At 48.4% G+C, this 111,796-nt stretch overlaps 3 protein-coding genes, 1 long non-coding RNA gene and 2 pseudogenes across 18 annotated transcripts; 1 reads left to right on the plus strand and 5 right to left on the minus strand.

Annotated features, from left to right (window-relative positions):
* Positions 1–978: 978 nt before the first annotated feature.
* On the minus strand, positions 979–12,310 carry LOC102391662. Of its 2 annotated transcripts, none has more exons than XR_006640930.1 (6): positions 12,058–12,310; positions 11,675–11,793; positions 4,656–4,696; positions 4,353–4,461; positions 3,024–3,135; positions 979–1,591 (listed from the first exon to the last, which is right to left on the minus strand). It is a non-coding gene; the product is annotated as an uncharacterized LOC102391662 (long non-coding RNA). The 2 variants fall into 2 exon arrangements; XR_006640931.1 differs by having other exon boundaries at positions 12,079–12,097.
* An 18,791-nt stretch (positions 12,311–31,101) lies between these two features.
* Positions 31,102–91,059, minus strand: LOC123333224 (apolipoprotein L2-like). Of its 14 annotated transcripts, XM_045165367.1 has the most exons (6): positions 42,327–42,512; positions 40,629–40,726; positions 39,380–39,443; positions 37,236–37,565; positions 35,303–35,423; positions 31,102–32,625 (listed from the first exon to the last, which is right to left on the minus strand). In XM_045165367.1, the coding sequence occupies exons 4-6, from the start codon at positions 37,264–37,266 to the stop codon at positions 31,761–31,763; spliced, it is 1,017 nt and encodes a 338-aa protein (XP_045021302.1). In that variant the 5' UTR covers positions 37,267–37,565; positions 39,380–39,443; positions 40,629–40,726; positions 42,327–42,512; the 3' UTR covers positions 31,102–31,760. The 14 variants fall into 14 exon arrangements, with proteins under 14 accessions (XP_045021302.1, XP_045021303.1, XP_045021305.1 ...); XM_045165368.1 differs by lacking the exons at positions 39,380–39,443; positions 42,327–42,512 and adding an exon at positions 67,125–67,253 and having other exon boundaries at positions 37,236–37,342; XM_045165370.1 differs by lacking the exons at positions 39,380–39,443; positions 42,327–42,512 and adding an exon at positions 67,125–67,253.
* On the minus strand, positions 53,890–55,438 carry LOC123465674 (apolipoprotein L3-like). Its single transcript, XM_045165373.1, has one exon. It carries the CDS (start codon positions 55,224–55,226, stop codon positions 54,585–54,587), a length of 642 nt encoding a protein of 213 aa, XP_045021308.1. The 5' UTR covers positions 55,227–55,438; the 3' UTR covers positions 53,890–54,584.
* Positions 76,487–78,033, minus strand: LOC123465675 (apolipoprotein L3-like). The gene has a single exon (XM_045165374.1). The coding sequence runs from the start codon at positions 77,821–77,823 to the stop codon at positions 77,182–77,184; it is 642 nt and encodes a 213-aa protein (XP_045021309.1). The 5' UTR covers positions 77,824–78,033; the 3' UTR covers positions 76,487–77,181.
* An 8,348-nt stretch (positions 91,060–99,407) lies between the features above and the next one.
* Positions 99,408–111,796, minus strand: part of LOC123333371 — an 18,290-nt pseudogene continuing 5,901 nt past the window's right edge.
* LOC123333118 lies at positions 103,828–104,976 on the plus strand (annotated as a pseudogene).

Genomic DNA, 111,796 nt, shown 5'->3' on the forward strand with positions numbered 1-111,796 from the left:
TCAGCTTTTCAGCTGACTCTGCCTTTGCTCCATCATGTAAATGTATTGACTCTTTGACCAGGAAGCCCATCTATCACAAGGCCATACTTGACATGACTATCCAGCGATACGGGCTCCTTTGGCCATTGTAAAAGCCATGCCGCCAAAAGTTTTTGGCACCTGAAAGCTGCCACGAATGAAGGTTTTCCCATTGGTTATGAGACTTGACTTGGGCTGTTAAGGCAGGGCTGCCTTTGATCACCTTGATGAATTGGCCGTATTCCCAATGATTTTAGGAAATAGATGAATATTTTTTGCAAGATTAATATGAACTTTCCTTTCATTGATATCCTCGATTACCTTCCATCTCTCCCTGTGACGAAGCAGTTGAATGGTTTCGGTTTCTGCTGACGACGTGTTTACTTTTTCCACGATAATGGTGGACACATTGGTCACAGTAGCCGCTATGCCCAGCCCTAACCCAGTGGCGAAGAGACAGAGTGCCCCCATTGTCAGAGGTGCCAGAGCCAGGCCAACGATGCTCAGGATGCCAGACACAGCGCCAGTGGAGTGGGCCACCACATTGGAAATCGTGCAGTCCTTGTGTACCTTGTCAACGTTGTCTGCAAAAGCATGGATCTTTTCTGTGTCTTTCTTCATGTCCTGTTCATCACAGCAATCTCCTCCAAAATCTTTCCGTCCCTGGTCTTGTTGGAGTGTGTCTGGGTCATTTACACTCAGTTTGTTTTCAGCCTGTTCAGATACTCATATACTGCATTTGCCTCCTCCCAGTAATAATGAAGGTCAGGAATTAAGACAGTTTGTTTGCTGTAAAACAGGCTGGGAAGGTTGTATTCTGTTTTATGGAGCAGAAAACCCTTCACTCGTGAACCTTAGTGTAGTGAGGAGGCCAATCTGCTCCTAGCCCTAGATTCTGGGAAGTCGTCTCTAAGCCCCTAGAATATTCTGGCTGATAGGAGTGTCCTCATCTCCTGGGCCTTTGGCCACTGGACAAACAGAAAAGGTGACTTTCGTGATGGGGCCTCTGGGTCACGTGGTATCAGTTCTGACCTCTGGAGGAGCTGGACTCCAGGGCATTAGTCTGACTGCCGGGAAGAGCTGGAGACCACAAGTTAGGATAGTTTGTTTTTAAGTGGGTGAGATTCCCTGGCAGACAGAGCCCTGTGTGTCCTGCCACACACTGAATCCAAGGCTGGAAAGCATCCTGAGGACACGGAAGCTTTGTGTGTGGAACCCGCCTAGACTTGCCCCGTGGCTGAAACTGCATCCTTTCCCGTAATAAACCATAACCGGGATGACGACATCTTCAGTGAGCTCGGAGAATCCTTCTAGGGAATTCTCAAACCCGATGGTGATTATGGGAACCCCCTAACGTGCTACTGGTGTTAAATGTAAGGACAGTCCTGGGGACTGTGTGCTCAGATTTTGCAGGTTGGCTAACTCTGCATACTTAAAAAAAAAAAAACAAACCCACCAAAAGTCAGAGCTAGAAGGCACCTTAAAGATCATTTTGCCTGGCATCTGCTCTCTTCCAAGGCTTGTGCCCTTGATCTTTCCATTGAATAGTCACTGGGTCCATCCACTTCCCCACCTGACAGGGAAGCAGGAGATGTGCTGTGAGCCCTGGTTCCTGGGACTCTCCAGCTCACCTCACTGACTCTGACCCATCACCCAGCATCCTTGGCCTCTCGGATGTTGCATGTCAGCTGGTAAGCGTGCCTGCACCCCAAGGCCATGTGCACCTTTATAGACCCTCTCCAAGACTCGAGAGACTCGAGGAATCACGCATCTGAATTGTTAGTCCTGAAGAGACCGACACTTGCACAGCTGGTGGTGGAACTGTTCTCCTCCTCAGTGGGGATGCATGAGGCTCCTCAGAATCCCTCAAATGACACGCAATCGCAGCCACTCACTGTGACCCTGGAGGGCTCACTGAGCCACACTGCTTTCCCACTGTCAGGGCCGCTCCACGTGGACTAGAAGAGGGTCCCAGATGGAGAGAGAACCCAGGTCCCAGGCAGGGTGTGGAGGACATGACCACCCAGGGCCCTCTAGCCCACATGAGGGGATCCCATCAGGGAAGAAAGAAATGTCCCCCCTCCCACTCCCGGAACCTCTGCTAGGGTCACAGACCCTTCACTTCTGTGTCCTCGGGGCCCACTCTCCTCACTCTAGTTCTGGTCCTGTTGCCCAACCCTGTCTACTCGTCCTCCAATCTGGACCCTCTGCTCTACCCTGACCCTGGGTCTCACCCTGGTCTAGGCCTCCCTGGGCCTTTGGACGAGAGTGATTGCATTTGCTTCCCCACCTCTGACCTGCAGTTCATCTGAGGCCATCACCATAGTCTATCAGATAGAATTGCTATTCCCACTGGACACACAGATCTGGGGCTCCAAGACATAAGCCCAGAGCCCCACAGCTGGGCAGGACTAGAGCCAGGACCCCACCAGCTCCACCCAGTTCCTGTCTCGCCTCTCTGTCATATGGACCAGCTGGATCTTGCAGGGTTGGTACAGTTCCTAAGTCAGGGAAGACTCTAGTCAGAATCCCCGGCAACACAAAAGGATGTTGGAAGGATTTACTGACTTGATCAAAAGTGAGCCCTGCTTTGTCCTCCTCTCTAGGAAAAAGATCTTTGGCCCCTATCTCTTCCCAAGAAGTTTTTTTAAAGTAATATTAATTGAGCACCTACTCTGTGTCAGCCATCATGCAAAGCACCTTGCATGCATGATCTCAGTGTCTGCACAATAAAACTGAACAGATGAAGAAACTAAGGCAGAGAGTAGTTCAGTCACACGTCCAAGGTCACATAACCTGCCCCTGTAGCAGGTTTCATCTCTTCACCACACGAGGCCATTCACTGCCACCAAATGCCATAAAGGAAACACTGCTATTGGGATCTTGAGAAGGAACATCCTTGACTCCAACTACAGGATGCTGCCTGGAGGAGGTGTCCCTGCCAGGAGGAACCTAGCCTGGGGCGAGGGATCGAGTCACATTCTTGGTAAACCCATGCATGTTACCTGGGTATATTGGCCTTAACCACAAATATCTTCCAGTTTCGGAGTAAGACAGTCAGTTTCTTTTCTGTGACCTGGGAATGTTCAACAACAACTTGAAAAACAGTTTCACTCTCTAGATGGAAAAAAAAAGAATAAAATTAGAAGAATTTGTGGTGGAATATAAATGGCATTCAGTAGCTTGCTCCTTGGAAGAAAAAGTTATGACCAACCTAGATAGCATATTCAAAAGCTGAGATATTACTTTGCCAACAAAGGTCTGTCTAGTCAAAGCCATGGTTTTCCAGTAGTCATATATGGACGTGAGAGTTGGACTATAAAGAAAGCTGAGCACCAAAGAATTGATGCTTTTGAACTATAGTATTGGAGAAGACTCTTGAGAGTCCCTTGGACAGCAAGGAGATCCAACCAGTCCATCCTAAAGGAAATCAGTCCTGATTATTCACTGGAAGTGTTGATGCTGAGGCTGAAACTCCAATGCTTTGGCTACCTGATGTGAAGTACTGACTCATTTGAAAAGACCCTAACGGTGGGAAAGATTGAAGGCGGGAGGAGAAGGGGAAAACAGAGGATGAGATGGACATGAGTTTGAGTAAACTCTGTGAGTTGGTGATGGACAGTGAGGCCTGACATGCTACAGTCCATGGGTTGCAAAGATTGGACACGACTGAGCGCCTGAACTGAACTGAACTGAAAGGGTTTAAGGTCCATCTTCCTGACCAAAGGTCCCTGGTATTATGGGTGGAACATATGTGTCCCCTCTGCCCCAGTTCATATGTTAAAGCTCTGACCACCCCTCCCTGAGGACTGAGGTGGCACAGTCCTGACCTGAGTTCAATTCAGGGTCCCCTAACCCTTGTGGAGTGGCTGAGGTGGAGGGGGGTGGCAGGGTAAGAACTGAAGGAAACAGCCTCTGTGGTGACACCCCAGGGTCTGGGAGCACAAGGAGGCTTGGAGCAAGGGAGAGGGCAGGAGAAGCTCCAGGGATGTTGTGGGGCCTCCCCTCCTTCTCCCGCCTGACCTTGGGGATCCCTATCAGCTGTCCCCCTCACCATGGGCTGTCTTGGCCTCACTTCTGAGTCCCTTGCTGGATGGCAGTGGAGGAGGAAGTAGACACCGTGCTCTGGTGCCCTGAGGAGAGGGCTGGGATTGAGGCTGTACGGATAGAACCTCGAACACAGGGGGCTCCCCTGGCCTCTCTGGAGGACTCCGGAATGCTTAGCCACCCCCTTCTTGGTTTTTGATTCCTTTGTGGGTTGTCTCAGCCTGGAGGCACCACCCTCAATTCTGGATCACAAGTGGAAACCAGCCAGACAAGAGACAGCTGACTACCTGAGCAGTAAAAGAGGTCTATCGAGACCATGATGGCAGCAGCAGGGTCTCGGGGATGTCCCTTCGGCTCACCGGTCCAAGTCAGGCTGGAAGGAGGTGTGGCTTCACCCTTGGGGAAGAGAAAACAGACTGCGGGCTAGATCACGGGCTAGATCACGAGTGGCCAGCGGCTGCAGGGAACAGCGAGGGGGAGGCCTCTGGTGGGTTCCCCTGGGACGGCCACCAATGCCATCAGGGACTTGACCCTCTGCGTTTCCCTGTCCCCTGGACTCTGCTGGCTGTTAGTAAAGAAAAGTCACTCACCTCCTACAGCTCCTTCCAAGCTGAGTCAGAGTCCTGCTCTCCTGTTGGGGCACAGGGAGAAGGTAATCAGACAGGAGACAGCCATCTGTGAGGTTATAGGAGCAGTAAAACCAGAGACAGAACACATAGAAAGGAGCATAGAAAGGAATACTCTGGGAACTATGTGAGGTCGGGACACCTGTGCCACTAATTGGTAGTAACTACTATTGATTCAGTGTCTGTGATGTGCAGGCTCCTGAAACTCACCGAAACATGGGTCAGCCCAAGACTCCATGCTGGTGCAGAGTCTGGACTTGAACCCAAGTCTTTCTGATTCAAATAGCAGGTTAATGATAACTATGCTGTACTCTCAACAATATACAAACATACTTACCTGGGGATATATGTTAATTGGTAAATGACTCTTTTTATTCCAAAATGATGTCTTGCTCCCTGTGCCTGAATCTCTGCCTTGATAAAGTTTCTGGTGCTGCAGCTCCCACAGCCCACATCCTCCTTCCTTCTGCAGGAGCCTTTCTCCCACAAGCCCCTCCCTGCAGCCCTGCCCTGGGCAGCTGAGGACCTGGATGGTGCCCAGTCCTCTCTGCGGTCCTCCCCTGACTGTGGCACTTTGGGGTGTTTCTAATTGTCTGTGTAAATAATAGTGTAAAGAACACTCTTCTTGTATGAAACTTTGCCTGTACTTGAGACTGTGTCCTTAAGCTGTTTCTGGAAGTAGAATGATTTGGTCAGGGCTCTAAACATTTTAAATATTTTCATACCTAGAGTCACTCTGTTGTGCCAAAAAATTGCACCAATTGATTACAGTTATATTCATATATGACAGTGTCAATTCTTTTAATCTTGCCAATTCTCAGAAGTCTCTACTTCAAAACAGATCTTTATTGAGAGACAATTTTTTAATTCTGTTTGGGATTACATTGTCTTGGTAGATGATGGAAGAAAGCAAATGTTGATTACATTCAGCAGTATTGTAAGAAGACAAAGTGCATTTATCAGCTCCTCCTCTGAGACCTGACCGAAATGATAGGAAACGTGCTTACAGTTGTAATAATGGCTACTGATAGGAGGCGTCTCTGTGCTTGTGGTCTTCGTTCTGTACGGATAGTTGATCTAAGACTTCACTGAATATAATTTGGATCATTCCAGTAACCCTTGAGATATGTACACCAACTCCCCTCCTTTTTTCATAGATGTTATGTGACTTGCCCAAGGTCAGAAATCTTGTCCATGACAGACTAGGTTTCAACCCACTTACTGGGCTCAAGAGCCCATACCTCGCCTCTCGGTGCTCTGCTGCTAATATAAAGCCAGGACTGTGGGCAACAGGAGCCCAGAGTCTTCAGCAATAGTTTGAAGACTGAGTGGATGAAGAAGTGACTGCTGAATAAAGAGGAGTGGAGGAAAGAAATGGAGAGAAGGTGTACAGGCGAGAGGAATGCTTGCTTAGAGCAAAATGAGAGTGACACAGAGGAGAAAGCAGGGGATAGTCCCAGCAACCCACATCCCATCACATATTCACCCAACTCCACACCAGACGGAGGAATATCTTAATTCAGAGACTCCAGAAAAAATATTTCTGTATTCTGGAATTTAGGGGTCCTCAGGCAAGCACTCTACAGGGCAGCTTACCAGTCAACTCTACTCCCTCTTAAATATGAATGGGTCATCCAGGATTAGATACATGGAAACGATGACAATGTGGAAAAGATGACTTAGACTAACAGATGAGAAATGACACCAGAAGAGATGGTTGGACAATTCTGAAGGAAGAAAATAATTTTTAAAACTTGAACCCAGGTCGTTAAGTCAATTAGAAAGGATTTTTATTCATAAAATGAGATGCACTGAGAAGTGGGAAAAATTGAAACAGACAAAAAAAAATCTTGGAAATTAATAAGTGTTTACCAAATAAGTCTAAAGAAAGATTGGAAAAGAAGGTCAAAAAAAGCTTCTAGAAATTCTTTTAAAATGACAGAAGAAATGGAGCTAAATGGAGAATAGAAACGCTGCTATTCACAATCGTTCCTTAGCAAGTTACATGAGAGTGAGATGCAAAGGGAAAGAAATGTGTGTGTGTGTGTGTGTGTGTGTGAGATGATGCAAAGGATAACCAAGAGAAAGAAAGATTCCTGAATGTGATCCAGGAATCAGGAACATCAACCCAGAGAGAAGGGAATCCAAGGATCACAGCTGGGCACACGGCAGATCTAGAGAGAAACCAGTTCAGAATGGGGTAAAAAGTCCAGAGTCTGTGGGGACAGGGGACTCGGTATCATATGAGGCACTTGTGCAAAGAAATGGAGGAAATTTGAAGATAGACAGTGCAAGGGGTGAAAACAAAGGCAATTCCAAACATCAGAAAAAACTGAAGCTATGCCAAAATGTATGTGCAAATACATAGTATTAATACAAGTTACTCAAGAGAAAATATTTAAAACATCACAAAAATGTAAATTCTCTTCTTTGACTTTTAACTTTTAGAGCAAAGCATTTAAATATGAGAACTTAATTTATTTGCTGTCAATCAATATAAACATTAAATCACACTTCTAGAAGTTGGGAGCTGAAGCACTGAAGGGAGAAAGAGAAGGTCTCATTTTACACAGTGGGGAATCAAGAAACACCAGTTGAACCTGAGGGCCTAAGAAACAATGGCACAAATAAAGTGCATATAACCACAAAGTTTTCTAAGAGAAGATGTAAGATTAGTGATATAATGATATTAGGAGAAAATAGGGACGGATATAAGAAAAAGTATAAGAATAACTGAAAACATTATCTTCCCTGGTAAGAAGTAAGTAAAGAGTATCAGACTTTTTAAATTAGGAAAAGAAAAATATGATACTTAATGTTTATTAGCTATTGTGGTTGACGACTTCCCACTTTGCACCAGGCAGCATTCTAAGTGCTTCTCAAGCATTCACTTATTTTTACTTCTCTCAATGACCCTGTAAGTAAGGATGTTATCTAAGGATATTGCTTAATTAACTAAAGAAAAAGCAAACAACTGAAAGTGATTTTTACTACGAACGGTGTGCAGAACCCTCTGTATAAACGGATTTGTTTTAAACATATGCATTTAGCATTTTGGATGTTTTTAATTTTATAAAAGCAGAAGTCACTTCATAGTAGTTAGTAACCCATGAGAATGGGTTGATTTCTGGCGCCACCACATAAACTGGTGGAAGCAATTGGATTGAGAGACAATAAGAAGTAAGCCGACACCCGATGTGACAACTGTCAGTTTGGCAGACATGTGTGTGATGATGAAGCCAAGCTCTCAGGAAAAGGAGGGATGACCATACACGTGAACCGGGACAATCACAGTTCCCTGTGGCCTTAAACAGATCCATCATCTAGCAGCACCTTGCCCACAAACACGTGCACCCATGGGCTTCTGCCCACTCAAAGGAAGCGAGACTCCTTGAAGGGGAGGTCCGTTCCACAGGTCGGCATCTATATCCACAGGTTGGCAACTATACACCCCCAAAGGCAAAGATTCTCTCGGAAATGTTCAGAGCAGCATTTAGAAGGGGCACCCACATAAAATGAGCTTCCCTGGTGGCTCAGATGGTAAAGAATCTGCTTGCAGTGTGAGAGACCTGGGTTCGAGCCCTGGGAAGATCCCCTGGAGAAGGAATGGCTACCCACTCCAGTATTCCGGTCTAGAGAATTCCATGGACAGAGGAGTCAGGCTCCTCTGACAGGCCATGGGATCACAAAGAGTCAGACCCGACTGAGCAACTTTAATGTAACTCACATATAATAATGCTGCTGATGATGGAAAGTGAATACTATGATCATGTTTCATTGGGCCAAGTTGAGTCTGAGAAAGGCCATGAGTTCATAACAATTCAATGAGAAGAGTTTATATCAAGTGTGGCTAAGAAGGGAGACATAAAGCTTACAAAAGGTAGCTATGCTGCAAAGAGGAGTAAGTGCAGTGGGAAATATTTCACTGTTTATTGAATTTAATAATAAGAGGAGTCTTAAAATCAATGGATATATTCCCTTTTGTCTATTTACGTGACCATTATAAAGGACTGAGAAGGAAAGAATACCCCTGACATCCCAAGGCTGGCCTGGTATCACAATAGGGTGATGCTCTTCTCCCATTGAATGTAAAGGCTCTCACAGAACTCCAGCCTCACACAGGGTCACTCTGAGAGCAGGCGCGAAGGAGACAGCAAACACCCATCACTTCGTCCCATCAACACCACACCCCCTCCCTTGGATGAAAAGTATGACTGCTCCTTCTTTACCAGTCACACCTTTATGCTCACTCTGGTCTCCCCTCTCCATAGATGAGTTACCAAGACTCCCACTGATAGAAGTGCCCCTCATTTTCTGTGTCACCTAAGCTAGAGTGGACCCATTTCCTTAGTGAGTGAGAGAAAGTCTCTCAGTCATGTTCAACTCTTTGCAACCCCACGGACTATAGAGTCCATGGCATTCTCTAGGCCAGAGTACTGCAGTGGGTAGCCTTTCCCTTCTCCAGGGAATCTTTCCAACCCAGGAATCAAACTGGGGTCTCCTGCATTGCAGGCAGATTCTTTACCAACTGATTTATCAGGGAAGCCCCCATTTCCTTACAGCCTCCCCCAAATCCCCTCACCTGAGCTCCCATCCTAGAATCTTTCTATCACCTTCTCTCTGTGATGCCTGGGGTTGTCCTTCAGGAAGAGTAACTTGTTTACTATGGAGTGTGCCTGATGGTGGAGGCTGGAGGCACTGTTTATGTGCATGGGAGAGAATTCACACAGGCAGGTCTACCTTGAAGCAGGTGGGAGAAGAGAGCTGGCTGGTCCTGCGCCACCCTCTCTGCCTGGAAGCTGCATGACCCAGGAGCCAGGGCAGCCAAATGACATCATGAAACACGAGGACCAAGAGCCAAGGCAGAGAGAAGAGGAGGGCTTCGGCAGAAAGGGCTGGATCCTGGGTGATGCCAAAACTTTGTAAATGCATCTGAATCCTCGACCTCATCCTTCCATCCTTCCCTCCCATTCTTGGCCTGGTCCTGACCCTTGTCTGGGGCCTCAGATGGGTGTGGATGCTGATAGTGCTTCCTCTGCCGGATTCCTATCCAGGGCTTCCTCCTCTGTGAGCCTCTGATTGGTCCCTTTCTGGAAAGGCTGTTGGTGGAGAGGGGAGGACCCTGGAGAAGCCTGTCCCTGCCCAGCTGCATGGCCAGTCATGCATCCCTTCCCTCCTTGTGGGCAGACAGATTCTCCCCAACCATCTCCCTCCTGTGCCTGCAGTCACCCTCCCTGGAAAAGGAAAGGGGCGTTAAGAAAGTCCCTGGCTGAGCACCTGGACCCTCCCGACTGCCCCAGCTCCTGTCTTCCTCATATTCTCTGTATCCACAGGGCCTGCTGCTCGAGACTGACACCTCACTTGGCACAGGCTGCCCCTCCCCACGACATGTGCTTCCCCACTGGCCTCACCGCCTGATGGGGTACTTGTCCATGGCGGCCCAGCTCCAAGCCTCCCTCTGCCACCTTCCCCCAGTTGCTCTCCAGCTCCTCTTGAAGGCCGCACTTTCCTGGTCATGGTCCCTTTTTGCTCAGTTTCTCCAGGTCTGAGAACCCTCCCGCATCATCAGGGGCCCTGTCTCTTCTCTGCTGCTCCTCCTGTCCAGGGCCTCTGGACACCCTCCTCCCTCCTGGGCGCAGCCTGGCCAAAATATGAGGGGTGGGACCCCTTATGGGGACATGAAACAAGCAGCCTCTCGGTGACACAGCACAACCCCAGTTCCCCCTGTTAAAATTAGAAAGGGAGGGAGGGGAGAAGGGGAGAAAGAGGAAGAGAATGGAGAAGAAACTAAAGATCCTAATCAATCAATCTTTCAAATGGATCCAACGTGCACCAGAGAGAAGAAACTGAAGGGACTGAAGGAAGCATTAAAAATAACATTGATTTGAGAAAACCTTTCTAAATACACACATTCCACAAGATATAATGGAAATTCTGACCTACTGAACTCTTGGAAATTAAAATTGCCAAGGATCCCATAAACCAGGTCAGAAAAAACATCTGCACCCACAGAGAAAATGGAAATCAGCTTTAAAAAACTTAGTAAGAGAATAGAACAAACAATTCCCCAGAAGATAGCTTGCCCAGAGTCACACAGCTCGCTGTGGGCAGAGAGGAGGCCAAGTCCAGGCCTTTGGACATGGGTGCAAGGGCAGGGTGGGAATGTGGTTTTAATTCCCCAACGTTTCTAGGGTTGTCTCTGCCGGTAAAAAACATAGATCTAAGCTCATGCCCCTCCTGTTATACTGATGTGTGTAGAGTTCGGCTTTTTATCTTAACATTGCAACAGCGGGATGTATGTGGACCTTGTGCAGTGAGCCCTTCTCACATCTTCCAGCAGCGCCACCTTCCCCACACAGGACCTCCCATCACCCACATCCTGAGCAGAGGGCCTGGCAAACACAGGAAGCCAACGCCCTTTGACTCCCCACTTGGTTTCCTGTCTATTTCCAGGCCGCAATGTCCCCCAGGGCCTGGCACTGAGCCTGGCTCTCAGAGGCAAGGTTTTTCAACAAACCTTGATTCCTTGTAACTGAAAAAAATCCCCTTTCCCCCATCAGCCCCAGCCTAGCACCCTGGGGACAGCTTTAAGGTGGCCAGGCCATAGGAGGGGAGGCGCTGACTCCCCTGTCCTCCTCTACCCTCTCTGCTTCCTCCAATTTCCCAAAGTACTAAGCACACCCAACACCCACCTTCCTTCTGGGGTCGCCGCTCATGTCTCAGGAGTCCACACCCTGAGCTGAGCCCACCTGAGCAGCTGTGGCCCTCCCTCTGCTCTGTTTAGGGGCCCTCGGCTGGGAGGAAGTCCTCAGACACACCTGCCTCCACATCCAGGCTCTGCCCCTGCTTAACCTGCTGCCTCGGCCATGACCTCACCTCTCTGCGCTTCCAGTTTCCATCTTCTGTCAACTAGTGACATCATCCTTTCTCAGACATTCATCCTGAGGATGGGGAGATGGGCAGGGTCCCTCCCCTCTGCTTACCCATGGGCTTTCCTCTGGCTGAGTGTGAACAAGATCCAGACGTTCTCAGCTGTGCAGATGCAGCCGCCAGCTGTGCATCTCTGCAATGACCACACACACCCTCTGTGCCTAGATATACTCTGGGAAGCAAAAGTGAAAGCAAAACCCTCACTTGTTAGTGGTTCAAGTCAAACAAACACTCTGCCCACCAGGCCCCGCCCTGGGACTATTTCTACCTCCTTATAGAAAGAAGCCCAGTCCTGACATTCCACATCCTTCTTGACACAGTCCACTCGGTCTCAGGTCCATGAACAAAGACCTGCCACCAACACACCGTGAGTCCCTTGGCAAATCACTCCCCACCCTCTGATTCCATCTTCTCACCCCTCCAACCCCACACTCACCAGCCTGCCTGCCTCGTTCACCTTCGTGCCACCAGCATGAGGTACAGTCCTGGAACAGCCCAGCTGCTCAGTGCATACTGCTCACACTCTGCTGCTGAGGGCCAGGTCCAGGTGGCTTCTAGGATTCACTCACACTTCTAGGTTCTTCTGCCAGGGAAACCTGCTGCATCCAACTGGGAGAAATGCTTTCTGCAAAGCCCAAATCTGGCACCACCTCCTCTGAGAAGCCCTCCGTGACCTCGCCTTAGAGTCCACTGTTTCCTGTTTTCCTCCCATGGTACCTAGAAGAGGGGCCTAAGGCCACCCCTCAGACACTCTGTCCATGCGCTTCCCCCCATCCCTTTTGATCAGATCCCTCTAGACTTAGCCCTGCTGGCAGAGACGGAACTAGTGCATTTAGTCCACATGAGGAGGCCCAGCCTTGGTGGTCACTGCCATAAGGTGGATGCAGAAGTTCGTGGGAAGGGCTGAGAGCACGCTGCCTTTTTCTATCTCGGCTTATCTCCACCTGACAACAGATTTTTTTCTCTCCAAATGGAAGACTTTTATCAGAAAACCAGTGTCCTGGCGACTCAGAGAGGTCTGCAATGGAGAGCTGGCCCTGTCTCCCTTTGGTTTCTGAGCAAAGATCCTCTGTGGACGGGGGCTGAACGTGTGGCAGGCGCTGTGATCGCACCGTCCACGCCTTTCCTGTTGAATCTCACTCAGGTCTTGGAGTGCAGGCTCCGTTTCACAGATGAAGAAATGCAGGTCAAGTTCCCATAGTCTGAGAGTCCTGCAGCTGGACTGCTGGTGAACTTCTCGGTTTGCTTCAAGCAGAAGTGACTGCAATGGACCTGGATGCCCCATGGAGGCCCGCCTGCCCTTCCCTCAGGGCTGCTTCACCCCTGGAAATGTCCCTGGGCCATTATGGTCCCCACCCCTCGGGTTTTGAGGGAGGGACAGGAGATTATTCCATGAGGATAGCCAACCATAGTTTGTTCTTAAAGCCAACTGTTATGTATCTGATGTGTTTTGCAGATAAGGGAGCTGAGAGGAGGGGAGACGTGGGCACTTTGTTCCAGCAACTCAGGTATTTGTGTTTGGTGGGAGAATGTCAGCAGCCCACATCCTGCAAACGTTCATTTGATACCCTTTTCCCAGAGCTCAGGGCTCAGGCCAGGACACAAGCCCCAGAGCCCAGACACAGAGGAGTCAAGGGGCAAACGGGCAGCTGCCCTGCCCACTGACCTGCACAAGTCTGCCTCTGACCCCACAGGAACTGCTGGAACTCAAAGATGCCTCTTTCCCAGAGCTCGGGGTCCTCTGGGGACAGCCAGATCTGGGTGTCTCATCTACAGAAGGGACACAGGGAGGAAGAGTGGGAGGCAGGGGTTTTTCTGTAGGGAAAATCGGAGCACAGTCACCCCTCCCACCTGCTCACTTTAAACCTCAGGCAGAAATCCAGGAAGCAGGGGCACGGGAAAGCCATGTGGGCCTCCCTGGGGAACACCTGCCTGGGTGAGGGCGGCCAGGCCCTGCTTCCTCAGTGCCTCCACACAGGACAGCTGGGGGCCCTGAGCTGGTGGTGGGCGTCCCGGGACTCACTTCCTGGCCAGGTAGCCCCTGCATCAGGCCTGGAAGCCGATGATGACGTCAGTGATCTTCAGGTCCCGCTCCTCCTCCAGGTGGGCTAGCACAGTATCCCAAAGAAAACCTTGCTCTGGCCATGTGCTACACATTGCTCTCGATCTCCAGGACCTTGATGTAGAAGAGGAGAGCTGGCCGCTGACCACATGCCGCCCCATCCACCACGGAGTCCTAGAGAAAGACCAAGGCCCTGGATCGGTCTTAACTCTCTGCGCACAGACTTCTCCTGCTTCTCCTGGTGCAGGGAAAGCGGGGTGGAGGGATGCCAGGAAGGGGGCACGTGGGGGCCAGCATGGGACAGGTAAGGAGTCAGACTTGCAGAGAAACACAGAACCTGGGCCCTGAAGGGATTTTACCTGCTGGCATCTCTGTCCCCGTGCATTTCTAACAAAGGTGGCAGTGGATATCGGGGCTCTGGTACATTACCCTAGGTAATTAGAGAAAGAGTGTTTCTTTAAACAGGTAAAGTCTAGAGGGGCTTCGACATACTTAGGAAGCTAAGGAACGAAGCAGGGAAAGCCAAGAAATTGGGGCCAGGTGCAGGATGGGCACAAGGGCCACAAGTGACTTGGTAGCAGCTCTGTGACAGGGCAAGACTCTCATCAACAACTGTCATTGACGAGGAGGCTGGGCCCAGACTGGGTGTAACCCAGCATCTGAGTGTAACCAATTGTTAGATACTCTGTGCAAGCAACACAATTTGCTGAGAAGAACCAGCTTTCGTCTAAGCCAGGACCTCCACAGACTGAGGACACCCCCGTTCAATTAGGTCCATGCCCTGGGATCCAGCCACTGGAGACTGTGCGCCAGGTGGTGTGAACATGCGCTCATAGGTGGCCTTGGCCACACCTCAATGGCGAAGTCAGCCTGCAGGGACACCTGGGGCCGGGGGCGGTGGTGGGGGATGGGTCAGACACAGGGAGCCTTTAAGCGCTCATTCCCTTTACCCCAACAATGTCACCTGCAGGGCCTACCCCCAGAAAAACAGCCTCAAAGATGAGGGGGAAACTTCATACACAAATATGTTCACTGCAGTGTTATTTAAAGGAAGGAAGTTGCAAGAGCCTAAATTCCAACAATATGGGCAGAGCGAACTTAGGCATTTGCGATGTGTTAGTCATTCAGTTGTGTTCAAGTCTTTGTGAAGCCATGGACTGTAGCTCGCCAGACTCTTCTGTCCATGAAATTTCCAGGCAAGAATCCTGGAGTGGGTTGCCATTCGCTTCTCCAGGAAGTCTTCCTGACCCAGGGATATGAACTCGGGTCTCCCACATTGCGGGCAGATTCTTTGGGGTCTGGCCACCAGGCAAGTCAAGTGAAGTCGCTCAGTCGTGTCCGACTCTTTGCGACCCCATGGACTGTAGCCTACCAGGCTCCTCCGTCCATGAGATTCTCCAGGCAAGAATACTAGAGTGGGTTGCCATCTCCTTCTCCAGGGGATCTTCCCAACCCAGGGACCGAACCCGGGTCTCCCGCATTGGAGGCAGATGCTTTAACCTCTGAGCCACCAGGAAAGTTACCAGGCAGAGACCTTTTTAAAATACAGGGATGAACAGAAGTATGTACATTAGAAATGACAAGATTTTTGAGGTTTGCTTCTAAAAACATAGCTGCACTGTAGGGAGATGCCCAATAATCTTACTGGGGGAATTATTTTACCTCTCTAGGTTTTACCCCAGAGAAGGCAATGGCACCCCATTCCAGTACTCTTGCCTGGAAAATTCCATGGACAGAGGAGCCTGGTGGGCTGCAGTCCATGGGGTCGCTAAGAGTCGGACACGACTGAGTGACTTCACTTTCACTTTTCACTTTCCTGCATTGGAGAAGGAAATGGCAACCCACTTCATTATTCTTGCCTGGAGAATCCCAGGATTGGCGGAGCCTGGTGGGCTGCTGTCTATGGGGTCGCACAGAGTCAGACACGACTGAAGTGGCTTAGCAGGTTTTACCCCATTTTCTGAATCTGAACCGTTAGTTGTAGTGTTTTCATAAGGAAATATACAGCTTCTTTAATTATCAGGTTAAAGAATGGTTGGGCATAACACGTCTGCTGTCTTTCAAAAACAATGTCCCTATCTTTGGAGGGAGGGCTCTGCCCAGACTCAGCGGTCATCACCGGTATGAGGTCCAGGACAGCACCCTTTGAAAAAGAACAACTTAATGTGACCTTCCAGGCATTTTTGAGAGATGGGAGCAGGATCTTAAAGATGCCCAGCACCAAGGCATGAGAGAAACATGAAATTGTCCACAGAGGATCTGCCCGGAGGCACTCAGGTCCTGGGTAGCGGACACATACGTGCCACACACATCCCTGCCCACCTCTCCCCACAGGGGACAGGACAGCAGGTGGGGACAGACAGCTGCATGGTCTGGGCTCCCAGTGGGGTGGGTACTCGGCACTGGACCCAGGATAAGCTGTGTTACAGAAACACCACATGCTTGCTTCACTTCTTCCTGGAACAGAACACCCTGCGTTCTCCCGACCAATCAGCTCAACATGGATCAGGGAGGAGGATCAAGGCACCCAGTAGGCCCACCCAGGATGGCCCTTCCCAGGCAGGGGCCTCAGCCACTCTCCTGGTCCCTGGGCCCTGCTTCCTCCTGCTCTCCATTGGGGTGACAAGCACCTGCTCTCAGAGGTGCAGTGAGGTCCTGATTAGGACCCAGGTGACAGCGCTGACACAGCGATGGCCCAGCCCAGGCTGCACAGGGGAGAATTTCCCGCAGGAGAGAGGAACAGGGAGTGGGATCCCAGTGAAGACTGGTATCAGGAGAGCAATGTTCCTGGGGCCGGGGTCTCACTGCACCTCCCTGTTGCCTGCACATATATGATATACATGCAGAAGACTGAGAAAGGAGCCCGAAGGACCAGGAGATGCTCTGGCATCGCGCTGGGGCCCTTCACGCATGACATCACTGCAAGATGCAGCAGGTGGAGAGGATTCGTATTAGTCTGCAGCTGGGGAAGTGGGCGGTGCACTTACTGTCATGTGTGGGGTGCTTGGACCCAGAAGAGTGAGGAGAGTCATGTCTGTTGGTCTGGGAAGAGGGCACGTGTGCATCCAGGAAGCACTCAATCTGGAGCCTCTCTACCTGAGACTTTCCCCCAGGGTTCGGGTCCCTGTTACTTATTCATCCTCCTCATCCTTCAGCCTGAACTATTAGTCCAAGGATACTGTCCCCAGGCCCAAGTTATTCTGTCTCTTGGGAACTTGACATTGACATTCCAGGTGTTTGAACCTAAGCCCCCTGCTGACGGGACCTCCGGGGACAGACTGTGGGATTCTGGAGCAGGACATGTCCTGCTTCCTGTCCTCCCTGAGCTGTGCACTTTTGGGACTTCTTTCTATGCTCTGACCTGGACTTCTTCCCTCTCAGTGTACGCTCTTCTGTGCTCACTTAGCCAGATGCAGTTTCTGTTGCTCAGAACTACAAGGATCTCACCTGACACGGGTCACCATGGAATTGCCTCAGCTGCACGTTGAGCTCAATGAAGTCCAGCTCTAAGGGTTCGGGGGGACATGGGGTGGACACAGGATGGTTCTGTACCCAGTGCCTGAAACCCTGCCCAGAGAAGTCTGTGCAGGATGGGAATTCTCCAGGAACTGAAGAAGAACCGATGAAGGAATGAACTCACATTTCTGAAGGTCAGGCAGGCGATGGCCATGACTGCTGACATCTTCAAGAAGGAATGAGAGGACCGGTTGAAGCCTCAGGATAACATGGGCTGAGAGGGAGTCCGAGGCTGTGAGGACATTCTTCCGAGGGAGGTTTGGACAAAAGTGTGGAGAAAGCTCTGCAGCACGTGGGGAGGGACTTAGGAGATGTCCTGGGATCATTTCCAGGTCCCAGGTCTCTGGCTTCCTGCCCTGGGCTCCAGGCGTGGGAAACTGTTAGGTGCTCACATGCTCCACACGTGGAAACTCAGAGAGTCGGTGCCCATGTGGAGCAGGCCCATGGGGGTGACAGCCACACCCAGATGCTCCCCTCTCCTCCCTGGAGAGGAGGAGCCTGAGGCATCCCATGAAGACTCCTCAGAAGGTCCAGGCAGGTGCAATCCCAGATGGGTGGCCAGGTCAGAACATGGCCTTGGATGGACTTTCCCTCCTCCCTGCCCACTTCCCCAAGCCACTCAGTCCAGCTCCTGGGTATGGAGTGAGCCTGGCATCCAGCTCTGCCCTAGGAAGGTCCACAGGCTCCAGCAGGCTAGGCTGCAGCGAGGCTTTGAGCGTCTGTGCTCAGAGTCATAGGCAGCTGTGGAGGAGAGGAAGCAGGTAGAGCTAAGATCAATATTCTTAAGAGTCATTCTAGCCCCATGTGGCGAATAGACAGGTGAGGCAGAGCAGTGCCCCAAGGTAAACACAGGAAGACCATTCTGGAGGTTCCTACAGAAGTCCTGGTGAAACGTGAAGGCAGCCTGGGTGAGGCGTGTGCTCTCTCTCTGCCCCTCTGTTTACGGCTGACCACCCTCCTCACACCTGCACACAAGCCCTCTGCTCTCAATCACCCTCGGGTGCCCCATGTCCATCCTTGTCCCTGGGGCTGGAGTAGGAATATCCCCGTGCTCAGCCCAAGTCAGACGACATGGGCTCCCTCTGGTGTCCCATGGGGTCTGCGGGGCTCCAGGGTCTGAGGGAAGCAACTTTATGGGAGCCCAGCGGGCAGGCAGGAGGAGCCATGGAGGACATGCTTCCTGAGACCCTGGGAGATGGGCTCATGGGGAAGGAGGTCAGGTACCCGGAGCCCAGCTGAGCTCATCAATCAATGCAAGGAAGCCTCAGTCAATCAGTTCATATTTATTGAACTAAAGTCTGTAGAACACAATGTGGACAGAAGCAGATGGTCCTAGAATATCTTGTTCTGCTTCATCCCCAACTGAGGAGGAAACTGAGGGTCAGAGAGGCCTTGTCTGTTGACCCCAGGCTGGTTGATCTCCTTGACACACCGCATAGTTCCTTGACCTGTTGATGCCTTCTGCTTCATCTTTCTTTCTCTTTTTCCCAAATCAATCTCTGTTCCTACACAACACTGGGAATTTCACGGGAACGTCGCTGGTCTCGGTGCAGCCTGAACTCAAAGGGCGCCTGGATGCGTGTCAGATGCTCCGTCCCCTGAGTCGTCGTCACCGCTGCCGCCACCACCACCACCACTGTCGTCAAGAAGCCGCTGCCTGAAGTTCCACACAGACCATCCTTCAGGGAAGATACACAGCTGGCTAGCCAGCACATGCAAAGAGGCTGAACACTGCTAATTATTCATTCAGTTCAGTTCAGGCACTCAGTCGTGTCCGACTCTTCACGACCCCATGGACCACAGCACGCCAGGCCTCCCTGTCCATCACCAACTCCCGAGTCCACTCAAACTCATCTCCATTGAGTCAGTGATGCCATCCAGCCATCTCATCCTCTGTGTATGCTAATCAAAACTACAATAAGAGATCACCCCCTACCAATCACAAGGGCCATCAAGTAAAAGTCTACAGACAGTCAATATTGGAGACGAAGTGGAGAAAAGGCAAGCCTTCTACGCTGTTGCCTGGAATGTAAATTGGTGTGGCTGTTATGGAAAACAGTAAAGAAGTTCCTTAAAAACTAAAAACCAAGCTATCAGGTGATCCAGCGATCCCACTTCAGGGCATATATTTGGGGAAAAAAAAGTTCCAATACGAAAAGATACATGCGCCCCATGTTCATAGCAGCACTATTTACAATAGGCAAGACATGCAAGCAACCTAAATGTCCATCAACAGATGAAGGGATAAAGACAATGTGGTACATACAAACTGGAATATGACTCAGCCATAAAAAGAATGAAACAATGCCTTTTGTAGTAACATGTATGGATCTAGAGGTGAACATGCTAAGTGAAGTCTGGCAGAAAAGACAGATACATAATATCACTTATACAGAGAATCTAAGAAACAGTCTAGGTGGTTGCCTGGTGCTCTGGTGGTTCGCATTTAGTGGTTTTGCTGCTATGGCCACGTTTATCCACATCGGCGATCTGAGATCCCACAAACTGCTTGGCATGGCCAAAAGAAAAGAGTCCAAATGAACTTATGAACAAACCAAAACAGACTCATAGTCATAGGAAACATAACTTGTTGTTACTAAAGAGAGACAGGGGTAAACTAGGAGTGTGGGATTAACAGATGCACACTACCATACATAAAATAGATTTAAAAAACAAGGACTTTATGTATAACACAGGGAATAATAGTCAGTATCTTATCATAATCTGTAATGAAAAAAATTTAAAAGAATATAGATATATACATAGTTTATGTAGAATTGAATCACTTCGATGTTCACCTGAACTAACAGAATATTGTGATCAACTATACTTCAATTAAAGAAACAAGCAGACAAAAGAAGTCACAGCCTAATTAAGATAAAATGCTGGGATCAAAGGCGAGTTGTTGGAGAAGTCGGGCTAGAGGCCACCACCAGGGGGAGACTCTTCTTGCTGGGGCAACAGACCCCGGGAAGGGCGATAGAGCAGCCCCTGCTACTTCTCCTGGATCCCAACGATCCTGCCTCTCTGACTATCCCCCATGTTCAGCCCTTTTGTCTTTCTGTGTCTCATTGCTAGTTCCCCTGCCTCTCCCTGTATTCTGTACCCAGTGTCATCTTTAGTTCAAAGTAAGTGGTTTCTGAGCAAGGCGTTCTTATCTCTCCTTGCTATTCTTTGGAACTCTGCATTCAGATGCTTATATCTTTCCTTTTCTTCTTTGCTTTTTGCTTCTCTTCTTTTCACAGCTATTTGTAAGGCCTCCCCAGACAGCCAAGGATTGATAAGAAAGCCTTCCTCAGCAATCAATGCAAAGAAATAAAGGAGAACAACAGAATGGGAAAGACTAGAGATCTCGTCAAGAAAATTAGAGATACCAAGGAAACATTTCAGGCAAAGATGGGCTCGATAAAGGACTGAAATGCATACACAAAAATAAACTCAAAATGGATTAAAGATCTAAACGTAAGACCAGAAACTATAAAACTCCTAGAGGAGAACATAGGCAAAACACTCTCTGACATACATCACAGCAGGATCCTCTATGACCCACCTCCCAGAATATTGGAAATAAAAGCAAAAATAAACAAATGGGACCTAATTAACCTTAAAAGCTTCTGCACATCAAAGGAAACTATTAGCAAGGTGAAAAGACAGCCTTCAGAATGGGAGAAGATAATAGCAAATGAAGCAACTGACAAACAACTAATCTCCAGAATATACAAGCAACTCCTACAGCTCAACTCCAGAAAAATAAATGACCCAATCAAAAAATGGGCCAAAGAACTAAATAGACATTTCTCCAAAGAAGACATACAGATGGCTAACAAACACATGAAAAGATGCTCAGCATCACTCATTATCAGAGAAATGCAAATCAAAACCACTATGAGGTACCATTTCACGCCAGTCAGAATGGCTGCGATCCAAAAGTCTACAAGTAATAAATGCTGGAGAGGGTGTGGAGAAAAGGGAACCCTCTTACACTGTGGGAATGCAAACTAGTACAGCCACTATGGAGAACAGTGTGGAGATTCCTTAAAAAACTGGAAATAGACATGCCTTATGATCCAGCAATCCCACTGCTGGGCATACACACTGAGAAAACCAGAAGGGAAAGAGACACGAGTACCCCAATGTTCATCGCAGCACTGTTTATAATAGCCAGGACATGGAAGCAACCTAGATGTCCATCAGCAGACGAATGGATAAGAAAGCTGTGGTACATATACACAATGGAGTATTACTCAGCCATTAAAAAGAATACATTTGAATCAGTTCTAATGAGGTGGATGAAACTGGAGCCTATTATACAGAGTGAAGTAAGCCAGAAAGAAAAACACCAATACAGTATACTAACGCATATATATGGAATTTAGAAAGATGGTAACAATAACCCTGTGTACGAGACAGCAAAAGAGACACTGATGTATAGAACAGTCTTATGGACTCTGTGGGAGAGAGAGAGGGTGGGAAGATTTGGGAGAATGGCATTGAAACATGTAAAATATCATGTATGAAATGACTTGCCAGTCCAGGTTCGATGCACGATACTGGATGCTTGGGGCTGGTGCACTGGACGACCCAGAGGGATGGAATGGGGAGGGAGGAGGGAGGAGGGTTCAGGATGGGGAACATATGTAAACCTGTGGCGGATTCATTTTGATATTTGGCAAATCTAATACAGTTATGTAAAGTTTAAAAATAAAATAAAATTAAAAAAAAAAAAAAGACTATATTTACAAAAAAAAAAAAAAAAAAAAGGACTGAAATGGTATGGACCTAACAGAAGCAGTAGGTATTAAGAAGAGGAGGCAGGAATACACAGAAAATCTATACAAAAAAGATCTTCACGACCAAGATAATCATGATGGTGTGATCACTCACCTAGAGCCAGACATCCTGGAATGTGAAGTCAAGTGGGCCTTAGAAAGCATCACTATGAATAAAGCTAGTGGAGGTGATGGAACTCCAGTTGAGCTATTCCAAATCCTGAAAGATGATGCTGTGAAAGTGCTGCACTCAATATGCCAGCACATTTGGAAAACTCAGCAGTGGCCACAGGACTGGAAAAGGTTGATTTTCATTCCAATCCCAAAGAAAGGCAATGCCAAAGAATGCCCAAACTACCCTCACAATTGTACTCATTTCATATGCTAGTAAAGTAATGCTCAAAATTCTCCAAGCCAGGCTTCAGCAATACGTGAACTGTGAACTTCCAGATGTTCAAGCTGGTTTTAGAAAAGGCAGAGGAACCAGAGGTCAAATTGCCAATATCTGCTGGATCATCAAAAAAGGAAGAGAGTTCCAGAAAAACATCTATTTCTGCTTTATTGACTATGCCAAAGCCTTTGACTGTGTGGATCACAATAAACTGTGGAAAATTCTGAAAGAGATGGGAATACCAGACCACCTGACCTGACTCTTGAGAAACCTATATGCAGGTCAGGAAGCAACAGTTAGAACTGGACGTGGAACAACAAACTGGTTCCAAATAGGAAAAGGAGTGTGTCAAGGCTGTATATTGTCACCTTGCTTATTTAACTATATGCAGAGTACATCATGAGAAATGCTGGGCTGGAAGAAGCAGAAGCTGGAATCAAGACTGCCGGGAGAAATATCAATAACCTCAGATATGCAGATGACACCACCCTTATGGCAGAAAGTGAAGAGGAACTAAAAAGCCTCTTGATGAAAGTGAAGGAGGAGAGTGAAAAATTTGGCTTAAAGCTCAACATTCAGAAAACGAAGATCATGGCATCTGGTCCCATCACTTTTGGGAAGTAGATGGGGAAACAGTGGAAACAGTGTCAGACTTTGTTTCTGAGGGCTCCAAAACCACTGCAGATGGTGATTGCAGCCACGAAATTAAAGACACTTACTCCTTGGAAGGAAAGTTATGACCAACCTAGATAGCATATTCAAAAGCAGAGACATTGCTTTGCCAACAAAGGTCCATCTAGTCAAGGCTATGGTTTTTCCAGTAGTCATGTATGGATGTGAGAGTTGGACTGTGAAGAAAGCTGAGTGCCGAAGAATTGATGCTTTTGAAGTGTGGTGTTGGAGAAGACTCTTGAGAGTCCCTTGGACTGCAAGGAGATCCAACCAGTCCATTCTAAAGGAGATCAGCCCTGGGTGTTCTTTGGAAGGACTGATGCCAAAGCTGAAACTCCAGTACTTTGGCCACCTCATGTGAAGAGTTGACTCACTGGAAAAGACTGATGCTGGGAGGGATTGGGGGCAGGAGGAGAAGGGGACGACAGAGGATGAGATTGCTGAATGGCATCACCGACTTGATGGACATGGGTTTGGGTGAACTCCGGGAGTTGGTGATAGACAGGGAGGCCTGGCCTGCTGCAATGGGGTTACAAAGAGTCAGATACGACTGAGCGACTGAACTGAACTGACTGAAGTGGTTTCTGTTGGGAAGGGAGTTAGGGGGAAAATGGATACATGTATGTGTATGGCTGAGTCCCTTCACTGTTCACCTGAAACTCTCACAGCACTGTTAATCAACTAATCCTCAATACAAATAGAAAGTTCATAGTGTGAAAAAAGTGCCCTCCACTACAGGATAGCTAGGGACCCTGAGTGAGGATTAGGCTGGGTGAGGTAGGTGTCCCGGGACTCACCTCCTGTCCAGGTAGCCCCTGAAGCAGGCCTGGGAGCCGATGATGACGTCCGTGATCTTCAGGTCCTGCTCCTCCTCCAGGTGCGCCAGCACGCCAGCCTCGAAGAAGACCTTGCTCTGGCCCATGCAGTACAGGTTGCTCTCGAGCTCCAGGGCTTTGATCCAGAGGAGGAGAGCCTACTGCTGACCACGGGGCACCCCATCCACCACAGAGCCGTGGAGCAAGGCCAAGGCCAGGGAAGGGGCCTGGAGCCTGGGTTGGCCCTGCTGCTCTGTGGGCAGCCTCCTCCTGGTGCAGGGAGAGTGGGGCTGCGGGGACGCAGGAGAGGGCAGGTGGGGGTTAGCACGGGACAGGTAATGAGTGAAAGCTGCAGAGAAATACAGAACCTCGGCCCTGTAGGGACCTTACCTGCTGGAGTCTGTGCCCACGTGCATTTCTAACAAAGGTTGCAGTAGATAGTGGGACTTAGGAGGCATTACCTTAGGTAACTAGGGAAACAGCATCCTTGTTTGTTTATTAGTCGTCCCTGGGTCTTCACTGCTGTGGGGACAGGGGCTGCTTTCTCTAGTTGCAGCGAGTGCGCTACTCTTCGTCGAGTATCGGGCTTCTCATTGCAGTGGCTTCTCTTTTTGCAGAGCACGGGCTCTAGAGAGCGGGCTCAGTGGTTGTGGTGCACGGGCTTAGTTGCTCCCAGCATGTCGGATCTTCCCGGACCAGGGATCAAACCCGTGTCCCCTGCATTGGCACGCAGCTTCTTTACCACTGGACCACCAGAGAAGTCCCAAAAGTTTCTTTCGAAAAACGTACTGTAAAGTCAAGACTGGCTTCAACGTCCTTCAGAAGCACAAGAGCTAAGCAGGGGTGGCTGAGCAGCGTGGGGCCTGTGCAGGGTGACGGGCAACACCACAGGTGGCTTGAGAGCCTCACTGGGACAGTGCAAGGTGCTCCTCACCAATTGTCCTTGTCACAGAGGCTGGGTCCAGACCAGCTCCACAGGCATCTGAGTGTAACCAGTTGTTAGATATTCTGTGTCAGCAGCACAACTTCCTGAGGATAACCGGTGGATTCTAAGTATGGACCTCTGCAGACTCAAAACACCCCTGTTCTCTTCTGTCTAAGCCCTGGGAACAAGGCTGCTGGAGGCTGTGTGCCGCTTGGTATGAGGGCAGCTCTGTGAACTTCAAGGCATTTGTGAGAACTAGGAGCAGCAGCTTAAAACAAGCAAACTCAGGGCCAAGCAAGGAACTAGAAGCCTCCAAAACAGGCCCTGCCAGAAGGGACTCAGGTCCTGGGTGGCGGGACAGACCTGTGCCCATCTCTCCACAAATGGGGAAGCACAGCAAGTGGCGACAGATAGCCCCGTGGCCTGGGCTCCAAGGAGGTGGGTCCACTACCCGGGGCCCAGGATGAGCTGTGTTACAGAAACACCACATGCTTGCTTCACTTCCTCCTGAAACAGGACACCCTGCATCCTCCTGACCAATCAGCTCAACATGGATCCAGGGAAGAGGCTCCAGGCACCCGGAGGCCCCACCCAGGGTGGCCCTTCCGGGGTGGGGGCTGTGGCCACATTCTTGGACCTTGGGCCCAGCTTCCTCCTGTTCTCCTTTGGGGTGACAAACACGTGGTCTCTGAGGGTTTGGGGGCTTCTTTCCATTCTCTGACCTGGTCTGCATCCCTCCAGTGCATGGTCTTCTGTGCTCACTTAGCCAAACTCAGTTTCTGTTGCTCAGAACCACAGGGATCTCACCTGACACAGGGGTCACTATGGAATTGTATCATCTGCACATTGAGCTGAATGGGGTCCAGTACTAAGGGTTCAGGGGGACGTGGGGATGGACACTGAATGGTTCTGTATCCAGTGCCTGGAACCCTGCCCAGGAGAAGTCTGTGCAGGATTTGGATTTCCGAGGAACTTACAAAGAATTAAAGAAGGAATGAAACTCATGATTGGGGATCAGACAGATGCTGGCAATGACTGCTGACATCTTCAGGAAGGAATGGAAGAGCTGATTGAAGCCTCAGGGAAACACTGGCTAAGAGGGAGCCTGAGGCACTGAGGAAAGTCTTCTGAGGGAGGTTTGGACAAAAGTGTGCAGAGGGCCTTACAGCACGTGGGAGGGACTTAGGAGACGTCCTGGGATCATTTCCAGGTCCAGGGTCTCTGGCCCCTGCCTTGGGCTCCAGGTGTGGGAGCCAGTTAGGTGCTCACATGCTCCACACATGGAAACACAGAGAGTAGGTGCCCTGTGGAGCAGGTCCATGGGGGCAAGAGCCACACCACGATGCTCCCCTCTCCTTCCGGGACAGGAGGAGCCTGAGGCACCCCATGAAGGCTCCTCAGAAGGTCCAGGCAGGTGCAATCCTAGATGGGTGACCAAGTCAGAACATGGCTTTGGATGGACTTTCCCTCCATGCCTGCTCCCATCCCCCAGCCCCTCAGTCCTGCTCCTGGAGATCGAGTGAGCCTGGCCTCCAGCTCTGCCCTCAGAGGACCCCGCTACTGCACACTGCTTTGGTCTGCAATTAGGCTTCAGCATCTGTGCTCAGAGTTACGGGTAGCCGTGGAGGACGTGAAAGCAGTTGCGTTAAGGTTGATTTTCTTATGGGTCATTCTAGCCTGTGCGGGGAATAGATGAGTGAGGCAGGGCAGTCCCCGAAGGTAAACACAGTAGGAAGGAAGTTCTGGAAGCTCCTGCAGGAGTCCTGGTGAAACGTGAAGGCAGCCTGGGCAAGTGTGTTGCTGTCTCTCTCTCCCCTCTGTTTACGGCTGACCCTCTCTCACACCTGCACACAACCCCTCTGCTCTCAATCACATTTGGGTGTCCATTCTGGTCCCCGGTGCTGGAGGAGGAGCATTCCAGTGCTCAGCCCATGTCCCCCAGACAACCCACGAAGCCTGCAGGGCTCTAGGATATTAGGGAAATGATTGGATGGGAGCCCAGCGGGCAGGCAGGAGGAGCCATGGAGGACGTGCTCCCTGAGACCCTGGGAGACAGGCTCACGGGGAAGGAGGTCAGCCATCTGGAGCCCAGCTGAGCCCCTCAGTCAATGCAAGGAAGCCTCAGTGAATCAGCTCGTATTTATTGAACCAGAGTCTAGAGAACACAAGGTGGAGAGAACCAGAACCACCTGAAATATCGTATCCAGCCTCACCCCCAGCTGAAGAAGAAACTGAGGGTCAGAGAGTCATGTCTGTTGGCCCCAGGCTGTTTCATCTCCTGACACACCGAAAGTTCCTTGACCTGTTTCTGCCTCCTTGTTTCATCCTTCTTTCTCTCTTTTTTAATCAACCTCTGTTCCTCCTCCGCATTTGGATTTTCATGGAAACGTCACTGGTGTCTCGGTGCACTCTGGCCCCAAAGAGCTCCTGGCAGCGTGTCAGGTGTTGCATCCACTGTGCTGTCACACCGCTGCTGCCACAGCCTCACCACCACTGTCGTCAAGAGCCACTGCCTGAAGGTCTACACAGACCATTCTCCATGCAGACGTCCAGACGGCCAGCGGGTACGTGAAAACACACTCAACGTCACTAGTTATTAGAGAAATGCAATCAAACTACAATAAGTTGTCTCCCCTACAGCGATCACAGGGCCATCCCCTACATCACAATGCTCTGAGGCTGTGGAGAAAAGGGAACCCTCCTACACTGTTGGTGGGAATGTAAATTGGTGCAGCCACTATGGAAGGCCTTGTGGAGTTTTCTTAAACAACTAACAATAGAGCTACCTTATGATTTAGCAATCCCACTTCTGGTCATATTTCTACAAAAAAATTAAAGCTCTAATTTGAAAAGATACACATACCCTGATGTTCATAGCAGAACTATTCATAACGGCCAAGACACGATATTAACCTAAAGGTCTGTTGACAGATTAATGAGTAAAGCAAATGTGGTACATGTATACACTCCATAGAATCCTACTCAGCCATAAAGAAGAATGAAGTAATAGTATCTTTAGCGATATGTATGGATCTAGAGATTATCATACTGAGTGAAGTAAGTCAGACAAAGACAAATATGTGTTATTAATATATGTAGAATGCAGAACATAATAGAAATGAACTTGCTTACAGAATAGAAACAGACTCATAGACATAGATAATGAACTTTTAAAACAAGTTTTGTGGCAATAGGTAAATTAGGAGATGGGATTAACAGATACACACCAGATAAACAAGGGCCTGCCTACTGTACTAGCATAGGAACAGTATTCAATACTTTGTAATAAACTGTAATGGAAACGAACAAAAAACAATATAGACATATACATACTCAGATGCTCTGTCATGTCTGACTCTGCAACACCATGGACTGTAACACGCCAGGCTCCACTGTCTATGGGATTTCCCAGACAAGAATATTGGAGTGCAGTATCATTTCCTCCTCCAGGAAATCTTCCCTACCCAGGAATCAAACCTGTGTCTCATGCTTAGCAGACACCTTCTTTACAACCTGGGAAGCCCAGATAAATAAATCGATACCTGTATAAGTGAATCACTTTGCTGCATACCTGAAATTAACAGAATATTGTAAATCAATTATCCTTCAATAAAACAAATAAACAAAAGAAGTCACTGCCCTAGTAAGACACAGATGACCATTATATCTACAGCTGCAGGCAGCAGTCCCTTAGAAGAAATGGAGTAGCCATCATGGTCAACAAAAGAGTCCAAAATGCAGTACTTCGATGCAATCTAAAAAACGACAGAATAATCTCTGTTCGTTTCCAAGGTAAACCATTCAATATTACAGTAATCCTAGTCTATGCCCCAACCAGTAACACTGAAGAAGCTGAAGTTGAATGGTTCTATGAAGACCTACAAGACCTTTTAGAACTAACACCCAAAAAAGATGTCCTTTTCATCATAGGGGACTGGAATGCAAAAGTAGGAAGTCAAGAAACACCTGGAGTAACAGGCAAATCTGGCCTTGGAATATGGAATGAAGCAGGACAAAGGCTAATAGAGTTCTGCCAAGAAAATGCACTGGTCATAGCAAACATCCTCTTCCAACAACACAAGAGAAGACTCTACACATGGACATCACCAGATGGTCAACACCGAAATCAGATTGATTATATTCTTTGCAGCCAAACATGGAGAAGCTCTATACAGTCAACAAAAACAAGACCAGGGCCTGACTGTGGCTCAGATCATGAAGTCCTTATTGCCAAATTCAGACTGAAATTGAAGAAAGTAGGGAAAACCACCAAACCATTCAAATATGACCTAAGTCAAATCCCTTATGATTATACAGTGGAAGTGAGAAATAGATTCAAGGGACTAGATCTGATAGAGTGCCTGATGAATGATGGTCCGAGGTTCATGACATTGTACAGGAGACAGGGATCAAGACCATCCCCATGGAAAAGAAAGGCAAAAAATCAAAATGGCTGTCTGAGGAGGCCTTACAAAGAGCTGTGAAAAGAAGAGAAGTGAAAAGCAAAGGAGAAAAGGAAAGATATAAGCATCTGAATGCAGAGTTCCAAAGAATAGCAAGAAGAGATAAGAAAACCTTCCTCAGCGATCAATGCAAAGAAATAGAGGAAAACAACAGAATGGGAAAGATGAAAGATCTCTTCAAGAGAATTAGAGAATACCAAGGGAACATTTCATGTGAAGATGGGCTCAATAAAGGACAGAAATGGTATGGACCTAGCAGAAGCAGTAGGTATTAAGAAGAGGAGTCAGGAATACACAGAAAATCTATACAAAAAAGATCTTCATGACCAAGATAATCATGATGGTGTGATCACTCACCTAGAGCCAGACATCCTGGAATGTGAAGTCAAGTGGGCCTTAGAAAGCATCACTACGAACAAAGCTAGTGGAGGTGGTGGAATTCCAGTTGAGCTCTTTGAAATCCTGAAAGATGATGCAGTGAAAGTGCTGCACTCAATATGCCAGCACATTTGGAAAACTCAGCAGTGGCCACAGGACTGGAAAAGATCAGTTTTCATTCCAATCTCAAAGAAAGGCAATGCCAAAGAATGCTCAAACTACTGCACAATTGCACTCATCTCACATGCTAGTCAAGTAATGCTCAAAATTCTCCAAGCCAGGCTACGTGAACCGTGAACTTCCAGAGTTCAAGCTGGTTTTAGAAAAGGCAGAGGAACCACAGATCAAATTGCCAACATCCACTGGATCATGGAAAAAGCAAGAGAGTTCCAGAAAAACATCTATTTCTGCTTTATTGACTATGCCAAAGCCTTTAAGTATGTGGATCACAAAAAACTGTGGAAAATTCTGAAAGAGATGGGAATACCAGACCACCTGACCTGCCTCTTGAGAAACCTATACGCAGGTCAGGAAGCAAAGTTAGAACTGGACATGGAAAAACAGACTGGTTCCAAAAAGGAAAAGGAGTACATCAAGGCTGTATATTGTCACCCTGCTTGTTTAACTTCTATGCAGAGTACATAACAAGAAACGCTGGGCTGGAAGAGGCACAAGCTGGAATCAAGATTGCCGGGAGAAATATCAATAACCTCAGATATGCAGATGACATCACCCTTATGGCAGAAAGTGAAGAAGAACGGAAAAGCCTCTTGATGAAAATGAAAGTGGAGAGTGAAAAAGTTGGCTTAAAGCTCACCATTCAGAAAACAAAGATCATGGCATCTGGTCCCATTACTTCATGGGAAATAGATTGGGAAACAGTGGAAACGGTGTCAGACTTTATATTTTTGGGCTCCAAAATCTCTGCAGATGGTGATTGCAGCCATGAAATTAAAAGACGCTTAGTCCTTGGAAGAAAAGTTATGACCAAGCTAGATAGCATATTGAAAAGCAGAGCCATTACTTTGCCAACAAAGGTCCATATAGTCAAGGCTATGGTTTTTCCAGTGGTCATATATGGTTGTGAGAGTTGGACTGTGAATAAAGCTGAGTGCCGAAGAATTGATGCTTTTGAACTGTAGTGTTGGAGAAGACTCTTGAGAGTCCCTTGGACTGCAAGGAGATCCAACCACTCCATTCTGAAGGAGATCAGCCCTAGGATTTCTTGGAAGGAATGATGCTAAAGCTGAAACTCAAGTACTTTGGCCACCTCATGCGGAGAGTTGACTCATGGGAAAAGACTCTGATGCTGGGAGGGATTGGGGGAGGAGGAGAAGGGGATGACAGAGGATGAGATGGCTGGATGGCCTCAATGACTCGACAGACATGAGTCTGAGTGAACTCCGGGAGTTGGTGCTGGACCGGGAGGCCTGGCGTGCTGCAATCCATGGGGTCGCAGAGACGGACACCACTGAGCAACCTAACTGAATGAACTGAAGTAAGACATATCAGCTAGGGCCAAAGGTGAGTTGATGTTGCAGGAGAGGTCTAGAGACCACCAACAGGGGAAGACTCTTCTTGCTGGGACATCACAGCCTGTGGAGGGTGATAGAGGAGCCCTTGCTACTTCTGGATCCCAACAATCCTAACTGATGTTCTCTCATTTTCAACCCATTGGTATACTTGGCCTCTCATTGCTAGTTCGCCTGCCTCTCCCTTTTATCTGCCTCCAGTGTCACCTTTAGTCCAAAGTAAGTGGTTTCTGATGGGAGGGGAGTTTGGGGGAGAATGGGTATGTGTATATGAATGGCTGAGTCCCTTTCCTGTTCACCTGAAACTATCTCAACATTGTTAATCGGCTATACTCCAATACAAAATAAAAAGTTCTCAGTATGAAAAAAAGTGGTTTCTCCCCGCCTCTCATTCTCTGGTCCCCCCTCCTCCCTTAATCCAGGCTCCAGGCCATTTCCTTCTCTCTCCTCATCTATCACCTACATCCATCCCTTCCCTGATGTGCTCAACCACAGAAATGCCAAATTCCTAACACCAAGCTTCATTAATGTGCTCTCCCTCTCTTTCCCTCAAACAAGGTACCTCTGCACTTTAGACCCTCACATGTCCCTGGACCCCGCACTGCTCTGGGGGTGGCTAACTTAGGTCCTCCTGCAGACTTTCATAGATCTGGGTGAGCTCCTCCAACTTCCTCTCCAACTCCCATGCCCGTCGCCTCAGGCTTTCAGCTGCTTCTGTCTTTGCACCATCGTGCAGGTGCATTGACTCCTTCACCAGGAAGCCCACATCCACCAGAAGGAACAGCCCTGCAGCAGCCAAACCCGCAATCCGGGCTCCTTTGGTAATTGTTAAAGCTGTGGCTTTGAAACCTGTCTCTATATGCTGGATGGCTGGGACTGAGATTCTCCCAGGGCTCATGTAGATGCTTGCATTGGCTGCAGAGCCAGAGTTGGCATTGCCTGTCTCCATGGCATGGATGTGCATTTCAATGCATTGTACAGCTTCTTTCTTTTTTGTGTCAACAATGTGGGGGTTGCTCTTGAGTACCTCTAGGAGAACCTCCCATTTCTTGACAACAGTAGACATCATGCGACTGGCTTCGGTTTCTGTTGATGACCTCTTCACACGTTCAATGATACTGGTGGACACACTGGTCACACCAGCTGCTGCTCCCAGCCCTATCCCAGTGGCCAAGAGCACCACACTGGCCCCCATTGTCACGGGTGTCAGAGCCAGGCCAACGATGGTCAGAATACTGGACACAGCACCGGTGCTGTGGGCCATCACGTTGGAGATGGTGCATCCCTTATGGACCTTCTCAACCTTGTCTGCAAGCTCATGGAACTTGCCTATGAACTCCTCCAGCTGCCGTTTCACCCGAGGAAACTTATTCAGAAACCTCCTCCTGTCCAGCTGCTCTTTCGGGAGTCTTTCTTGGTCCTCCTCAACTAAGGCTCTTTTCAATTCGTTCAGATAATTGTGTAGTTCATCCGCATCTTCCCTGTAACGATGAAGGTAAGGAATTAGAAAGGCAGTTTGCTTGTCTGTAAAATTGGCTCCATAATATCTATTCTGCATAAATATAGATATGTTACTATAAATCATTAGAAAAGAATTTCCTAAATATAAAATTTTCTCTTTCAACCTTAAACACGTTTCATGCTTATAGATGCTCCATCTTGAAATAGCTAAACTTGGAATAGGTAGACGAAAGTCAGCTTAGGATACTGGCAACTTAAGAGAGGTATTTGAGAGAATTCCCAGGTGATCCAGAGGTTTCAACTCTGCACTCCCACTGCTGGCCTTGACTCAATCCCTGGTTGGGGAATGAGGATCCCATAGGCCATATGGCTCAGCCAAAGAAAAGGTATGTGGTAAAGACATCTCACAGGTGGGTCAACACCACCACTTTGAAAGAGTTTTTGGAGTGGGAACTCCACAGATAAACAAAGACATGTAGGACTGGAGGAGAAAACCTGCATTCAAAGGCCTCAGTGTGTAGTGAGAAGTCTCCCTGCTCTTTGCCCTTGGCTACTGGGAAGTGGTCCCTAAGCCTGTAGACTTCTGGCTGATAGGAGTGTCCTTGCCTGCCTGGGCCTTTGATCACTGGTCAGTGAGAAGGGGACAAGTGACCCAAGGTCTCTGGGTCTCATGGTATCAGTTCTGCCATCTGGTAGAGCTGGACACTAGGGCATGAGTCTGACTTCCAGGAGGGGCTGGAGATGACAGGTCAGGGTAATTTGAATTTTAAGCAAGGGGAGTGTCCCTGTTTGGCAGTACTGGGTGCATCTTATCACACGCCGAATCCAGATCAGTATCATGTCCTGAGGACAATGGAAGCTTCGTATGTGCAACCTACCCAGTCTCTGCCCTGTGGCTGGTGGGAACTTTTATCCTTCCCTGTAGTAAACTGTAGCTGGGATCATGAAGCTTTCAGTGAGTCCTATCCATTCTATAGGGAATTCTTGAACCTGAGAGTTGTTTTGGGGATCCCCTAAATTTGCCATTGAAGTCAAAGTAAGGGCAGTCCTGGGCACTATGCCCTTGCACTTTGCAGATTGGCTGTCTCTATGATCTAGAATTTTTTAAAACCCAAAAGTCAGAGCTTGAAGTCACCTTATAATCATTTGGTCTGCCATCTGCTGTCTTCTAAGCATTGAGCTGTTGACCTTCTCAGCAGAAGGTCACTGGGTCCACCCACTGCCCCAGTTGACAGGGAAGAGGGAGATGTGCTATGAGCCCTGGTTTCCCTTGGACTCTCCAGCTCACCTCACTGACTCCTGACCCGTCACCCAGCACTCTCAGCTGCTCAGGGGTCACCAACCTAACTCACAATTTACCTGGCGACAGCTTCATTGCCAGCACCCAAGTCCGTGTGCAACTTTGTGGAACCTCTAAAGATTCAAGGGATTTGAGGAAACAGTCATCTGAACAGCTGAGCCTGAGGAGACCAGCACTTACACAGCTGGTGGAGGAAGCGTTTTCCTCTTGGGTGGGGATGCGTGAGGCTCCTCAGAATCCCTCAAATGTCACACAATCACAGCCACTCACTGTGACCCTGGAGGGCCACCTGAAGCACACAGCTATCCCATTGTCAGGGGTACTCCACGTAGCTTAGAAGAGGGTCCCCAATGGAGTGAGAAGCCAGGTCCCAGGCAGGGTGTGCAGACACAGTCACCCAGGGCCCCATAGTCCAGCGTGAGGGGATCCCACCAGGGAGGGAAGAAATGTCCCCTTCTCCCACTCAGGGGACCTCTGCTGGGGTCACAGTCCCTTCAGTTCTGTGTCCTAGGGCCCACTCTCTTCGCTCTAGTCCTGGTCCTGCTACCCAAGCCTGCCTACTAGTCCTCCAACCTGGACCTGCTGCTCCACCCTGAGCCCTGGGTCTGACCCTGGTGCAGGCCTCTCTGGTCCTTTAGACGAGATGAGTATACTTGGTTCCCCACCTCTGACCCTGCAGTTCACTCTGAGGCCATCACCATAATCCATCAGACCGAATTGCTATTCCCATTGGACACAGGACAGATCTGAGATTCAAAGTCTTAAGCCCACAGGCCCAGGAGTTGGGCACAACTAGATCCAGGATCCCACCAGCTCCTCCAGTTCCTCTCTAGCCTCTCTCCCTTATGGGCCAGCAGGAGCCTGCAGGGCTGGTACAGCTCCTAACATGGGGAATAGAAAGACTGTAGGCAGAAGCCCAGGACACAAATGGTGGTGTCAGGGTTTCCCCACTTGTCCCAAAGGAAATTCTGCTTGGTTCTCCTCACCAGAAAGAAGACCCTTGACCCTGTCTCTTCCCAACAAGTTTTTAAAATGTTACTAATGATTGAGTATGCACTCTGTGTCAGTCATTATGGGAAGCACTTTACATGCAAGATCTCAGTGTCCTCACAGTAAAAATGAAAAGATGGAGAAACTAAAGCAGAGAGTAGTTCAGTAACTTGTCCAGGGTCACATAACCTGCCCCTTCCTTGCAGGTTTCGTCTCTTCTCAACCCACGATCATTCAGTGCAGGGTCAGCAAATGACATGGAGGAAACATTCCTGATGGGATCTTGAGAAGGAACATCCCTGACTCCAACAATAGGGTGCTGCCTGGAGGAGGCGTTCCTGCCAGGAGGAAGCTAGCCTGGTGCTGGGGGACGTGGGTGACCTTCTTGGTGCACCTGTGCAGGTTACCTGGACAAACTGGCCTCAGCCTTAATTCTCTCCAGGAATTCATTCAGCAGGAGTAGCAGCTTCTCTCTGCTTAGTGTGTCCCAGAGACATTCAACAACATCCTCAAAAAAGATCTCAATATCTGGATGAAAGAAAAGGGAATAAGATAAGAAAAATTAGTGGTGGGACATAAATGTTATTGAGTATAAAATAGTTAAAATTCATCTTGCTGAGTAGCAGTCACCTGGGGTGCTCTTGGTGAGGTCACCTAGGGTTATGGATGGACTGTCTCCCCTCCCCCCTCCCCCAATTTGTGTTGAAGAGTTAACCCCTGGTGACCTTTCTGAAGATAGGGCTTGTAAGTAGGTTAGGTGAAATGAGGTCCTATGGGGGATTCCCAGGTAAATTGAGGCCATAGGTGGGATTGCCAGGGAGTTCTAGTGGTAAAGAATTGCCCGCCAATGCGGGAGATGTAAGAGAGGCGGGTTTGATCCCTGAGTCAGGAAGATCCCTTGAAGGAGGGCATGGCAAGCCACTCCAATATTCTTGTTTGGAGAATCCCATGGATAGAGGATGCTGGCAGGCTGCAGTCCATGCGGTTGCAAAGAGTTTAACGACTGAGCAACTGAACACACACACACAAGAAGAAACACCAAGTGTGATTTGTTAGTTACCCCTTCCAGAATAGATGGGCAGCGCCCTATAAATGAATGCTTTGATGTTTGGGCAGTGAGACAATTGAATACTCACGTTAAATGGGATAAAGAATGTAATGACTACAAAGAGCCTCAGATCACTACAGGGTAAGACTACTCCTCAATGAGTTATCAAAATCCCTGAGTGATTTCAGAGATCTGGAGATTATGGAATTGTAGGTACGATATTGGTGGCCAGGCTATATATGTGTGTGTGTGCTGGGACTTGATATCAAGTGTACTTCTTGGTAAATCCACACAAAGAGGCATTATCCTTATCTCACAGAAGAGGCAAGTGAAACTCAGACAGGACAATGGACAGCCCAAGGCCACAGAGGTGAAAGCTCTGAGGTTGAATCCAAAGTCAAGTGTCAGACACTTTTGGACATGACTTTGAATCCTCCTTATATTTAAAACTCCTGTGTTTTGTTCATTCTACTCTGTAGCACACAATGGGGATTCTTTGCAACTCATTATTGGTGGTGAGCATGCAGTAGCATATATAGAAGTAGAAATATAATATTGTACACATGAAACTTAGAAAACATTAGAAACTCATGTTACCTAATTTTTAAAAAGACTTTAGGACCACATGCCATTGAGTAAAACTACCATGTGAGAGGACTCCTGCTTCTGACCACAGACTCTAGGATGGGCAGGGGAGGGGATCCACCAGGTGGAGGAGGGGTGGAGCCAGATGTGATCCTCATCACTCCTCCCCTCCAGGTGGGAGGTGGCAAAGGCCAGACTGGGGTTCAGAGCAGGGTCCACTGACCCTCGCAGAGATGCTGGGCTGTTGGCTGGGAAGAGCTGGAGGAAACAGCTTCTGTAGTGATGCCCAAGTGTCTGGGAGCAGGAGGAGGCTTGGGCCAAGGGAGAGAGCAGGAGAAGTCCAGTGATGCTGGAGGACCTCCTCTCCTAGGCCTGCCTGGCCTTGGGGACTGCCATCTGTGGTCCAAGCTCCGCATGTGCTCTGCCGGCCTCTGTCCTGAGTCACTTGCTTGGTGGGGGGAGAGGCAGGAAGTCAGCACCTTGGTCATGGCTCCCTGAGAAGAGGGCTGGGAAGGAGGTTGTGGGCAGACCCCAAGGTGAGGGGAATCTCCTGGTCTCTCTCGGAAGCTCAAGGATGCCTATCCATCCTCTTCATGGTTCTTGATTCCTTTGTAGTTTAACTCAGCCTTCAATAACCATTGAAGGAAATACCACCTTCAATTCTGGGTCACAAGTAGGAACCTTCCAGAGAAGAGAGAGCTGACTACCTGAGCAGTGTCCGAAGTTTCCTGAGCTCATGGTGGCAGCAGGGGCTCTCAGAGATCTCCCTTCAGCTCCTTGTCAGCATCAGGCTGGAAGGAGGTGTAACCTCACCCTTGGGAAGAGAAAACACACTGTGAGCTCCACTGTAAGGGAGCAGAGGCTACAGGGAGCAGAGAGGGACAAGTTCTCTAGTGGGTTCCCCCGGGACGGCCACCAGTGCCTCCAGGAACTTAGCCCACTGCGGTTCTCTGTCTCCTGGGCTCTGCTGGTTGTTAGTTAAGAAAAGTCATTCACCTCCTACAGCTCCTTCCAAGCCAAGTCAGAGTCCTGCTCTCCTGTTGGGGCACAAGGAGAAGGTAATGAGACAGGAGACAGCCATCTGTGAAGTTATAGGAACAGTAAAGCCAGAGACTAGAAGAACAGATAGGAGGTGATACTCTGGAAATGAGGTGAGGTGGCGACACCTGTGTTTTTGAATTGATAATAACTAATATTAATGACAACATTGATCTAGTGTCCTTGACCTGCAGGCTCCTGAAACTCACTCAGACTTAGCTGAGTCCAAATTGTCACGCTGGTACCAGAGTCTGGACTAGACCCTGAGTCTTCTGATGCAAATCACATGTGTGTGATGACTATGCTCTACTCCCTATATATACAAAAAGATTTATTTGTGGATATATGTTCATTGGTAAATGACTCTTCCTTCCAAAATGATGTCCTGCTCCCTATCAAGTCTCTCCTTGATAAAGTTCCTGGTGATACGGCTCCCATAGCCCAGGTCTTCCTTGCTTCTGCAAGAGCCCTTTTCCCCACAAGGGCCTGGAGTCCCACCAGCCCTGCCCCAATTCCTGTATCCCTGCTCTGAGTGACTGAGACCCCTGCAGCTGTTCTGTCCTCCTTGCTTTCCCCTCCTGAATATTGGACTTGATGGAGTTTCTAATCCTTTATGTAAATAATAGTGCAAAGAATATTCTCCTTGTGTAAAACTTCACCTACATCTGAGACTGTATCCTTAAGCTATATCTAGAAGTAGAATTAAGATCAGATGGCATCAACACCTAAAAAATTTCCATACCTGGAGCCACCATGCCATGCAAAGAAACTGTAGCAATTTATGTTCGCACTTATAATATATGAGGGTGTCCATCCTTTCAGATATACCCATTCTCAGTGGTCTTTATTTTAAAAAATTCAGATCTTTATAATTAAATCATTTATTTTGGTTCTGCATGTGATTACCTTGCCATGGGAGATGAGGAAGGAAAGCAAGTGTTGATGATATTTAGCTACTCTTTTTAAGAAAGCAAAAGAGCTTCTATCAACTACTCCTCCTGAGACTTGACTGAAATGATGGTAAAGGTATATATAGGTATAATACCATCTACTGATAAGAGTGCCTGGTTTCTGTGGTGTAGTGGTTATCACGTTCACCTAACACGCAAAAGGTCCCCGGTTCAGAATCGAGTGGAAACAGCTTCACTTGGGCTTCCCTTGTGGCTCAGTTGGTAAAGAATCCACCTGCCATTCAGGAGACGTGGGTTCTATCCCTGGGTTGGGAAGATCCCCTGGAGAAGGGAACGGCTACCCACTCCAGTATTCTGGCCTGGAGAATTCCATGGACTGTGTAATCCAAGGGATCACCAAGAGTCGGACATGACTGAGCAACTTTCACTTTCACTGATAAGAGCAACTGGTGTTTGTGATCGTTGCTCTGCATTGGTATCGGCTCTGAAACTTTACCAATGGCACCTCGTATGTCCTTCCATTAGCTTTTGATATGTGTACCACTGTATCCTCATTTACAAATAAGGAAGCTGACATATAGATGTTAGCTGACTTACCTAAGGTCAGAAGGCTTGCCCTTGGTACACTGGTTCCACCCCACTCATGAGCTCAAGAACCCATAGCCTGCTTCTCCTCCCTCTGCTGCTAATAAAAACAAGCATGGGAGCAACAGGAGACCAGAGTCTTCAACAAATGTCTGAAGACTCACTGGATGGAGAAGTGATAGCTGAGTAAAGAGGAGTGCAGTAGAGGGAGAGAAGCAGGGAGCGTGTTGACAGGAGAGAAGAATGGTCTGCTGGGCAGAGCCCCAGAGGGAGCAAGATGAGAGGGAGGCCGAGGGGAGAGCAGGGAACAAGCCCACCTCCTCCACGTCCCATCCATATTCACAGCAGCCTTCACCCTTCACCAGACTTTTAGAAAGTTACCTGAAAATGAGATGCAGGAAAAAAAAAATAGATGACATGTTTGTTTAATTATGGAGGAAGGTAAAGGATACCCACAAGAGAGATAGACGTGGGATCCAGGAGTCAGGAACATCAACCCCGTGGGAAGGGAATCCAAGGATCCCAGCTGGGTGCGAAGCAGACCTAGAGAGAAACCAGTCCAGAATGGGATAAGAAGTCCAGAGTCTCTGGGGACAGGAACTTGGTATCACATGAGGCACAGTTGGAAAGAAATGGAGGAAATGCTGAAGATAAACAGTGAAAGTGGTGAAAATGAAGCCAGTTAGAAACATCGGGAAAAACTAAAGCTCAGGAGGAGAAGGGGACAACAGAGGATGAGATGGTTGGATGGCATCACCGACTCAAAGGACATGAGTTTGGGTAGGCTCTGGGAGTTGGTGATGGACAGGGAGTCGTGTCGTGCTGCAATTCATGGGGTCGGAAAGAGTCAGACATGACTGAGTGACTGAACTGAAGTGAAGTGCTGAGAAGCATGTACAGCTATATGGTACAAGTTAGCTCTTAAGAAGTGTATTAAAATATCACCAAAAATTGTAAACTCTTTTGTTTGATTTAAAAAAAATCTTAAGTAAATATATCTATATCCAAGTCCTTTGGAGACAGTTTTAAAACTGAAGTAATATTAATATATATAATATGATATAACTCACAGGTGTATTATAACTCACAGGTGTATTAACTCACAGGTTTATTAGTGATTCAAAAATCTTAGTTTTATTTCATTTATAGTCATTATAAAATAACCTTTATCTGACTAAAATAACCTTTATCTTTTAAAATGAAACAGAGTATTTAAATATGTGAAGTAAATGTACTTGTTAATATAAAAATCAAAATACACTTCTAGAACTTGGGAGCCAAAGTACTGAAGGGAGGAGGAGGATTAATATCTCAGTTTACAAAGCTGGGAATCAAGAAATAGTAGGTCCAGTCGAGAGCATAAGAAACAAAGATGTAAATAAAGTGCTTACAAGTACAAAGCTTTGTAACAGAGGATATACAATTAGTGGAATAATGATAAAAGGCGAAGAAGGGGAAAGCTATAATAGAAAGTATAAAAATAAATGAAACCCTTATTTTTCCTAATAAGAAGTAAATAAATACTATCAAACTTAAGTCAAGAAAAACCAAAATGCAATACTTAACACTTATTAGCTATTGTGGTTGATGACTTCTCACTTTGCACCAGGAACCTTCCCAACTGCTTGGTATGAATTCACTTCCTTTTAGTCCTCACAATGATCCTATAAGAAAGGAAACTGAAGCTCAGAGAGGTGAAGCAATGTACTCAAAGCACACAGCTAGTGCTAGAGCCAGACTCCAAGTCCAGGTTCCTGTCTCCTGGGCACACATTCTCACACTATTGCAGCTCCCAATGTAGTAATATCATTGAAAGACACTGATTAACTATCTCAAGAAGCTTTTCCTTGGGAAGGAATGAGCAGAACCCTCTGTACAAATTGATCGGTTCTATCCATATGCACTTTTAGGACTGGATTGTTTTACTCTAAGACAGCAGCAGTCACTTTATAGCTGTCAGTAACCAAAGAATGGGGTGGTTTCTAGTGCCACCACCTTAAAGATGATGGAAGAAGCTGAATTAAATGCCAACAAGAAATGTGTGCCTCCTGCTGTGACAACTGTCAGTTAGGAGACATGTCATGTTGATGAAACGTAGTTCTCTAGAAAAGTAGGCATGAAAACAGGGTTAAACCAGAATAATGAGAGTGAACTGTGACCTTAAAGGCATGAAACCAGGGTTAAACCAGAATAATGAGAGTGAACTGTGACCTTAAAGAAATATTGTCTGGCAGCATCTTGCCCACCCACATGTACACCCATGGACTTCCATCCACTCAAAGGAAGGAAGACCCCTTGCAGGGGAGGTGAATTCCAGAGACTGGCATCTGGGCTCCTGCAAAGACAAGGATGCTCTTGAAGATGATCAGAGAAGTGGTCATTAGGGGGCACCCACATATACTAATAACAATAAAAGATGATTGCTATGAATGTTTCAATGAGACAGGCTGAGTTTGTGAAAGGCCATGAGTTCATAATAATATTCAAAAGAGAGGACTTTAGAAAAATGTGGCCAAAAAGAGAGAGATAAAGGTTAAAAAGAATGCTAGTGGTTATGCAGAGACGCAAGACCAAAGAGAAATGGGATCGATGCCTGGGCAGGGAGGATCCCCTGGAGAAAGAAATGCTTGCCCACTCCAGTATTCTTGCCTGGGAAATCCCATGGACAGAGGAGCTGGGAGGGCTACAGTCCATGAGGCTGCAAAGAGTTGGACACAACTGAGCTGGTATCTTTCTTTTGTTTCTATGGTGCAAAGAAGAGCAAATGTAATGGGAAGTATTTTGTTGTAATTGAATTTAATAATAAGAGGAGTCTTGAAGTCTATAGGTATTTTCCTTTGTTTGTTTACACGAATGTTTATAAAGGATTGAGAAAGAAAGAACCCCTGACATCCAGAGGCTGGCCTGGTGTCACAACAGGGTGCTGCTCTTCTCCCGTTGGATGTAAAGGCTCTCACAGAACTCCAGCCTCACACAGGGTCACCCTGAGAGCAGGAGCAAAGGAGATAGCAAACACCCGTCACTGCGCCCCGCCCCCCAACACTACGCCCCCTCCCCTGGCTGAAAAGCAGGACTGCTCCTTCTTACCAATCACACCTTCAGCCTCGCTCTACTCTCCCCTCTCCATAGATGAGGTACTGAGAGCCCGTTGGTAGTGCTGCCTCCCATTCTCTGCAGCTCCCAATCTAGAGCAGCTCCATTTCCTTAGAGCTTCCCCTAAATACCCTCACCTAAGCTCCAAGCCTAGAATCTTTCTTTCTGTACCTTCCTCTGCGATGTTCACAGCTCTCCCTCAGGAAGAGTAACCATCAGCTTGTTTTTAGGGAGTGTGCCTTGTGTCAAAGGCTGGAGGCACCGTCATGTGGATGGAAGAGAATTCACAAAGGCAGTCTCTCCTTCAAGTAGATGGAAGAGGAGAGCTGACTGGTCCCCTGCCTCCTCCTCTGCCCAAAAGCAGCAGGGCCTCAGAAGCCAGGTCAGCCTATTGAAATCATGAAACATGAGAACAGAGTCAAGTAGAAAGAAGAGGAGGGCTCAGGCAGAAAGGCTGACTCCTGGATGATGACTAACAATTGTAAATGCGTTGAACACTGGACTCATCCTTCCGTCTTGCCTCCCATTTTTGGCCTCTTCCTGACCCTTGTCTGGGGCCTCAGATGCATGTGGATGCTGATAATGCTTCCACTGCTGGATTCCTATCCAGGGCTTCCTCCTCTGTTAGCCTCTGATTGGCCCCTTTCTGGAAAGGCTGTTGGTGGGAGAGGGGAGGACCCTGGAGAAGCCTGTCCCTGCCCAGCTGCATGGCCAGTCATGCATCCCTTCCCTCCTCGTGGGCAGACAGATTCTCCCCAACCATCTCCCTCCTGTGCTGGCAGTCACCCTCCCTGGGAAGGGAAAGGGGCCCTAAGAAAGTCCCTGGCTGAGCACCCGGACCCTCCCGACTGCCCCAGCTCCTGTCTTCCTCACGCTCTCTGTCTCCACAGGGCCTGCTGCTCGAGACTGACACCTCACTTGGCACAGGCTGCCCCTCCCCACGACATGTGCTTCCCCACTGGCCTCACCGCGTGACGGGTTACTTGTCCCTGGAGGCCCAGCTCCAAGCCTCCCTCTGCCACCTTCCCCCAGTTGCTCTCCAGCTCCTCTTGAAGGCCGCACTTTCCTGGTCATGGTCCCTTTTTGCTCAGTTTCTCCAGGTCTGAGAATCCTTCCCGCATCATCAGGGGCCCTGTCTCTTCTCTGCTGCTCCTCCTGTCCAGGGCCTCTGGGCACGCTCCGCCCTCCTGGGCACAGCCTGGCCAAAATATGAGGGGTGGGACCCCTTATGGGGACATGAAACAAGCAGCTTCTCGATGACACAGCACAACCCCAGTTTCCCTGTTAAAATTAGAAAGGGAGGGAGGGGAGAAGGGGGAAAGAGGAAGAGAACGAGGTGGAGAGGAAACTAAAGATCCTAATCAATCAATCTTTCAAAAGGATCCAACGTACACCAGAGAGAAAAAACTGAAGGGACTGAAAGAAACTGAGCAGTGGCCACAGGCCTGGAAAAGGTCAGTTTTCATTCCAGTCAGAAAGAATGGCAATGCCAAAGAATGCTCAAAGTACCGCACAATTGCACTCATCTCACATGCTAGCAAAACGATGTTCAAAATTCTCCAAGCCAGGCTTCAACAGTATGTGAACCATGAACTCTCAGATGTTCAAGTTGGATTTAGAAAAGGCTATTATACTGATGTCTGTAGAGTTCGGCTTTTTATCTTAATATTGCAACACCGGGATGTATGTGAACCTAGTGCAGTGAGCCCTTCTTACTTCTTCTAGCAGGGCCACCTTCCCCACACAGGACCACCCATCACCCACAGAGCAGAGGGCCTGGCAAACACTGGAAGCTAATGCTCTTCGACTCTCAGCTTGGCGTCTGGTCTGTCTCCAGGCCAAGTGTCCCTAAGGGCCCGGCATTGAGCCTGGCACTCTGAGGCAGGGTTTTTCAACAAACCTTGATACCTTGTATCTGAAAAAAATCCCCTTTCCTCCATCAGCCCTAGGCCTAGCACCCTTGGGACAGCCTCAAGGTGGCCAGGTCATAGGAGGAGAGGCTCTGACTCCTTGTCCTCCTCCACCCCATCTGCTTCCTTTAATTTCCTAAATGGCTGAGTACCCGGAACATACTCCTTCCTTCTGGGGTCGCTGCTCATGTGTCAGGAGTCCACATCCTGAGCTGAGCCCACCTGAGCAGGTGTGGCCCTCCCTCTGCTCTGTTTAGGGTCCCTCAGCTGGGAGGAAGCCCTCAGACACACCAGCCTCCACATCCAGGCTCTGCCCCTGCTTAACCTGCTGACCTCACCCTCTGAGCTTCCATTCCTTCTTCTGTCAGTTAGTGACAGTCATCCTTATCTCAGACAGTCATCCTGAGGGTGGGAAGATGGGATGGGTGGGGTCTTACTCACCTGCTTACTCAGGAACCTTCCTCTATCCAAGTGTGAACAGATCCAGTTGTTCACATCTGTGCAGATGCAGCCACTAGCTGTGCGTCTCTGCAATGACCACATACACCCTCTGGGCCTAGATATACTCTGGGAAGCAAAAGTGAAAGGCAAAACCCTTATTTCTGAGTGACTCAAGTCAAGCAAACATCCCTCCCACCAACCCCACCCTGGGCTATTCCCACCCTCCTGCTGACACCCTAGTCAAATAAGTCCAGTCCTGACATTCCATGCCCTTCTTGACACAGTCCACCCTGCCTCGGGCTCCTTGAAGGAAGACCTGCCACAGACACAGTGTGAGTCCCTTGGCAAATCACTTGTCCATATTTCCATCTTCTCACCCGCCAACCCCACACTCACCAGCCGGCCTGCCTCGTTCACCTTTGTGCCACCAGCACGTGGTACTGTCCAGAACACACCAGTTGCTCAGCGCGTACTGGTCACACTCTGCTGTGGAGGGCCACGCTCATGTGGCTCCCAGGATTTGCTCACACAGGTTCTTCTGCCAGGGACACCTGCTGCACCCAACTGGGAGAAATCTTTCTGCAAAGCCCGAATCTGGCATCACCTCCTCTGAGAAGCTCTCCATGACCTCGCCTGCAGAGCCCACTGTTTCCTGCTCTGCACCCATCGTACCTTGAAGAGGGGCCACAGGTCATGCCTCAGCCACTCTAAACCCTGCCTCCACCCATTATGATCAGATCCCTCTGGACATAGCCCTGCTGGCAGGGACGAAACTCGCGCCTTTAGTCCCGGGGGCCCACAGGAGGAGGCCCAGCCTTGGTGGTCACTGCCATAAGGTGGATGCAGAAGTTCGTGGGAAGGGCTGAGAGCACGCTGCCCTTTGCTACCTCGGCTTATCTCCACCTGACCACAGATTTTTTTCTCTCCAAATGGAAGACTTTTATCAGAAAACCAGTGTCCTGGCAACTCAGAGAAGTCTGCAACGGAGAGCTGGCCCTCTCTCCTGCTTGGTTCCTGAACAAAGAGCCTCTGTGGATGGGGGCTGAGCATGTGGCAGGCGCTGTGCTCGCACCATCCATGCCTTTCCTGTTGAATCTCACATCAGCTCTAGGAGTGCTGTCTCCGTTTCACAGATGAAGAAATGGAGGTCAAGTTCCCACAGTCTGCGAGTCCTGAAGCTGGACTGCTGGTGAACTTCTCGGTTTGCCTCAAGTAGAAGTGACTGCAGTGCACCTGGACGCCCCATGAAGGCCCGCCTGCCCTTCCCTCAGGGCTGCTTCACCCCAGGAAATGTCCCTGGGCCATTATGGTCACCTCCCTCCAGGTTTGAGGGAGGGACAGGAGATTATTCCACAAGGATAGCCAACCATAGTTTGTTCTTAAAGCCAACTTTTATGTATCTGTTGCATTTTGCAGGTAAGGGAGCTAAGAGGAGGGGAGAGGTGGGGGTGCTCTTCCAGGAACTCAGGGACTTGTGTTTGGTGGGAGAGTGTCAGTAGCTCACATCCTGCAAACATCCATTTGACATTCTGTCCCAGTGCTCAGAGCTCAGGCCAGAACAGACGCCACAGACCCCAGACATAGAGGAGTCAAGTGGAAAACGGGCCGCGGCCTTGCCCACTGACCTACACAATTCCACTCCTGAGCTTACTGGAGCTGCCGGGACTCAAGGATGCCTCCTTTCCAGAGCTTTGGGTCCTCTGAGGACAGCCGGCTCTGGGCGTCACCACTACAGAAGGGACACAGGGAGGAACAGTGGGAGGCAGGAGCTTTCCTGGAGGGAAAATCCAGCACAGTCATCCCTCCCGCCTGCTTACTTTAAACCTCAGGCAGAAAATCAGGGGCAGGGAAAGCCTTGGGGACCTCCCCGGGGGAAAACTGCCAGCATGAGGGTGCCCAGGCCCCACTTCCTAAGTGCCCTCCACCACAGGATAGCTAGGGACCCCAAGTCAGGATCAGGCTGGGTGGGTTGGGTGTCCCGGAACTCACCTCCTGGCCAGGTAGCCCCAGCTGCAGGCCTGGAAGCCGATGATGACATCCGTGATCTTCAGGTCCCACTCCTTCTCCAAGTGGGCCAGCACGCCAGCCCGGAAGAAGACTTTGCTCTGGCCCATGCGGTATAGGTTGCTCTCGAGCTCCAGGGCTTCGATCCAGAGTAGGAGAGCCTGCTGCTAACCATGGGGCACCCCATCCACCATAGAGCCCTGGAGCAAGGTCAAGGCCAAGGCCAGGGAAGGGGCCTGGAGCCTGGGTTGGCCCTGCTGCTCTGTGGGCAGTCTCCTCCTGGTTCAGGGAGAGTGGGGCTGAGAGGATGCAGGAGGGGGCAGGTGGGGGATAGCACGGGACAGGTAGAAATACAGAACCTCAGCCCTGTAGGGACCTACCCCTGGAGTCTGTGCCCACATGCATTTCTAACAAAGGTGGCAGTAGATAGTGGGGCTCAGGAGGCATTACCTTAGGTAACTAGGGAAACAATGTCCTTGTTTGTTTATTTGACTGCCCTGGGTCTTCACTGCTGTGGGGACAGGGGCTGCTTTCTCTAGTTGCAGCGAGTGCGCTACTCTTCGTCGAATATCGGGCTTCTCATTGCAGTGGCTTCTCTTTTTGCAGAGCACGGACTCTAGGGAGTGGGCTCAGTGGTTGCGGTGCACAGGTTTAGTTGCTCCCAGCATGTCGGATCTTCGCGGACCAGGGATCAAACCCGTGTCCCCTGCATTGGCACGCAGCTTCTTTACCACTGGACCACCAGGGAAGTCCCAAAAGTTTCTTTCGAAAAACGTACTGTAAAGTCAAGACTGGCTTCAACGTCCTTCAGAAGCACAAGAGCTAAGCAGGGGTGGCTGAGCAGTGTGGGGCCTGTGCAGGGTGACGGGCAACATCACAGGTGGCTTGAGAGCCTCACTGGGACAGTGCAAGGTGCTCCTCACCAACTGTCCTTGTGGCAGAGGCTGGGTCCAGGCCAGCTCCACAGGCATCTGAGCGTAACCAGTTGTTAGATATTCTCTGTCAGCAGCACAACTTCCTGAGGATAACCGGTGGATTCTAAGTATGGACCTCTGCAGATTCAAGACACCCCTGTTCTCTTCAGTCTAAGCCCCGGGAACAAGGCAGCTGGAGGCTGTGTGCCGCTTGGTATGAGGGCAGCTCTGTGAACTTCAAGGCATTTGTGAGAACTAGGAGCAGCAGCTTAAAACCAGCAAACTCAGGGCCAAGTGAGGAGCTAGAAGCCTCCAAAACAGGCCCTGCCAGAAGGGACTCAGGTCCTGGGTGGCAGGACAGACCTGTGCCCATCTCTCCCGACATTGGGAAGCACAGCAAGTGGCAACAGACAGCTCTGTGGCTTGGGCTCCAAGGAGGTGGGTCCACCATCCTGGGCCCAGGATGAGCTGTGTTACAGAAACACCACATGCTTGCTTCACTTCCTCCTGAAACAGGACACCCTGCATCCTCCTGACCAATCAGCTCAACATGGATCCAGGGAAGAGGCTCCAGGCACCCGGAGGCCCCACCCAGGATGGCCCTTCCCAGGTGGGGGCTGTGGCCACACTCCTGGACCCTGGGCCCAGCTCCCTCCTGTTCTCCGTTGGGGTGACAATCACGTGCTCTCAGAGGGACAGTGAGGTCTTGATAGGGACCCAGGTGACAGTGCTGACACAGCGGTGGCCCAGCCCAGGCTCCACAGGGGAGAATTTCCCCGCAGGAAAGAGGGACTGGAAGTGGGATCCCAGTGAAGATTGGTTTCAGGGAGCAGTGCTCCTGGAGGTCCTGGGGTCTACTGCACGTCCCTGTTGCTGCACATGTATAACATACATGCGGAGTACTGGGAAAGGAGCCCACAGAGCAGGACAAGCACTGGCATCATGCTGGGGCCCTTCACCCCTGACATCCCTGCAACACGCAGCAGGGGGAGGTGATTCGTGTTTGTCTCCAGCTGGGGAAGTGGCCGGTGCACTTACTGTTGTGTGTGGGATGTTGGACCCAGAACAGGGTGAGGAGAGTCATATCCATTGGTCTGAGAAGAGGGCACGTGTGCATCCAGGGAGCACTCAATCTGGAGTCTCTCTTCCTGAGACTCTCCCCCCAGGGTTCAGGTCCCTGTTAACCATTCATCTTCATTATTCTTCAGCCTGACCTATTGGTCCAAGAATATAGTCCTCAGACCCAAGCTCCTCTGTCTCCTGGGAACCTGACACTGAGATTCCAGGGCCTTGGACCTAAGCTCCCTGCTGGAAGGGGCCTCTGGGGACAGACTGTGAGCTCCTGCAGGGGGACCTGCCCTACTTTCTGTCCTTCCTGAACTGTGCAGGTTTGGGGGCTTCTTTCCATTCTCTGACCTGGCCTGCATCTGTCCACCGCATGCTCTTCTGGGCTCACTTAGCCAACTCAGTTTCTGTATTCAGAACCACAGGGATCTCAGCTGACACTGGGGTAACTGTGGAATTGCATCATCTGCACATGGAGCTGAATGGGGTCCAGCTCTAAGGGTTCAGAGGGACGGGGGATGGAAACTGAATGGTTCTGTATCCAGTGCCTAGAACCCTGCCCAAGAGAAGTCTGGGCAGGATTTGAATTCCCCAGGAACTTACAAAGAATTAAAGAGGAATAAAACTCATGATTGGGGATCAGAAAGATGCTGGCCGTGACTGCTGACATCTTCAGGAAGGAATGGAAGGGCTGATTGAAGCCTCAGGGAAACACGGGCTGAGAGGGAGTCAGAGGCACTGAGGAAAGTCTTCGGAGGGAGGTTTGGACAAAAGTGGGGAGAGGGCCCTGCAGCATGTTGGGAGGGACTTAGGAGACGTCCTGGGATCATTTCCAGGTCCCGTGTCTCTGGCCCCTGCCTTGGGCTCCAGGTGTGGGAGCCAGTTAGGTGCTCACATGCTCCGACAAGGAAACTCAGAGAGTCAGTGCCCTGTGGAGCAGGCCCATGGGGGCAAGAGCCACACCAGGATGCTCCCCTCTACTTCTGGGAGAGGAGGAGCCTGAGGCACCCCATGAAGGCTCCTCAGAAGGTCCAGGCAGGTGCAATCCCAGATGGGTGACCAAGTCAGAACATGGCCTTGGATGGACTTTCCCTCCATGCCTGCTCCATCCCCCAGCCCCTCAGTCCTGCTCCTGGAGATCGAGTGAGCCTGGCCTCCAGCTCTGCCCTCAGGGGACCCCAGCTCCAGCACACTGCTTTGGTCTGCAATTAGGCTTCAGCATCTGTGCTCAGAGTCACAGGTAGCCGTGGAGGAGGTGAAAGCAGTTGTGTTAAGGTCGATATTCTTATGGGTCATTCTAGCCTGTGCGGGGAATAGATGAGTGGGGCAGGGCAGTGCCCTAAGGTAAACACAGGAAGGCAGTTCTGGAAGCTCCTGCAGGAGTCCTGGTGAAACGTGAAGGCAGCCTGGGTGAGGTGTGTGCTGTCTCTCTCTCCCCTCTGTTTACGGCTGACCCTCTCTCACACCTGCACACAAGCCCTCCGCTCTCAATCACCCTTGGGTGTCCATTCTGGTCCCTGGGGCTGGACGAGGAGCATCCCAGTGCTCAGCCCAAGTCAGATGATATGGGCTCCCCCGGGCATCCCACGAAGCCTGCAGGACTCCAGGATCTTAGGGAAATGATTGGATGGGAGCCCAGCAGGCAGACAGGAGGAGCCATGGAGCACATGCTCCCTGAGACCCTGGAGAGAGGCTCCCGGGGAAGGAGGTCAGGCATCTGGAGCCCAGCTGAGCCCCTCAGTCAATGCAAGGAAGCCTCAGTGAATCAGCTCGTATTTATTGAACCAGAGTCTAAGGAACACAAGGTGGAGAGAACCAGAACCACCTGAAATATCGTATCCAGCCTCACCCCCAGCTGAAGAAGAAACTGAGGGTCAGAGAGTCATGTCTGTTGGCCCCAGGCTGTTTCATCTCCTGACACACCGAAAGTTCCTTGACCTGTTTCTACCTCCTTGTTTCATCCTTCTTTCTTTCTTTCTTTTAATCAACCTCTGTTCCTCCTCCGCATTTGGATTTTCATGAAACGTCACTGGTGTCTCGGTGCACTCTGGCCCCAAAGAGCTCCTGGCAGCGTGTCAGGTGTTCCATCCACTGTGCTGTCACACCGCTGCTGCCACAGCCTCACCACCACTGTCGTCAAGAAGCCACTGCCTGAAGGTCTACACAGACCATTCTTCATGCAGACGTCCAGATGGCCAGCGGGTACGTGAAAACACACTCAACGTCACTAGTTATTAGAGAAATGCAATCAAACTACAATAAGTTATCTCCCCTACAGCGATCACAGGGCCATCACCTACATCTACAATGCTCGGAGGCTGTGGAGAAAAGGGAACCCTCCTACACTGTTGGTGGGAATGTAAATTGGCCTGCCTACTGTACTAGCATAGGAACAGTATTCAATACTTTGTAATAAACTGTAATGGAAATGAACAAAAAGAATATAGACATATACATACTCAGATGCTCTGTCATGTCTGACTCTGCAACACCGTGGACTGTAACACGCCAGGCTCCACTGTCTATGGGATTTCCCAGACAAGAATATTGGAGTGGGGTATCATTTCCTCCTCCAGGAAATCTTCTATACCCAGGAATCAAACCTGTGTCTCTTGCTTAGCAGACATATTCTTTACCACCTGGGAAACCCAGATAAATAAATCGATATCTGTATAACTGAATCACTTTGCTGTATATCTGAAATTAACAGAATGTTGTGAATCAATTATCCTTCAATAAAACAAACAAACAAAAGAAGTCACTGCCCTAGTAAGACACAGATGACCAGTATATATACAGCTGCAAGCAGTAATCCCTTAGAAGAAATGGAGTAGCCATCATGGTCAACAAAAGAGTCCAAAATGCAGTACTTGGATGCAATCTCAAGAACGACAGAATGATCTCTGTTCATTTCCAAGGTAAACCATTCAATATCAGGGTAATCCTAGTCTATGCTCCAACCAGTAATGCTGAAGAAGGTGAAGTGGAACAGTTTTATGAAGACCTACAAGACCTTTTAGAACTAACACCCAAAAAAGATGTCCTTTTCATCATAGGGGACTGGAATGCAAAAGTAGGAAGTCAAGAAACACCTGAAGTAACAGTCAAATCTGGCCTTGGAATATGGAATGAAGCAGGACAAAGACTAATAGAGTTCTGCCAAGAAAATGCACTGGTCATAGCAAACACCCTCTTCCAACAACACAAGAGAAGACTCTACACATGGACATCACCAGATGGTCAACACCGAAATCAGATTGATTATATTCTTTGCAGCCAAACATGGAGAAGCTCTATACAGTCAACAAAAACAAGACCAGGGGCTGACTGTGGCTCAGATCATGAACTCCTTATTGCCAAATTCAGACTGAAATTGAAGAAAGTAGGGAAAACCACCAAACCATTCAAATATGACCTAAGTCAAATCCCTTATGATTATACAGTGGAAGTGAAAAATAGATTTAAGGGACAAGATCTGATAGAGTGCCTGATGAACTATGGTCGGAGGTTCATGAAAAGACCATCCCATGGAAAAGAAATGCAAAAAACCAAAATGTCTGTCTGAGGAGGCCTTACAAAGAGCTGTGAAAAGAAGAGAAGTGAAAAGCAAAGGAGAAAAGGAAAGATATAAGCATCTGAATGCAGAGTTCCAAAGAATAGCAAGAAGAGATAAGAAAGCCTTCCTCAGCGATCAATGCAAAGAAATACAGGAAAACAACAGAATGGGAAAGACTAGAGATCTCTTCAAGAAAATTAGAGATACCAAGGGAACATTTCATGCGAAGATGGGCTGATAAAGGACAGATGGTATGAAACTAACAGAAGAAGAAGATATTAAGAAGAGGAGGCAGGAATGCACAGAAGAACTATACAAAAAAGATCTTCATGACGAAGATAATCACAATGGTGTGATCACTCACCTAGAGCCAGACATCCTGGAATGTGAAGTCAAGTGGGCCTTAAAAATCATCTCTACGAACAAAGCAAGTGGAGGTGATGGAATTCCAGTTGAGCTATTTCAAATCCTGAAAGATGATGCTGTGAAAGTGCTGCACTCAATGTGCCAGCACATTTGGAAAACTCAGCAGTGGTCACAGGACTGGAAAAGGTCAGTTTTCATTCCAATCCCAAAGAAAGGCAATGCCAAAGAATGCTCAAACCACCCGCACAATTGCACTCATCTCACATGCTGGTAAACTAATGCTCAAAATTCTCCAAGCTAGGCTTCAGCAATATGTGAACCGTGAACTTCCACATGATCAAGCTGGTTTTAGAAAAGGCAGAGGAACCAGAGATCAAATTGCCAACATCCACTGCATCATGGAAAAAGCAAGAGAGTTCCAGAAAAACATCTATTTCTGCTTTATTGACTATGCCAAAGCCTTTGACTGTGTGGATCACAAGAAACTGTGGAGAATTCTGAAAGAGATGGGAATACCAGACCACCTGATCTGCCTCTTGAGAAACCTATATGCAGGTCAGGAAGCAACAGTTAGAACTGGACATGGAACAACAGACTGGTTCGAAATAGGAAAAGGAGTACGTCAAGGCTGTATATTGTCACCCTGCTTATTTAACTTATATGCAGAGTACATCATGAGAAACGCTGGACTGGAAGAGGCACTAGCCGGAGTCAAGATGGCTGCGAGAAATATCAAAAACCTCAGATATGCAGATGACACCACCCTTATGGCAGAAAGTGAAGAGGAACTAAAAAGCCTATTGATGAAAGTGAAAGAGTAGAGTGAAAAAGTTGGCTTAAAGCTCAACATTCAGAAAATGAAGATCATGACATCTGGTCCCATCATTTCATGGGAAATAAATGGGCAAACAGTGTCAGACTTTATATTTTGGGGCTCCAAAATCACTGCAGATGATGACTGCAGCCATGAAATTAAAAGACACTTACTCCTTGGAAGGAAAGTTATGACCAACCTAGATAGCATATTGAAAAGCAGAGACATTACTTTGCCAGCAAAGGTCCATCCAGTCAAAGCTATGGTTTTTCCAGTGGTCATATATGGATGTGAGACTTGGACTGTGAAGAAAGCTGAGCACTGAAGATTTGATGTTTTTGAAGTGTGGTGTTGGAGAAGACTCTTGAGAGTCCCTTGGACTGCAAGGAGATCCAACCAGTCCTTTCTGAAGGAGATCAGCCCTGGGATTTCTTTGGAAGGAATGATGCTAAAGCTGAAACTCCAGTACTTTGGACAACTCATGCAAAGAGTTGACTCATTGGAAAAGACTCTGATGCTGGGAGGGATTGGGGGCAGGAAAAGAAGGGGGTGACAGAGGATGAGATAGCTGGATGGCATTACTGACTCAATGGACATGAGTCTGAGTGAACTCCAGGAGTTGGTGCTGGACAAGGAGGCTTGGCGTGCTGCAATCCATGGGGTCGCAAAGAGTCAGACACGACTGACCAACTGAACTGAACTGAGCTGAAGTAAGACAAATCAGCTAGAGCCAAAGGTGAGTTGATGTTGGAGGAGAGGTCTATAGACCAACACCAGGGGAAGACTCTTCTTGCTGGGACATCACAGCCTGTGGACGGCTATAGAGGAGCCCCTGCTACTTCTGGATCCCAACAATCCTAACTGACGTTCTCCCATTTCCAACCCGTTCGTATACCTGGCCTCTCATTGCTAGTTCCCCTGCCTCTCCCTTTATTCTGCTTCCAGTGTCATCTTTAGTCCAAAGTAAGTGGTTTCTGATGGGAGGGGAGTTTTGGGGAGAATGGGTACGTGTATATGAATGGCTGAGTCCCTTTGGTATTCCCCTGAAACTATCACAACATTGTTAATCGGCTATACTCCAATACAAAATAAAACGTTCTTAGTATGAAAAAAAGTGGTTTCTCCCTGCCTCTCATTCTCTGGTTCCCCCTCCTCTCTTAATCCGGCCTCCAGGCCCCTTCCTTCTATCCCTCATCTTTCACCTACATCCATCCCTTCCTTGCTTTGCTCAACCACAGAAATGCCGAAAACCTAACACCCAGCTTCATTAATGTGCTCTCCCTCTCTTTCCTTCGAACAAGGTACCTCTGCACTTTAGCCCCTCACATGTCCCTGGACCCCGCACTGCTCTGGGGGTGGTTAAATCAGGTCCTCCTGCAGACTCTCATAGATCTGGGTGAGCTCCTCCAACTTCCTCTCCAGCTCCCATGCCCACTGCCTCAGGCTTTCGGCTGCTTCTGTCTTTGCACCATCGTGCAAGTGCATTGACGCCTTCACCAGGAAGCCCACATCCACCAGAAGGAACAGCCCTGCAGTGGCCAAACCTGCAATCTGGGCTCTTTTGCTAATTGTTAAAGCTGTGGCTTTGAAACCTGCCTCTATATGCTGGATGGCTGGGCCTGAGATTCTCCCAGGGCTCATGTAGATGCTTGCATTGGCCGCAGAGCCAGGGTTGGCACTGCCTGTCTCCATGGCATGGATGTGCATTTCAATGCACTGTACAGCTTTTGTGACTTTCTCTGTTGTGGGGATGCTCTTGAGTACCTCTAGGAGAACCTTCCATCTCTTGATGAGAGTTGACATCATGCGACTGGCTTCGGTTTCTGCTGATGACCTCTTCACACGTTCGATGATACTGGTGGACACACTGGTCACACCAGCTGCTGCTCCCAGCCCTATCCCAGTGGCCAAGGGCACCACACTGGCCCCCATTGTCACGGGTGCCAGAGCCAGGCCAACGATGGTCAGAATACCGGACACAGCACCGGTGCTGTGGGCCATCACGTTGGAGATGGTGCATCCCTTATGGACCTTCTCAGCCTTGTCTGCGAGCTCATGGAACTTGCCTATGAACTCCTCCAGCTGCTGTTTCACCCGAGGAAACTTATTCAGAAACCTCCTCCTGTCCAGCTGCTCTTTGGGGAGTCTTTCTTGGTCTTCCTCAACCAAGACTCATTTCAATTCGTTCAGATATTTGTGTATTTCATCTGCGTCTTCCCTGTAATGATGAAGGTCAAGGGATTAGAAAGGCAGTTTGCTTGTCTGTAAAATTGGCTCCATAATATCTATTCTGCATAAATACAGATATGTTACTATAAATCATTAGAAAAGAATTTTATAAACGTAAAATTTTCTCTTTCAACCTTAAACACGTTTCACACTTTATAGATACTCCATTTTTAAATAGCTAAACTTAGATAAGTAAACGAGGTCACCTTAGGATACTGGCAACTTAAGAGAGGTATTTGAGAGAATTCCCAGGTGGTCCGGAGGTTTCAACTCTGCACTCCCACTGCTGGCCTTGACTCAATCCCTGGTTGGGGAATGAGGATCCCATAGGCCCTATGGCTCAGCCAAAGAAAAGGTATGTGGTAAAGACGTCTCACAGGTGGGTCAACACCACCACTTTGAAAGAGTTTTTGGAGTGGGAACTCCACAGATAAACAAAGACATGTAGGACTGGAGGAGAAAACCTTCATTCAAAGGCCTCAGTGTGTAGTGAGAAGTCTCCTTGCCCTTTGCCCTTGGCTACTGGGAAGTGGTCCCTAAGCCCCTAGAATTCTGGCTGATAGGAGTGCCCTTGCCTGCCTGGGCCTTTGGTCACTGGTCAGTCTGATAAGGTGATGAGTGACCCAAGGTCTCTGGGTCCCATGGTATCAGTTCTGCCATCTGGTAGAGCTGGACACTGGGGCATGAGTCTGACTTCCAGGAGGGGCTGGAGATGACAGATCAGGGTAATTTGGCTTTTAAGCAAGGTGAGTGTCCCTGATGAGCAGTACTCCATGCATCTTATCACACAGCGAATCCACTTCAGTAATGTGTCCTGAGGACAATGGAAGCTTTGTATGTGAAACCTGCCCAGTCTCTATCCTGTGGCTGGTGGGAACTTTTAAATGCTACTATTAATTGAGTACTTACTCTGTGTCAGTCATTATGGGAAGCACTTTACATGCATGATCTCAGTGTCCTCACAGTAAAAATGAAAAGATGAAGAAACTAAAGCAGAGAGTAGTCCAGTAACTTGTCCAAGGTCACATAACCTGCGCCTTCCTTGCAGGTTTCATCTCTTCTCAACCCACGATCATTCACTGTCAGCAAATGACATGGAGGAAACATTCCTGATGGGATCTTGAGAAGGAACACCTCTGGCCCCAACAGTAGGGTCCTGCCTGGAGGAGGCGTTACTCCAGGAGGAAGCTAGCCTGGTGCTGGGGGACGTGGGTGACCTTCCTGGTGGACCTGTGCTGGTTACCTGGACAAACTGGCCTCAGCCTTAATTCTCTCCAGGAATTCATTCAACAGGAGTAGCAGTTCCTCTCTGCTCAGTATGTCCCAGAGACATTCAATGACCTCCTCAAAAAGATCTCAATATGTAGATGAAAGAAAAGGGAATAAGATTAGAAGAATTAGTGGTGGGAAATAAATGTTATTGAGTATAAAATAGTTAAAACTCATCTTTCTGAGCAGCAGTCACCTGGGGTGCTCTTGGTGAGGTCACCTAGAGTTATGGATGGACTGTCCCTCCTCCACCCCCAATTTGTGTTGAAGAGTTAACCCCCTGGTGACCTTTCTGAAGATAGGGCTTGTAAGGAGGTTAGGTGAAATGAGGTCCTACGTGGGATTCCCAGGTAAATTGAGGGCATAGGTGGGATTCCCAGGGAGTTCTAGTAGTAAAGAACCTGCCCGCCAATGCGGGAGATGTAAGAGAGGCAGGTTTGATCCCTGAGTCAGGAAGATCCCTTGAAGGAGGGCATGGCAAGCCACTCCAATATTCTTGTTTGGAGAATCCCACGGATAGAGGAGGCTGGCAGGCTGCAGTCCATGCGGTTGCAAAGAGTTGGACATGACTGAGCAACTGAACACACATATACAAAGAGAAGAGAGAGCAAGTGTGATTTGTTAGTTGCCCCTTCCAGAATAGATGGGCAGTGCCCTGTAAATGAATGCTTTCATGTTTGGGTAGTGAGACAATTGAATACTCACGTTAAATGGGATAAAGAATGTAATGACTACAAAGAGCCTCAGATCACTACAGGGTAAGACTACTCCTCAATGACTTATCAAAATCCCTGAGTGATTTCAGAGATCTGGAGGTTATGGAATTGTAGGTAAGATATTGGTGGCCAGGCTATATATATGTGTGTGGGTGGGACTTGATATCAAATGTGTTTCTTCGTAAATCCACACAAAGAGGCATTATCCTTATCTCACAGAAGAGGCAAGTGAAACTCAGACAGGACAATGGGCAGCCCAAGGCCACAGAGCTGAAAGCTCTGAGGTTCAATCCAAGGTCAAGTGTCAGACATTTCTTGGACAAGACTTTGATTCCTCCTTCCATTTAAAGCTCTTGTGATTTGCTCATTCTACTCTATAGCACACAGTGGGGATTCTTTGCAACTCATTTTTGGTGGTGAGCATGCAATAGCGTATATAGAAGTAGAAATATAATGTTGTACACATGAAACTTAGAAAACATTACAAACTCATGTTACCTAATTTTTAAAAAGACTTTAGGACCCCATGCCATTGAGTAAAACTACCATGTGAGAGGACTCCTGCTTCTGACCACAGACTCTAGGATGGGCAGGGGAGGGGATCCACCAGGTGGAGGAGGGATGGAGCCAGATGTGATCCTCATCACCCCTCCCCTCCAGGTGGGAGGTGGCAAAGGCCAGACTGGGGTTCAGAGCAGGGTCCACTGACCCTTGCAGAGGCTGGGCTGGTGGCTGGGAAGAGCTGGAGGAAACAGCTTCTGTGGTGATGCCCCAGGTCTGGGAGCGGGAGGAGGCTTGGACCAAGGGAGAGAGCAGGAGAAGTCCAATGATGCTGGAGGACCTCCTCTCCCAGGCCTGCCTGGCCGTGGGGACTGCCATCTGCTGTCCATGCTCCGCGTGTGCTCTGCCGGCCTCCGTCCTGAGTCACTTGCTTGGTGGGGGGAGAGGCAGGAAGTCAGCACCTTGGTCATGGCTCCCTGAGGAGAGGGCCGGGAAGGAGGCTGTGGGCAGACGCCAAGGTGAGGGGAATCTCCTGGTCTCTCTTGGAAGCTCAAGGATGCCTATCCATTCTCTTCATGGTTCTTGATTCCTCTGTAGTTTAACTCAGCCTGGAAATACCACCTTCAATTCTGGGTCACAAGTAGGAACCTTCCAGAGAAGATAGAGCTGACTACCTGAGCAGTGTCCGAAGTTTTCTGAGCTCATGGTGGCAGCAGGGGCTCTCAGAGATCTCCCTTCAGCTCCTTGTCAGCATCAGGCTGGAAGGAGGTGTGGCCTCACCCTTGGGAAGAGAAAACAGACTGTGAGCTCCACTGTGAGGAGCAGCGGCTGCAGGGAGCAGCGAGGGACAAGTTCTCTAGTGGGTTCCCCCGGGACGGCCACCGGTGCCTCCAGGAACTTAGCCCAGTGCGGTTCTCTGTCTCCTGGGCTCTGCTGGTTGTTAGTTAAGAAAAGTCATTCACCTCCTACGGCTCCTTCCAAGCCAAGTCAGAGTCCTGCTCTCCTGTTGGGGCACAAGGAGAAGGAAATCAGACAGGAGACAGCCATCTGCGAAGTTATAGGAACAATAAAGCCAGAGACTAGAAGAACAGATAGGAGGTGAATACTCTGGAAATGAGGTGAGGTTGGGACACCTGTGTTTTTGAATTGGTAGTAACTAATATTAATAACATTGATCCAGTGTCCTTAACATGCAGGCTCCTGAAACTCACTCAGACTTAGCTGAGTCCAAATTGTCATGCTGGTGCCAGAGTCTGGACTAGACCCTGAGTCTTCTGATGCAAATCACATGTGTGTGATGACTATGCTCTACTCCCTATATATACAAAAAGATTTATTTGTGGATATATGTTCATTGGTAAATGACTCTTCCTTCCAAAATGATGTCTTGCTCCCTATCAAGTCTCTCCTTGATAAAGTTCCTGGTGATACGGCTCCCATAGCCCAGGTCTTCCTTGCTTCTGCAAGAGCCTTTTTCCCCACAAGGGCCTGGAGTCCCACCAGCCCTGCCCCAATTCCTGTATCCCTGCTCTGAGTGGCTGAGACCCCTGCAGCTGTTCTGTCCTCCTTGCTTTCCCCTCCTGAATATTGGACTTGATGGAGTTTCTAATCCTTTATGTAAATAATAGTGCAAAGAATATTCTCCTTGTGTAAAACTTCACCTACATCTGAGACTGTATCCTTAAGCTATATCTAGAAGTAGAATTAAGATCAGGTGGCATCAACACCTAAAAAATTTCCATACCTGGAGCCACCATGCCATGCAAAGAAACTGTAGCAATTTATGTTCGCACTTATAATATATGAGGGTGTCCATCCTTTCAGACATACCCATTCTCAGTGGTCTTTATTTAAAAAAATTCAGATCTTTATAATTAAATCATTTATTTTGGTTCTGCATGTGATTACCTTGCCATGGGAGATGAGGAAGGAAAGCAAGTGTTGATGATGTTTAGCTACTCTTTTAAGAAAGCAAAAGAGCTTCTATCAACTACTCCTCCTGAGACTTGACTGAAATGATGGTAAAGGTATATATAGGTATAATACCATCTACCGATAAGAGTGCATGGTTTCCATAGTGTAGTGGTTATCATGTTCACCTAACATGCAAAAGGTCCCCGGTTCAGAATCGAGTGGAAACAGTTTCACTTGGGCTTCCCTTGTGGCTCAGTTGCTAAAGAATCCACCTGCCATATAGGAGACGTGGGTTCTATCCCTGGGTTGGGAAGATCCCCTGGAGAAGGGAACGGCTACCCACTCCAGTATTCTGGCCTGGAGAATTCCATGGACTGTGTAATCCAAGGGATCATGAAGAGTCGGACATGACTGACCAACTTTCACTTTGCTCTGCATTATTATTTGCTGTAAAACTTTACCAATGAAAACTCATATTTCATTTCATTAACCTTTGAGATATGCACATTTATCAGTATTTACAGATAAGGAAGCTGACTCACAGATGTTACCTGACTTGCCCAAGGTCAGAGGTCTTGCCCTTGGTAGACTGGATTCCACCCCACTCACTGGGCTCATCCCACTCACCATAGCCTCCCTCTTCTCCCTCTGCTGCTAAGAAAAACAAGCATGGGAGCAATAGGAGACCAGAGTCTTTCACAAATATTTGAAGACTCACTGGACGGAGAAGTGATAGCTGAGTAAAGAGAAGTACAGTAGAGGGAGAGAAACAGGGAGCGTGTTCACAGGAGAGAATGGTCTCCTGGGCAGAGCCCCAGAGAGAGCAAGATGAGAGGGAGGCCAAGGGGAGAGGAGGGGACAAGCCCACCACCCCCACGTCCCATCCCACATTCACAGCAGCCTTCACCCTGCAGCAGACTTTTAGAAAGTTACTTGAAAATGAGATGCAGGAAAAAAAATAGATGATGTGTTTGTTTAATTATGGAGGAAGGTAAAGAATACCCACGAGAGATAGATATGGGATCCAGGAGTCAGGAACATCAACCCCATGGGAACGGAATCCAAGGATCCCAGTTGGGCGCGCAGCAGACCTAGAGAGAAACCAGTCCAGAATGGGATAAGAAGTCCAGAGTCTGTGGGGACAGGGGACTCGGTATCACATGAGGCACCGTTGGAAAGAAATGGAGGAAATGCTGAAGATAAACCATGCAAGGGGTGAAAATGAAGCCAGTTAGAAACATCAGGAAAAACTAAAGCTCAGGAGAAGGGGACGACAGAGGATGAGATGGTTGGATGGCATCACCGACTCAAAGGACATGAGTTTGGGTAGGCTCTGGAAGTTGGTGATGGACAGGGAGTCCTGTCGTGCTGCAGTTCATGGGGTTGCAAAGAGTTGGACACAACTGAGCGACTGAACTGAACTGAAGTGAACTGCTGAGAAGCGTGTAAATCTATATGGTACAAGTTAGCTCTTAAAAAATGTATTAAAATATCACCAAAAAATGTAAACTCTTTTGTTTGATTAAAAAAAAATCTTAAGTAAATATATCTATGTCCAAGTCCTTTGGAGACTGTTTTAAAACTGAAGTAATATTAATATATATAATATGGTATAACTCACAGGTGTATTATAACTCACAGGTGTATTAACTCACAGGTTTATTAGTGATTCAAAAATCTTAGTTTTATTTCATTTATAGTCATTATAAAATAACCTTTATCTGGAAAAGGTCAGTTTTCATTCCAATCCCAAAGAAAGGCAATGCCAAAGAATGCTCAAACTACTGCACAATTGCACTCATCTCACACGCTAGTAAAGTAATGCTCAAAATTCACCAGGCCAGGCTTCAGCAATATGTGAACCGTGAACTTCCTGATGTTCAAGCTGGTTTTAGAAAAGGCAGAGCAACCAGAGATCAAATTGCCAACATCCACTGGATTATGGAAAAAGCAAGAGAGTTCCAGAAAAACATCTATTTCTGCTTTATTGACTATGCCAAAGCCTTTGACTGTGTGGATCACAAGAAACTGTGGAGAATTCTGAAAGAGGTGGGAATACCAGACCACCTGATCTGCCTCTTGAGAAATCTGTATGCAGGTCAGGAAGCAACAGTTAGAACTGGACATGGAACAACAGACTAGTTCCAAATAGGAAAAGGAGTATGTCAAGGCTGTATATTGTCACCCTGTTTATTTAACTTATATGTAAAGTACATAATGAGAAACGCTAGACTGAAAGAAACACGAGCTGGAATCAAAATTGCCGGGAGAAATATCAAAAACCTCAGATATGCAGATGACACCACCCTTATGGCAGAAAGTGAAGAGGAACTAAAAAGCCTATTGATGAAAGTGAAGGAGGAGAGTGAAAAATTTGGCTTAAAGCTCAACATTCAGAAAACGAAGATCATGGCATCCGGTCCCACCACTTTATGGGAAATAGATGGGGAAACAGTGTCAGACTTTATTTTTCTGGGTTCCAAAATCACTGCAGATGGTGACTGCAGCCATGAAATTAAAAGACGCTTACTCCTTGGAAGGAAAGTTATGACCAACTTAGATAGCATATTGAAAAGCAGAGACATTACTTTGCCAACAAAGGTCCGTCTAGTCAAGGCTATGGTTTTTCCTGTGGTCATGTATGGATGTGAGAGTTAGACTGTGAAGAAGGCTGAGAGCCGAAGAATTGATGCTTTTGAACTGTGGTGTTGGAGAAGACTCTTGAGAGTCCCTTGGACTGCAAGGAGATCCAACCAGTCCATTCTGAAGGAGATCAGCCCTGGGATTTCTTTGGAAGGACTGATGCTAAAGCTGAAACTCCAGTACTCTGGCCACCTCATGGGAAGAGTTGACTCTTTGGAAAAGACTCTGATGCTGGGAGGGATTGGGGGAAGGAGGAGAAGGGGACGACAGAGTATGAGATGGCTGGATGGCATCACTGACTCTGTGGACTTGAGTCTGAGTGAACTCCGGGAGTTGGTGCTGGACCGGGAGGCCTGGCGTGCTGTGATTCATGGGGTCACAAGGAGTCAGACACAACTGAGTGACTGAACTGATCTGATCTGATCTTAATAAAATAACCTTTATCTTTTAAAATGAAACAGTATTTAAATATGTGAACTAAATGTACTTGTTAATATAAAAATCAAAATACACTTCTAGAACTTGGGAGCCAAAGTACTGAAGGGAGGAGGAGGATTAATATCTCCGTTTACAAAGCTGGGAATCAAGAAATAGTAGATCCAGTCGAGAGCATAAGAAACAAAGATGTAAATAAAGTGCTTACAAGTACAAAGCTTCGTAACAGAGGATATGCAATTAGTGGAATAATGATATAAGGAGAAGAAGGGGAAAGGTATAATAGAAAGTATAAAAATAAATGAAATCCTTATTTTCCTAATAAGAAGTAAATAAATGCTATCAAATTTAAGTCAAGAAAAACCAAAATGCAATACTTACCACTTATTGGCTGTTGTGGTTGATGACTTCCCACTTTGCACCAGGAACCTTCCCAACTGCTTGGTATGAATTCACTTCCTTTTAGTTCTCACAATGATCCTATAAGAAAGGAAACTGAAGCTCAGAGAGGTGAAGCAATGTACTCAAAGCACACAGCTAGTGCTAGAGCCAGACTCCAAGTCCAGGTTCCTGTCTCCTGGGCACACATTCTCACACTATTGCAGCTCCCAATGTAGTAATATCATTGAAAGACATTTATCAACTATCTAAAGAAGAAGGTTTTCCTTGGGAAGGAATGAGAAGAACCCTCTGTACAAACTGATCTGTTCTAACCATCTGCACTTTTAGGACTGGATTGTTTTACTCTAAGACAGCAGCAGTCACTTTATAGCAGTCAGTAACCCAAAGAATGGGGCGGTTTCTAGTGCCACCACCTTAAAGATGATGGAAGAAGCTGAATTAAATGCCAACAAGAAATGTGTGCCTCCTGCTGTGACAACTGTCAGTTAGGAGACATGTTCATGTTGATGAAACGTAGTTCTCTAGAAAAGTAGGCATGAAAACAGGGTTAAACCAGAATAATGAGAGTGAACTGTGCTGTGTCTGGCAGCATCTTGCCCACCCACATGTACACCCATGGACTTCCATCCACTCAAAGGAAGGAAGACCCCTTGCAGGGGAGGTGAATTCCAGAGACTGGCATCTGGGCTCCTGCAAAGACAAGGATGCTCTTGAAGATGATCAGAGAAGTGGTCATTAGGGGGCACCCACATATACTAATAACAATAAAAGATGATTGCTATGAATGTTTCAATGAGACAGGCTGAGTTTGTGAAAGGCCATGAGTTCATAATAATATTCAAAAGAGAGGACTTTAGAAAAATGTGGCCAAAAAGAGAGAGATAAAGGTTAAAAAGAATGCTAGTGGTTATGCAGAGACGCAAGACCAAAGAGAAATGGGATCGATGCCTGGGCAGGGAGGATCCCCTGGAGAAAGAAATGCTTGCCCACTCCAGTATTCTTGCCTGGGAAATCCCATGGACAGAGGAGCTGGGAGGGCTACAGTCCATGAGGCTGCAAAGAGTTGGACACAACTGAGCTGGTATCTTTCTTTTGTTTCTATGGTGCAAAGAAGAGCAAATGTAATGGGAAGTATTTTCTTGTAATTGAATTTAATAATAAGAGGAGTCTTGAAGTCTATAGGTATTTTCCTTTGTTTGTTTACACGAATGTTTATAAAGGATTGAGAAAGAAAGAACCCCTGACATCCGGAGGCTGGCCTGGGATCACAACAGGGTGCTGCTCTTCTCCCATTGGATGTAAAGGCTCTCACAGAACTCCAGCCTCACACAGGGTCACCCTGAGAGCAGGAGCAAAGGAGATAGCAAACACCCGTCACTATGCCCCCCAACACCACGCCCCCTCCCCTGGCTGAAAAGAGGGACTGCTCCTTCTTACCAATCACACCTTCAGCCTCGCTCTACTCTCCCCTCTCCATAGATGAGGTACTGAGAGCCCGTTGGTAGTGCTGCCTCCCATTCTCTGCAGCTCCCAATCTAGAGCAGCTCCATTTCCTTAGAGCTTCCCCCAAATCCCCTCACCTAAGCTCTAAGCCTAGAATCTTTCTTTCTGTACCTTCCTCTGTGATGTTCACAGCTCTCCCTCAGGAAGAGTAACCATCAGCTTGTTTTTAGGGAGTGTGCCTTTGGTGTCAAAGGCTGGAGGCACCGTCATGTGGATGGGAGAGAATTCACAAAGGCAGGCCCTCCTTCAAGTAGATAGAGGAGGAGATCTGGCTGGTCCCCTGCCTCCCTCTCTGCCCCAAACCTGCAGGACCCCAGGAGCTTGGTCAGCCTATTGAAATCATGAAACATGAGAACAGAGTCAAGTAGAAAGAAGAGGAGGGCTCAGGCAGAAGGGCCGGCTTCTGGATAATGACAAACCACTGTAAATGCCTTGAACACTGGACTCATCCTTCCGTCTTGCCTCCCATTTTTGGCCTCTTCCTGACCCTTGTCTGGGGCCTCAGATGCATGTGGATGCTGATAATGCTTCCACTGCTGGATTCCTATCCAGGGCTTCCTCCTCTGTTAGCCTCTGATTGGCCCCTTTCTGGAAAGGCTGTTAGTGGGAGAGGGGAGGACCCTGGAGAAGCCTGTCCCTGCCCAGCTGCATGGCCAGTCATGCATCCCTTCCCTCCTCGTGGGCAGACAGATTCTCCCCAACCATCTCCCTCCTGTGCCTGCAGTCACCCTCCCTGGGAAGGGAAAGGGGCCCTAAGAAAGTCCCTGGCTGAGCACCCGGACCCTCCCGACTGCCCCAGCTCCTGTCTTCCTCACGCTCTCTGTCTCCACAGGGCCTGCTGCAGGAGACTGGCTCCACACTTGGCACAGGCTGCCCCTCCCCACGACATGTGCTTCCCCACTGGCCTCACCGCGTGACGGGTTACTTGTCCCTGGAGGCCCAGCTCCAAGCCTCCCTCTGCCACCTTCCCCCAGTTGCTCTCCAGCTCCTCTTGAAGGCCACACTTTCCTGGTCATGGTCCCTTTTTGCTCAGTTTCTCCAGGTCTGAGAACCCTCCCGCATCATCAGGGGCCCTGTCTCTTCTCTGCTGCTCCTCCTGTCCAGGGCCTCTGGGCACGCTCCGCCCTCCTGGGCACAGCCTGGCCAAAATATGAGGGGTGGGACCCCTTATGGGGACATGAAACAAGCAGCTTCTCGGTGACACAGCACAACCCCAGTTTCCCTGTTAAAATTAGAAAGGGAGGGAGGGGAGAAGGGGGAAAGAGGAAGAGAACGAGGTGGAGAGGAAACTAAAGATCCTAATCAATCAATCTTTCAAAAGGATCCAACGTACACCAGAGAGAAAAAACTGAAGGGACTGAAAGAAACTGAGCAGTGGCCACAGGCCTGGAAAAGGTCAGTTTTCATTCCAGTCAGAAAGAATGGCAATGCCAAAGAATGCTCAAACTACCACACAATTGCACTCATCTCACATGCTAGCAAAGTAATGTTCAAAATTCTCCAAGCCAGGCTTCAAAGTATGTGAACCATGAACTCCCAGATGTTCAAGCTGGATTTAGAAAAGCCTATTATACTGGTATCTGTACAGTTTGGCTTTTTATCTTAATATTGCAACACCGGGATGTATGTGGACCTTTTGCAGTGAGCCCTTCTTACTTCTTCCAGCAGGGCCACCTTCCCCACACAGGACCTCCCATCACCCACAGAGCAGAGGGCTTAGCAAACACAGGAAGCCAACGCCCTTCGACTCCACGCTTGGTGTCCTGTCCGTCTCCAGGCCGCAGTGTCCCCCAGGGCCTGGCACTGAGCCTAGCACTCAGAGGCAGAGTTTTTCGACAAACCTTGATCCCTTGTATCTGAAAAATATCCCCTTTCCTCCATCAGCCCTAGCCTAGCACCCTCGGGACAGCTTCAAGGTGGCCAGGCCATAGGAGGGGAGGCTCTGACTCCTTGTCCTCCTCCACCCCATCTGCTTCCTTTAATTTCCTAAATGGCTGAGTACCCGGAACATACTCCTTCCTTCTGGGGTCGCTGCTCATGTGTCAGGAGTCCACATCCTGAGCTGAGCCCACCTGAGCAGGTGTGGCCCTCCCTCTGCTCTGTTTAGGGTCCCTCAGCTGGGAGGAAGCCCTCAGACACACCAGCCTCCACATCCAGGCTCTGCCCCTGCTTAACCTACTGACCTCACCCTCTGAGCTTCCATTCCTTCTTCTGTCAGTTAGTGACAGTCATCCTTTTCTCAGACAGTCGTCCTGAGGGTAGGTAGATGGGATGAGCGGGTTCTTACCCTCCTGCTTACTCAGGAAACTTCCTCTGTCCAAGTGTGAACAAGATCCAGTTGTTCACATCTGTGCAGATGCAGCCGCTAGCTGTGTGTCTCTGCAATGACCACATACACCCTCTGGGCCCAGATATACTCTGGGAAACAAAAGTGAAAGTCAAAATCCTTATCCGAGTTCTCAATTCAAACAAACGTCCCACCCACCAGGCCCCACCCTGGGCTATTCCCCCTCCTGCTGACACCCTAGAGAAACAAGTCCAGTCCTGACAGTCCTTCTTGACACAGTCCACCCTGCCTCGGGCTCCTTGAAGGAAGACCTGCCACCAACACAGCATGAGTCCCTTGGCAAATCACTTGTCCATATTTCCATCTTCTCACCCGCCAAACCCACACTCACCAGCCGGCCTGCCTCGTTCACCTTTGTGCCACCAGCACGTGGTCCTGTCCAGAACACACCAGTTGCTCAGCGCGTACTGGTCACACTCTGCTGTGGAGGGCCACGCTCATGTGGCTCTCAGGATTTGCTCACACAGGTTCTTCTGCCAGGGACACCTGCTGCACCCAACTGGGAGAAATCTTTCTGCAAAACCCGAATCTGAGAAGCCTCCTCTGAGAAGTCCTCCATGACCTCGCCTGCAGAGCCCACTGTTTCCTGCTCTGTGCCCACGGTACCTGGAAGAGGGGCCACAGGTCATCCCTCAGCCATCTAAGCCCCTCCTCCACCCCACATGTTCAGATCCCTCTGGACTTAGCCCTGCTGGCAGGGACAGAATCACGCCTTTAGTCCTGAGGGCCCACAGGAGGGGCCCAGCCTTGGTGGTCACTGCCATAAGGTGGATGCAGAAGTTCGTGGGAAGGGCTGAGAGCACGCTGCCCTTTGCTACCTCGGTTTATCTCCACCTGACCACAGATTTTTTTCTCTCCAAATGGAAGACTTTTATCAGAAAACCAGTGTCCTGGCGACTCAGAGACGGCTGCAACAGAGAGCTGGCCCTGCCTCCGTTGGGATTCTGAGCAAAGAGCCTCTGTGGACGGGGCTGAGCGTGTGGCAGGCACTGTGCTCACACCATCCACGCCTTTCCTGTTGAATCTCACATCAGCTCTAGGAGTGCTGGCTCCGTTTCACAGATGAAGAAATGGAGGTCAAGTTCCCACAATCTGAGAGTCCTGCAGCTGGACTGTTGGTGAACTTCTCGGTTTGCCTCAAGCAGAAGTGGACCTGGATGCCCCACGAAGGCCCGCCTGCCCTTCCCTCAGGGCTGCTTCACCCCTGGAAATGTCCCTGGCCCATCATGGTCCCCTCCCTCCAGGTTTGAGGGAGGGACAGGAGATTACTCCATGAGGATAGCCAACCATAGTTTGGCCTTAACACAACTGTTATGTATCTGTTGCATTTTGCAGGTAAAGGAGTTAAGAGGATGGGAGAGGTGGGGTGCTCTTCCAGGAACTCAGAGACTTGTGTTTGGTGGGAGAATGTCAGCAGCTCACATCCTGCAAACATCCATTTGACACCCTGTTCCCAGAGTTCAGGGCTCAGGCCAAGACAGAAGCCCCAGACCCCAGATAGAGAGGAGTCAAGGGGCAAACAGGCCGCTGCTCTGCCCACTGACCCGGACAATTCCGCTCCTGAGCTTACTGGAGCTGCCGGGACTCAAGGATGCCTCCTTTCCAGACCTTGGGGTCCTCTGGGGACAGCTGGCTTTGGGTGTCACCCCTACAGAAGGGATACAGGGAGGAACAGTGGGAGTCAGGAGCTTTCCTGGAGGGAAAATCCAGCACAGTCATCCCTCCCGCCTGCTTCCTTTAAACCTCAGGCAGAAATTGAGGGGCAGGGAAAGCCATGTGGGCCTCCCCAGGGGAAAACTGCCAGCATGAGGGTGCCCAGGCCCCACTTCCTAAGTGCCCTCCACCACAGGATAGTTAGGGACCCCAAGCAGGATCAGGCTGGGTGGGCTGGGTGTCCTGGGACTCACCTCCTGGCCAGGTAGCCCCTGCAGCAGGCCTGGAAGCCAATGATGACATCCGTGATCTTCAGGTCCCGGTCCTCCTCCAGGTGGGCCAGCACGCCGGCCCGGAAGAGGACCTTGCTCTGGCCCATGCGGTATAGGTTGCTCTCGAGCTCCAGGGCTTCGATCCAGAGTAGGAGAGCCTGCTGCTAACCATGGGGCACCCCATCCACCATAGAGCCCTGGAGCAAGGTCAAGGCCAAGGCCAGGGAAGGGGCCTGGAGCCTAGGTTTCCCTGCTGCTCTGTGGGCAGTCTCCTCCTGGTTCAGGGAGAGTGGGGCTGAGGGGATGCAGGAGGGGGCAGGTGGGGGATAGCACGGGACAGGTAGAAATACAGAACCTCAGCCCTGTAGGGACCTACCCCTGGAGTCTGTGCCCACATGCATTTCTAACAAAGGTGGCAGTAGATAGTGGGGCTCAGGAGGCATTACCTTAGGTAACTAGGGAAACAATGTCCTTGTTTGTTTATTTGACTGCCCTGGGTCTTCACTGCTGTGGGGACAGGGGCTGCTTTCTCTAGTTGCAGCGAGTGCGCTACTCTTCGTCGAATATCGGGCTTCTCATTGCAGTGGCTTCTCTTTTTGCAGAGCACGGACTCTAGGGAGTGGGCTCAGTGGTTGCGGTGCACAGGTTTAGTTGCTCCCAGCATGTCGGATCTTCCCGGACCAGGGATCAAACCCGTGTCCCCTGCATTGGCACGCAGCTTCTTTACCACTGGACCACCAGGGAAGTCCCAAAAGTTTCTTTCGAAAAACGTACTGTAAAGTGAAGACTGGCTTCAACGTCCTTCAGAAGCACAAGAGCTAAGAGGGGTGGCTGAGCAGTGTGGGGCCTGTGCAGGGTGACGGGCAACATCACAGGTGGCTTGAGAGCCTCACTGGGACAGTGCAAGGTGCTCCTCACCAACTGTCCTTGTGGCAGAGGCTGGGTCCAGGCCAGCTCCACAGGCATCTGAGCGTAACCAGTTGTTAGATATTCTCTGTCAGCAGCACAACTTCCTGAGGATAACCGGTGGATTCTAAGTATGGACCTCTGCAGATTCAAGACACCCCTGTTCTCTTCAGTCTAAGCCCCGGGAACAAGGCAGCTGGAGGCTGTGTGCCGCTTGGTATGAGGGCAGCTCTGTGAACTTCAAGGCATTTGTGAGAACTAGGAGCAGCAGCTTAAAACCAGCAAACTCAGGGCCAAGTGAGGAGCTAGAAGCCTCCAAAACAGGCCCTGCCAGAAGGGACTCAGGTCCTGGGTGGCAGGACAGACCTGTGCCCATCTCTCCCCACATTGGGAAGCACAGCAAGTGGCAACAGACAGCTCTGTGGCTTGGGCTCCAAGGAGGTGGGTCCACCATCCTGGGCCCAGGATGAGCTGTGTTACAGAAACACCACATGCTTGCTTCACTTCCTCCTGAAACAGGACACCCTGCATCCTCCTGACCAATCAGCTCAACATGGATCCAGGGAAGAGGCTCCAGGCACCCGGAGGCCCCACCCAGGATGGCCCTTCCCAGGTGGGGGCTGTGGCCACACTCCTGGACCCTGGGCCCAGCTCCCTCCTGTTCTCCGTTGGGGTGACAATCACGTGCTCTCAGAGGGACAGTGAGGTCTTGATAGGGACCCAGGTGACAGTGCTGACACAGCGGTGGCCCAGCCCAGGCTCCACAGGGGAGAATTTCCCCGCAGGAAAGAGGGACTGGAAGTGGGATCCCAGTGAAGATTGGTTTCAGGGAGCAGTGCTCCTGGAGGTCCTGGGGTCTACTGCACGTCCCTGTTGCTGCACATGTATAACATACATGCGGAGTACTGGGAAAGGAGCCCACAGAGCAGGACAAGCACTGGCATCATGTTGGGGCCCTTCACCCCTGACATCCCTGCAACACACAGCTGGGGGAGGTGATTCGTGTTTGTCTCCAGCTGGGGAAGTGGCCGGTGCACTTATTGTTGTGTGTGGGATGTTGGACCCAGAACAGGGTGAGGAGAGTCATATCCATTGGTCTGAGAAGAGGGCACGTGTGCATCCAGGGAGCACTCAATCTGGAGTCTCTCTTCCTGAGACTCTCCCCCCAGGGTTCAGGTCCCTGTTAACCATTCATCTTCATTATTCTTCAGCCTGACCTATTGGTCCAAGAATATAGTCCTCAGACCCAAGCTCCTCTGTCTCCTGGGAACCTGACACTGAGATTCCAGGGCCTTGGACCTAAGCTCCCTGCTGGAAGGGGCCTCTGGGGACAGACTGTGAGCTCCTGCAGGGGGACCTGCCCTACTTTCTGTCCTTCCTGAACTGTGCAGGTTTGGGGGCTTCTTTCCATTCTCTGACCTGGCCTGCATCTGTCCACCGCATGCTCTTCTGGGCTCACTTAGCCAACTCAGTTTCTGTATTCAGAACCACAGGGATCTCAGCTGACACTGGGGTAACTGTGGAATTGCATCATCTGCACATGGAGCTGAATGGGGTCCAGCTCTAAGGGTTCAGAGGGACGGGGGATGGAAACTGAATGGTTCTGTATCCAGTGCCTAGAACCCTGCCCAAGAGAAGTCTGGGCAGGATTTGAATTCCCCAGGAACTTACAAAGAATTAAAGAGGAATAAAACTCATGATTGGGGATCAGAAAGATGCTGGCCGTGACTGCTGACATCTTCAGGAAGGAATGGAAGGGCTGATTGAAGCCTCAGGGAAACACGGGCTGAGAGGGAGTCAGAGGCACTGAGGAAAGTCTTCGGAGGGAGGTTTGGACAAAAGTGGGGAGAGGGCCCTGCAGCATGTTGGGAGGGACTTAGGAGACGTCCTGGGATCATTTCCAGGTCCCGTGTCTCTGGCCCCTGCCTTGGGCTCCAGGTGTGGGAGCCAGTTAGGTGCTCACATGCTCCGACAAGGAAACTCAGAGAGTCAGTGCCCTGTGGAGCAGGCCCATGGGGGCAAGAGCCACACCAGGATGCTCCCCTCTACTTCTGGGAGAGGAGGAGCCTGAGGCACCCCATGAAGGCTCCTCAGAAGGTCCAGGCAGGTGCAATCCCAGATGGGTGACCAAGTCAGAACATGGCCTTGGATGGACTTTCCCTCCATGCCTGCTCCATCCCCCAGCCCCTCAGTCCTGCTCCTGGAGATCGAGTGAGCCTGGCCTCCAGCTCTGCCCTCAGGGGACCCCAGCTCCAGCACACTGCTTTGGTCTGCAATTAGGCTTCAGCATCTGTGCTCAGAGTCACAGGTAGCCGTGGAGGAGGTGAAAGCAGTTGTGTTAAGGTCGATATTCTTATGGGTCATTCTAGCCTGTGCGGGGAATAGATGAGTGGGGCAGGGCAGTGCCCTAAGGTAAACACAGGAAGGCAGTTCTGGAAGCTCCTGCAGGAGTCCTACTGATGCGTGAAGGCAGCCTGGGTGAGGTGTGTGCTGTCTCTCTCTCCCCTCTGTTTACGGCTGACCCTCTCTCACACCTGCACACAAGCCCTCCGCTCTCAATCACCCTTGGGTGTCCATTCTGGTCCCTGGGGCTGGACGAGGAGCATCCCAGTGCTCAGCCCAAGTCAGATGATATGGGCTCCCCCGGGCATCCCACGAAGCCTGCAGGACTCCAGGATCTTAGGGAAATGATTGGATGGGAGCCCAGCAGGCAGACAGGAGGAGCCATGGAGCACATGCTCCCTGAGACCCTGGAGAGAGGCTCCCGGGGAAGGAGGTCAGGCATCTGGAGCCCAGCTGAGCCCCTCAGTCAATGCAAGGAAGCCTCAGTGAATCAGCTCGTATTTATTGAACCAGAGTCTAGAGAACACAAGGTGGAGAGAACCAGAACCACCTGAAATATCGTATCCAGCCTCACCCCCAGCTGAAGAAGAAACTGAGGGTCAGAGAGTCATGTCTGTTGGCCCCAGGCTGTTTCATCTCCTGACACACCGAAAGTTCCTTGACCTGTTTCTACCTCCTTGTTTCATCCTTCTTTCTTTCTTTCTTTTAATCAACCTCTGTTCCTCCTCTGCATTTGGATTTTCATGAAACGTCACTGGTGTCTCGGTGCACTCTGGCCCCAAAGAGCTCCTGGCAGCGTGTCAGGTGTTCCATCCACTGTGCTGTCACACCGCTGCTGCCACAGCCTCACCACCACTGTCGTCAAGAAGCCACTGCCTGAAGGTCTACACAGACCATTCTTCATGCAGACGTCCAGATGGCCAGCGGGTACGTGAAAACACACTCAACGTCACTAGTTATTAGAGAAATGCAATCAAACTACAATAAGTTATCTCCCCTACAGCGATCACAGGGCCATCCCCTACATCTACAATGCTCGGAGGCTGTGGAGAAAAGGGAACCCTCCTACACTGTTGGCGGGAATGTAAATTGGCCTGCCTACTGTACTAGCATAGGAACAGTATTCAATACTTTGTAATAAACTGTAATGGAAATGAACAAAAAAGAATATAGACATATACATACTCAGATGCTCTGTCATGTCTGACTCTGCAACACCGTGGACTGTAACACGCCAGGCTCCACTGTCTATGGGATTTCCCAGACAAGAATATTGGAGTGGGGTATCATTTCCTCCTCCAGGAAATCTTCTATACCCAGGAATCAAACCTGTGTCTCTTGCTTAGCAGACATATTCTTTACCACCTGGGAAACCCAGATAAATAAATCGATATCTGTATAACTGAATCACTTTGCTGTATATCTGAAATTAACAGAATGTTGTGAATCAATTATCCTTCAATAAAACAAACAAACAAAAGAAGTCACTGCCCTAGTAAGACACAGATGACCAGTATATATACAGCTGCAAGCAGTAATCCCTTAGAAGAAATGGAGTAGCCATCATGGTCAACAAAAGAGTCCAAAATGCAGTACTTGGATGCAATCTCAAGAACGACAGAATGATCTCTGTTCATTTCCAAGGTAAACCATTCAATATCAGGGTAATCCTAGTCTATGCTCCAACCAGTAATGCTGAAGAAGGTGAAGTGGAACAGTTTTATGAAGACCTACAAGACCTTTTAGAACTAACACCCAAAAAAGATGTCCTTTTCATCATAGGGGACTGGAATGCAAAAGTAGGAAGTCAAGAAACACCTGAAGTAACAGTCAAATCTGGCCTTGGAATATGGAATGAAGCAGGACAAAGACTAATAGAGTTCTGCCAAGAAAATGCACTGGTCATAGCAAACACCCTCTTCCAACAACACAAGAGAAGACTCTACACATGGACATCACCAGATGGTCAACACCGAAATCAGATTGATTATATTCTTTGCAGCCAAACATGGAGAAGCTCTATACAGTCAACAAAAACAAGACCAGGGGCTGACTGTGGCTCAGATCATGAACTCCTTATTGCCAAATTCAGACTGAAATTGAAGAAAGTAGGGAAAACCACCAAACCATTCAAATATGACCTAAGTCAAATCCCTTATGATTATACAGTGGAAGTGAAAAATAGATTTAAGGGACAAGATCTGATAGAGTGCCTGATGAACTATGGTCGGAGGTTCATGAAAAAGACCATCCCCATGGAAAAGAAATGCAAAAAAACCAAAATGTCTGTCTGAGGAGGCCTTACAAAGAGCTGTGAAAAGAAGAGAAGTGAAAAGCAAAGGAGAAAAGGAAAGATATAAGCATCTGAATGCAGAGTTCCAAAGAATAGCAAGAAGAGATAAGAAAGCCTTCCTCAGCGATCAATGCAAAGAAATACAGGAAAACAACAGAATGGGAAAGACTAGAGATCTCTTCAAGAAAATTAGAGATACCAAGGGAACATTTCATGCGAAGATGGGCTGATAAAGGACAGATGGTATGAAACTAACAGAAGAAGAAGATATTAAGAAGAGGAGGCAGGAATGCACAGAAGAACTATACAAAAAAGATCTTCATGACGAAGATAATCACAATGGTGTGATCACTCACCTAGAGCCAGACATCCTGGAATGTGAAGTCAAGTGGGCCTTAAAAATCATCTCTACGAACAAAGCAAGTGGAGGTGATGGAATTCCAGTTGAGCTATTTCAAATCCTGAAAGATGATGCTGTGAAAGTGCTGCACTCAATGTGCCAGCACATTTGGAAAACTCAGCAGTGGTCACAGGACTGGAAAAGGTCAGTTTTCATTCCAATCCCAAAGAAAGGCAATGCCAAAGAATGCTCAAACCACCCGCACAATTGCACTCATCTCACATGCTGGTAAACTAATGCTCAAAATTCTCCAAGCTAGGCTTCAGCAATATGTGAACCGTGAACTTCCACATGATCAAGCTGGTTTTAGAAAAGGCAGAGGAACCAGAGATCAAATTGCCAACATCCACTGCATCATGGAAAAAGCAAGAGAGTTCCAGAAAAACATCTATTTCTGCTTTATTGACTATGCCAAAGCCTTTGACTGTGTGGATCACAAGAAACTGTGGAGAATTCTGAAAGAGATGGGAATACCAGACCACCTGATCTGCCTCTTGAGAAACCTATATGCAGGTCAGGAAGCAACAGTTAGAACTGGACATGGAACAACAGACTGGTTCGAAATAGGAAAAGGAGTACGTCAAGGCTGTATATTGTCACCCTGCTTATTTAACTTATATGCAGAGTACATCATGAGAAACGCTGGACTGGAAGAGGCACTAGCCGGAGTCAAGATGGCTGCGAGAAATATCAAAAACCTCAGATATGCAGATGACACCACCCTTATGGCAGAAAGTGAAGAGGAACTAAAAAGCCTATTGATGAAAGTGAAAGAGTAGAGTGAAAAAGTTGGCTTAAAGCTCAACATTCAGAAAATGAAGATCATGACATCTGGTCCCATCATTTCATGGGAAATAAATGGGCAAACAGTGTCAGACTTTATATTTTGGGGCTCCAAAATCACTGCAGATGATGACTGCAGCCATGAAATTAAAAGACACTTACTCCTTGGAAGGAAAGTTATGACCAACCTAGATAGCATATTGAAAAGCAGAGACATTACTTTGCCAGCAAAGGTCCATCCAGTCAAAGCTATGGTTTTTCCAGTGGTCATATATGGATGTGAGACTTGGACTGTGAAGAAAGCTGAGCACTGAAGATTTGATGTTTTTGAAGTGTGGTGTTGGAGAAGACTCTTGAGAGTCCCTTGGACTGCAAGGAGATCCAACCAGTCCTTTCTGAAGGAGATCAGCCCTGGGATTTCTTTGGAAGGAATGATGCTAAAGCTGAAACTCCAGTACTTTGGACAACTCATGCAAAGAGTTGACTCATTGGAAAAGACTCTGATGCTGGGAGGGATTGGGGGCAGGAAAAGAAGGGGTGACAGAGGATGAGATAGCTGGATGGCATTACTGACTCAATGGACATGAGTCTGAGTGAACTCCAGGAGTTGGTGCTGGACAAGGAGGCTTGGCGTGCTGCAATCCATGGGGTCGCAAAGAGTCAGACACGACTGACCAACTGAACTGAACTGAGCTGAAGTAAGACAAATCAGCTAGAGCCAAAGGTGAGTTGATGTTGGAGGAGAGGTCTATAGACCAACACCAGGGGAAGACTCTTCTTGCTGGGACATCACAGCCTGTGGACGGCTATAGAGGAGCCCCTGCTACTTCTGGATCCCAACAATCCTAACTGACGTTCTCCCATTTCCAACCCGTTCGTATACCTGGCCTCTCATTGCTAGTTCCCCTGCCTCTCCCTTTATTCTGCTTCCAGTGTCATCTTTAGTCCAAAGTAAGTGGTTTCTGATGGGAGGGGAGTTTTGGGGAGAATGGGTACGTGTATATGAATGGCTGAGTCCCTTTGGTATTCCCCTGAAACTATCACAACATTGTTAATCGGCTATACTCCAATACAAAATAAAACGTTCTTAGTATGAAAAAAAGTGGTTTCTCCCTGCCTCTCATTCTCTGGTTCCCCCTCCTCTCTTAATCCGGCCTCCAGGCCCCTTCCTTCTATCCCTCATCTTTCACCTACATCCATCCCTTCCTTGCTTTGCTCAACCACAGAAATGCCGAAAACCTAACACCCAGCTTCATTAATGTGCTCTCCCTCTCTTTCCTTCGAACAAGGTACCTCTGCACTTTAGCCCCTCACATGTCCCTGGACCCCGCACTGCTCTGGGGGTGGTTAAATCAGGTCCTCCTGCAGACTCTCATAGATCTGGGTGAGCTCCTCCAACTTCCTCTCCAGCTCCCATGCCCACTGCCTCAGGCTTTCGGCTGCTTCTGTCTTTGCACCATCGTGCAAGTGCATTGACGCCTTCACCAGGAAGCCCACATCCACCAGAAGGAACAGCCCTGCAGTGGCCAAACCTGCAATCTGGGCTCTTTTGCTAATTGTTAAAGCTGTGGCTTTGAAACCTGCCTCTATATGCTGGATGGCTGGGCCTGAGATTCTCCCAGGGCTCATGTAGATGCTTGCATTGGCCGCAGAGCCAGGGTTGGCACTGCCTGTCTCCATGGCATGGATGTGCATTTCAATGCACTGTACAGCTTTTGTGACTTTCTCTGTTGTGGGGATGCTCTTGAGTACCTCTAGGAGAACCTTCCATCTCTTGATGAGAGTTGACATCATGCGACTGGCTTCGGTTTCTGCTGATGACCTCTTCACACGTTCGATGATACTGGTGGACACACTGGTCACACCAGCTGCTGCTCCCAGCCCTATCCCAGTGGCCAAGGGCACCACACTGGCCCCCATTGTCACGGGTGCCAGAGCCAGGCCAACGATGGTCAGAATACCGGACACAGCACCGGTGCTGTGGGCCATCACGTTGGAGATGGTGCATCCCTTATGGACCTTCTCAGCCTTGTCTGCGAGCTCATGGAACTTGCCTATGAACTCCTCCAGCTGCTGTTTCACCCGAGGAAACTTATTCAGAAACCTCCTCCTGTCCAGCTGCTCTTTGGGGAGTCTTTCTTGGTCTTCCTCAACCAAGACTCATTTCAATTCGTTCAGATATTTGTGTATTTCATCTGCGTCTTCCCTGTAATGATGAAGGTCAAGGGATTAGAAAGGCAGTTTGCTTGTCTGTAAATTGGCTCCATAATATCTATTCTGCATAAATACAGATATGTTACTATAAATCATTAGAAAAGAATTTTATAAACGTAAAATTTTCTCTTTCAACCTTAAACACGTTTCACACTTTATAGATACTCCATTTTTAAATAGCTAAACTTAGATAAGTAAACGAGGTCACCTTAGGATACTGGCAACTTAAGAGAGGTATTGAGAGAATTCCCAGGTGGTCCGGAGGTTTCAACTCTGCACTCCCACTGCTGGCCTTGACTCAATCCCTGGTTGGGGAATGAGGATCCCATAGGCCCTATGGCTCAGCCAAAGAAAAGGTATGTGTAAAGATGTCTCACAGGTGGGTCAACACCACCACTTTGAAAGAGTTTTTGGAGTGGGAACTCCACAGATAAACAAAGACATGTAGGACTGGAGGAGAAAACCTTCATTCAAAGGCCTCAGTGTGTAGTGAGAAGTCTCCTTGCCCTTTGCCCTTGGCTACTGGGAAGTGGTCCCTAAGCCCCTAGAATTCTGGCTGATAGGAGTGCCCTTGCCTGCCTGGCCTTTGGTCACTGGTCAGTCTGATAAGGTGATGAGTGACCCAAGGTCTCTGGGTCCCATGGTATCAGTTCTGCCATCTGGTAGAGCTGGACACTGGGGCATGAGTCTGACTTCCAGGAGGGGCTGGAGATGACAGATCAGGGTAATTGGCTTTTAAGCAAGGTGAGTGTCCCTGATGAGCAGTACTCCATGCATCTTATCACACAGCGAATCCACTTCAGTAATGTGTCCTGAGGACAATGGAAGCTTTGTATGTGAAACCTGCCCAGTCTCTATCCTGTGGCTGGTGGGAACTTTTAAATGCTACTATTAATTGAGTACTTACTCTGTGTCAGTCATTATGGGAAGCACTTTACATGCATGATCTCAGTGTCCTCACAGTAAAAATGAAAAGATGAAGAAACTAAAGCAGAGAGTAGTCCAGTAACTTGTCCAAGGTCACATAACCTGCGCCTTCCTTGCAGGTTTCATCTCTTCTCAACCCACGATCATTCACTGTCAGCAAATGACATGGAGGAAACATTCCTGATGGGATCTTGAGAAGGAACACCTCTGGCCCCAACAGTAGGGTCCTGCCTGGAGGAGGCGTTACTCCAGGAGGAAGCTAGCCTGGTGCTGGGGGACGTGGGTGACCTTCCTGGTGGACCTGTGCTGGTTACCTGGACAAACTGGCCTCAGCCTTAATTCTCTCCAGGAATTCATTCAACAGGAGTAGCAGTTCCTCTCTGCTCAGTATGTCCCAGAGACATTCAATGACCTCCTCAAAAAGATCTCAATATGTAGATGAAAGAAAAGGGAATAAGATTAGAAGAATTAGTGGTGGGAAATAAATGTTATTGAGTATAAAATAGTTAAAACTCATCTTTCTGAGCAGCAGTCACCTGGGGTGCTCTTGGTGAGGTCACCTAGAGTTATGGATGGACTGTCCCTCCTCCACCCCCAATTTGTGTTGAAGAGTTAACCCCCTGGTGACCTTTCTGAAGATAGGGCTTGTAAGGAGGTTAGGTGAAATGAGGTCCTACGTGGGATTCCCAGGTAAATTGAGGGCATAGGTGGGATTCCCAGGGAGTTCTAGTAGTAAAGAACCTGCCCGCCAATGCGGGAGATGTAAGAGAGGCAGGTTTGATCCCTGAGTCAGGAAGATCCCTTGAAGGAGGGCATGGCAAGCCACTCCAATATTCTTGTTTGGAGAATCCCACGGATAGAGGAGGCTGGCAGGCTGCAGTCCATGCGGTTGCAAAGAGTTGGACATGACTGAGCAACTGAACACACATATACAAAGAGAAGAGAGAGCAAGTGTGATTTGTTAGTTGCCCCTTCCAGAATAGATGGGCAGTGCCCTGTAAATGAATGCTTTCATGTTTGGGTAGTGAGACAATTGAATACTCACGTTAAATGGGATAAAGAATGTAATGACTACAAAGAGCCTCAGATCACTACAGGGTAAGACTACTCCTCAATGACTTATCAAAATCCCTGAGTGATTTCAGAGATCTGGAGGTTATGGAATTGTAGGTAAGATATTGGTGGCCCAGGCTATATATGTGTGTATGGGCTGGGACTTGATATCAAATGTGTTTCTTCGTAAATCCACACAAAGAGGCATTATCCTTATCTCACAGAAGAGGCAAGTGAAACTCAGACAGGACAATGGGCAGCCCAAGGCCACAGAGCTGAAAGCTCTGAGGTTCAATCCAAGGTCAAGTGTCAGACATTTCTTGGACAAGACTTTGATTCCTCCTTCCATTTAAAGCTCTTGTGATTTGCTCATTCTACTCTATAGCACACAGTGGGGATTCTTTGCAACTCATTTTTGGTGGTGAGCATGCAATAGCGTATATAGAAGTAGAAATATAATGTTGTACACATGAAACTTAGAAAACATTACAAACTCATGTTACCTAATTTTTAAAAAGACTTTAGGACCCCATGCCATTGAGTAAAACTACCATGTGAGAGGACTCCTGCTTCTGACCACAGACTCTAGGATGGGCAGGGGAGGGGATCCACCAGGTGGAGGAGGGATGGAGCCAGATGTGATCCTCATCACCCCTCCCCTCCAGGTGGGAGGTGGCAAAGGCCAGACTGGGGTTCAGAGCAGGGTCCACTGACCCTTGCAGAGGCTGGGCTGGTGGCTGGGAAGAGCTGGAGGAAACAGCTTCTGTGGTGATGCCCCAGGTCTGGGAGCAGGAGGAGGCTTGGACCAAGGGAGAGAGCAGGAGAAGTCCAATGATGCTGGAGGACCTCCTCTCCCAGGCCTGCCTGGCCGTGGGGACTGCCATCTGCTGTCCATGCTCCGCGTGTGCTCTGCCGGCCTCCGTCCTGAGTCACTTGCTTGGTGGGGGGAGAGGCAGGAAGTCAGCACCTTGGTCATGGCTCCCTGAGGAGAGGGCCGGGAAGGAGGCTGTGGGCAGACGCCAAGGTGAGGGGAATCTCCTGGTCTCTCTTGGAAGCTCAAGGATGCCTATCCATTCTCTTCATGGTTCTTGATTCCTCTGTAGTTTAACTCAGCCTGGAAATACCACCTTCAATTCTGGGTCACAAGTAGGAACCTTCCAGAGAAGATAGAGCTGACTACCTGAGCAGTGTCCGAAGTTTTCTGAGCTCATGGTGGCAGCAGGGGCTCTCAGAGATCTCCCTTCAGCTCCTTGTCAGCATCAGGCTGGAAGGAGGTGTGGCCTCACCCTTGGGAAGAGAAAACAGACTGTGAGCTCCACTGTGAGGAGCAGCGGCTGCAGGGAGCAGCGAGGGACAAGTTCTCTAGTGGGTTCCCCCGGGACGGCCACCGGTGCCTCCAGGAACTTAGCCCAGTGCGGTTCTCTGTCTCCTGGGCTCTGCTGGTTGTTAGTTAAGAAAAGTCATTCACCTCCTACGGCTCCTTCCAAGCCAAGTCAGAGTCCTGCTCTCCTGTTGGGGCACAAGGAGAAGGAAATCAGACAGGAGACAGCCATCTGCGAAGTTATAGGAACAATAAAGCCAGAGACTAGAAGAACAGATAGGAGGTGAATACTCTGGAAATGAGGTGAGGTTGGGACACCTGTGTTTTTGAATTGGTAGTAACTAATATTAATAACATTGATCCAGTGTCCTTAACATGCAGGCTCCTGAAACTCACTCAGACTTAGCTGAGTCCAAATTGTCATGCTGGTGCCAGAGTCTGGACTAGACCCTGAGTCTTCTGATGCAAATCACATGTGTGTGATGACTATGCTCTACTCCCTATATATACAAAAAGATTTATTTGTGGATATATGTTCATTGGTAAATGACTCTTCCTTCCAAAATGATGTCTTGCTCCCTATCAAGTCTCTCCTTGATAAAGTTCCTGGTGATACGGCTCCCATAGCCCAGGTCTTCCTTGCTTCTGCAAGAGCCTTTTTCCCCACAAGGGCCTGGAGTCCCACCAGCCCTGCCCCAATTCCTGTATCCCTGCTCTGAGTGGCTGAGACCCCTGCAGCTGTTCTGTCCTCCTTGCTTTCCCCTCCTGAATATTGGACTTGATGGAGTTTCTAATCCTTTATGTAAATAATAGTGCAAAGAATATTCTCCTTGTGTAAAACTTCACCTACATCTGAGACTGTATCCTTAAGCTATATCTAGAAGTAGAATTAAGATCAGGTGGCATCAACACCTAAAAAATTTCCATACCTGGAGCCACCATGCCATGCAAAGAAACTGTAGCAATTTATGTTCGCACTTATAATATATGAGGGTGTCCATCCTTTCAGACATACCCATTCTCAGTGGTCTTTATTTAAAAAAATTCAGATCTTTATAATTAAATCATTTATTTTGGTTCTGCATGTGATTACCTTGCCATGGGAGATGAGGAAGGAAAGCAAGTGTTGATGATGTTTAGCTACTCTTTTTAAGAAAGCAAAAGAGCTTCTATCAACTACTCCTCCTGAGACTTGACTGAAATGATGGTAAAGGTATATATAGGTATAATACCATCTACCGATAAGAGTGCATGGTTTCCATAGTGTAGTGGTTATCATGTTCACCTAACATGCAAAAGGTCCCCGGTTCAGAATCGAGTGGAAACAGTTTCACTTGGGCTTCCCTTGTGGCTCAGTTGCTAAAGAATCCACCTGCCATATAGGAGACGTGGGTTCTATCCCTGGGTTGGGAAGATCCCCTGGAGAAGGGAACGGCTACCCACTCCAGTATTCTGGCCTGGAGAATTCCATGGACTGTGTAATCCAAGGGATCATGAAGAGTCGGACATGACTGACCAACTTTCACTTTGCTCTGCATTATTATTTGCTGTAAAACTTTACCAATGAAAACTCATATTTCATTTCATTAACCTTTGAGATATGCACATTTATCAGTATTTACAGATAAGGAAGCTGACTCACAGATGTTACCTGACTTGCCCAAGGTCAGAGGTCTTGCCCTTGGTAGACTGGATTCCACCCCACTCACTGGGCTCATCCCACTCACCATAGCCTCCCTCTGCTGCTAAGAAAAACAAGCATGGGAGCAATAGGAGACCAGAGTCTTTCACAAATATTTGAAGACTCACTGGACGGAGAAGTGATAGCTGAGTAAAGAGAAGTACAGTAGAGGGAGAGAAACAGGGAGCGTGTTCACAGGAGAGAATGGTCTCCTGGGCAGAGCCCCAGAGAGAGCAAGATGAGAGGGAGGCCAAGGGGAGAGGAGGGGACAAGCCCACCACCCCCACGTCCCATCCCACATTCACAGCAGCCTTCACCCTGCAGCAGACTTTTAGAAAGTTACTTGAAAATGAGATGCAGGAAAAAAAATAGATGATGTGTTTGTTTAATTATGGAGGAAGGTAAAGAATACCCACGAGAGATAGATATGGGATCCAGGAGTCAGGAACATCAACCCCATGGGAACGGAATCCAAGGATCCCAGTTGGGCGCGCAGCAGACCTAGAGAGAAACCAGTCCAGAATGGGATAAGAAGTCCAGAGTCTGTGGGGACAGGGGACTCGGTATCACATGAGGCACCGTTGGAAAGAAATGGAGGAAATGCTGAAGATAAACCATGCAAGGGGTGAAAATGAAGCCAGTTAGAAACATCAGGAAAAACTAAAGCTCAGGAGAAGGGGACGACAGAGGATGAGATGGTTGGATGGCATCACCGACTCAAAGGACATGAGTTTGGGTAGGCTCTGGAAGTTGGTGATGGACAGGGAGTCCTGTCGTGCTGCAGTTCATGGGGTTGCAAAGAGTTGGACACAACTGAGCGACTGAACTGAACTGAAGTGAACTGCTGAGAAGCGTGTAAATCTATATGGTACAAGTTAGCTCTTAAAAAATGTATTAAAATATCACCAAAAATGTAAACTCTTTTGTTTGATTAAAAAAAAATCTTAAGTAAATATATCTATGTCCAAGTCCTTTGGAGACTGTTTTAAAACTGAAGTAATATTAATATATATAATATGGTATAACTCACAGGTGTATTATAACTCACAGGTGTATTAACTCACAGGTTTATTAGTGATTCAAAAATCTTAGTTTTATTTCATTTATAGTCATTATAAAATAACCTTTATCTGGAAAAGGTCAGTTTTCATTCCAATCCCAAAGAAAGGCAATGCCAAAGAATGCTCAAACTACTGCACAATTGCACTCATCTCACACGCTAGTAAAGTAATGCTCAAAATTCACCAGGCCAGGCTTCAGCAATATGTGAACCGTGAACTTCCTGATGTTCAAGCTGGTTTTAGAAAAGGCAGAGCAACCAGAGATCAAATTGCCAACATCCACTGGATTATGGAAAAAGCAAGAGAGTTCCAGAAAAACATCTATTTCTGCTTTATTGACTATGCCAAAGCCTTTGACTGTGTGGATCACAAGAAACTGTGGAGAATTCTGAAAGAGGTGGGAATACCAGACCACCTGATCTGCCTCTTGAGAAATCTGTATGCAGGTCAGGAAGCAACAGTTAGAACTGGACATGGAACAACAGACTAGTTCCAATAGGAAAAGGAGTATGTCAAGGCTGTATATTGTCACCCTGTTTATTTAACTTATATGTAAAGTACATAATGAGAAACGCTAGACTGAAAGAAACACGAGCTGGAATCAAAATTGCCGGGAGAAATATCAAAAACCTCAGATATGCAGATGACACCACCCTTATGGCAGAAAGTGAAGAGGAACTAAAAAGCCTATTGATGAAAGTGAAGGAGGAGAGTGAAAAATTTGGCTTAAAGCTCAACATTCAGAAAACGAAGATCATGGCATCCGGTCCCACCACTTTATGGGAAATAGATGGGGAAACAGTGTCAGACTTTATTTTTCTGGGTTCCAAAATCACTGCAGATGGTGACTGCAGCCATGAAATTAAAAGACGCTTACTCCTTGGAAGGAAAGTTATGACCAACTTAGATAGCATATTGAAAAGCAGAGACATTACTTTGCCAACAAAGGTCCGTCTAGTCAAGGCTATGGTTTTTCCTGTGGTCATGTATGGATGTGAGAGTTAGACTGTGAAGAAGGCTGAGAGCCGAAGAATTGATGCTTTTGAACTGTGGTGTTGGAGAAGACTCTTGAGAGTCCCTTGGACTGCAAGGAGATCCAACCAGTCCATTCTGAAGGAGATCAGCCCTGGGATTTCTTTGGAAGGACTGATGCTAAAGCTGAAACTCCAGTACTCTGGCCACCTCATGGGAAGAGTTGACTCTTTGGAAAAGACTCTGATGCTGGGAGGGATTGGGGGAAGGAGGAGAAGGGGACGACAGAGTATGAGATGGCTGGATGGCATCACTGACTCTGTGGACTTGAGTCTGAGTGAACTCCGGGAGTTGGTGCTGGACCGGGAGGCCTGGCGTGCTGTGATTCATGGGGTCACAAGGAGTCAGACACAACTGAGTGACTGAACTGATCTGATCTGATCTTAATAAAATAACCTTTATCTTTTAAAATGAAACAGTATTTAAATATGTGAACTAAATGTACTTGTTAATATAAAAATCAAAATACACTTCTAGAACTTGGGAGCCAAAGTACTGAAGGGAGGAGGAGGATTAATATCTCCGTTTACAAAGCTGGGAATCAAGAAATAGTAGATCCAGTCGAGAGCATAAGAAACAAAGATGTAAATAAAGTGCTTACAAGTACAAAGCTTCGTAACAGAGGATATGCAATTAGTGGAATAATGATATAAGGAGAAGAAGGGGAAAGGTATAATAGAAAGTATAAAAATAAATGAAATCCTTATTTTCCTAATAAGAAGTAAATAAATGCTATCAAATTTAAGTCAAGAAAAACCAAAATGCAATACTTACCACTTATTGGCTGTTGTGGTTGATGACTTCCCACTTTGCACCAGGAACCTTCCCAACTGCTTGGTATGAATTCACTTCCTTTTAGTTCTCACAATGATCCTATAAGAAAGGAAACTGAAGCTCAGAGAGGTGAAGCAATGTACTCAAAGCACACAGCTAGTGCTAGAGCCAGACTCCAAGTCCAGGTTCCTGTCTCCTGGGCACACATTCTCACACTATTGCAGCTCCCAATGTAGTAATATCATTGAAAGACATTTATCAACTATCTAAAGAAGAAGGTTTTCCTTGGGAAGGAATGAGAAGAACCCTCTGTACAAACTGATCTGTTCTAACCATCTGCACTTTTAGGACTGGATTGTTTTACTCTAAGACAGCAGCAGTCACTTTATAGCAGTCAGTAACCCAAAGAATGGGGCGGTTTCTAGTGCCACCACCTTAAAGATGATGGAAGAAGCTGAATTAAATGCCAACAAGAAATGTGTGCCTCCTGCTGTGACAACTGTCAGTTAGGAGACATGTTCATGTTGATGAAACGTAGTTCTCTAGAAAAGTAGGCATGAAAACAGGGTTAAACCAGAATAATGAGAGTGAACTGTGCTGTGTCTGGCAGCATCTTGCCCACCCACATGTGCAGCCATGGGCTTCCATCCACTCAAAGGAAGGAAGACCCTTGCAGGGGAGGTGAATTCCAGAGACTGGCATCTGGGCTCCTGCAAAGACAAGGATGCTCTTGAAGATGATCAGAGAAGTGGTCATTAGGGGGCACCCACATATACTAATAACAATAAAAGATGATTGCTATGAATGTTTCAATGAGACAGGGTAAGTCTGTGAAAGGCCATGAGTTCATAATAATATTCAAAGGAGAGGACTTTAGAAAAGTGTGGCCAAAAAGAGAGAGAGAAAGGATAAAAAGAATGCTAGTGGTTATGCAGGAGATGCAAGATGAAAGAGACATGGGATCGATGCCTGGGCAGGGAGGATCCCCTGGAGAAAGAAATGCTTGTCCACTCCAGTATTCTTGCCTGGGAAATCTCATGGACAGAGGAGCTGGGAGGGCTATAGTCCATGAGGCTGCAAAGAGTTGGACACAACTGAGCTGGTATCTTTCTTTTGTTTCTATGGTGCAAAGAAGAGTAAATGAAATGGGAAATATTTTGTTGTTAATTGAATTTAATAATAAGAGGAGTCTTGAAGTCTATAGGTATATTCCTTTCTGTTTATTTACATGAATGTTTATAAAGGATTGAGAAAGAAAGAACCCCTGACATCCAGAGGCTGGCCTGGTGTCACAACAGGGTGCCGCTCTTCTCCCGTTGGATGTAAAGGCTCTCACAGAACTCCAGCCTCACACAGGGTCACCCTGAGAGCAGGAGCAAAGGAGATAGCAAACACCCGTCACTGCGCCCCCCAACACCACGCCCCCTCGCCTGGCTGAAAAGCAGGACTGCTCCTTCTTACCAATCACACCTTCAGCCTCGGTCTGCTCTCCCCTCTCCATAGATGAGGTACTGAGAGCCCGTTGGTAGTGCTGCCTCCCATTCTCTGCAGCTCCCAATCTAGAGCAGCCCCATTTCCTTAGAGCTTCCCCTACATACCCTCACCAAGCTCCAAGCCTAGAATCTTTCTTTCTGCACCTTCCTCTGCGATGTTCACAGCTCTCCCTCAGGAAGCATAACCATTAGCTTGTTTTTAAGGAGTGTGCCTGGTGGTGAAGGCTGGAGGCACCATTGCCGGGAGCCAGCATGAGGAACTCCACCCGTGGCAAATGTCATGAGGAAGGAGGCTCGGCATACGCAAAGGTGGGATCGAGCCTCAGGAGTCCCCCTGGAAATTCTCGAGCATCTACCCCCAAAACTAGAGTCTGCCTACTTTACCGCTTTGTGCTCTCACCTACACCTCTGACTTTACGAGGGGCTGTCCCCCACCACTTCTCTTGGAGAAGGAGTTAACTTAGAGCTCCAGTTAATAAAAATTCCTGGGCGTGACAAGAGTGTTCCAACCTACAAACTCCTCTGAAGGTTCTCTAGCCTGCCTGACAGGCCTGTCCGACCACATGTGATTGTTCACAGCCTCCCAACCGTGAGAGGCATGAGATGTTCTAAACTTTCTAAATACAGATTCCTTTGAGCAGTTAGAAGATTATTAGTATGGTATAGTGGGTTGATTAGAAATTATATTGGTGAAGGGTTTTCATTTATTGGGCCAATGTTTGCTGCTAAGTTTCTATATCCCTTATTTACTGTGTCCCTGGGAGTGTATTGATTAATATAATTGGTGTATAGAAATGTAAGTAGTAGCTTTAATGTTTGTAACCTTGGACCCTTGAGTTAATTCTTTTCTTGTTATAGCCTATCACACCTTTGTCCTATAGGAATGCAACTTTATCTAATGCTTTTGGAGGGTGGTGCCTGACTTTAGAATAATCACCTTTAGAGAAAAATAAGTTTTCTGAAGAAAGGGTCATAAAATGTTAATAGGCCTCCTGGCCAGAAGATGATGTAAATCACCTAAACTTTTGCATATGATAAGTTTGCAGGAAGAAAGCCAGGCTTCCATAAGAATCAAGGACTGCTGACCTTGCATGACTCTACCCCTTCCCCCATTATCCTCTATGCACAACTTAAGGTATAAAAACTACTTTGGAAAATAAAGTGCGGGTCTTACTCACCAAAGCTCGGTCTCCCCATGTTGTTCTTTCTCTCACCTTCTGGCTGAATTCCCATCTGGACCGTGGAGGCTCACCAAGCCTACTAATAATGCCTGGGCTTCTAAGATCTGACTGAGGAAGCCTTAGTGCCTCCTCTCCTCTCCGAACCTTTTATTGGTTCTCCGTGTAAAGCAAGTTATTCAGCCTCTTTTCTTCACTGAATTTTTTCGCTGAGTTATCCCTATTTAACCACTCTTTATATCTTTAATTCCATCGTATCCTGATCACTGAAGCCATCTCCCCTTCGAATTCCCTGGATCCACCAGGGCTGGACTCTGGCACACCATCATGTGGATGGAAGAGAATTCACAAAGGCAGGCCCTCCTTCAAGTATATGGAAGAGGAGAGCTGGCTGGTGCCCTGCCTCCTCCTCTGCCCCAAAGCTGCAGGACCCCAGGAGCCAGGTCAGCCTATTGAAATCATGAAACATGAGAACAGAGTCAAGTCAGAAAGAAGAGGAGGGCTCAGACAGAGGGCCAGCTCCTGGATAACGACAAACAATTGTAAATGCGTTGAACACTGGACTCATACTTCAGTCCTTCCCTCCCATTCTTGGCCTGGTCCTGACCCTTGTCTGGGGCCTCAGCTAGGTGTGGATGCTGATAGTGCTTCCTCTTCTGGATTCCTATCCAGGGCTTCCTCCTCTGTGAGCCTCTGATTGGTCCCTTTCTGGAAAGGCTGTTGGTGGGAGAGGGGAGGACCCTGGAGAAGCCTGGCCCTGCCCAGCTGCATGGCCAGTCATGCATCCCTTCCCTCCTCGTGGGCAGACAGATTCTCACCAACCATCTCCCTCCTGTGCCTGCAGTCACCCTCCCTGGGAAGGGAAAGGGGCATTAAGAAAGCCCCTGGCCGAGCACCCGGACCCTCCCGACTGCCCCAGCTCCTGTCTTCCTCACACTCTCTGTCTCCACAGGGCCTGCTGCTCGAGACTGACACCTCATTTGGCACAGGCTGCCCCTCCCCACGACACGTGCTTCCCCACTGGCCTCACCACGTGACGGGTTGCTTGTCCCTGGAGGCCCAGCCCCAAGCCTCCCTGTCACCTTCCCCCAGTTGCTCTCCAGCTCCTCTTGAAGGCCACACTTTCCTGGTCATAGTCCATTTTTGCTCAGTTTCTCCAGGTCTGAGAACCCTTCCCGCATCATCAGGGGCCCTGTCTCTTCTCTGCTGCTCCTCCTGTCCAGGGCCTCTGGGCACCCTCCATCCTCCTTGGCACAGCCTGGCTAAAATATGAGGGGTGGGACCCCTTATGGGGACATGAAACTACCAGCTTCTCAATGACACAGCACAACCCCAGTTCCCCTGTTAAAATTAGAAATGGAAGGAGAGGAGGAGGGGAGAAGGGGGGAGAGAGGAAGAGAATGGAGAAGAAACTAAAGATCCTAATCAATCAATCTTTCAAAAGGATCCAACGTACACCAGAGATAAAAAAAACTCAAGGGACTGAAAGAAACTCAGCAGTGGCCACAAGTCTGCAAAAGACCAGTTTTCATTCCAGTCAGAAAGAAAGGCAATGCCAAAGAATGCTCAAACTACCACACAATTGCACTCATCTCACATGCTAGCAAAGCGATGTTCAAAGTTCTCCAAGCCAGGCTTCAACAGTATGTGAACCATGAACTCCCAGATGCTCAAGTTGGTTTTAGAAAAGGCTATTATACTGATGTCTGTAGAGTTTGGCTTTTTATCTTAATATTACAGCACCGGGATGTATATGGACCTTGTGCAGTGAGCCCTTCTCACTTCTTCCAGCAGGGCCACCTTCCCCACACAGGACCAGCCATCACCCACATCCTGAGCAGAGGGCCTGGCAAACACAGGAAGCCAATGCCCTTCGACTCCCCGCTTGGTGTCCTGCCCATCTCCAGGCCACAGTGTCCCCAGGGCCTGGCACTGAGCCTGGCACTCAGAGTCAGGGTTTTTCAACAAACCTTGATTCCTTGTATCTGAAAAAAAATCCCCTTTTCTCCATCAGCCCTAGCCTAGCACCCTCGGGACAGCTTCAAGGTGACCAGGTCATAGGAGGAGAGGCTCTGACTCCTTGTCCTCCTCCACCCCATCTGCTTTCTTTAATTTCCTAAATGGCTGAGTACCCGGAGTATACATCTTCTTTCTGGGGTCTCTGATCATGTCTCAGAAGTCCACATCCTGAGCTGAGCCCACCTGAGCAGGTGTGGCCCTCCCTCTGCTCTGTTTAGGGTCCCTCGGCTGGTAGGAAGCCCTCAGACACACCCGCCTTCACATCCAGGCTCTGCCCCTGCTTAACCTGCTGACCTCACCTCTCTGAGCTTCCATTCTTCTTCTGTCAGTTAGTGAGAATCATCCTTTTCTCAGACAGTCATCCTGAGGGTGGGTAGATGGGATGGGCGGGGACTTACCCACCTGCTTACTCAGGAACCTTCTTCTGTCCAAGTGTGAACAAGATCCAGTTCACATCTGTGCAGATGCAACCACCAGCTATGCATCTCTGCAATGACCATGTACACCCTCTGGGCCCAGATATACTCTAGGAAGCAAAAGTGAAAATCAAAACCCTTATTTCTGAGTTCCTGAGTCAAATAAACATCCTGCCCATCAGGCTGTACCCTGGGCTATTCCCCCTCCTGCTGACACCCTAGAGAAACAAGTCCAGTCCTGACATTCCACGTCCTTCTTGACTCAGTCCACCCTGCCTCGGGCTCCTTGAAGGAAGACCTGCCACCAACACTGCGTGAGACCCTTGGCAAATCACTCCTCCATAATTCCATCTTCTCACCCACCAACCCCACACTCACCAGCCGGCCTGCCTCGTTCACCTTTGTGCCACCAGCACGTGGTACTGTCCAGAACACACAAGTTGCTCAGTGCATACTGTTCACACTCTGCTGTGGAGGGCCATGTTCATGTGGCTTCCAGAATTGGCTCACACAGGTTCTTCTGCCAGGGACACCTGCTGCACCCAACTGGGACAAATCTTTCTGCAAAGCCCGAATCTGGCATCACCTCCTCTGAGAAGCTCTCCATGACCTCGCCTGCAGAGCCCACTGTTTCCTGCTCTGCGCCCATGGTACCTGGAAGAGGGGCCTCACGTCACCCCTCAGCCACTCTAAGCCCCACCTCCACCCCTTATGATCAGATCCCTCTGGATTTAGCCCTGCTGGCAGGGATGGAACTCACGCCTTTAGTCCCGGGGGCCCACAGGAGGAGGCCCAGCCTTGGTGGTCACTGCCATAAGGTGGATGCAGAAGTTCGTGGGAAGGGCTGAGAGCACGCTGCCCTGTGCTACCTCGGATTATCTCCATCTGACAACAGATTTTTTTCTCTCCAAATGGAGGACTTTTATCAGAAAACCAGTGTCCTGGCAACTCAGAGACATCTGCAACGGAGAGCTGGCCCTGTCTCCTGCTTGGGTTCCTGAGCAAAGAGCCTCTGTGGACGGGGCTGAGCAAGTGCCAGGTGCTGTGCTCGCACTGTCCGTGCCTTTCCTGTTGAATCTCACATCAGCTCTAGGAGTGCTGGCTCCGTTTCACAGATGAAGAAATGGAGGTCGAGTTCCCACAGTCTGAGAGTTCTGCATCAGGACTACTGGTGAACATCTCGGTTTGCCTCAAGCAGAAGAGACTGCAGTGGCCCTGGATGCCCCATGGAGGCCCACCTGCACCCCCTCAGGGCTGCTTCACCCCAGGAAATGCCCCTAGGCCATTATGGTCCCCTCCATCCAGGTTTGAGGGAGGGACAGGAGATTATTCCATGAGGATAGCCAACCATAGTTTGTTCTTAAAGCCAACTGTTATGTATCTGTTGCATTTTGCAGGTAAGGGAGCTGAGAGGAGGGGAGAGGTGGGGATGTTCTTCTAGGAACTCAGGGACTTGTGTTTGGTGGGAGAGTGTCAGCAGCTCACATCCTGCAAACATCCATTTGACATTCTGTCCCCAGTGCTCACAGCTCAGGCCAGAACACACCCCCCCAGAGCCCAGACACAGGGGAGTCAAGGGGCAAACAGGCCGCTTCCCTGCCCACTGACCTGCACAAGCCCGCTCCTGAGCTTGCAGGAGCTGCCGGAACTCAAGGATGCCTCCTTTCCAGAGCTTGGGGTCCTCTGGGGACAGCCAGCTCTGGGTGTCACCCCTACAGAAGGGATACAGGGAGGAACAGTGGGAGGCAGGAGCTTTCCTGGAGGGAAAATCCAAGCACAGTCATCCCTCCCACCTGCTTACTTTAAACCTCAGGCAGAAACTGAGGGGCAGGGAAAGCCATGTGGACCTCCCCGGGGGAAAACTGCCAGCATGAGGGTGCCCAGGCCCCATTTCCTAAGTGCCCTCCACCACAGGATAGCTAGGGACCCCAAGCAAGGATCAGGCTGGGTGGGGTGGGTGTCCTGGAATTCACCTCCTGGTCAAGTAGCCCCAGCAGCAGGCCTGGAAGCTGATGATGACGTCCGTGATCTTCAGGTCTCGCTCCTCCTCAGGTGGGCCAGCACACCGGCCCGAAAGAAGACCTTGCTCTGGCCCATGCGGTACAGGTTGCTCTTGAGCTCCAGGGCTTCGATCCAGAGGAGGAGAGCCAGCTGCTGACCATGTGGCACCCCGGCCATCACAGAACCCTGGAGCAAGGCCAGGGCCAGGGAAGGGGCCTGGAGCCTGGGTTGGCCCTCCTGCTCTGTGGGCAGCCTTCTCCTGGTGCAGGGAGATTGGGGCTGCAGGGACACAGGAGGGGGCAGCTGGAGTTAGCACAGGACTGGTAAGAAATACAGAACTTCGGCTCTGTATGGACCTTACCTGCTGGAGTCTGTGCCCACGTGCATTTCTAACAAAGGTGGCAGTAGATAGTGGGGCTCAGGAGGCATTAACTTAGGTAACTAGGGAAACAGCATCCTTGTTTGTTTATTTGACTGCCCTGGGTCTTCACTGCTGTGGGGACAGGGGCTACTTTCTCTAGTTGCAGCAAGTGCGCTACTCTTGGTTGGCTACTACATGGGCTTCTCATTGCAGTGGCTTCTCTTTTTGCAGAGCACGGGCTCTAGGGAGCGGGCTCAGTAGTTTCGGTGCACAGGCTTAGTTGCTCCCAGCATGTTGGATCCTCCCAGACCAGGGATCAAACCCATGTTCCCTGCATTGCCAGGCAGCTTCTTTACCACTGGACCACCAAGTAAGTCCCAAAAGGTTTCTTTGAAAAACGTACTTTAAAGTCAAGACTGGCTTCACATCCTTCAGAAGTGCAGGGGCTAAGCAGGGTGGCTGAGCAGTGTGGGGCCTGTGCAGGGTGACGGGCAACACCACAGGTGGCTTGAGAGCCTCACTGGGACAGTACAAGGGGCTCCTCACCAACTGTCCTTGTCGCAGAGGCTGGGTCCAGACCAGCTCCACAGACATGTGAGTGTAACCAGTTGTTAGATATTCTCTGTCAGCAGCACAACTTCCTGAGGATAACCGGTGGATTCTAAGTATGGACCTCTGCAGATTCAAGACACCCCTGTTCTCTTAGATCTAAGCCCCGGGAACAAGGCAGCTGGAGGCTGTGTGCCGGTTGGTATGAAGGCAGCTCTGTGAACTTCAAGGCATTTGTGAGAACTAGAAGCAGCAGCTTAGAACTAGCAAACTTTAGGGCCCAAGCGAGGAGCTGCTGCTAAGTCACTTCAGTCGTGTCCGACTCTGTGCAACCCCATAGACGGCAGCCCACCAGGCTCCTCCATCCCTGGGATTCTCCAGGAAAGAATAGTGGAGTGGGTTGCCATTTCCTTCTCCAATGCATGAAAGTGAAAAGTGAAAGTGAAGTCGATCAGTCGTGTCCGAGTCTTAGCGACCCCAAGGACTGCAGCCTACCAGGCTCCTCCATCCATGGGATTTTCCAGGCAAGAGTACTGGAGTGGGGTGCCATTTAGCCTCCAAAACAGGCCCTGCCAGAAGGAACTCAGGTCCTGGGTGTCAGGAAAGACCAGTGCCCATCTCTCCCCACATTGGGAAGCACAGCAAGTAGTGACAGACAGCCCCGTGGCCTGGGCTCCAAGGAGGTGGGTCCACCACCCTGGGCCCAGGATAAGCTGTGTTACAGGAACACCACATGCTTGCTTCACTTCCTCCTGAAACAGGACACCCTGCATCCTCCTGACCAATCAGCTCAACATGGATCCAGGGAAGAGGTTCAAGGCACCCGGAGGACCCACCCAGGATGGCTCTTCCAGGTGGGGGCTGTGGCCACACTCCTGGACCCTGGATCAGCTTCCTCCTGTTCTCCATTGGGGTGACAAGCACGTGCTCTCAGAGGGACAGTGAGGTTTTGATTAGGACCCAGGTGACAGTGCTGACACAGAGGTGGCCCAGCCCAGGCTCCACAGGGGTGAATTTCCCCACAGGAAAGAGGGACAGAGTCCGTGCTCAGAGTCATGGGCAGCCGTGGAGAAGGGGGAAGCAGGTAGAGCTAAGATCAATATTCGTAAGAGTCATTCCAGCCCCATGTGGGGAATAGACAGGTGAGGCAGGGCAGTGCCCCAAAATAAACACAGAAGACCGTTCTGAAAGTTCCTACAGGAGTCCTGGTGAAATGTGAAGGCAGCCTGGGTGAGGCGTGTGCTCTCTTTCTGCCCCTCTGTTAACGGCTGACCCCCCTCCTCACACCTGCACACAAGCCCTCTGCTCTCAATCACCCTCGGGTGCCCCATGTCCATCCTTGTCCCGAGCTGGAGGAGGAGCATCCCCGTGCTCAGCCCAAGTCAGATGACATGGGCTCCCCCTGGTGTCCCATGGGGCCTGCGGGGCTCCAGGGTCTGAGGGAAACAACTTTATGGAGCCCAGCAGGCAGGCAGGAGGAGCCATGGAGGACGTAGCTTCCTGAGACCCTGGGAGATGGGCTCATGGGGAAGGAGGTCAGGACCCGGAGCCCAGCTGAGCTCATCAATCAATGCAGGGAAGCCTCAGTCAATCAGTTCATATTTATTGAACTAAAGTCTGTAGAACACAATGTAGAGAGAGGCAGATGGTCTTAGAATATCTTGTTCTGCTTCATCCCCAACTGAGGAGGAAACTGAGGGTCAGAGAGGCCTTGTCTGTTGACCCAGGCTGGTTGATCTCCTTGACACACCGCATAGTTCCTTGACCTGTTGATGTCTTCTGCTTCATCTTTCTTTCTCTTTTTCCCAAATCAATCTCTGTTCCTACACAACACTGGGAATTTCACGGGAACGTCGCTGGTCTCGGTGCAGCCTGAACTCAAAGGGCGCCTGGATACGTGTCAGATGCTCCGTCCCCTGAGTCGTCGTCACCGCTGCCCGCCACCACCAACACCACTGTCGTCAAGAAGCCGCTGCCTGAAGTTCCACACAGACCATCCTTCAGGGAAGATACACAGCTGGCTAGCCAGCACATGCAAAGAGGCTGAACACTGCTAATTATTCATTCAGTTCAGTTCAGGCGCTCAGTCGTGTCCGACTCTTCACGACCCCATGGACCACAGCAGCCAGGCCTCCCTGTCCATCACCAACTCCCGAGTCCACTCAAACTCATCTCCATTGAGTGAGTGGTGCCATCCAGCCATCTCATCCTCTGTGTATGCTAATCAAAACTACAATAAGAGATCACCCCCTACCAAACAGAAGGGCTCATCAAGTAAAAGTCCTACAGACAATCAATATTGAGATGATGTGGAGAAAAGGCAAGCCTCCTACACTGTTGCTGGGAATATAATTGGTGTGGCCGTTATGGAAAACAGTAAAGAAGTTCCTTAAAAACTAAAAATAGAGCTATCATGTGATCCAATGATCCCACTTCAGGGCATATATTGGAAAGAAAAAGTTCCGATTTGAAAGATACATGCATCAGATCATAGCAGCACTATTTACAATAGCCAAAACATGGAAGTAACCTAAATGTCTGTCAACAGATGAAGGGATAAAGACAATGTGGCACATACAAACAATGTAATATTACTCAGCCATAAGCAGGATAAAATAATGCCTTTTGTAGTAACATGTATGGATCTAGAGGTGATCATACTAAGTGAAGTAAGTCTGGCAGAAAAGACAGATATATAATATCACTTATATGGAGAATCTAAGAAATAGTCTATGTGGTTCCCTGGTGCTCTAGTTGTTTGAATTTGGTGGTTTTGCTGCTATGGCCATGTTTATCCTACGTCGGGGATCTGAGATCCCACAAACTGCTTGGCGTGGCCAAAAAAAAAAAAAAGAGTCCAATGAACATTATGAACAAACCAAAACAGCTTCATAGTCATAGAAAATATAACTTGTTGTTACTAAGAGAGAGAGGGGTAAACTAGGAGTATGGGATTAACAGATACACACTACCATACATAAAATAGATTAAAAAAACAAGGACTTATGTATAGCACAGGGAATAATAGTAACTTATAATATCTGTAATGAAAAAAATTAAAAAGAATATAAGTATATACATAGATTATGTATAACTGAATCACTTCGATGTTCACCTGAACTAACAGAATATTGTAAATCAAGTGAAAGTGAAAGTGAAGTCATGTCCGACTCTTTGCGACCCATGGACTGTAGCCCACCAAGCTCCTCTGTCCATGGGATTATTCCAGGCAATGATACTGGAGTGGGCAACTCTACTTCAATTAAAGAAACAAGCAGACAAAAGAACTCACAGCTTAATTAAGATAAAATGCTGGAATCAAAGGCGAGTTGTTGGAGAAGTCGGGCTAGAGGCCACCACCAGGGGGAGACTCTTCTTGCTGGGGCATCAGACCCCAGGAAGGGCAATAGAGCAGCCCCTGCTACTTCTCTTGGATCCCAATGATCCTGCCTCTCTGACTATCCCCCATTTTCAGCCCTTTTGTATTTCTGTGTCTCGTTGCTAGTTCCCTTGCCTCTCCCTGTATTCTGCACCCAGTGTCATCTTTAGTTCAAAGTAAGTGGTTTCTGAGAAGGCTTTCTTGTCTCTCCTTGCTATTCTTTGGAACTCTGCATTCCGATGCTTATATCTTTCCTTTCTTCTTTGCTTTTCACTTCTCTTCTTTCACAGCTATTTGTAGGCCTCCCAGACAGCCAAGCAGAGATAAGAAAGCCTTCCTCAGCAATCAATGCAAAGAAATAGAGGAAACAACAGAATGGGAAAGACTAGAGATCTCTTCAAGAAAAGTAGAGATACCAAGGGAACATTTCATGAAAAGATGGGCTCAAAAAAGGACAGAAATGGTATGGACCTAACAGAAGCAGAAGATATGAAGAAGATGGTGGCAGAATACACAGAAGAACTGTACAAAAAAAGATCTCATGACCCAGATAATCACAATGGTCTGATCACTGACCTAGAGCCAGACATCCTGGAATGTGAAGTCAAGTGGGCCTAAGAAAGCATCACTATGAACAAAGCTAGTGAAGGTGATGGAATTACAGTTGAGCTCTTTCAAATCCTGAAAGATGATGGTGTGAGAGTGCTGCACTCAATATGCCAGCACATTTGGAAAACTCAGCAGTGGCCACAGGACTGGGAAAGGTCAGTTTTCATTCCTATCCCAAAGAAAGGCAATGCCAAAGAATGCTCAAACTACCACACAATTGCACTCATCTCACACACTACTAAAGTAATGCTCAAAATTTTCAAGTCAGGCTTCAGCAATACATGAACCATGAACTTCCAGATGTTCAAGCTGGTTTTAGAAAAGGCAGAGGAACCAGAGATCAAATTGCCAACATCCACTGGATCATGGAAAAAGCAAGAGAGTTCCAGAAAAACATCTATTTCTGCTTTATTGACTATGCCAAAGCCTTTGACTGTGTGAATCACAAGAAACTGTGGAAAATTCTGAAAGAAATGGGAATACCAGACCACCTGATCTGCCTCTTGAGAAACCTAGATGCAGGTCAGGAAACACAGTTAGAACTGGACATGGAACACAGACTGGTTCCAAATAGGAAAAGGAGTACTTCAAGGCTGTATATTGTCACCCCTGCTTATTTAACTTATATGCAGAGTACATCATGAGAAACGCTGGACTGGAAGAAGCACAAGCTGGAATCAAGATTACCAGGAGAAATATCAAAAACCTCAGATATGCAGATGACACCACCTTATGGCAGAAAGTGAAGAGGAACTAAAAAGCCTCTTGATGAAGTGAAAGTGGAGAGTGAAAAAGTTGGCTTAAAGCTCAACATTCAGAAAATGAAGATCATGGGCATCCGGTCCCATCACTTCATGGGAATAGATGGGGAAACAGTGGAAACAGTGTCAGACTTTATTTTTCTGGGTTCCAAAACCACTGCAGATGGTGATTGCAGCCATGAAATTAAAAGACACTTACTCCTGGAAGGAAAGTTATGACCAACCTAGATAGCATATTCAAAAGCAGACACATTACTTTGCCAACAAAGGTTCGTCTAGTCAAGGCTATGGTTTTTTCCAGTGGTCATGTATAGAATATGAGAGTTAGACGTGAAGAAAGCTGAGTGCCAAAGAATTGATGAACTGTGGTGTTGGAGAAGACTCTGGAGAGTCCCTTGGACTACAAGGAGATCCCAACCAGTCCATTCTAAAGGAGATCAGCCCTGGGATTTCTTTGGAAGGAATTAGCTAAAGCTGAAACTCCAGTACTTTGGCCACCTCATGCGAAGAGTTGACTCATGGGAAAAGACTCTGATGCGGAGGGATTGAGGACAAGGAGGAGAAGGGGATGACAGAGGATGAGATGGCTGGATGACATCACCGCCTCAATGGACATTGGGTTTGGGGTGAATTCCGGGAGTTGGTGAGGGACAGGGAGGCCTGCGTGCTGCGATTCATGAGGTTGCAAAGAGTTCGGACACGACTGCATGACTGAACTGAACTGACTGAAGTGGTTTCTGAAGGGAAGGGAGTTAGGGGGAGAATACATACATGTGTGTGTATGGCTGAATCCCTTCACTGTTCACCTGAAACTATCACAGCACTGTTAATCGACTATTCCTCAATACAAATAGAAAGTTCACAGTGTGAAAAAAATAAGAGGTTTCTCCCTCGGCCCCCGCCCATTCTCTAGTCCCCCTTCCTCCCTTAATCCAGGCTCCTTCTCTCTCCCCATCTATCACCTGCATTCACCCTCCCCTCCTGTGCTCAGCTGCAGAAGCGCCAGTTTCCTAACCCTCAGCTCCAACAATTTTGTCTCAGTCTCCTTTTTTCCCTCACAATGTGCCTCTGCACCTTGACCCTCAATGTGTCCCTGGACCCTCACTGCTCTGGGGGTGGTGGAGTTGGGTCCCCCTGCAGACTCTCATAGATCTGGGTGAGCTCCTCCCGCTTCCTCTCCAGCTCCCTGGCCCGCTGCCGCAGGTTTTCAGCTGATGCTGCCTTTGCACCATCGTGCAGGTGCATTGACTCCTTCACCAGGAAGCCCACATCCACCAGGAGGAAGAGCCCTGCAGTGGCCGCCCCCACGATTCAGCCTCCTTTGGTAACTGTCAAAGCCGTGCCTTTGAAACCTGCCTCTACCTGCTGGATGGCTGGAGCTGCGATTCTCCCAGGGCTCAGGTAGACGTTTGCCTTGACTGCAGAGTCAGGGTTGGCTTCACCTGTCTCCATGGCATGTATATTTATTTCAAGGTGTTTCTCGACTTTTGCCAATTTCTCTGTTGTGTCAACAATTTGGGGGTTGCTCTTGAGTACCTCTAGGAGCACCTTCCATTTCTTGACACCAATTGACTGGCTTTTTTTCTGCTGATGACCTACTTACATGTTCCACGATGCTGGTGGACACAGCGGTCACAGCAGCCGCTGCTCCCAGCCCTATCCCAGTGGCTGAGAGTGCCACACTGGCCCCTGCTGTCACGGGTGCCAGAACCAGGCCAAGGATGGTCAGGGCGCCAGATAAAGTGCCAGTGCTGTGGGTCACCACATTGGAGATGGTCAGTCCCTGTGGACTTTGTCAACATTGTCTGCAAGCTCCTAGAGCTTGCTTTTAAGCTCCACCAGCTGCTGTGTCACCCGAGGAAACTTCTTCAGAAACCTCTTCCTATCCAGCTGCTCTTTTGGGACCGTTCCTTGCTCCTTCCCAGCCAAGTCTCTTTTCAATTCATTCAGATATTCGTGTAGTGCATTCATGTCTTACCTGTAACAGTGAAGGTCAAGGGGTTAGAAAGGCAGTTCGCTTGTCTGTAAAATAGGTTCAAAAATGTCTATTCTGCATAAATACAGAGATAGTACTATAAATCAATTAGAAAAGAAATTTACAAAAGTAAAATTTCCTCTTTCAACATTAAACACAGGTTTTATACCTTGTAGATGCTCCATATACTTCTTCAATCCTCTAACAGATAAAAAAAAGTCACCTTAGGATACTCATAACTTAAGAGAGATATTTGATGGAATTCCCTGGTGGTCCAGAGGTTATGACTCTGCACTCCCACTGCCTCGGGCATGACTCAGTCCCTGGTCAGGGGCCAAGGATCCCACAAGCCATGCGGCTCAGCCAAAAAAAAAAAACAAACAAACAAAAACGCATTTGGTAGAGATGTCTCGGAGGCAGGGCAACACCAGCACTTCGAAAGAGTTGGTGAGTGGGAACTCCACAGAGAAACAAAGAGAAGTGGGATTAGAGCAGAAAGCCTGCATTCAAGGGCCTCGGTGTGTAGTGAGGGGTCAACCTGATCTTTGCCCTTGGCTACTGGGAAGTGGTCCCTAAGCCCCTAGAATATTCTGGCAGATACGAGTGTCCTTGTCTGCCTGGGCCTTTTGGCCACTGTTCAGTCTGACAAGGAGACATGTGATGGGGCCTCTGGAGGAGCTGGACTCTAGGACATTAGTCTGACCTCAGGGAGGGGCTGGAGACCACAAGTCAGGATAATTTTTTTTTAATGGGTGAGTGTCCCTGGCAGGCAGTGTTCCGTGTGCCCTGCCACACACCAAGTTCCAGAACAGTAACGCATCCTGGGGACAAGCGAAGCTTCAGGTGTGAAATCCACCGAGACTCTGCCCTGTGACTGATGGAAACCCACAGGCTTCCTGTAATACACTGGGATCAGGATGGCTCTCAGTGAGTCCTGTCTGCTCTATAGGGAATTCTCAAACCTGAGGGTGGTTTTGGGGATCCCCTAAATTTGCCATTGGTTCAAATGAAAGCAGTCCTGAGCACTATGCCCTCATCCTTTGCAGATTGGCTGTCTCTGTGACTTAGAATTTGTAAAAATAGAAAAAACACCCCAAAGTCAGGACTAAAGGCACCTTAACAGTCCTTTAGTCTGCCATCTGCTGTCTTCTAAGGCTTGTGTCCTTGGCCTTCCCAGCAGCAGGTCCCTGAGTCCATCCACTGCCCCAGCTGCCTGGAGATCAGGAGATGTGTTGCTGGTTCCTCTTGGACTCTCCAGCCCACCTCACTGACTCCTGACCCAGCACTCAGCACCACTGACCTCTCAGGTGTCACATGTTAATTTGTGACAGCTTCACGAGGCTGCACCCCAAGGTCATGTGGAACTTTATGGAACCTCTAAAGGTTCAAGAGACTCGAGGAAACACCCATCTGAATGGCTGAGCCGGAAGAGACCAGCACCTGCACAGCTGGTGGAGGAAGTGTTTTCCTCTTGTTGGGGATGCGCGAGGCTCCTCAGAATCCCTCAAATGACACAATCGCAGCCACTCACTGTGACCCTGGAGGGCTCACTGAGCCACGCAGCCTTCCACTGTCAGGGTGGCTCCACGTAAATTAGAAGAGGGTCCCAGATGCAGTGAGAATCCAGGTCCCAGGCATGGTATGCAGACATGGTCACCCAGGGCCCTCTAGCCCAGCATGAGGGGATCCCATCAGGGAGGGAAGAAATATCCCCTCTCCCACTCAGGGGACCTCTGCTAGGGTCACAGCCCCTTTAGTCCTGTGTCCTCAGGGCCCACTCTCCTCACTCTAGTCCTGGTCCTGCTGCCCAAGCCTGCCTACTAGTCCTCCAACCTGGACCTTCTGCTCCACCCTGACCTGGGGTCTGACCCTGGTCCAGGCCTCCCTGGGCCTTTGGATGAGATGATTGCACTTGGTTCCCCACCTCTGACCCTGTAGTTCACTCTGAGACCATCACCATAGTCCTTCAGATTGAATTACTATTCCCATTGGACACATGCAAATCTGAAACTCTGACACATAAGCCCAGAACCCAGGAGCTGGGCAGAGCTAGATCCAGGATCCCGTCAGCTCCACCAGTTCCTCTCCAGCCTCTCTGCTTATGGGCCAGCAGGATCCTGCAGGGTTGGTACAGTTCCTAAGATGGGGACTAGAAAGGCTTTATCTAGGTAGAAGCCCGAGTAATACAAATGAAGGCATCAGGATTTTCTGACTTGCCCCAAAGGAAATTCTGCTTGATTCTCATCACCAGAAAGAAAATTCTTCCCAACAAGCTTTTTAAATGTTAATATTGATTGAGAACCTACTCTGTATCAGTCATTACGGGAAGATCGTTGCATGCATGATCTCAGTATCCTCACAATAAAACTGAACAGATGATGAAGCTAAGGCAGAGAATAGCTCAGTGATTTGTCCAAGGTCACATAACCTGCCCCTTCCTTGCAGGTTTCATCTTTTCTCAACCTGAGGTTGTTCACTGCCAGCAAATGACATGGAGGAAACATTCCTCATGAGATATTGAGAAGGAACATCCTCAACCCCCACCATAGGGTCCTGCTTGGAGGAGGTGTGCCTGCTAGCAAAAATCTAGTCTGGTGCCTCGGGATGTGGGTGACCTTCCTGACACACCAATACACCTGTACAGGTTACCTGGACAAACCAGCATTAGCCTCAATTTTCTTCAGGAATTCAGTCAGCAGGAGAAGCAGTTCCTCTCTGCTCAGTATGTCCCAGAGACACTCAGCAACATCTTCAAAAAAGATCTCAATATCTAGATGAAAGGAAGGGGAGTGCGGTTATAAGAATTTGTGAAGAGAAAAAGGGAAAGTGTTAGTCGCTCAGTCCTATTTGACTCTTTGTGACCCCGTGGGCTGTAGCCCGCCAGGCTCCTCTATCCATGGGGTTCTTCAAGCAAGAATACTGGAGTGAGTAGACATTCCGTCCTCCAGGGGATCTTCCCAACCTAGGGATAAAATCCAGATCTCCCACATTGCTGGCAGATTCTTTACTGTCTGAGTCACTGGGAAAGCGCAGAAGATTTTGTGGTGGATTATAAATGGTATTGGGTAGATTTTTTTTTAACCCTGTGTAACCTGGGGGAGGGCTCACAGATTTTGACAATCCACTCTAGAACAGGTATCTAGATCACCATGGCGACAGAAGTTGAAGAGAACTATTTGAGTTTTTTAATTTGGTGGACCCAAAGTGCGGATACTCCAGTTGGATGTTGCTGTACCAATTCTGAAAGACCACCAGGTTCCAACAAAGTCCAAGCATGTGGTGTAAACCCAGTGGACATATATATCTGCTCTGGCACTCACAGTATAAAACCACTTCTACCTTATACTCCTAGCTGAGATGTGGGGGGTAGTAGAAGCTGCTGGAGAGAATGTATCTTTCAAGAAAGGTGATATTCACTACCAGGACGGTCTCTGGGGGCTACACCGAGTTTGCTCTGGAAGCCCATCACATTGTTTACACACTTCCGCAAAAAACTGGACTTTAAACAAGAAGCTGCTATCAGCATCTCATGTTTTAATGCTTATCCAGCTCTGCTCCCCAGTGTCCGTGTGAAAGCTGGAGAAAGTGTTCTGGGGCAGGTGGAGGAGCTGGAAGAGCAGCATGCCAAATGGTCAGAGCTTATGGCTTAAAGATTTTGGACACAGTTACTACTTTCCTGGTGGCTCAGATGGTAAAACGTCTGCCTACAATGCAGGAGACCCGGGTTTGATCCCTGGATTGGGAAGATCCCCTGGAGAAGGAAATAGCAACCCACTCCAGTACTCTTACCTGGAAAATCCCATGGATGGAGGAGCCTGGTAGGCTATAGTCCATGGGGTCGAAAAGAGTTGGACACGACTGAGCCACCTCACTTCACTTCACTTCACTACTGAGGAAGGACAAAAGATTGTTTTGCAAAATGGAGCACATGAAGTGTTTAATCACAAAGAAGCTAATAATATTGATAAAACTAAGAAATCTGTTGGTGAAAAAAAAGTTGATGTGATTATTGAAATGTTTGCTAATGTCAGCCTTAGCAAAGATTTAAATTTTTTGTCACATGGAGGACGAGTAATAGTTGTTGGCCACAGAGGTCCTATTGAAATAAACCCACAGGATCCATGACAAGGGAATATAGCATAAAAGGAGTAGCTCTCCCTTCATCCTCCAAGGAGGAATTCCAGCAGTTTGCAGCAGCTCTGCAAGCCGGAATGAATTGGTTAGTTGAGACGAGTAATAGGTCCCCGGTATTCACTACAGAAGGTGGCCCAGGCTCATGAAGATATCATTCACAGCAGTGGGACCACAGGAAAAATGATTCTTCTCTTAAATCATTAATCCTTCCATTGATTTCCTGTGTAATTAAAAGGTTTCCTACAGTAGTTTTATGTACACTGCATTTGCTCTGCTTAGCAATCATTTGATTCAGTGAGTTTCTTCTATTTAAAAAAATATTTATCTTAGGATTCATAGGCATTGGAGTGCAGTTTATTTTATAGCTGGGAATATTCTTTATGCCTTCTGCCTCTCATCAAGGAATAGTGGGAAATACGATGTTAGTGGTCACTTGGCATTGGAGGACATTATAGAAATCCCTAACCGATGCTTATCATTAATTCCATACCTTTGACTAAAACATGCTAATTCAAAATAGGACTGCTTGATTCCCAAGCCTAGTTCTCTTTACAAAGGTTCTTTAGTCTCTGATTAGCCCAGAACTATACTGGACTCTGACGATTCTCTGAACTCAATGAGACCCCTTTTCTAAACTAATCTCATCTAGATCTACAGGTCTCTCAGAAGGGCAAGATAAACCATGTCCAGAGAAATCTGTTAGTTTCCCAATATTCCCCAGTGTTTTATGCTTTTTTCTGGGTTAATCATTGACTACCAATGATCCATGTGCTCTCTGAGGACATCAGCCTTATCTCTGGGATAATATGATACCAGGTGCAGAGTTGGGCTTCCCAGGAGGCGCTGGTGGTACAGAATCTGCCTGCCAGTGTAGGAGATGTGGGTTGGACCCCTGGGTCAGGAAGATCCCCTGGAGAAGGGCATGGCAACCCACTGCAGTATTCATGCCTGGAGAATCCCATGGACAGAGGGGCCTGGCGGGTACATACAGTACACAGGGCTGCAAAGAGTTGCACATGATGAAGTGACTTAGCACATCAGGTGCATGGTTTCCAAATATATATGCATTGATTGGTTCAACTTGTTCAACTAGCCGCGTGAAGGCTTTTAAGTTACAAATGGTTGTTCAAGCTCCTCCAAGTGCCACAGCCTTCTCCAACTATTACTTGGGGCCCCCTGGATCAAAGATCCTCAATATGAGGGTAAGCAGAACATGCTGCCTCAAATATTGATATGTCAAATAAAAGCATTTATATAAAATTGATTAAAAACAAAAACAAACAAAAAAAACAATTTAGGGTCTGTGTCCCTGGCCAGCTCGAAGCAGTCTGAACAGAATTGCCAGCCCTTTTCCCTAGTGGCCATATTCTCCTAAATGAAAAGGGGGGAAATAAAGGATTACAGTCAGGGAGGAAGGACAGGGGTCCCCAAGTGGCAAAAGGAAATAAATTGCTAGTGGCAGACGTTTTTTTCCCCTTATCTACATGAGATTAAAAGGTTCCTTGTAATCCTGTGTTGCCATGACGACACCTGGTGCCCCCTGAACTTAACTTTTTCTCAAACCTTGAGCTAACTAATGTGTATTTGTCACAGAAATGTTTTTCTTAAGCTGTGTTAATGAAACTATTCATTTGCTTGGAAATATGCCTTTATTCAAGATTCATGTCAATTGTTTTATGGCCAGAGGTGAGTCCCCTTGTGCCATTCTATCTCAAAATGCATATTGTGGGAGAGGAGCCTGGTATAACACTCTCTGTCTGAGGCATTTCTTTTATCTGATTAGCAGCTTGCTATCAGGTATATAATGCCTTGCTAAAAACTAAAAACTAGCAAGGGGGCACTCTTTCTGTCCCCTTCTGAAGTCTATGTTAGAAGCTTTCTCTACCCCCATTTACACTTTAATAAAACTCTACTACAAAAAGCTCTGAGTGATCCAGCCTTGTCTCTGGCTCCAGGTTGAAGTCTTCTCCTTTGAGGCCAAGGATACCAGATTCGCTCACAGCTCATGGAAGTAACCTTTCAGAATTGTATCTGTGTGTGACGGGGATCATATTTATTTTTTTTTTTTATTTATTTTTTTTTATTTTATTTTATTTTTAAACTTTACATAATTGTATTAGTTTTGCCCAACATCAAAATGAATTCGCCACAGATATACATGTGTTCCCCATCCTGAACCCTCCTCCCTCCTCCTCCCCATACCATCCCTCTGGGTCGTCCCAGTGCACCAGCCCCAAGCATCCAGTATCGTGCATCGAACCTGGACTGGCAACTCGTTTCATACATGATATTTTACATGTTTCAATGCCATTCTCCCAAATCTTCCCACCCTCCCTCCCTCCCCACAGAGTCCATAAGACTGTTCTATACATCAGTGTTTCTTTTGCTGTCTCATACACAGGGTTATTGTTACCATCTTTCTAAATTCCATATATATGCATTAGTATACTGTATTGGTGTTTTTCTTTCTGGCTTACTTCACTCTGTATAATAGGCTCCAGTTTCATCCACCTCATTAGAACTGATTCAAATGTATTCTTTTTAATGGCTGAGTAATACTCCATTGTGTATATGTACCATAGCTTTCTTATCCATTCATCTGCTGATGGACATCTAGGTTGTTTCCATGTCCTGGCTATTATTCATAGTGCTGCGATGAACATTGGGGTACACATGTCTCTTTCCCTTCTGGTTTCCTCAGTGTGTATGCCCAGCAGTTGGATTGCTGGATCATAAGGCAGTTCTATTTCCAGTTTTTTAAGGAATCTCCACACTGTTCTCCGTAGTGGCTGTACTAGTTTGCATTCCCACCAACAGTGTAAGAGGTTCCCTTTTCTCCACACCCTCTCCAGCATTTATTACTTGTAGACTTTTGGATCGCAGCCATTCTGACTGGTGTGAAAAGTACTATCAACAATTATATGCCAATAAAATGGACCACATGGAAGAAATGGACAAATTCTTAGAAAAGTACAACTTTCCAAAACTCGACCAGAAAGAAATAGAAAATCTTAACAGACCCATCACAAGCACGGAAATTGAAAGTGTAATCAAAAATCTTCCAGCAAACAAAAGCCCAGGTCCAGACGGCTTCACAGCTGAATTCTACCAAAAATTTAGAGAAGAGCTAACACCTATCCTGCTCAAACTCTTCCAGAAAATTGCAGAGGATGGTAAACTTCCAAACTCATTCTATGAGCCACCATCACCCTAATACCAAAACCTGACAAAGATCCCACAAAAAAAGAAAGCTACAGGCCAGTATCACTGATGAACATAGATGCAAAAATCCTTAACAAAATTCTAGCAATCAGAATCCAACAACACATTAAAAAGATCATACACCATGACCAAGTGGGCTTTATCCCAGGGATGCAAGCGTTCTTCAATATCCGCAAATCAATCAATGTAATACACCACATTAACAAATTGAAAAATAAAAACCATATGATTATCTCAATAGATGCAGAGAAAGCCTTTGACAAAATTCAACATCCCTTTATGATAAAAACTCTCCAGAAAGCAGGAATAGAAGGAACATACCTCAACATAATAAGAGCTATATATGACAAACCCACAGCAAACATTATCCTCAATGGTGAAAAATTGAAAGCATTTCCTCTAAAGTCAGAAACAAGACAAGGGTGCCCACTTTCACCATTACTATTCAACATAGTTTTAGAAGTTTTGGCCACACAGCAGAGCAGAAAAAGAAATAAAAGGAATCCAAATTGGAAAAGAAGAAGTAAAGCTCTCACTATTTGCAGATGACATGATCCTCTACATAGAAAACCCTAAAGACTCCACCAGAAAATTACTAGAACTAATCAATGACCATATATTTTTATTTAAATTAATAAACAAAGTTTATGCCTTCAGAATGATCTGCTTTTTTATCATAATATGATAACTGCAACAAATTCTAGAGCAAAATTTTTAAAAATGCTCTTTAGTATAAATTGTTAAAATTCATCTTCCTGAGTAGTGATCACCTGGGCACTGTTGGTAGAGCCGCCGGGGGTTATGGACGGAACTGCTTTTCCCACCCTCACCCTCCATTCACATGCTGAAGCTTTAACCCCCAGTGGCTGTATTTGAAGATTGGGCCTTTGAAGAGGCAATTGAGGTAAAATGAAGTCATGTGAAGCCCTAATCCAATAAGATTGTTGTCTTTATTAGAAAAGAAGACACCAGATTCTCTCTCTTCCTGCCCCCTCCTCCGGAGGAATGGCCATGTGAAGACACAGTTAGAGGGCAGCTAGGATGCAAGCAGGCAGAGAGGCCTCACCAGAAACCACCTCTACCTTGATGATCTTGGACTTCCAACCCTCCAGAGTCATTATCTAATCCTGGGATTTAGATGTCTTCAGGAATCTACAATTTTAATTTTTAGAAAGAGAATGAGGGCTTCCGAGGTGGTACAGTGGTAAAGAATTCGCCTGCCAATACAGGCGACACAGGAGTCATGGGTTCGATCCCTGGGTTGGGAAGATCACCTGGAATAGGAGATGGCAACCCACTCCCAGTATTCTTGCCTGGAAAATCTCAAGGACAGAGGAGCCTGGTGGGCTACAGTCCATGAGGTTGCAAAGAATTGAACACGACTGAACAAATGAGCACATGCACTCACACAGAGAGAAAGAGTACAGGGCACGTGTGTTTTGTGAGTTACTACTTCTAGCAGAGACTGGAGCACCCAGTAAATGAATGCTTCCATGTTTTAGCAGTGAAACAAAAGAATATTCACATTAAATGGGATAGAGAATGTAGTGAAAATAATTAACCTCAGATCAGTACAGGGCAAGATCACTGCTCAAATGAGTGACCAAGATCCCTGTGTGATTTCAGGGATCTAGAGGTTACGGAACTGCAGGTAAGACACAGGCAATTAGGATATATATATGGGAGGGGCTGGACACGAGGTAAGATGTGTTTCCTGGTACATGAACACACGGAGGCGTTATTCTTATTTCACAGAAGAAGAAAGTGAGACTCAGACAGGAGAAGGGACAACCCGAGGCCAGTGAGCAGAAAGCTCAGAGGTGGAACCCAAGGTCAAGTGTCAGACACTTCTTGGACATGACTTTGAATCCTCCTTAGTTTAAACTCCTGTGATTCTTCATTCCGCCACACAGGGATTTTTCCAACTAAATTTTGGTGGTGACTACGCTGCAGCTGGAGGAGAGCATGGCAACCCACTCCAATATTCTTCCCAGGAGAATCCCATGGACAGAGGGGCCTGGTGGGCTGCAGTCCATGGGGGTCGAAAAGAGTCAACAACGATTGAGCAACTAAGCACAGACCACAGCAGCACACTGCAGCATGTGCAGAAGTAGAAGCACAGCGTTGTTCACATGGAACTTATGTGTTACCTGATTTAAAAAGGGTTCAGGACCATCTACCATTGAGTAACTACTATGTGAGAGGATCCTAATCAGAGACGCTCAGAGTGGGCAGGGGAGGGGATCAACCAGCTCGAGGAGGGGTGGAGCCAGGTGTGACCCTGTGAACAACCCCGTCACCCCTCCCCTCCAGGTGGGAGGTGGCAAAGGGAGACTGGGGTTCAGTTCACTGTCCGCTGACTCTTGCAGAGCGGCTGGGGAAGCGGCAGGGTGAGAGCTGAAGGAATGGTGTTTGTGGTGATACCCCAGGGTCTGAGAGCAGGAGGAGGCTCAGGCCAAGGGAGAGGGCAGGAGGAGTTCCAGGGATGCTGGGGGACCTCCTCTTGCTGCCCCATATGGCTTTGCGGACTCTCTCTGCTGTCCCCCTCCCCATGGGCTGTCCTGGCCTCACTTCTGAGTCACTTGCTAGAGGGCAGTGGGAGAGGAAGTGAGCACCTAGCAAGCGGCTCCCCAAGGAGAGGGCTGGGAAAGAGGCTCTGTGGACACACTCCTGTTGGGGGAACTCCACGTGGCCCCCCTGAGGGGCTCCAGGATGCTTATCCATCCTCTTCTTGGTTCTTGATTCCTCTGTAGGCTAACTCTGCCTGGAGGAACCACCCTCAATTCTGGGTCACATGTAGGAACTGGCCAGAAAAGAGGCAGCTGCCTACCTGAGCGGTCTCTGAGGTTTTCTGAGCTCATGGTGGCAGCAGCAGGGTCTCAGATGTCTCCCTTCAGCTCCTTGTTCCTGTCAGGCTGGAAGGAGGTGTGACCTCTCCTTGGGGAGAGAAAACAGAACATGGGCTCGATCACAAGTGAGCTGTGGCTGAGGGAGCAGCGAGGGTTAAGGCCTCGGGTGGGTTCTCCTGGGACGGCCACCAGTGCCACCGGGGACTTAACCCAGCGTGGTTCTCTGTCTCCTGGGCTCTGCAGGTCACTAGTTAAGGAAAGTTACTCACCTTCCTCCAACTTCCTCCAAGTCATAGTCCTGTTGGGGTACAAGGAGAAGATAATGACAGAGGAGACAGCCATCTGTGAAGTTATAGAAGTAATAAAGCCAGAGATGGACAAATAGATAGGAAGGAATACTCTGGAAATTACATGAGGTTGGAGAGCAACTCTGTTACTAACTGGTAATAGGTGATGTTGACCCAGTGTCTATGACGTGCAGGCTCCTGAAACTAATCTAACTTTAGGTCAGCCCAGTTTTTCACACTGGTGCCAGAGCCTGGACTTTCTGATCCAGATCCCAGGTTTGTGATGACTATGCTCTACTCCATTTAATATATGAAAATAATTACTTGTGGATATATGTTTATTGGTAAGTGACTCTTCTCATTCTAAAACGATGTCTTGCCCCCCAGGCTCGAGTCAGCCTTGACAAAGTTCTTGGTGGTGCAACTCTGACAGCCCACGTCTTCCTTGCTTCTGCAAGAGCCTTTATCTCACAAGGGCCTGGAGTCCCGCCAGCCCCACCGCACTTCCTGTGTCCCTCCCCTGCGTGGCTGAGGACCCCGAACGGTGCCCGGTCCTCTCTGCTGTCCTTCCCTGACTACTGGACTTTAGGTTGGTTCTACCATACAATAAAAAGAACATTCTCCTTGTATTAAACTTCACTCACATTTGAGACTGTTTCCTTAAGC

This window comes from Bubalus bubalis, chromosome 4 (assembly GCF_019923935.1).
Source record: "Bubalus bubalis isolate 160015118507 breed Murrah chromosome 4, NDDB_SH_1, whole genome shotgun sequence".
Taxonomy (NCBI): domain Eukaryota; kingdom Metazoa; phylum Chordata; class Mammalia; order Artiodactyla; family Bovidae; genus Bubalus; species Bubalus bubalis.

Coding starts and splice junctions, on each gene's coding strand:
- LOC123465675 (XM_045165374.1), bottom strand. CDS start 77,823: ATGGCCCACAGCACCGGTGCTGTGTCCGGTATTCTGACCATCGTTGGC.
- LOC123465674 (XM_045165373.1), bottom strand. CDS start 55,226: ATGGCCCACAGCACCGGTGCTGTGTCCGGTATTCTGACCATCGTTGGC.
- LOC123333224 (XM_045165362.1), bottom strand. CDS start 37,266: ATGAGCTCAGGAAACTTCGGACACTGCTCAG. Junction 35,424..37,235: donor AAACTTCGGACACTGCTCAG/GTAGTCAGCTCT, acceptor TCTTTCATCCAG/ATATTGAGATCTTTTTTGAG. Junction 32,626..35,302: donor GCTGAGGCCAGTTTGTCCAG/GTAACCTGCACA, acceptor TCATCGTTACAG/GGAAGATGCGGATGAACTAC.